At 43.6% G+C, this 140,027-nt stretch overlaps 5 protein-coding genes, 1 long non-coding RNA gene and 1 pseudogene across 6 annotated transcripts; all 7 read right to left on the reverse strand.

Moving 5' to 3' along the window:
• Nucleotides 1–6,278: 6,278 nt before the first annotated feature.
• Nucleotides 6,279–11,964, reverse strand: LOC115178624 (zinc finger protein 135-like; annotated as a pseudogene).
• A 23,355-nt stretch (nt 11,965–35,319) lies between these two features.
• Nucleotides 35,320–42,732, reverse strand: LOC115178625 (gastrula zinc finger protein XlCGF57.1-like). The gene is made up of 3 exons (XM_029739878.1): nt 42,721–42,732; nt 40,786–40,834; nt 35,320–37,381 (listed from the first exon to the last, which is right to left on the reverse strand). The coding sequence occupies exons 1-3, from the start codon at nt 42,730–42,732 to the stop codon at nt 35,772–35,774; spliced, it is 1,671 nt and encodes a 556-aa protein (XP_029595738.1). The 3' UTR covers nt 35,320–35,771.
• A 4,596-nt stretch (nt 42,733–47,328) lies between these two features.
• On the reverse strand, nt 47,329–48,539 carry LOC115178112 (gastrula zinc finger protein XlCGF17.1-like; the record flags this gene model as incomplete). Its single annotated transcript, XM_029739141.1, has 1 exon — nt 47,329–48,539. A coding segment is annotated over one exon (741 nt), but the record flags the coding sequence as incomplete, so codon positions are not given.
• Nucleotides 48,540–57,500: 8,961 nt separating this feature from the next.
• LOC115178370 (uncharacterized) lies at nt 57,501–57,908 on the reverse strand. Its single transcript, XR_003872611.1, has 2 exons — nt 57,871–57,908; nt 57,501–57,631 (listed from the first exon to the last, which is right to left on the reverse strand). It is a non-coding gene; the product is annotated as an uncharacterized LOC115178370 (long non-coding RNA).
• A 20,562-nt stretch (nt 57,909–78,470) lies between these two features.
• Nucleotides 78,471–87,384, reverse strand: LOC115178304 (zinc finger protein 239). The gene is made up of 2 exons (XM_029739420.1): nt 87,184–87,384; nt 78,471–79,580 (listed from the first exon to the last, which is right to left on the reverse strand). Exons 1-2 carry the CDS (start codon nt 87,344–87,346, stop codon nt 78,709–78,711), a joined length of 1,035 nt encoding a protein of 344 aa, XP_029595280.1. The 5' UTR covers nt 87,347–87,384; the 3' UTR covers nt 78,471–78,708.
• A 10,421-nt stretch (nt 87,385–97,805) lies between these two features.
• On the reverse strand, nt 97,806–99,819 carry LOC115178626 (proline-rich protein HaeIII subfamily 1-like). Its single transcript, XM_029739879.1, has 2 exons — nt 99,787–99,819; nt 97,806–98,552 (listed from the first exon to the last, which is right to left on the reverse strand). The coding sequence occupies exons 1-2, from the start codon at nt 99,817–99,819 to the stop codon at nt 97,806–97,808; spliced, it is 780 nt and encodes a 259-aa protein (XP_029595739.1).
• Nucleotides 99,820–101,871: 2,052 nt separating this feature from the next.
• Nucleotides 101,872–103,375, reverse strand: LOC115178627 (zinc finger protein 239-like; the record flags this gene model as incomplete). Its single annotated transcript, XM_029739880.1, has 1 exon — nt 101,872–103,375. A coding segment is annotated over one exon (1,062 nt), but the record flags the coding sequence as incomplete, so codon positions are not given.
• Nucleotides 103,376–140,027: the final 36,652 nt, after the last annotated feature.

A 140,027-nucleotide genomic window follows, 5' to 3' on the forward strand; every position in this document is an offset into this window, starting at 1 on the left:
TAATACCAGTTTATTATACCCCCCCATTCTGATACTGGAACTCTGTATTTATAATACCAGTTTATTATACCCCCCCCCATTCTGATACTGGAACTCTGTATTTATAATACCAGTTTATTATACCCCCCATTCTGATACTGGAACTCTGTATTTATAATACCAGTTTATTATACCCCCCCCCCATTCTGATACTGGAACTCTGTATTTATAATACCAGTTTATTATACCCACCCCCCCCCATTCTGATACTGGAACTCTGTATTTATAATACCAGTTTATTATACCCCCCCATTCTGATACTGGAACTCTGTATTTATAATACCAGTTTATTATACCCCCCCCCCATTCTGATACTGGAACTCTGTATTTATAATACCAGTTTATTATACCCCCCCATTCTGATACTGGAACTCTGTATTTATAATACCAGTTTATTATACCCCCCCCCCATTCTGATACTGGAACTCTGTATTTATAATACCAGTTTATTATACCCCCCCCCATTCTGATACTGGAACTCTGTATTTATAATACCAGTTTATTATACCCCCCCCCCATTCTGATACTGGAACTCTGTATTTATAATACCAGTTTATTATACCCCCCCCCCCATTCTGATACTGGAACTCTGTATTTATAATACCAGTTTATTATACCCCCCCCCCATTCTGATACTGAAACTCTGTATTTATAATACCAGTTTATTATACCCCCCCATTCTGATACTGGAACTCTGTATTTATAATACCAGTTTATTATACCCCCCCCCATTCTGATACTGGAACTCTGTATTTATAATACCAGTTTATTATACCCCCCCCATTCTGATACTGGAACTCTGTATTTATAATACCAGTTATTATACCCCCCCCCCCATTCTGATACTGGAACTCTGTATTTATAATACCAGTTTATTATACCCCCCCATTCTGATACTGGAACTCTGTATTTATAATACCAGTTTATTATACCCCCCCCCCATTCTGATACTGGAACTCTGTATTTATAATACCAGTTTATTATACCCCCCCCCCCCATTCTGATACTGGAACTCTGTATTTATAATACCAGTTTATTATACCCCCCCCATTCTGATACTGGAACTCTGTATTTATAATACCAGTTTATTATACCCCCCCATTCTGATACTGGAACTCTGTATTTATAATACCAGTTTATTACCCCCCCCCATTCTGATACTGGAACTCTGTATTTATAATACCAGTTTATTATACCCCCCCCCATTCTGATACTGGAACTCTGTATTTATAATACCAGTTTATTATACCCCCCCATTCTGATACTGGAACTCTGTATTTATAATACCAGTTTATTATACCCCCCCCCATTCTGATACTGGAACTCTGTATTTATAATACCAGTTTATTATACCCCCCCCCATTCTGATACTGGAACTCTGTATTTATAATACCAGTTTATTATACCCCCCCCCCATTCTGATACTGGAACTCTGTATTTATAATACCAGTTTATTATACCCCCCCCCCCCATTCTGATACTGGAACTCTGTATTTATAATACCAGTTTATTATACCCCCCCATTCTGATACTGGAACTCTGTATTTATAATACCAGTTTATTATACCCCCCCATTCTGATACTGGAACTCTGTATTTATAATACCAGTTTATTATACCCCCCCCCATTCTGATACTGGAACTCTGTATTTATAATACCAGTTTATTATACCCCCCCATTCTGATACTGGAACTCTGTATTTATAATACCAGTTTATTATACCCCCCCCCATTCTGATACTGGAACTCTGTATTTATAATACCAGTTTATTATCCCCCCCCCCCCCCATTCTGATACTGGAACTCTGTATTTATAATACCAGTTTATTATACCCCCCCCCCATTCTGATACTGGAACTCTGTATTTATAATACCAGTTTATTATCCCCCCCCCCATTCTGATACTGGAACTCTGTATTTATAATACCAGTTTATTATACCCCCCCATTCTGATACTGGAACTCTGTATTTATAATACCAGTTTATTATACCCCCCCCCATTCTGATACTGGAACTCTGTATTTATAATACCAGTTTATTATACCCCCCCCCATTCTGATACTGGAACTCTGTATTTATAATACCAGTATATTATACCCCCCCCCATTCTGATACTGGAACTCTGTATTTATAATACCAGTTTATTATACCCCCCCCCATTCTGATACTGGAACTCTGTATTTATAATACCAGTTTATTATACCCCCCCATTCTGATACTGGAACTCTGTATTTATAGTACCAGTTTTATTATACCCCCCCCCCCCATTCTGATACTGGAACTCTGTATTTATAATACCAGTTTATTATACCCCCCCATTCTGATACTGGAACTCTGTATTTATAGTACCAGTTTATTATACCCCCCCATTCTGATACTGGAACTCTGTATTTATAATACCAGTTTATTATACCCCCCCCCCCCCCATTCTGATACTGGAACTCTGTATTTATAATACCAGTTTATTATACCCCCCCCCCATTCTGATACTGGAACTCTGTATTTATAATACCAGTTTATTATACCCCCCCCCATTCTGATACTGGAACTCTGTATTTATAATACCAGTTTATTATACCCCCCCCCCCATTCTGATACTGGAACTCTGTATTTATAATACCAGTTTATTATACCCCCCCCATTCTGATACTGGAACTCTGTATTTATAATACCAGTTTATTACCCCCCCCCCCATTCTGATACTGGAACTCTGTATTTATAATACCAGTTTATTATACCCCCCCATTCTGATACTGGAACTCTGTATTTATAATACCAGTTTATTATACCCCCCCCCCCATTCTGATACTGGAACTCTGTATTTATAATACCAGTTATTATACCCCCCCCCATTCTGATACTGGAACTCTGTATTTATAATACCAGTTTATTATACCCCCCCATTCTGATACTGGAACTCTGTATTTATAATACCAGTTTATTATACCCCCCCCCATTCTGATACTGGAACTCTGTATTTATAATACCAGTTTATTATACCCCCCCCATTCTGATACTGGAACTCTGTATTTATAATACCAGTTTATTATACCCCCCCATTCTGATACTGGAACTCTGTATTTATAGTACCAGTTTATTATACCCCCCCATTCTGATACTGGAACTCTGTATTTATAATACCAGTTTATTATACCCCCCCCCCCCCCCATTCTGATACTGGAACTCTGTATTTATAATACCAGTTTATTATACCCCCCCCCATTCTGATACTGGAACTCTGTATTTATAATACCAGTTTATTATACCCCCCCCCATTCTGATACTGGAACTCTGTATTTATAATACCAGTTTATTATACCCCCCCCCCCCATTCTGATACTGGAACTCTGTATTTATAATACCAGTTTATTATACCCCCCCATTCTGATACTGGAACTCTGTATTTATAATACCAGTTTATTATACCCCCCCCCCATTCTGATACTGGAACTCTGTATTTATAATACCAGTTTATTATACCCCCCCCATTCTGATACTGGAACTCTGTATTTATAATACCAGTTTATTATACCCCCCCCCCCATTCTGATACTGGAACTCTGTATTTATAATACCAGTTTATTATACCCCCCCCATTCTGATACTGGAACTCTGTATTTATAATACCAGTTTATTATACCCCCCCATTCTGATACTGGAACTCTGTATTTATAATACCAGTTTATTATACCCCCCCCCCATTCTGATACTGGAACTCTGTATTTATAATACCAGTTTATTATACCCCCCCCCATTCTGATACTGGAACTCTGTATTTATAATACCAGTTTATTATACCCCCCCCATTCTGATACTGGAACTCTGTATTTATAATACCAGTTTATTATACCCCCCCCCCCCCATTCTGATACTGGAACTCTGTATTTATAATTCCAGTTTATTATACCCCCCCCCCATTCTGATACTGGAACTCTGTATTTATAATACCAGTTTATTATACCCCCCCCATTCTGATACTGGAACTCTGTATTATAATACCAGTTTATTATACCCCCCCCATTCTGATACTGGAACTCTGTATTTATAATACCAGTTTATTATACCCCCCCCCCCATTCTGATACTGGAACTCTGTATTTATAATACCAGTTTATTAACCCCCCCCCATTCTGATACTGGAACTCTGGTATTTATAATACCATTTTATTATACCCCCCCCCATTCTGATACTGGAACTCTGTATTATAATACCAGTTTATTATACCCCCCCCCCATTCTGATACTGGAACTCTGTATTTATAATACCAGTTATATACCCCCCCCCATTCTGATACTGGAACTCTGTATTTATAATACCAGTTTATTAACCCTCCCCCCATTCTGATACTGGCACTCTGTATTTTATAATACCAGTTTATTATACCCCCCCCCCCATTCTGATACTGGAACTCTGTATTTATAATACCAGTTTATTATACCCCCCCCCATTCTGATACTGGAACTCTGTATTTATAATACCAGTTTATTATACCCCCCCCCCATTCTGATACTGGAACTCTGTATTTATAATACCGGTTTATTATACCCCCCCCATTCTGATACTGGAACTCTGTATTTATAATACCAGTTTATTATACCCCCCCCCATTCTGATACTGGAACTCTGTATTTATAATACCAGGTTTATTATACCCCCCCCCCCATTCTGATACTGGAACTCTGTATTTATAATACCAGTTTATTATACCCCCCCCCATTCTGATACTGGAACTCTGTATTTATAATACCAGTTTATTATACCCCCCCCCATTCTGATACTGGAACTCTGTATTTATAATACCAGTTTATTATACCCCCCCCATTCTGATACTGGAACTCTGTATTTATAATACCAGTTTATTATACCCCCCCCCCCATTCTGATACTGGAACTCTGTATTTATAATACCAGTTTATTATACCCCCCCCCCATTCTGATACTGGAACTCTGTATTTATAATACCAGTTTATTATACCCCCCCCATTCTGATACTGGAACTCTGTATTTATAATACCAGTTTATTATACCCCCCCCATTCTGATACTGGAACTCTGTATTTATAATACCAGTTTATTATACCCCCCCCATTCTGATACTGGAACTCTGTATTTATAATACCAGTTTATTATACCCCCCCCCATTCTGATACTGGAACTCTGTATTTATAATACCAGTTTATTATCCCCCCCCCCCCCCCCCCCATTCTGATACTGGAACTCTGTATTTATAATACCAGTTTATTAACCCCCCCCATTCTGATACTGGAACTCTGTATTTATAATACCAGTTTATTATACCCCCCCCCCATTCTGATACTGGAACTCTGTATTTATAATACCAGTTTATTATACCCCCCCCATTCTGATACTGGAACTCTGTATTTATAATACCAGTTTATTATACCCCCCCATTCTGATACTGGAACTCTGTATTTATAATACCAGTTTATTATACCCCCCCCCCATTCTGATACTGGAACTCTGTATTTATAGTACCAGTTTATTATACCCCCCCCATTCTGATACTGGAACTCTGTATTTATAATACCAGTATATTATACCCCCCCCATTCTGATACTGGAACTCTGTATTTATAGTACCAGTTTATTATACCCCCCCCATTCTGATACTGGAACTCTGTATTTATAATACCAGTTTATTATACCCCCCCCCCCATTCTGATACTGGAACTCTGTATTTATAATACCAGTGAACTCACTGGCTTTGAGCTCCAACCCAAAATATAAGCTTGTTTTTACTACATTGTTTGTAAACAATATAGTTGAACCACAAACAAAAAAAAGTCAGTTTGTTTCATAAATAATATTTCATCAATATAATTGTACACAAAAATTGTCAGTTGGTTGCATAAATAATTATGATTACTAAATGTTACATTAATATTAAACATGAAATATAAAACCCAAATGTACACCCCTTTGTTAATATGTATTAGCAATAATTCACTTAATGGTGAGGCATAAAATGTATCTTTTGTCAGGCTGGATGTTTGAAATATGAGGTGATTTGAGTCATGCTTCTTCAGTAGTGGAATAAAGACAATTAGTACTTGAATGTTGTAAATAAATACTGGAGTGATGTAGGATTGTTAATAAAATTGTTCATAGACCGTACATTTAAATTAAGTTGTTTTCAAGCCGTTGAAACAATAACCTGAAAAATGTAAACCAAAACCGAACGTTTTTTGGACGTCGGGCAAAGTCTTCTGTTCAATTACATGTTGCTAGGTGGGATAGCCTGAATGTCAAAACACAGTTTTAACGTGTCCAAATCAATAACCAATATGCAGAAACAGTTTGGGATAAATTGAAAACCTAAACATAAAATGTGCTATATACACAAACACAATAGTAATCATATTACTTGTATTTTTTTTAACTGCACAAGCACCAAAAACGCTGTTGTTTTGACAAGTAGCAATAAATCACTGATATCGATTAGGGGGGAAATCAGGTTGTACGTGCTGTTGAAACTAACAAAACAAAAAAAACACATGGAAATGGGAGATATATTTTACCTCACTGATTAGAGGACAACCTGCAGAAGACAGTCAGCTACATTTTGGAGTGATGCATTTAAAATTTAGGGGTCACTAAACAAAGGAACACAACACTTATTTGTCATGTCACGTTGAAATCAATTGTGCGAGAGGGGGGGTAGATGAAGTTGCACGTCCTGTTAAAACGAACAGCTCAAAAACCACACGGAATCTGGGAATAATGTGTACATCCCTGGTTAGAGGACAATTTGTAGAAAACAGATCGCTACATTTTTTTTCAAGTGGGTCATCAACGCGGTAAGTGTAACGCAACACTTTTTGTTAATCACATAAATAGTAACTCTTTAATTTGACATTGTTGGAAGAGATAGAGACCCTGTCAAAACAAAGATCCTAAACGGTCAAATAAACATGTTTATTGAAATTACATGGTGCCCAAAGAATATATAATAGTACAAGAAAGTGCCTAAATAAAAGGTGAAAAGAACAGTTGGGTCCTCAGGCCATGATCACTGTGAATAGGCACCAGGCTTCTATTTCACTGGTAATTGCATGTCACATGGTCTCAGGCCATGATCACTGTGAATAGGCACCAGGCTTCTATTTCACTGGTAATTGCATGTCACATGGTCTCAGGCCATGATCACTGTGAATAGGCACCAGGCTTCTATTTCACTGGTAATTGCATGTCACATGGTCTCAGATCATGATCACTGTGAATAGGCACCAGGCTTCTATTTCACTGTTAATTGCATGTCACATTATCTCAGGCCATGATCACTGTGAATAGGCACCAGGCTTCTATTTCACTGGTAATTGCATGTCACATGGTCTCAGGCCATGATCACTGTGAATAGGCACCAGGCTTCTATTTCACTGGTAATTGCATGTCACATGATCTCAGATCATGATCACTGTGAATAGGCACCAGGCTTCTATTTCACTGGTAATTGCATGTCACATGATCTCAGATCATGATCACTGTGAATAGGCACCAGGCTTCTATTTCACTGGTAATTGCATGTCACATGATCTCAGATCATGATCACTGTGAATAGGCACCAGGCTTCTATTTCACTGGTAATTGCATGTCACGTGATCTCAGGCCATCGTCATTGTGAATAGGCACCAGGCTTCTATTTCACTGGTAATTGCATGTCACGTGATCTCAGGCCATCATTAGTGTGAATATGCACCAGGCTTCTATTTTGCTGGTAATTGCATGTCACATGATCTCAGATCATGATCAGTGTGAATAGGCACCAGGCTTCTATTTCAATGATAATCACATGTCACATTATCTCAGGCCATCGTCAGTGTGAAAAGGCACCAGGCTTCTATTTCAAATGGTAATTACATGTCACATGACGGGGCAAGAAAACACATCAGAACATCAATAAATCAGTACTTAGTACAACAGAATGCATGCTCTACATTATATATACCAAATATACACAAACCGGACAGAGAAACATCATCATTTATTGCTTATACATGTGAACGGTTTCCCTCTGGAATAAATAAAAAGAGGATGGTGAGAGTAGGGAGCAAGAGACACCACTAGATGGAGGTATGGAACACTGATACGAGGCTCTACACCCGTTACAGAAAACACAAATAATGAGCCTCAAACTCCCTGTGCATTTCTACTGAGAGCATCATCAAGCCATTCTTTAGGGGGGGGGTGAGCCTCAAACTCCCTGTACATTTCTACTGAGAGCATCATCAAGCCAATCTTTAGGGGGGGGGGGGATGAGCCTCAAACTCCCTGTACATTTCTACTGAGAGCATCATCAAGCCATTCTTTAGGGGGGGGGTGAGCCTCAAACTCCCTGTACATTTCTACTGAGAGCATCATCAAGCCAATCTTTAGGGGGGGGGGGGGGGGGTGAGCATCACCAAGCCATTCTTTAGGGGGGGTGAGCCTCAAACTCCCTGTACATTTCTACTGAGAGCATCATCAAGCCAATCTTTAGGGGGGGGGGGGGATGAGCCTCAAACTCCCTGTACATTTCTACTGAGAGCATCATCAAGCCATTCTTTAGGGGGGGGGGGGATGAGCCTCAAACTCCCTGTACATTTCTACTGAGAGCATCATCAAGCCAATCTTTAGGGGGGGGGGGGGATGAGCCTCAAACTCCCTGTACATTTCTACTGAGAGCATCATCAAGCCAATCTTTAGGGGGGGGGGGATGAGCCTCAAACTCCCTGTACATTTCTACTGAGAGCATCATCAAGCCAATCTTTAGGGGGGGGGGGATGAGCCTCAAACTCCCTGTACATTTCTACTGAGAGCATCATCAAGCCATTCTTTAGGGGGGGGGGATGAGCCTCAAACTCCCTGTACATTTCTACTGAGAGCATCATCAAGCCATTCTTTAGGGGGGGATGAGCCTCAAACTCCCTGTACATTTCTACTGAGAGCATCACCAAGCCATTCTTTAGGGGGGGGGGGGGATGAGACTCAAACTCCCTGTACATTTCTACTGAGAGCATCATCAAGCCATTCTTTAGGGGGGGGGGGGGATGAGCCTCAAACTCCCTGTACATTTCTACTGAGAGCATCATCAAGCCATTCTTTAGGGGGCGGGGGAGGGATGAGCCTCAAACTCCCTGTACATTTCTACTGAGAGCATCATCAAGCCATTCTTTAGGGGGGGGGGGGGATGAACCTTTAAACCCCCTGTACATTTTCAGCCTCTGTTTTACTACGACACACAAGAGCTTCAGTCTCAGAAATGTGGGATTGCGCACTAGAAGCGTGTAGGATACAGCTCTCGTCTGTAGGTTTTGTTTACTAAAGTAGTGGACATAAGAAAGACCTGGAGTGAAGGCGCACAAGGAAGGATATCTCACTCAGTATATATATTTTACATTGTGACATTATTAATTAAAATACTCCTACTACAACGGTAAAACATTCTACATTGTGACATCATTAAAATACGCCTTCTACAACATTCTACATTGTGACATCATTAAAATACGCTTTCTACAACATTCTACATTGTGACATCATTAAAATACGCCTTCTACAACATTCTACATTGTGACATCATTAAAATACGCCTTCTACAATATTAAAAACATTCTACATTGTGACATCATTAAAATACGCCTTCTACAATATTAAAAACATTCTACATTGTGACATCATTAAAATACGCCTTCTACAATATTAAAAACATTCTACATTATTTCATTGATATCATGAAACAACTCCTTCATGTATTTTCTGATGTTTAATCAGAGATCTTTTTACCAGAGTATCTCTTCCCACATTGATCACAACTACAATATTTACTTCCTGTGTGTGTTCTCTGGTGTGATATCAGCCAGTCTGGCTGAGTAAAATTCTTCCCACATTGATTTCAACTGTAAGGATTCTCTCCTGTGTGCGTTCTCTGGTGCGTAGTCAGATGGCTAGATGTAGTAAAACGCTTCCCACATTGATCACAGCCGTAAGGTTTCTCTCCTGTGTGTGTTCTCTGGTGTATAGTCAGACTGCTAGATGTAACAAAACTCTTCCCACATTGATCACAGCTGTAAGGTTTCTCTCCCGTGTGTGTTCTCTGGTGTATAGTCAAACGGCTAGATGTAACAAAACACTTCCCACATTGATCACAGCTATGAGATTTCTCTCCTGTGTGTGTTCTCTGGTGTATAGTCAGCTGGCTAGAAGTAACAAAACTCTTCCCACATTGATCACAGCTATAAGGTTTCTCTCCTGTGTGTGTTCTCTGGTGTATAGTCAGGCTGCTTGAGTGAGTAAAACTCTTCCCACATTGATCACAGCTATAAGGCTTCTCTCCTGTGTGTGTTCTCTGGTGTGATTTTAAATGTCCTGACGAAACAAATCTCTTTCCACAGTCAGAGCAGTGGTAAGGTTTCACTCCTGTGTGTGTTCTCTGGTGTGTAGTTAGCCTTCTAGATTCAGTAAAACTCTTCCCACATTGATAACAGCTATAAGGTTTCTCTCCAGTGTGAATTCTCTGGTGTGATTGTAATGTAGATGATTTTGAAAAGGTCTTCCCACAGTCAGAGCAGCTATAAGGTTTCTCTCCAGTGTGAATTCTCTGGTGTGATTGTAATGTAGATGATTTTGAAAAGCTCTTCCCACAGTCAGAGCAGCTATAAGGTTTCTCTCCTGTATGGATTCTCTGATGTATTTTAAGATCTGCTGAAGAGGTGAATCTCTTCTCACAGTCAGAGCAACAGTGAGGTTTCTCTCCAGTGTGTATTCTCATGTGTGCTGTCATGCTGCGTGAGTGAGCAAAACTCTTCCCACATTGATTACAGCTATAAGGCTTATCTCCTGTGTGTGTTCTCTGGTGCAAAGTCAGCAGTCTAGATGTAGTAAAATTCATCCCACATTGATCACAGATATAAGGATTCTCTCCTGTGTGTGTTCTCTGGTGTATAGTCAGACGGCTTGACGAAGTAAAGCTCTTCCCACAATGACAACAGCTATAAGGTTTCTCTCCTGTGTGTGTTCTCTGGTGTGTTTTCAGGCTGCTTGGAACATTAAAACTCTTTCCACAGTCAGAGCAGCTATAAGGTTTCTCTCCTGTGTGGATTCTCTCATGTCTTTTAAGGTCTGCCGAAGAGGTGAGTCTCTTCCCACAGTCAGAGCAGCAATGAGATTTATCCCCTGTGTGAATTCTCTGGTGTAGTTTCAGTGAATCTGATCTTGAGTAACTCTTCCCACAGTCAGCGCAGCAGTGAGGTGTCTTTCCTGTGGGTCTCTGCTGGTGTTTCTTGTGGTGGTCTGATGTGGAGAGACTCTTCCCTGCCTTGTCAGCATCATGATGTTGAGGCTCCCCAGAGGATCCACTATAGTCATGTCTCTCTCCTGTGTGAACAACAAAGTCAGACCGATGGTTAAAGGCCCACAACAGTAGAAATCCACTGTTTATTTTAGCTGAAAGGTGATGCCCGTGATGTACAATTTAAGTCTGTAATGAATGTTTAACTTCTTCGGGCTATGGGGCAGTATTCGGAAGTTTGGATGAATGAGGTGCCCAAAGTAAACTGCCTGTTACTCAGGCCCAGAAGCTAGGATATGCATATAATTGATAGTATTGGATAGAAAACACTCTAAATTTTCCAAAACTGTTAAAATAATGTCTGAGTATAACAGAACTGATATGGCAGGCAAAAACCAGAGGACAATCCATCCAGAATTATTTTTTTTCAGCTCACCTCTGATTACAATGGCTGGGAATGGGAATATAAAAGGAAGTCCTCCCAGATTGCAGTTCCTAGGGCTTCCACTAGATGTCAACAGTCTTTAGAAAGAGTTTTAGGCTTGTTTTTGAAAAATGAGCTAGATTTTGTAGTTTTTCTAAGTGGCTCCCATTTTGGCTGTAGTGATTGTAGCACGTTCCGGTGAGTGCTCGTACTTCGTCATTTATGTCCGGTAATGGTCTCCGGTATTCTCAGTCTTACATTTTATCGTTTATTTACATAATAGGGTACCTGAGGATTGATTAGAAACATTGTTTGACTTGTTTAGAAGTTTATTGGTATCTTACGGGATTAATTTTGTATGCATTTTGAATGAGGGAAACCGGTGGATTACTGAGTCAAGCGTGCCATTGAAACATACTTTTTGGGGATATAAAGAAGGACTTTATCGAACAAAAGGACCATTTATTATGTATCTGGGACCCTTGTGATTGCAACCAGATGAAGATCTTCAAAGGTAAGTGATTTATTTTATCGCTATTTCTGACTTTCGCAACGCATTTGCTTGGTTGGAAAATGTATTGCGCTGTCCTCAGATAATCGCATGGTGTGCTTTCGCTGTAAAGCCTTTTTGAAATCCGACAACGTGGCTGGATGAACAAGAAGTTAAGCTTTTAAATGATGTATGACACTTGTATTTTCATGAATGTTTAATATTACGATTTATGGAACTTGAATTTGGCGCTCTGCGATTTCACCGGATGTTGGCCAGGTGGGACGGTAGCATCCCAATGATTCGCAAGAAGTTAAATGTTTTTACAAACTCATTTGAAAACTGTCTTAAGGACATTCAAGTGAACAACAACAGCCATATTATCTTGTTTTTTTCACAGTAGTATATAGTGGATGATTCTAGAAATAAGTTAATACAGCTGTTAAAACCCTAAGTACTAATTGACCACCGTGGGGGAAAACTCAGGGGAGTTCTCATAAACTTACAGCAAAAATAGCCTCCATTTACAGGTTGCTTATGAGTGCATTTCACACTACCTTTGGATCATAATTGTACAGGCTCGTTTGAATGTCCTGCTTAATATAATGTTTGTGCCATTGTTTAAAATCAACTGCTTTATACTTTAAAAAAAATATCAATTTCAACCAGTAAAATGTTCTTCGGCTTTGCTACCAGCCTATGTCAATAAGCGTTAGCATTCTAGCTAACAGCTTTGCTACCATCCTATGTCAAGAAGCTTTAGCATTCCAGCTAACAGCTTTGCTACCAGCCTATGTCAATAAGCGTTAGCATTCTAGCTAACAGCTTTGCTACCAGCCTATGTCAATAAGCGTTAGCATTCTAGCTAACAGCTTTGCTACCAGCCTATGTCAATAAGCGTTAGCATTCTAGCTAACAGCTTTGCTACAAGCCTAGCGTTAGCATTTAAGCTAACAACTGCTGCATCCAAAATACATATTTTGCAATTATCACAACCAAATAGTCTCTTAGAGACTGTTCAAGAAATAATCAAAACAACAATTGTAAGTCTATGACAACCCCAAAAACGGTTTATTGTTTAGCAGTGATACCCTGGTAAATCTAGACTGTTGAATGGTCCCAGGTGGTGAACAGCAGTAATACCCCCTGGTAAATCTAGACTGTTGAATGGTCCCAGGTGGTGAGCAGCAGTAATACCCCCTGGTAAATCTAGACTGTTGAATGGTCCCAGGTGGTGAACAGCAGTAATACCCCTGGTAAATCTAGACTGTTGAATGGTCCCAGGTGGTGAGCAGCAGTAATACCTTGGTAAATCTAGACTGTTGAATGGTCCCAGGTGGTGAACAGCAGTAATACCCCCTGGTAAATCTAGACTGTTGAATGGTCCCAGGTGGTGAACAGCAGTAATACCCTGGTAAATCTAGACTGTTGAATGGTCCCAGGTGGTGAACAGCAGTAATACCCCTGGTAAATCTAGACTGTTGAATGGTCCCAGGTGGTGAACAGCAGTAATACCCTGGTAAATCTAGACTGTTGAATGGTCCCAGGTGGTGAACAGCAGTAATACCCTGGTAAATCTAGACTGTTGAATGGTCCCAGGTGGTGAACAGCAGTAATACCCTGGTAAATCTAGACTGTTGAATGGTCCCAGGTGGTGAACAGCAGTAATACCCTGGTAAATCTAGACTGTTGAATGGTCCCAGGTGGTGAACAGCAGTAATACCCCCTGGTAAATCTAGACTGTTGAATGGTCCCAGGTGGTGAACAGCAGTAATACCCTGGTAAATCTAGACTGTTGAATGGTCCCAGGTGGTGAACAGCAGTAATACCCTGGTAAATCTAGACTGTTGAATGGTCCCAGGTGGTGAACAGCAGTAATACCCTGGTAAATCTAGACTGTTGAATGGTCCCAGGTGGTGAACAGCAGTAATACCCTGGTAAATCTAGACTGTTGAATGGTCCCAGGTGGTGAACAGCAGTAATACCCTGGTAAATCTAGACTGTTGAATGGTCCCAGGTGGTGAACAGCAGTAATACCCTGGTAAATCTAGACTGTTGAATGGTCCCAGGTGGTGAACAGCAGTAATACCCCCTGGTAAATCTAGACTGTTGAATGGTCCCAGGTGGTGAACAGCAGTAATACCCTGGTAAATCTAGACTGTTGAATGGTCCCAGGTGGTGAGCAGCAGTAATACCCTGGTAAATCTAGACTGTTGAATGGTCCCAGGTGGTGAACAGCAGTAATACCCCCTGGTAAATCTAGACTGTTGAATGGTCCCAGGTGGTGAACAGCAGTAATACCCTGGTAAATCTAGACTGTTGAATGGTCCCAGGTGGTGAGCAGCAGTAATACCCCCTGGTAAATCTAGACTGTTGAATGGTCCCAGGTGGTGAACAGCAGTAATACCCCCTGGTAAATCTAGACTGTTGAATGGTCCCAGGTGGTGAGCAGCAGTAATACCCCCTGGTAAATCTAGACTGTTGAATGGTCCCAGGTGGTGAACAGCAGTAATACCCTGGTAAATCTAGACTGTTGAATGGTCCCAGGTGGTGAGCAGCAGTGATACCCTGGTAAATCTAGACTGTTGAATGGTCCCAGGTGGTGAGCAGCAGTAATACCCCCTGGTAAATCTAGACTGTTGAATGGTCCCAGGTGGTGAACAGCAGTAATACCCCCTGGTAAATCTAGACTGTTGAATGGTCCCAGGTGGTGAACAGCAGTAATACCCTGGTAAATCTAGACTGTTGAATGGTCCCAGGTGGTGAGCAGCAGTAATACCCCCTGGTAAATCTAGACTGTTGAATGGTCCCAGGTGGTGAACAGCAGTAATACCCTGGTAAATCTAGACTGTTGAATGGTCCCAGGTGGTGAACAGCAGTAATACCCTGGTAAATCTAGACTGTTGAATGGTCCCAGGTGGTGAACAGCAGTAATACCCCCTGGTAAATCTAGACTGTTGAATGGTCCCAGGTGGTGAACAGCAGTAATACCCTGGTAAATCTAGACTGTTGAATGGTCCCAGGTGGTGAGCAGCAGTAATACCCTGGTAAATCTAGACTGTTGAATGGTCCCAGGGGGTGAACAGCAGTAATACCCTGGTAAATCTAGACTGTTGAATGGTCCCAGGTGGTGAACAGCAGTAATACCCCCTGGTAAATCTAGACTGTTGAATGGTCCCAGGTGGTGAACAGCAGTAATACCCTGGTAAATCTAGACTGTTGAATGGTCCCAGGTGGTGAGCAGCAGTAATACCCCCTGGTAAATCTAGACTGTTGAATGGTCCCAGGTGGTGAACAGCAGTAATACCCCCTGGTAAATCTAGACTGTTGAATGGTCCCAGGTGGTGAACAGCAGTAATACCCCCTGGTAAATCTAGACTGTTGAATGGTCCCAGGTGGTGAACAGCAGTAATACCCTGGTAAATCTAGACTGTTGAATGGTCCCAGGTGGTGAACAGCAGTAATACCCTGGTAAATCTAGACTGTTGAATGGTCCCAGGTGGTGAACAGCAGTAATACCCCTGGTAAATCTAGACTGTTGAATGGTCCCAGGTGGTGAACAGCAGTAATACCCTGGTAAATCTAGACTGTTGAATGGTCCCAGGTGGTGAACAGCAGTAATACCCCCTGGTAAATCTAGACTGTTGAATGGTCCCAGGTGGTGAACAGCAGTAATACCCTGGTAAATCTAGACTGTTGAATGGTCCCAGGTGGTGAACAGCAGTAATACCCTGGTAAATCTAGACTGTTGAATGGTCCCAGGTGGTGAACAGCAGTAATACCCTGGTAAATCTAGACTGTTGAATGGTCCCAGGTGGTGAACAGCAGTAATACCCCCTGGTAAATCTAGACTGTTGAATGGTCCCAGGTGGTGAGCAGCAGTGATACCCTGGTAAATCTAGACTGTTGAATGGTCCCAGGTGGTGAGCAGCAGTAATACCCCCTGGTAAATCTAGACTGTTGAATGGTCCCAGGTGGTGAACAGCAGTAATACCCCCTGGTAAATCTAGACTGTTGAATGGTCCCAGGTGGTGAACAGCAGTAATACCCCCTGGTAAATCTAGACTGTTGAATGGTCCCAGGTGGTGAACAGCAGTAATACCCCCTGGTAAATCTAGACTGTTGAATGGTCCCAGGTGGTGAACAGCAGTAATACCCTGGTAAATCTAGACTGTTGAATGGTCCCAGGTGGTGAACAGCAGTAATACCCTGGTAAATCTAGACTGTTGAATGGTCCCAGGGGGTGAACAGCAGTAATACCCTGGTAAATCTAGACTGTTGAATGGTCCCAGGTGGTGAACAGCAGTAATACCCTGGTAAATCTAGACTGTTGAATGGTCCCAGGTGGTGAACAGCAGTAATACCCCCTGGTAAATCTAGACTGTTGAATGGTCCCAGGTGGTGAACAGCAGTAATACCCCTGGTAAATCTAGACTGTTGAATGGTCCCAGGTGGTGAGCAGCAGTAATACCCCCTGGTAAATCTAGACTGTTGAATGGTCCCAGGTGGTGAACAGCAGTAATACCCTGGTAAATCTAGACTGTTGAATGGTCCCAGGTGGTGAACAGCAGTAATACCCCCTGGTAAATCTAGACTGTTGAATGGTCCCAGGTGGTGAACAGCAGTAATACCCTGGTAAATCTAGACTGTTGAATGGTCCCAGGTGGTGAACAGCAGTAACACCCTGGTAAATCTAGACTGTTGAATGGTCCCAGCAGTAATAACATAGACCAACTGTAGGACCCATAACTTCACCTAATAACAACATAGACCTACTGTAGGACCCATAACTTCACCTAACAATAACATAGACCTACTGTAGGACCCATAACTTCACCTAACAATAACACAGACCTACTGTAGGACCCATAACTTCCCTTAACATCAACATAGCCCTACTGTAGGACCCATAACTTCACTTAACAACAACATAGACCTACTGTAGGACCCATAACTTCACCCAACAACAACATAGACCTACTGTAGGACCCATAACTTCACCTAACAACAACATAGACCTACTGTAGGACCCATAACTTCACCTAACAATAACATAGACCTACTGTAGGACCCATAACTTCACCTAACAATAACATAGACCTACTGTAGGACCTACTGTAGGACCCATAACTTCACCTAACAACAACATAGACCTACTGTAGGACCCATAACTTCACCTAACAATAACATAGACCTACTGTAGGACCCATAACTTCACCTAACAATAACATAGACCTACTGTAGGACCCATAACTTCACCTAACAACAACATAGACCTACTGTAGGACCCATAACTTCACCTAACAATAACATAGACCTACTGTAGGACCCATAACTTCACCTAACAATACAACAGGTGTAGACCTTAACTTGAGATGCTTACTTACAAGCCCTTAACTAACAATGCAGTTCAAGAAAGATAAGAGTTAAGAAAATATTTGCTAAGTAAACTAAACTATAAAATAAAAAGTACACAATAAGAACCTAACAATAACGAGGCTATACACAGGGTGTACGTTACCGAGTCAATGTGTGGAGGTACAGATCAACCAGACCGGACACAGCTGAAAAATCAACCAGACTAGACCCTACTGTAAAACAACCAGACCATGCTGTAAACAACCAGACCCTGCTGTAAATCAATCAGACCCTGCTGTAAATCAACCAGACCCTGCTGTAAATCAACCAGACCCTGCTGTAAATCAACCAGACTAGACCCTGCTGTAAATCAACCAGACTAGACCCTGCTGTAAATCAACCAGACAAGACCCTGCTGTAAATCAACCAGACTAGACCCTGCTGTAAATCAACCAGACTAGACCCTGCTGTAAATCAACCAGACTAGACCCAGCTGTAAATCAACCAGACTAGACCCTGCTGTAAATCAACCAGACTAGACCCAGCTGTAAATCAACCAGACTAGACCCTGCTGTAAATCAACCAGACTAGACCCTGCTGTAAATCAACCAGACTAGACCCTGCTGTAAATCAACCAGACTAGACCCTGCTGTAAATCAACCAGACTAGACCCTGTTGTAAATCAACCAGACCAGACCCTGCTGTAAATCAACCAGACTAGACCCTGCTGTAAACCAACCAGACTAGACCCTGCTGTAAATCAACCAGACTAGACCCTGCTGTAAATCAACCAGACTAGACCCTGCTGTAAACCAACCAGACTAGACCCTGCTGTAAATCAACCAGACTAGACCCTGCTGTAAATCAACCAGACTAGACCCTGCTGTAAATCAACCAGACTAGACCCTGCTGTAAATCAACCAGACTAGACCCTGCTGTAAATCACCCAGACTAGACCGTGCTGTAAATCAACCAGACAATAACAGATGATAAACATAAATGTAGGGATATTAGATCCGGCGCCGACAGAGATGGTCGCCTCGCTTCGCGTTCTCAGGAAACTATGCAGTATTTTGTTTTTTTTGTGTATTATTTTTTACATTGTTACCCCAGGAAATCTGGGGGCAGAAGAAGCGGTCTTCTGGCCCGGCTCCGTAGACAGGCACATCGCGCACCGCTCCTGAGTTTACTACTCACCAACGTCCAGTCTCTTGACAACAAGGTAGACGAAATCCGAGCAAGTTTAGCCTTCCAGAGAGACATCAGAGACTGTAACGTTCTTTGTTTCACGGAAACGTGGCTCATTCGAGACACGCTATTGGAGTCGGTACAGCCACCTGGTTTCTTCACGCATCGCGCCGACAGAAACAAACATCTCTCTGGTAAGAAGAAGGGCGGGGGGTATATGCCTTATGATTGACGAGACGTGGTGTGATCATAACAACATACAGGAACTCAAGTCCTTTTGCTCACCTGACCTAGAATTCCTTTCAATCAAATGTCAACCGCATTATCTACCAAGAGAATTCTCTTAGATTATAATCACAGTCGTGTATATCCCCCCCAAGCAGACACCTCGACGGCCCTGAAAGAACTTCATTGGACTCTACGTAAACTGGAAACCACATATCCTGAGGCTGCATTGATTGTAGCTGGGGGATTTTAACAAGGCTAATCTGAAAACAAGACTCTCTAAACGTTATCAGCATATCGAATGCGCTACCCGGGCGGAAAAAATCCTGTACCATTGTTACTCTAACTTCCGCGATGCATACAAAGCCCCGCCCCACCCTCCTATCGGAAAATCTGACCACGACTCCATTTTGTTGCTCCCAGCCTATAGACAGAAACTAAAACAAGAAAACGCCCGTGCTCAGGTCTGTTCAACGCTGGTCCGACCAATCGGATTCTACGCTTCAAGATTGCTTCGATCACGTGGACTGGGATATGTTCCGCATTGCAGCGAATAACAACATTGATGTATACGCTGATTCGGTGAGCGAGTTTATTAGCAAGTGCATCGGTGATGTTGTACCCACGGTGACTATTAAAACATTCCCCAACCAGAAACCGTCGAATGATGGCAGCATTCGTGCAAAACAGAAAGCGCGAACCACTGCTTTTAATCAGGGCAAGGTGACCGGAAACATGACCGAATACAAACAGTGTAGCTATTCCCTCTGCAAGGCAATCAAACAAGCTAAGCGTCAGTATAGAGACAAAGTAGAGTCGCAATTCACGAGACGTATGTGGCAGGGTCTACAGTCAATCACGCATTACAAAAGGAAAACCAGCCCCGTCGCGGACCAGGATGTCCTGCTCCCAGACAAACTAAACAACTTCTTTGCTCGCTTTGAGGACAATACAGTGCCACTGACACGGCCCGCTATCAAAACCTGCGGACTGTCCTTCACCGCAGCCAGCATGAGTAAAACATTTAAGCGTGTTAACCCTCGCAAGGCTGCAGGCCCAGACGGCATCCCTAGCCGCGTCCTCAGAGCATGCACAGACCAGCTGGCTGATGTGTTTACGGACATACTCAATCAATCCTTATCCCAGTCTGCTGTTCCCACATGTTTCAAGAGGGCCACCATTGTTCCAGTTCCCAAGAAAGCGAAGGTAACTGAGCTAAATGACTATCGCCCAGTAGCACTCACCTCCGTCATCATGAAGTGCTTTGAGAGACTAGTCAAGGACCATGTCACCTCCACCCTACCTGACACCCTAGACCCACTCCAATTTGCTTACCGCCCCAATAGGTCCACAGACGACGCAACCGCAATCACACTGCCCACTGCCCTAACCCATCTGGACAAGAGGAATACCTATGTAAGAATGCTGTTCATGGACTACAGCTCAGCATTTAACACCATAGTACCCTCCAAACTCATCATTAAGCTCGAGACCCTGGGTCTGGACCCCGCCCTGTGCAACTGGGTCCTGGACTTCCTGACGGGCCGCCCCAAGGTGGTGAGGGTAGGAAACAACATCTCCACTCCACTGATCCTCAACACTGGGTCCCCACAAGGGTGTGTTCTCAGCCCTCTCCTGTACTCCCTGTTCACCCATGACTGTGTGGCCATGCACGCCTCCAACTCAATCATCAAGTTTGCAGACGACACTACAGTGGTGGGCTTGATTACCAACAACAACGAGACGGCCTACAGGGAGGAGGTGAGGGCCCTCGGAGTGTGGTGTCAGGAAAATAATCTCACACTCAACGTCAACAAAACAAAGGGGATGATCGTGGTCTTCAGGAAACAGCAGATGGTGCACCCCCCTATCCACATTGACGGGACAGTAGAGGAGGAAAGTTAAGTTCCTCGGCGTACACATCACGGACAAACTGAAATGGTCCACCAGGTTAATGACAGTACTGATGTTGGTGTTCTGAATCAATTCAATGTGACTCTTTATTGAAGAGCCAGGTTAATGAGAGAACTGACTTGGTGTTCTGAATCAATTCAAAATGACTCTTTATTGAAGAGCCAGATTAATGAGAGAACTGACTTGGTGTTCTGAATCAATTCAAAATGACTCTATTGAAGAGCCAGGTTAATGAGAGAACTGACTGGGTGTTCCGAATCAATTCAAAATGACTCTCTATTGAAGAGCCAGGTTAATGAGAGAACTGACTTGGTGTTCTGAATCAATTCAAGGTGACTCTTTATTGAAGAGCCAGGTTAATGAGAGAACTGACTTGGTGTTCTGAATCAATTCAAGGTGACTCTTTATTGAAGAGCCAGGTTAATGAGAGAACTGACTTGGTGTTCTGAATCAATTCAAGGTGACTCTTTATTGAAGATACAGATTAATGAGAGAACTGACTTGGTGTTCTGAATCAATTCAAAATGACTCTTTATTGAAGAGCCAGATTAATGAGAGAACTGACTTGGTGTTCTGAATCAATTCAAAATGACTCTTTATTGAAGAGCCAGGTTAATGACAGCTCTGACTTGGTGTTCTGAATCAATTCAAAATGACTCTTTATTGATGTTGGTGTTCTGAATCAATTCAAAATGACTCTTTATTGATGTTGATGTTCTGAATCAATTCAAAATGACTCTTTATTGATGTTGGTGTTCTGAATCAATTCAAGGTGACTCTTTATTGAAGAGCCAGATTAATGAGAGAACTGACTTGGTGTTCTGAATGAATTCAAAGAGACTCTTTATTGAAGAGCCAGGTTAATGAGAGAACTGACTTGGTGTTCTGAATCAATTCGAGGTGACTCTTTATTGAAGAGCCAGGTTAATGAGAGAACTATTGTTAGTGTTCTGAATCAATTCAAAATGACTCTTTATTGATGTTGGTGTTCTGAATCAATTCAAGGTTACTCTTTATTGAAGAGCCAGGTTAATGAGAGAACTATTGTTAGTGTTCTGAATCAATTCAAGGTGACTCTTTATTGAAAAGCCAGGTTAATGAGAGAACTGACTCGGTGTTCTGAATCAATTCAAAATGACTTTTTATTGAAGAGCCAGGTTAATGAGAGAACTGACTCGGTGTTCTGAATCAATTCAAGGTGACTCTCTGTTAGAAGCATTCTATTATTCTAACTCATAAATGTGAAAACTGTTTACACAGCGTAACTTAATAATAAGCAGCCCACGTATCCATTATGGCCATTTCCCTCTTTGGAGTTCAAATTTAAAAAAATAAAACATCTGGTTGTCATACCAATAACAGGTTTTATTCTCAGCCAATCAGTTGTTATTGACAGTGTTGTGATAGTTCCCACTAAACGAGAACAGTTTCAAAGCTGCAAAAAAAACAAAACAACTTTGGTGTTGAGGTTACCATGATGAAAAAACAACCTTTTTCAAATGTTTTCACTACCTTTTCTAGATAAGTGATGATACTTTACGTAAAATGGAACAATATACCAGGAGGTGTCAGAGAAAAGGCCCAAAAATTGTCCAAGACTCCAGTCACCCAAGTCATAGACTGATTTCTCTCTGCTATCGCACGGCAAGTGGTACCGGAGTGACGAGTCTAGGTCCAAAAGACTCCTTAACAGCTTCTACCCCCAAGCCATAAGACTGCTGAACAATTATTCAAATGGCCACCGGACTATTTACATTGACCCCCCCTGCTGCTACTCGCTGTTTATTATCTATGCATACCCCCGCACATTGACTCGGTACCCCCTGTATATAGCCTCGTTATTGTTATTTTATTGTGTTACTTTTTACTTTAGCTTATTTGCTAAATATTTTGTTGACTCTTCTTGAACCGCAATGTATTGGGGTGGCGGCAGGGTGGCCTAGTGGTTAGAGCGTTGGACTAGTAAACAAAAGGTTGCTAGATCGAATCCCCCTGAGCTGACAAGGTACAAATCTGTCGTGTGTGTGTGTGTGTGTGGGAAAAAAACAGTAAAAAGACATTTGAAAATAACAGTAGCGAGGCTATATACAGACACCGGTTAGTCAGGCTTATTGAGGTAGTATGTAGATATGGTTAAAGTGACTATGCATATATGATGAACAGAGAGTAGCAGCAGCGTAAAAGAGGGGTTGGGTGGGGCACACAATGCAAATAGTCCAGGTAACCATTTGGTTACCTGTTCGGGATGTGTTCTTCACTAACTTGCCTAGTTTAATAAAGGTAAAATTCAATGTTGGTTAAGGGCTTGTGAGTAAGCATTTTCATGGTAAGGTCTACACTTGTTGTATTCGGCGCATGTGAGAAATACAGTTTGATTTGATAGCATATTTTGTGGATATGAATGACTATTTCTTATCAATTAAAAATCTGGGTACTTTTCATAGCTTTTGTCACATCAGTTGAACAAGTGCGGAGTAAAATGCCCCTGTTTTTAAGACAGTACTTACTGGTGTTAATCAGATCGCCTGTCTCCTCCTCTTTCAATGTGACAGTAATCTCTCCTTCCTTCTTCACTTCAAAAACTGCATCCTCCTCTTTCTCTGCCGCCTCTTCTTTCACTGTAACATCCTCTTCCTCTTTCACTCTGAACGCGTCTTCCTCTTCTTTCACTGTAACGTCTTTCTCTTCTTCTTTCACTGTAACAGCCTCACCTTCCTCATCTTCTTTTGTTACTGTGACATCCTCCTCTTCCTCCTCCTCTTTCACGACAACGTTCAGCCACAGACCCTCTTCCTCCGTCCAGCAGACCTCCTCCTCCTCCTCCTCTTCTTCAACAGGAGGCGAGTAGCTTGGTGAACTCATGGTCGGGGATGTTTGCTAACAGTTAGCTAGCTAGCCTAATGCTAACTTAACAACCAGCCAGCTACGTTAGCTAGCTAGGCTAATGCTAACTTAACAACCAGCCAGCTACGTTAGCTAGCTAGGCTAATGCTAACTTAACAACCAGCCAGCTACGTTAACTAGCTAGGCTAATGCAAAATCAACCAGCCAGCTACGTTAGCTAGCTAGGCTAATGCTAACTTAACAAGCTAGTTAGCTGACCAATAACAACGTAAACAGGAAATTAAATGGGGTAACTAGTTAAACGACAGAAATGTGTTCAAAACACAGTGGCTCATATCAGAAAACGTCTTAAGAGCTTGAACGTTTCCGCTATGTTGGCTAGCAAGCTACCGAGATGGCTGACCAGCTGTTGTTGTTCTGCTTTTAGTTTTTATTTAACCGACCGAGAGGTGCCAACACCGCCCCCGACTGTACCGGAGTGGGAGACCGGTTACGACCTACCAATACCGCTATATTCTTCTCTTATCTAACCCTGCATTTCTAACTCAATACAAATCATTCCCTTATAAACTAAACTACTCCCATCACCACCCACCCAATCCCCATTCTCCCAGTCCAAACGGTCTCTGACCCTGTCATACAACCTAGACATGGAATTACTGGTCACTTTAATAATGTTTACATATTGCTTTACTTATCTCATATATATATATATATATATATATATATATATATATATATATATATATATATATATATATTTATAATTTAACCTTTATTTAACTAGGCAAGTCAGTATTCACACTGTATTCTATTCTACTGTATTTTAGTCGATGCCACTCCACATTGATTGTCCTTGAATTTATATATTTCTTAATTCCATTATTTTAACTTTTAGATTTGTGTGGGTAATGGCTGAACGGTAGAGGAAATGGCTGACCATGTAATGATGTAGAGGGGGAGAGGTACAAATCAAATTGTATTGGTCACAAACACACATTCAGCAGATGTTATTGGTCCATACACACATTCAGCAGATGTTATTGGTCCACACATTCAGCAGATGTTATTGGTCACAAACACATATTCAGCAGATGTTATTGGTCCAGACATTCAGCAGATGTTATTGGTCCACACATTCAGCAGATGTTATTGGTCCACACATTCAGCAGCTGTTATTGGTCCACACATTCAGCAGATGTTATTGGTCCACATATTCAGCAGATGTTATTGGTCCACACATTCAGCAGATGTTATTGGTCCAGACATTCAGCAGATGTTATTGGTCACAGACATTCAACAGATGGTATTGGTCCACACATTCAACAGATGGTATTGGTCCAGACATTCAGCAGATGTTATTGGTCACAGACACACATTTAGCAGATGTTATTGGTCCACATATTCAGCAGATGTTATTGGTCCACACATTCAGCAGATGGTATTGGTCCAGACATTCAGCAGATGGTATTGGTCCAGACATTCAGCAGATGGTATTGGTCCAGACATTCAGCAGATGTTATTGGTCCACACATTCAGCAGATGTCATTGGTCCACACATTCAGCAGATGTTATTGGTCCACACATTCAGCAGATGTTATTGGTCCAGACATTCAGCAGATGTTATTGGTCACAGACATTCAACAGATGGTATTGGTCCACACATTCAACAGATGGTATTGGTCCAGACATTCAGCAGATGTTATTGGTCCACACATTCAGCAGATGGTATTGGTCCAGACATTCAGCAGATGTTATTGGTCCACATATTCAGCAGATGTTATTGGCCCAGACACACATTCAGCAGCTGTAATTGGTCCACACATTCAGCAGATGTTATTGGTCCACACATTCAGCAGATGTTATTGGTCCACACATTCAGCAGATGTTATTGGTCACAGACACACATTCAGCAGATGTTATTGGTCACAGACACACATTCAGCAGATGTTATTGGTCACAGACACATGGTTAGCAGATGTTATTGTGTATTGAAATGCTTGTGTTCTTATCTCCAACAGTGCAGTAGTATCTAACAATTCACAATAATACACACAAATCTAAAAGTAAAAGAATGTAATTAAGAAACGTATAAATATTAGGACGATGTAAACATTATTAAAGTGACCAGTGTTCCATTATTATAGTGACCAGTGTTCCATTATTAAAGAGGCCAGTGTTCCATTATTATAGTGACCAGTGTTCCATTATTAAAGTGACCAGTGTTCCATTATTAAAGTGACCAGTGTTCCATTAATAAAGTGGCCAGTGTTCCATTATTAAAGTGACCAGTGTTCCATTATTATAGTGACCAGTGTTCCATTATTAAAGTGACCAGTGTTCCATTATTATAGTGACCAGTGTTCCATTATTAAAGTGACCAGTGTTCCATTATTAAAGTGACCAGTGTTCCATTATTAAAGTGACCAGTGTTCCATTATTATAGTGACCAGTGTTCCATTATTATAGTGACCAGTGTTCCATTATTATAGTGACCAGTGTTCCATTATTAAAGTGACCAGTGTTCCATTATTAAAGTGACCAGTGCTCCATTATTAAAGTGACCAGTGTTCCATTATTAAAGTGACCAGTGTTCCATTATTATAGTGACCAGTGTTCCATCATTAAAGTGACCAGTGTTCCATTATTAAAGTGACCAGTGATCCATTATTAAAGAGGCCAGTGTTCCATTATTAAAGTGACCAGTGTTCCATTATTAAAGTGACCAGTGTTCCATTATTAAAGTGACCAGTGTTCCATTATTAAAGTGACCAGTGTTCCATTATTAAAGAGGCCAGTGATTCCATATCTATGTATGTAGGGCAGCAGCCTCTATGGTGCAGGGTTGGGTGGCCAGGTGGTAGAAGGCTAGTGATGGCTATTTAACAGTCTGATGGCCTTGATACAGATAACTGTAAACCCCATGTTAAGGACCATTCCTCTACAACAGCACCTTGATACAGATAACTGTAAACCCCATGTTAAGGACCATTCCTCTACAACAGCACCTTGATACAGATAACTGTAAACCCCATGTTAAGGACCATTCCTCCACTGCTACAATACCAAATATTTTCAGTCTTCTGAGGGGGGGGGGAATAGGTTTTGTGGTGCCCTCTTCACGATTGTCTTGGTGTGCTTAGACCATGATAGTTTGTTGGTGATGTGGACACCAAGGAACTTGAAGCTCTCAACCTGCTCCACTACAGCCCCGTCGATGAGATTGGGGACGTGCTCGGTCCTCCTTTTTCCTGTAGTCCACAATCATCTCCTTTGTCTTGATCACGTTGAGGGAGAGGTTGTTGTCCTGGCACCACACGGCCAGGCATGACTGGCCAGGCATGACCGATTACACAACAGTGGTAGGCCTGATCACCGACAACGACGAGACAGCCTATAGGGAGAAGGTCAGAGACCTGGCCATGTGGTGCCAGGACAACAACCTCTCCCTCAACGTGAACAAGGCAAAGGAGATTATTGAGTGTACAGGGAGTACAGGAGGGGACTGAGCACGCACCCCTGGGGGGCCCCGTGTTGAGGATCAGCGTGGCGGATGTGTTGTTGCCTACTCTCACCACCTGGGGGCGGCCCGTCAGGAAGTCCAGGATCCAGTTGCAGAGGGAGGTGTTTAGTCCCAGGGTCCTTAGCTTAGTGATGAGCTTTGAGGGCACTATGGTGTTGAACGCTGAGCTGTAGTCAATGAACAGCATTCTGACATAGGTGTTCCTTTTGTCCCGGTGGGAAAGGGCAGTGTGGAGGGCAATGGAGATTGCATCATCACTGGGACATTGTAATTACATTATCATTAACAGACAGGTATACACATCACTGGGACATTGTCATTACATTATCAGACAGGTACACACATCACTGGGACATTGTTATTACATTATCATTAACAGACAGGTATACACATCACTAGGACATTGTCATTACATTATCAGACAGGTACACACATCACTGGGACATTGTAATTACATTATCAGACAGGTTTACACATCACTGGGACATTGTTATTACATTATCATTAACAGACAGGTACACACATCACTGGGACATTGTTATTACATTATCATTATCAGACAGGTACACACATCACTGGGACATTGTCATTATCATTAACAGACAGGTACACACATCACTGGGACATTGTTATTACATTATCATTATCAGACAGGTACACACATCACTGGGACATTGTCATTACATTATCAGACAGGTACACACATCACTGGGACATTGTTATTACATTATCATTAACAGACAGGTATACACATCACTGGGACATTGTCATTACATTAACAGACAGGTACACACATCACTGGGACATTGTTATTACATTATCAGACAGGTTTACACATCACTGGGACATTGTCATTACATTATCAGACAGGTACACACATCACTGGGACATTGTAATTACATTATCAGACAGGTTTACACATCACTGGGACATTGTTATTACATTATCATTAACAGACAGGTACACACATCACTGGGACATTGTTATTACATTATCATTATCAGACAGGTACACACATCACTGGGACATTGTCATTACATTATCAGACAGGTTTACACATCACTGGGACATTGTTATTACATTATCATTAACAGACATTACCACCTTATGTAATAGTGGATGTGTACTGCACTGTTAAGAAGAGCCCACGAGTAAACATTTCACTACAACGTTTAACCTACTTCCTGTATCCTGCGCATGTGACCAATAAAAACGTTGATTTGATCACATCTGATTATTCAGTAGAAACCAGTGATTTCCATCTAAAATCAACAGACTGATTGTGTCTGTATCTGTGTCTGTGTAGCACCAGATTAATACGCTGCCGTCTGACATGGCTTTAAAGAAGATGGAAACCCCCCCCTGAGTTCGACATGACGGCCATTTTTATACATTTTTCTACGGCCATTTTTCTTTTCGGAGGCTAGAAAGACACACTGTTGATTTCACTGGAAAGAGGATAATCGAGAATAAGATCGGATGTGATCAGTCGACAACTAACATTCTGTAATGTCTGTTTTTGTGTTGTTTGTTGTTGTTGTTAACCTTTATTTAACTTGTCAAGTCAGTTAAGAACAAATTCGTATTTACAATTTTTGGCCTAGGAACAGTGGGTTAACTGCTTTGTTCAGGGGCAGAACGACAGATTTTTTACTTTGTCAGCTCTGAGATTCAAACCACCAACCTTTCGGTTACTAGTCCAACGCTCTAACCACTAGGCTACGTTGCCGCCCTGTTAATGATAATGTAATAACAATGTCCCAGTGATGTGTCATGGCTGATTCCAGAGGACGCTGGTCACTAGAATGGGCTGGGAAAGACACTGGGCCACACTCACGCTATATAGCTAGCTAGCTACCTAGGTTAGCTAGAAAAGAAAAATGGCCCGCCTGGTTAGCATCTAAAACAGCTAGCTAGCTACCTAGGTTAGCTAGAAAAGAAAAATGGCCCGTCTGGTTAGCATCTAAAACAGCTAGCTAGCTACCTAGGTTAGCTAGAAAAGAAAAATGGCCCGTCTGGTTAGCATCTAAAACAGCTAGCTAGCTACCTAGGTTAGCTAGAAAAGAAAAATGGCCCGTCTGGTTAGCATCTAAAACAGCTAGCTAGCTACCTAGGTTAGCTAGAAAAGAAAAATGGCCCGTCTGGTTAGCATCTAAAACAGCTAGCTAGCTACCTAGGTTAGCTAGAAAAGAAAAATGGCCCGTCTGGTTAGCATCTAAAACAGCTAGCTAGCTACCTAGGTTAGCTAGAAAAGAAAAATGGCCCGTCTGGTTAGCATCTAAAACAGCTAACTAGCTACCTAGGTTAGCTAGAAAAGAAAAATGGCCCATCTGGTTAGCATCTAAAACTGCTAGCTAGCTAGCTAACGTTAGTGAGAGAGCGTTAACTAGCCACAATGCAGCCAAATTGAATGTAATCTAGCTAGCTAGCTAGTTTAGTTAGCTGCTGTTACCATATAGCTAGCTACAGTTAGTTTATAAACTAATTATCTAGCAATATCAACGAATTACAAAGCTGAACCAACCAACTAAACAATTAAGCAATTTTAGCAGCATGCCATCACAATATCCAACCTCTTACCTTCCATAGCAGTCTGTCCTGTAGCTACAGTCTATAGCTTCTAACTCAACCTTCCATAGGAGTCTGTGTTGTAGGTACAGTCTATTGCTTTTAACTCAACCTTCCATAGCAGTCTGTGTTGTAGCTACAATCAATAGCTTTAACTCAACCTTCCATAGCAGTCTGTGTTGTAGCTATAGTCTATAGCTTCTAACACAACCTTCCATAGGAGTCTGTGTTGTAGGTACAGTCTATTGCTTTTAACTCAACCTTCCATAGCAGTCTGTGTTGTAGCTACAATCAATAGCTTTAACTCAACCTTCCATAGCAGTCTGTGTTGTAGCTAACTCAACCTTCAATAGCAGTCTGTGTTGTAGCTAACTCAACCTTGCATAGCAGTCTGTGTTGTAGCTAACTCAACCTTGCATAGCAGTCTGTGTTGTAGCTAACTCAACCTTCCATAGCAGTCTGTGTTGTAGCTAACTCAACCTTGCATAGCAGTCTGTGTTGTAGCTAACTCAACCTTGCATAGCAGTCTGTGTTGCAGCTAACTCAACCTTCCATAGCAGTCTGTGTTGTAGTTACACATTGTGCCTATCTACCCTTCTCCCTCCCTCCACAACAGTCTTCCAAAGAAATGTTCACTTAGGCTTGTAATGAAGTTTGTACCAAAAATGTTCACTGAAAATCCTCCACTCTGCTCCCCTAGCAGTCAGCACTTCTGGTTCTTGTTGCATGAGCAGTTTTATTAACCACTCTATTGCGGTATTTTGCCTTATCAGTTGTTAGTTGGTTATTCCATGTTACAATCTATATGTAGGCACGTATAGCCTCATAGTTGAGCTTGCTGAAAGGCCAGTCTCTTTGGGAATGGCAAGGAATGGACTGTTACCTAAAGAGACTGGTACCCAGATTAGAGGCACCAGGCCATGCAAAGGAGTGGACTGGAAAGGCACACACCTGTCAATATAATGTCCCACAGTTGAGAGTGCATGTCAGAGCAAAAACCGAGCCATGAGGTCGAAGGAATTGTCCGTAGAGCTCAGAGACAGGATTTTGTTGAGGCACAGATCTGGGGAAGGGTACCAAAAAATGTCTGCAGCATTGAAGGTCCCCAAGAACACAGTGGCCTCCATCATTCTTAAATGGAAGAAGTTTGGAACCACCAAGACTCTTCCTAGAGCTGGCCGCCCGGCCAAACTGAGAAATCGAGGGAGAAGGGCCTTGGTTATGGAGGTGACCAAGAACCCGATGGTCACTCTGACAGAGCTCCAGAGTTCCTCTGTGGAGACGGGAGAAACTTCCAGAAGGCCAACCATCTCTGCAGCACTCCACCAAATAGGATGTTTTTGGTAGAGTGGCCAGACAGAAGCCACTCCTCAGTAAAAGGCACGACAGCCCGCAAGGAGTTTGCCAAAAGGCACCCAAAGGACTCTGACCATGAGAAACAAAATTCTCTGGTCTGATGAAACCAAGATTGAACTCTTTGGCCTGAATGCTAAGCTTCACATCTGGAGGAAACCTGGCACCATCCCTATGGTGAAGCATGGTGGTGGCAGCATCATGCTGTGGGGATGTTTTTCAGCAGCAGGGACTGGGAGACTAGTCAGGGTCGAGGGAAAGATGATCGAAGCAAAGTACAGAGAGATCCTTGATGAAAACCTACTCCAGAGAGCTCAGGACCTCAGACTGGGGGCGAAGGTTCATCTTCCAACAGGACAACGACCCTAAGCACACAGCCAAGACAATGCAGGAGTGGCTTCGGGACAAGTCTCTGAATGTCCTTGAGTGGCCCAGCCAGAGCCCGGACTTGAACCCGTTCCCAAGGTTATGTTTTACAGCTGTTCCCTTTCTCATCTCCTCCATTTTGCTTCCAGAGAAGAACGAAGGTTGCATGTGCAGTGTGTGTGTAGTTCCACATTTTATTTACTCTGTGAAACTATGCAATACATCAAATAACTGAATAGATAAAAACAACAAACCGTGACGCAGAGGAGAAACAAACACCACTCAAAAAATATAAATCACCCACAAAACCCAGGCAGAAAAACCCCTACTTAAGTATGATCTCCAATTAGAGACAACGAGAACCAGCTGCCTCTAATTGGAGATCATCCCAAACAAAACCAACATAGAAATACAAAAACTAGAACCTAATAACATAGAAATAGAACACATAGAATAAACCCCCCCTGTCACACGCCCTGACCAACTCTACCATAGAAAATAACAGCTTACCATGGTCAGGACGTGACACCTTTCTCATCTCCTCCATTTGCTTCCAGAGAAGAACGAAGGTTGCATGGCCTGTGTCCAGTGTTCCCTTTCTCTAAGCAGTGTGTATGGACCAAAGGACCAAACGGATATCCACATTTGTGACCAGCTTTTAATCTGTTTCACTAATCCAGCTCAGGGTAGGGCTCTCTCTCTCTCTAAGCAGCATCTTTCTCATCGGATTGTGGAGGTCATCTCCCTGGCGTACGGCAGCAAAGATGCACGGGTTGCCTTGACGACGGCGAGGTTTGATGGCACGGATGTAGCTGCTCCCAGCGTGGCTCGTAGCGTTGCTATGGTTATGGGATGTGGTTGTTAGGCAGTGTCCATTTTCCTTTTTTTATATATATATCTGGGTTATCACCGTTTTCCTGTGGGTTAGAGCCTCGGGTTCATTTACTCTGGTCGATGCTATGCGTCGCGCATGTGCGCGGTTTACCAAGTCACGACCAGGTGTTCTGTTGTTTTTGGACTTGTGTGGTTCCTTTGTATGAGTTCTGCCATTTCAGATTCGTAAGGTAAGTATTGTTCTTGGAACCCTGGGGGGGGGGGGGTCTATGGACTTGGGATGCAGTGGCAGCGTGTCAGTGTGCTGTGGGGTCTATGGATGCAGTAGCAGCGTGTCAGTGTGCTGTGGGGTCTATGGACTTGGGATGCAGTGGCAGCGTGTCAGTATGGGGGGGGTCTATGGATGCAGTAGCAGCGTGTCAGTATGCATAGCCAAGTGGCAGTAGGTCCTGGACCTCTATATGAGACTCTGACAGGTCGGTATCAGGGGAAAACGGTGGCTTCTGTAGCAGCTTTTTTTGGAGCCAAGTGGAACCTGTGTGTGCTTGGGCTGCCGTGGGCTTCCTAGTTTGGTACCCCTATTATATGTTGTAACCAGTTACTGACTGAAAGGGAACGTACAGGTATGAATATAACTACGGTTCCCTGAAGGAGGGAAACTAGGTACAACATACTATTAAATCCACACGTTATGACTATAACTACTGTTCCCTGAAGGAGGGAAACGAGGTACAACATACTATTAAATCCACACGTTATGACTATGGGCTGCCGTGGGCTTCCTAGTTTGGTACCCCTATAATATATGTTGTAACTTCATTAGTAGATCTTTTATACAAAAATATTTCACAACTACATTTCACTTTTGTAGTTTTTTCCACTTTACTAAGTGAAATAGTCATTGATATGACTGGCAATATGAAAAAGAGGCCTCCAAGCCACAGTGTCTCGCACCCACTGTGAAATTTGGTAGAGGATCGTGATGATCTGGGGGATGGTTCAACAAGGCTGGAATCGGACAGATTGGTCTTTGTGAAGGAGGCATGAATCAAGCCACGTACAAGGTTGTCCTGGAAGAAAACTAGCTTCCTTCTGCTCTGACAATGTTCCCCAAAACTCTTGAGGATTGAGTTTTTTCCCCCCCAGCAGGACAATACTCCATGTCACGCAGCCAGGTCAATCAAGGTGTGGATGGAAGACCACCAGATCAAGACCCCTGTCATGGCTTAGCCCAATCTCCAGACCTGAACCCCGTCGAAAACCTCTGGAATGTGATCTAGCGGAAGATGGATGGTCACAAGTCATCAAAACAAAGCCGAGCTGCTAGAATTGTTTGCGCCACATGAGTGGCATAAAGTCACCCAACATCAATGTGAAAGACTGGTGGAGAGCATGACAAGATGCATGAAAGCTGTGATTGAAAATCAGGGTTGTTCCCCCAAATACTGATTTCTGAAACTATTCCTAAGTTAAAACGTTGGTATTGTCTTAATATTAATATGAACTTATTTTCTTTGCAGTATTATACGAGGTCTGACAACACCGCATCTTTTTTGTTGTTATTTATTTATATTTTGAACAGTTGTCATTTTCTGCAAATAAATAAATACTCTAAAATGACAATATTTTTATTTGGATTTTGGGCGAAATGTTGTCAGTAGTTTATAGAATAAAAAATGTAAAAAAATCATTTTACCCAAACACATACCTATAAATAGTAAAAACCAGAGAAACTGATAATTTTGCTGTGGTCTCTAATTTTTTTCCAGAGCTGTATTATCCAAATACTGACTGTGAACACTTGGTGACCTATAGCAGCACCACAGAAGAGGTTTTATATGAGGCAGGTGAACTTGCAGCCACAACACTTCCAACAACATTTGACATGAGATCCTCGCTAACTTTTACAGGAATATGGCTCTGAACATATAGCAACACCTCCCCCTTAGGCATTCCTGTCTTTTCTGTAGATGTTATATCCTTGTATTGCTCCTGCTGTATCAAAGGAATTATCTCAGTGAGTTTCAGAGGTGGACAGTATATGAATGTTATCTGATGTTAACAAGTTATTGACTTCCTAAACCTTATTTCTAAGGTTGCATATATTAATGTGGGATATTCTTTGCCATTTCCTGAATCGCTTATCGGAGATGTCAGTGTCAGTTGGTGTGTGTGTGTGTGTGTGTGTGTGTGTGTGTGTGTGTAAGGTTTGACTGATGCTACTGACCCGGAAGTTGACCAAAAAAGTTAATTTTTCATGAGACGTATAAAGAGAAACAAGTGTTGATTGATTAGTGCAGATTTTTAATGAGTGGGGATTTTTTTTTAAACGTAACATATATTACACATCTGCATTTAAGGCAACGTCTTGTTAATTTTATATATAATTTATAATAATAATAATAATAAATATAATATTAATTCAGTCAAACAAACAGACAGTATTAACATATATATATATAATGAACAGACTAGGTCTATACCGCTCCTACATGGTGTAACAATACATCATGTAGATGTATATAATGAATAGACTAGGTCTATACTGCTCCTACATGGTGTAACAATACATCATGTAGATGTATATAATGAACAGACTAGGTCTATACTGCTCCTACATGGTGTAACAATACATCATGTAGATGTATATAATGAACAGACTAGGTCTATACTGCTCCTACATGGTGTAACAATACATCATGTAGATGTATATAATGAACAGACTAGGTCTATACTGCTCCTACATGGTGTAACAATACATCATGTAGATGTATATAATGAACAGACTAGGTCTATACTGCTCCTACATGGTGTAACAATACATAATGTAGGTGTATATAATGAACAGACTAGGTCTATACTGCTCCTACATGGTGTAACAATACATCATGTAGATGTATATAATGAACAGACTAGGTCTATACTGCTCCTACATGGTGTAACAATACATCATGCAGAGGCACACAGAGTGTACAAAACATTAAGAAAGCCTTCCTAACAGAATGGTGTGGGGCGTACCCCAACAACAGAATGGCGTGGGCGTATACCGGGTCATAAAAAATAACACGAGTAGACCGTTGATTGGCCAGCTCATTCTCCTCAAGACCGCTGATTGGCCAGTTCATCCTCCTCAGGGAGATGTTCTATGAGGAAATAGTCATTTTTAAAGAGTTTTTTTCCCCTGTAATTTATGCTTTGGCCTCAAATACGAGAATCGGACGAGTCAACAACATTATTTGGATATGAATTAAGAGATGATTAACTTTAAAAAGTTAGATTTTCACAGGACAGTTACTTTAAATGAAACATTATTAACCGGTTACCATACTTTTAAAATAATGCTTCTGTTCCAGAACGGTAAAGATCACTTTCTTTCCCGGTTCTGTTTCTGTTCCTCAATAAAACACTTTTTTTTTTTGCGGTTTTCTGTTCTGTTTTCGGAATTGGTTCCAACTCCTGGGGTCATTGTTAAGACTGTGTGTGTCCTCTCATGCCTTTTCAGGTTCCCTATCTGGGTAAAACCCTTTCCACACAGGGAACATTGGAAAGGCTTCTCTCCTGTGTGTATTAATTTATGGTCCTTCAGATTCCCTAACCTTGTAAAACCCTTTCCACATTGGGAGCATTGGAAAGGTTTCTCTCCTGTGTGTAATTTTGTATGTTTTTTTAGGTTCCCTAAGTTGGTAAAATCCTTTCCACACATAAAGCAATGGTAAGATGTCTCCCCTGTGTGTGTTCTTTCATGCTCCTTCATGCTCCCTAAACTTTTAAAACTATTTCCACACTGGGAACATTGGAAAGGCTTCTCTCCTGTGTGTATTCTCTCATGCTTTTTCAGGTTCCCTAACAGGGTAAAACCCTTTCCACACTGAGAGCATTGGAAAGGCTTCTCTCCTGTGTGTACTATTTTATGTTCTTTCAGGCTCCCTAACTGTGCAAAACTCTTTCCACACTGGGAACATTGGAAAGACTTCTCTCCTGTGTGTATTCTCTTATGCCTTTTCAGGTTCCCTAACTGGGTAAAACCACTTCCACACTGGGAACATTGAAAAGGCTTCTCTCCTGTGTGCATTATTTGATGGTCCTTCAGGTTCCCTAACCGTGTAAAACTCTTTCCACACTGGGAACATTGGAAAGGCTTCTCTCCTGTGTGTATTCTTTTATGATCCTTCAGGTTCCCTAACCGTGTAAAATCCTTTCCACATTGGGTGCATTGGAAAGGTTTCTCTCCTGTGTGTAATTTTATATGTTTTTTTAGGTTCTTTAACTTGGTAAAATTCTTTCCACACAAAGAGCAATGGTAAGACGTCTCCCCTGTGTGTGTCCTTTCATGAGCTTTCAGGCTCCCTAACCGTGTAAAACTATTTCCACACTGGGAACATTGGAAAGGCTTCTCTCCTGTGTGTGTTCTCTCATGCTTTTTCAAGTTTCCTAACAGAATAAAACCCTTTCCACACTGGGAGCATTGGAAAGGCTTCTCTCCTGTGTGTACTATTTTATGTTCTTTCAGGCTCCATAACCGTGTGAAACTCTTGTCACACTGGGAACATTGGAAAGTTCTCTCTCCTGTGTGCATTCTCTCATGCCTTTTCAGGTTCCCTAACTGAGTAAAACCATTTCCACACTGGGAACATTGGAAAGGCTTCTCTCCTGTGTGTATTCTTTTATGGTCCTTCAGGTTCCCTAACCGTGTAAAACCCTTTCCACACTGAGAGCATTGGAAAGGCTTCTCTCCTGTGTGTAATTTCATATGTTTTTTTAGGTTCCCTAAGTTGGTAAAATCCTTTCCACACTGAGAGCAGTGGTAAGGCTTTTCTCCTGTGTGTGTTCTACCATGCTCTTTCAGCTTCCATAACCACTTAAAACTCTTATTACACTGGGAGCAGTGGTGTCGTCTCGCTGGTTTGGGCGTCTCTGGGTCTGGTTCCTGTGAAGGACTCTTCCTGCCGTCAGAGTGAGAGTCTGGTCTCTCTCCTGCCAAAGACAGAATATTTGGTTAAACAGAGAGATCTAAATTAAAGCTCCAAATTATAAAACTGTTTAATCCGGACTAGATCCCTCAATATAAAACTGTACATTTAGATTCTGATTTTGTTAATTGCCGGTAGTTGATTGATTGATTCTGTTGATTGCCGGTAGTTGATTGGTTGATTCTGTTGATTGCCGGTAGTTAATTGGTTGATTCTGTTGATTGCCGGTAGTTAATTGGTTGATTCTGTTGATTGCCGGTAGTTAATTGGTTGATTCTGTTGATTGCCGGTAGTTGATTGATTGATTCTGTTGATTGCCGGTAGTTGATTGGTTGATTGCCGGTAGTTAATTGGTTGATTCTGTTGATTGCCGGTAGTTGATTGGTTGATTCTGTTGATTGCCGGTAGTTGATTGATTGATTGATTGATTTTGTTGATTGCCGGTAGTTGATTTGTTGATTCTGTTGATTGCCGGTAGTTAATTGGTTGATTCTGTTGATTGCCGGTAGTTGATTGGTTGATTCTGTTGATTGCCGGTAGTTGATTGGTTGATTCTGTTGATTGCCGGTAGTTGATTGGTTGATTCTGTTGATTGCCGGTAGTTGATTGGTTGATTCTGTTGATTGCCGGTAGTTTGTTAATAGCCGTTAGTGTCAGTGGCAGTTTTGTCTTAAAACTAAGACCGTCGCCCAAAACAAAGACGATTCTGCAGAGTTGTTCTGCAGAGTTGTTCTGCAGAGTTGTTCTTTGCTATTTTGCTATTTTCTGTAGCTTTTGGCAACTATGTGTGTGTTTTCTATACCTGTTCGCTCCTCTCCCTGTAGGCTTTACAGACGCTCCCCCATCCCTTAGCTGCAACCTTTCTAATTTTGTGTTCCCTGCGTGGAATTCCCGGATTTCTGGCATCGTTTGGAACTGTGGATCTGCGGTCAAGAACACTGAGTTCATCTCAACCTATATGCTGCCCTACAGTCCCTTGACATTTTGGCCCTGAAGGAGACATGAATCACTGCTACTCCAGCTGCTCTCTCTTCATCTGACTACGTGTTCTCTCGTAGTCCGAGAGCATCTGGTCGTCACGGTGATGGAACACTGCTACTCCAGCTGCTGTCTCGTCATCTGACTAGGTGTTCTCTCGTAGTCCGAGAGCATCTGGTCGTCGCCGGCGGTGGCACAGGGCTACTCATTTCTCATAACATTTGAATTCCATGCTGTTACTTTTCCACTCAAGCTTAACATTGTCATTTACCAGGTGCCCTTGGGGAGTTCCTCAATGATCTCAAGACCTTGATAAGCTAATTTCCTGTCGATGGCTCACCGCTCTTCGTACTTGGCGACTTCAACCTCCCGAGGTCTGCCTTCAATTAATTTATTTCCAACTCTCTCTTTCCATGCCTCTTTTGACCTCACCCTTTCCCAATCCCCTCCCACTCACAAGACAGGCAATATGCTTGACCTCATCTTTACTAGAGGCTGTTCACCTACTATTCTCACTGCAACCCCCCTCCAGGTCTCTGTTCTCCTACTAATCTCATTGTAACCCCCCTCCAGGTCTTTGTTCTCCTACTAATCTCACTGCAACACCTCCCACCCCCTCCAGGTCTCTGATCAATACTTTGTTTCCTTTCCTGTCTCCTTCCCTCCAACCCTAACCACTAATCACTTGCACACGTAATCATGATGATCCCTGGGTAATGGCTGTTAGTTATTCATGATGATCCCTGGGTAATGGCTGCTAGTTACTCATGATGATCCCTGGGTAATGGTTGTTAGTTATTGATGATAATCCCAGGGTAATGGCTGTCAGTTCATTCATGATGATCCCTGGGTAATGGCTGTTAGTTATTCATGATGATCCCTGGGTAATGGCTGTTAGTTACTCATGATGATCCCTGGGTAATGGTTGTTAGTTATTCATGATAATCCCAGGGTAATGGCTGTCAGTTCATTCATGATGATCCCTGGGTAATGGCTGATAGTTATTCATGATGATCCCTGGGTAATGGCTGTTAGTTATTCATGATGATCCCTGGGTAATGGCTGTTAGTTATTCATGACGATCCCTGGGTAATGGCTGTTAGTTATTCATGATGATCCCTGGGTAATGGCTGTTAGTTATTCATGATGATCCCTGGGTAATGGCTGTTAGTTCATTCATGATGATCCCTGGGTAATGGCTGTTAGTTCATTCATGATGATCCCTGGGTAATGGCTGTTAGTTATTCATGATGAGCCCTGGGTAATGGCAGTTAGTTATTCATGATGATCCCTGGGTAATGGTTGTTAGTTATTCATGATGATCCCTGGGTAATGGCTGTTAGTTATTCATGATGATCCCTGGGTAATGGCTGTTAGTTACTCATGATGATCCCTGGGTAATGGCTGTTAGTTAGTTACTCATGATGATCCCTGGGTAATGGCTGTTAGTTAGTTACTCATGATGATCCCTGGGTAATGGCTGTTAGTTATTCATGATGATCCCTGGGTAATGGCTGTTAGTTATTCATGATGATCCCTGGGTAATGGCTGTTAGTTATTCATGATGATCCCTGGGTAATGGCTGTTAGTTACTCATGATGATCCCTGGGTAATGGCTGTTAGTTATTCATGATGATCCCTGGGTAATGGCTGTTAGTTACTCATGATGATCCCTGGGTAATGGCTGTTAGTTATTCATGATGATCCCTGGGTCATGGCACACATGTTCAACAACTGCAGAGTTTGTCCTCCTGTTAAGAGAGTACTCACTGTATTTACTGGTGTTAATCAGATCAATGTCCCTGTTTTATTAGATAGTACTCACTGTATTTACTGGTGTTAATCAGATCAATGTCCCTGTTTTATTAGATAGTACTCACTGTATTTACTGGTGTTAATCAGATCAATGTCCCTGTTTTATAAGATAGTACTCACTGTATTTACTGGTGTTAATCAGATCAATGTCCCTGTTTTATTAGATAGTACTCACTGTATTTACTGGTGTTAATCAGATCAATGTCCCTGTTTTATTAGATAGTACTCACTGTATTTACTGGTGTTAATCAGATCAATGTCCCTGTTTTATTAGATAGTACTCACTGTATTTACTGGTGTTAATCAGATCAATGTCCCTGTTTTATTAGATAGTACTCACTGTATTTACTGGTGTTAATCAGATCAATGTCCCTGTTTTATTAGATAGTACTCACTGTATTTACTGGTGTTAATCAGATCAATGTCCCTGTTTTATTAGATAGTACTCACTGTATTTACTGGTGTTAATCAGATCAATGTCCCTGTTTTATTAGATAGTACTCACTGTATTTACTGGTGTTAATCAGATCAATGTCCCTGTTTTATAAGATAGTACTCACTGTATTTACTGGTGTTAATCAGATCAATGTCCCTGTTTTATTAGATAGTACTCACTGTATTTACTGGTGTTAATCAGATCTCCAGTCTTCTGTGCTTCTTCATCCTCCAATGTGACAGTAATCTCCTCCTCCTTCACTCCAAAAACGTCTTCCTCTTCTTTCACTGTAACAGTCATGTCCTCCTCCTCCTTCATTACAAAAACGGCATCCTTCCCTTCCTCCTCTTCTTTCACGGTAGCCAACATCCTCCTCTTCCTCTTTCACTCTGAAAGCGTCTTCCTCTTCTTTCACTGTAACGTCTTCCTCTTTTACTGTAACATCCTCACCCTCTACTTGTTTTTAATTAGTTTAACAGACTTCTCTTCTTTCTCGAGTTTCTATTATCCGTCCAGCAGACCGAGTTAGCTTAGTGACCTCCTGTCATGAGGTGTTTAGCTTGCTACCTAACTAGCATCAGCAACTAGCTTAGTGTTATTGCTAACTTAACCAGCTAGATAGATATCTAACAACGTCAATATGAAATTAAACGGGGTAACAGTTATACGAAATAAATGTGTTTAAAAACACATATATACGCTGAAAGCTTCTAAAGAGCTCCAATGTTTCCGCTATGTTGGCTAACAAGCTACCGAGGTGGCTGGCTAGCTAACGGTTGTTGTTGTTGTTGTTGAAGACTCGTTCCGTCCACTAGATTATACGTCACACCGGTAGCGTCGCCTGAATGACACACATCGCTATCTGCTGACCGGAGTGGGGAAAAGCAGTTGAAAGAAGTTTTATTTTTTTTATTTCCATACAAAACGTTGTTCATTTCATTTAATTAATTAAATCATATTAATGTATTGAGATGTACAAAGGAAAGCGTGTATTGTATTTATTTATTTTGCTCCTTTGCACCCCAGTATTTCTACTTTGCACACTCATCTACTGTCAAATCTACCATTCCAGTGTTTTAATTGCTATATTGTATTTACTTCACCACCATGGCCTTTTCTTGCCTTTACCTCCCTTATCTCACCTCATTTGCTCACATTGTATATAGACTTATTTTTCTACTGTATTATTGACTGTATGTTTGTTTTACTCCATGTGTAACTCTATGTTGTTGTATGTTGTCGAACTGCTTTGCTTTATCTTGGCCAGGTCGCAGTTGTAAATGAGAACTTGTTCTCAACTGGCCTACCTGGTTAAATAAAGGTGAAATAACATTAAAAAAATATATATAGGAAGCCGATTCTAGATTTCATTTGATTGATGGAGGTAAACAAACCTAACTGCATGTCCAAGCCCTGGTACATCACCAGACTGCATACAAAGTGGCACTGAACACTGCACCCAAGTTATACTAAACCAATCTCATTGGAAATGGTGAAGGGAACCCCTAAAATACTATTTTCTGTCATAAATTAAATGAGTTCATCTCCAGATAACTCCTCTTTTACCCCAGTGCTCGACTTGGACAGGAGCTCACCGGAGCTGAGTACCCGGCACCTCAAATATTCTACTGCTACATCTCCTGTTCCTTGTATAGAATATCAGGTCCCGTGTGGCTCAGTTGGTATAGCATGGTGTTTGCAATGGTGTTTACAACGCCAGGGTTGTGGGTTCGATTCCCACGGGAGGACCAGTACGGGGGGGAAAAAATGTATGAAATGTATGCATTGACTACTGTAAGTTGCTCTGGATAAGAGCATCTGCTAAATGACTAAAATGTAATATCAGCTCAATAGTATTGTGGAGCTCCTGCACCTCTATATATATAAACAGTACCAGCACCCAAAATGAGTACTGGCAACTATTTCAGTCGATGTAATTCACTGCTTTGCTTTGCTTTGAGTAATGAAACACTGTTCTGGAATAGTTAATGAAGGGGGGCTATAATTCACTGTGCTTTTGTTGTGATGAACCTCTCTGCCTTGAATGGGTCCTGGGTAACCAGCTAATCCACTTCCTGTACTCCACATTATGTACTAAAGAGAAAGAGACTGACCTTTTTTAACATCTTTCAATTATGAACATTGTTATCATTATTAATGAGCTCGAATAGATCCTGATTAAATCCCTCCCCCCAACCCCCCTTTACAGCTATCCTCCAATCACAACGATTATACAAATATTGGAACGGATGACGTTGTCTCCACGGAACATTGTGTTGGTATCCGGTTACTAAGCAACCGGTCACTAAGCAACCGGTCACTAAGCAACTGGTCACTAAGCAACCGGTCACTAAGCAACCGGTCACTAAGCAACCAGTCTGTCTAGAGTGGCTAGCTCAACGTCCTAAATTATCAAATTAAACACTACATTTCCAACCAACAAAACGTCGTAGTCTTGATTTTTTTTAAATCCTCCTCACAATACAACTTTACATTGTTAACAGATTAATAAATAGTTTGTTGACTTTGTTATAAATTCGAATTACATTTTTTTTTTAGGTTTCCCCACATGTTCACATGGAAAATATTAATGTTTATTTACAACAACCAAAGAGCAACTCCGTTGTAAATCCAGCACATATTGATCATTGATCAGTCTCTTTAGGCAATGAGAAGGACTGGTATGTTATATCTAAAGAGACTGGTACTCAGACTAGGAAAGTAGCTGGGGATTTGGATTCTTTCATTTTCCATTAAATGCCTTGTTTTATGTGTTGTTTTTACTGACCCGGCAGTGGATACTATTCAGGGTGGACTGGCGACAAAACTGGACAACTAGACTATATTCCCGATATTCAGGTTGATCACCGCAGATTTAAAACTGATTAATTACAGTAGAAACGGGGTAACGAGCTCTATTTACAAACACTAATAAAGCGTAGCTAATTAATTGGTATGTCCAAGTAAAACAAGTGACAAAAACCCAGTATGGTTTGTTCCAAAGCTGGGGAGACTTTCTTATCTGGTTTCTCAAATTCCCCCTCACTTCCGGGTTTCGTCCCCGGCTGTCCTACCCAGCACAAAAGGACAACCTCCCCTCTGTAAAATCCCCAAGGTCAATGTCCACGTACGGAAATCTAATTCGTTTAATAAATCAGGCAATTTAAGCTAGAGATATGTTGATCTTTATCTTATGTTATTTATTTATTTTTTATCTTTATTATTTGTATAGTTTATTATTAATTTATTTCCCCCTTATTTTTTATATTATTTATTCAATTTTTATATTTTTTACGAATTTAGCGTTTTTATATTTTTGTAACATTTTATTTTATTTTAAATATTCAATTTGTTTTATATCTTTTTTCGTTTTTAAATTTTCTTATTTTTCTCTATTTTTTTACAGATTTTTTTATTTTATTTTTTTATTTTAATTTTTTTCTTCTTCTTATTTTTTTTATTTTATGTATTTATTTTTTGCATTGGATACCTCAATCCACCTCATTCCTCAGTTGGTAGAGCATGGTGTGTGCAACGCCAGGGTTGTGGGTTCGATTCCCACGGGGGGGCAGTAAAAAAAATACAAAATAAAATAAAATAATGCATGAAATGAAATGAAATGAAATGTATGCATTCGCTACTGTAAGTCGCTCTGGATAAGAGCATCTGCTAAATGATTAAAATGTAAATGTAAAATGTAAATTCCCATATGTCCCACAAGGCGACAGAGCTAGAGTAGTGTTTATCAGACCATGAGACAAACAAAGTGTCAGGAGACTCTTCTGAAATCGGTACAGCCGATCTGCCAGGTCTGTAGCATCCGAACCGTTTGGGTTCACACACTAATACTCTCCGGAATATGAACATGTCTGTTGTTTCTCTGTAGGACGCCCACAGGCCTCACAACACTAGCCTGAAGGTCCCTCAGTACCACTTGAAAACATGAAGGGAAGTTATATGGAGATTATTTAATGCTAAAAACATGGGGTTCAAGACACGTTAAAAAAAATATATATAAATATACATTACCTGATCTTTCTTACATCTCTCAGATATAGGACAGACATTTAAGAACAAACTTCCTTTTGATATTTTTGGGGGGACTATCTGTAGTGAATCTGTTATTCAATGTGTTTCTTTGGGCTAATAGCAGTAAGGACTATCTGTTATTCAATGTGTTTCTATTGGCTAATAGCAGTAATCTGTTATTCAATGTGTTTCTATGGGCTAATAGCAGTAAGGACTATCTGTTATTCAATGTGTTTCTATTGGCTAATAGCAGTAATCTGTTATTCAATGTGTTTCTATGGGCTAATAGCAGTAAGGACTATCTGTTATTCAATGTGTTTCTATGGGCTAATAGCAGTAATCTGTTATTCAATGTGTTTCTACCAGTATGCCTTAACTACCATACTGGTAACTACCAAAATAAAGGAAACACTTGAGTAAACGTGGGATACAAAGTATTCGTTATGGTGTTGGGGGGGGGGGGGGGGTTGCATTTTCCTGCCATGATTTAGGTCCACATAATCTATACCAAAGTGCATTGAAGCTGTTCTGGCAGTTTGTGGTGGCCAAATACCCTTTTTTAATTAAAGACACTTTTTATGTTGGTGTTTCCTTTATTTTTGGCAGATACCTGTATGTGCTTGTGATAAATCTTAATCCAGAGTTATATTGAACATTGAGAGTGGTCTCCTGTGATTGGATAAAAAACAATTATTATAATAATACAACAATGTATACAAGTATTCAGACCCCTTTTGACTTTTCCCACATTTCATTACCTTACAGCCTTATTCTAAAAAAATATACATTTTCCCATCATCAATCTACACACAAAACCCCATAATGACATCACAATAAACCATAATGAAAAAGCAAAAAAACGGTTTTTAGAAATTGTTGCAAATGTATAAAAAAATAAAATAAAGGAAATATTACATTTACATAAAGTATTCAGACCCTTTACTCAGTACTTTGTTGAAGCACATTTGGCAGTGATTACAGCCTTTAGTCTTCTTGGGTATGATGCCACAAGCTTGGCACACCTGTATTTGGGGAGTTTCTCCCATTCTTCTCTGCAGATTCTCTCAAACTCTGTCAGGTTGAATGGGGAGCGTTGCTGCACAGCTATTTTCAGGTCTCTCCAGAGATGTTCGATCGGGTTCAAGTCCGGGCTCTGTTTGCACTGTCTTGACTCTCCCAGTCCCAGTCCCTGCTGCTGAAAAACATCCCCACAGCATGATGCTTCCACCACAAACCTGTCTCGGTGCTCTACAGACAATCCCTTTGAACTCATGGCTTAATTTTTGCTCTGATGTGAACTGAAGGTCCTTTTATAGACAGGTGTGTGCCTTTCCAAATCATGTCCAATCAATTGAATTTACCACAGGTGGACTCCAATCAAGTTGTAGAAACATCTCAAAGGTGATCAGTGGAAACAGGATACATCTGAGCTCAATTTCGAGTCTTATAGCAAAGGGTCTGAATACTAATGTAAAATAAGGTTTTTCTATTTTTAATACATTTGCAAACATTTCTAAAAACCTGTTATCGCTTTGTCATTATGGGGTATTGTGATGTCATTATGGGGTATTGTGACGTCATTATGGGGTATTGTGATGTCATTATGGGGTATTGTGATGTCATTATGGGGTATTGTGATGTCATTATGGGGTATTGTGATGTCATTATGGGGTATTGTGTGTAGGTTGATGAGTGAAAAAAAACAATTGAAACGATTTTAGAATAATGCTGTAATGTAAAGTCAAAGGAATACTTTCCCGAATGCACTGGGGGCAGTACTCAGTGACATCACTTCCACTTCCTGAAACAGGAAGTACAAATGCACATAGAGCCATGACTACACTCTATTTCACATCAGGTAATTTATACAAGTAGAATCACATTTTAAAAACAGATACAAATACACCTAATGGAACAGTGGGGACTGTGAAGAGATACACACACAGGTACAGACACATGCACATGCACTATACACACACTTACATTGTAATATTGTTGTATGGTGGTATTATACATTATGTATTGTAGATATGTAGTGGTGTAATAATGTTGTACTGTTTTAGCTTTTGTTTTATATGTAATGTAAGTGCTTCAATATGTTTGGACCCCAGGAAGAGTAGCTGCTGCCTTGGCAGGAACTAATGGGGATCCATAATAAACCCCAGGAAGAGTAGCTGCTGCCTTGGCAGGAACTAACGGGGATCCATAATAAACCCCAGGAAGAGTAGCTGCTGCCTTGGCAGGAACTAACGGGGATCCATAATAAACCCAGCAACCCCATAATGCACTGTAATGAACGTCTACTATTAGCGTTCCACATTTGATTTTTATTCAGATAAAAATGTTGCATTAAATCATTTAAAAAAAAAAAAAATTTACAATCAGCATCTGTGTTTTCTTTCTCTGACATGAATAATAATATATAATAATAATATAATATATAATATATATAATACACCTGGGAACATAGCAAGTGAATGTTCTTCATGTCAACAACTGTTATCAGAGACGTCATCACATTTTCTAGTTTGAAGACTAGTACACAAATTAATTCAATGAAACAAAACAACTAAAATTGACTATTATTTTTTGTTAAGGTTAGAATCAAGAAATACAAATTAAAAAAAAATCAATTTAATAAAATCTACAACTTTCCAAGTCATATCATGAACATCCGAGGGGGGGGGGGGTCATACTTGTATTCAATCAAATCGATAATCAAAATAAAAATACACATTTTAAAATGTTAAATCTGATTTTAAACATGGACCATTTCTTGAGAGGAAAACAGCCTATTTTATTTCAGTTATTATTTTTATACAAACATGATTTCACATGGCATCAACAACATTCTCATAGTGGAACATAGGAAAGGCTTTTCTCCTGTGTGTTCCCCTCTCAGGTGTTTTCAGGCATCAACAACATTCTCAGTCAAAAAAATTGTCAGAAAACAGCATTTATATTGTCTTATTTTAAGCCCTGTGTCCTAGAAAATGTCTTTCCACAATTAGGTTCCCTAACTGACTAAACCCCATTCCTCACTGGGAATCTATACCACCAATCCAGAGCCTCGAACCGGGATCTCTAGTGGCACAGCTAGGACTACAATGCAGTGCATTAGACCACTGCGCCACTCGCGAGGCCGTATTTTCTGATTGTTTAATCAGAGATCTTTTACCAGAGTATCTCTTGCCACACTGATTTCACTCCTGTGTGTCCGCTGGTGTATAATCAGACTGCTAGATGTAGTAAAACTCTTCCCACATTGAGCACAGCTGTAAGGTTTCTCTCCCGTGTGTGTTCTCCGGTGTATAGTCAGACGGCTAGAAGTAACAAAACTCTTCCCACATTGAGCACAGCTATAAGGTTTCTCTCCTGTGTGTGTTCTCTGGTGCACTATCAGACAGCTTGAGTGAGTAAAACTCTTCAAACATTGATTACAGCTGTAAGGTTTCTCTACAGTGTGTGTTCTCTGGTGTGATTTTAAATGTCCTGACTTAAGAAAACTCTTTCCGCAGTCAGAGCAGTGGTAAGGTTTCTCTCCTGTGTGTGTTCTCTGGTGTATAGTCAACTGGCTAGATGTTGTGAAACTCTTCCCACATTGATTACAGCTATAAGGTTTTTCTCCTGTGTGGATTCTCTCATGTCTTTTAAGATCTGCCGAAGAGGTAAATCTCTTCCCACAGTCAGAGCAGTGGTAAGGTTTCTCTCCTGTGTGAATTCTCAGGTGTACTTTTAGTGAATCTGATCTTGAGTAACTCTTCCCACAGTCAGAGCAGCGGTGAGGTGTCTTCCCTGTGGGTCTCTGCTGGGGTTTCTTGAGGTTTTCTGCTCTGGAGAGACTCTTCTCTGCCTCTTCAGCGTCATGATGTTGTTGAGGCTCCCCAGAGGATCCACTATAGTCCCGTCTCTCTCCTGTGTGAACAACAAAGTCAGACAGATGGTTAAAAGCCCACAACAGCAGAAATCCATTGTTTATTTGAGGTAAAAGTTGATGCCCAGAGCAGGAAGTTGTACAACAATTGACGTCTGAAATTAAATGTTTAAATGCTTTTACAAACTTATTTGACAATTGTCTTAATATGACAGTCGAGTGAGAAATAATAGCTATATTTTGTTAAAAAAAAAAAATCCACTTAGTGGTAAAGTTGATGATTGTAGTTAGTGGTAACTAGAAATAAGTTATTAAAGTTGTTGAAATCCTAAGCAGTGTTCCAGACGACTCGGTCTGTGTTTGCTAAAATAGCTGCACGAAAGCGATGCACACGCAATTCGGTTAGAAACTCCTCCATGCTAATGAGGAAACCGTTAGTTACGGATGTAGTAAAGCATTTCACTGTAAGGTCTACACGCCTGTTGTATTTGGCGCACGTGACAAATAAACTTTGATTTGATAGTGAACTCCATTTTTCAGGACCCTGTCTTTCAAAGATAATTCGTAAAAATCCCCCAAAACTTCACAGATCTTCATTGTACAGGGTTTAAACACTGTTTCCCATGCTTGTTCAATGAACCACAAACAATTAATGAACATGCACCTGTGGAATGGTCGGTAAGACACTAACAGCTTACAGACGGTAGGCAATTAAGGTCACAGTTATGAAAACTTAGGACACTAAAAGAGGCCTTTCTACTGACTCTGAAAAACACCAAAAGAAAGATGCCCAGGGTCCCTGCTCATCTGCGTGAACATGCCTTAGGCATGTTGCAAGGAGGCAAGAGGACTGCAGATGTGGCCAGGGCAATAAATGGCAATGTCCGTACTGTGAGAGACTACAGGGAGACAGGACGAACAGCTGATCGTCTTCGCAGTGGCAGACCACGTGTAACAACACCTGCACAGGATCGGTACATCCGAACATCACACCTGCGGGACAGGTACAGGATGGCAACAACAACTGCCCGAGTTACACCAGGAATGCACAATCCCTCCATCAGTGCTCAGACTGTCCGCAATAGGCTGAGAGAGGCTGGACTGAGAGCTTGTAGGCCTGTTGTAAGGCAGGTCCTCACAAGGCATCACCGGCAACAGCGTCGCCTATGGGCACAAACCCACCCTCGCTGGACCAGACAGGACTGGCAAAAAGTGCTCTTCACTGACGAGTCGTAGTCTTGTCTCACCAGGGGTGATGGTCGGATTCGCGTTTATCGTCGAAGGAATGAGCGTTACACCGAGGCCTGTACTCTGGAGCGGGATCGATTTGGAGGTGGAGGGTCCGTCATGGTCTGGGGCGGTGTGTCACAGCATCATCGGACTGAGCTTGTTGTCATTGCAGGCAATCTCAACGCTGTGCGTTAAAGGGAAGACATCCTCCTCCCTCATGTGGTACCCTTCCTGCAGGCTCATCCTGACATGACCCTCCAGCATGACAATGCCACCAGCAATACTGCTCGTTTTGTGCGTGATTTCCTGCAAGACAGGAATGTCAGTGTTCTGCCATGGCCAGCGAAGAGCCCGGATCTCAATCCCATTGAGCACGTCTGGGACCTGTTGGATCGGAGGGTGAGGACTAGGGCCATTCCCCCCAGAAATGTCAGGGAACTTGCAGGTGCCTTGGTGGAAGAACTGGCAAATCGGGTGCAGTCCATGAGGAGGAGATGCACTGCAGTACTTAATGCAGCTGGTGGCCACACCAGATACTGACTGTTACTTTTGATCCCCCCTTATTCAGGGACACATTATTCCATTTCTGTTAGTCACATGTCTGTGGAACTTGTTCAGTTTATGTCTCAGTTGTTGAATCTTGTTATGTTCATACAAATATTTACACATGTTAAGTTTGCTGAAAATAAACGCAGTTGACAGTGAGAGGACGTTTATTTTATATGTAGGAGTTTATATCTGCATTATTTACTAATTCACAATGTATTCTGAATATTACAGCGCAAGATCAGGAGTGCTACTCAAGGAAACTCACATTAAGCTCTGTGTCTATTCACTAATTAACCACCGTGGGTGAAAACTCAGGGGAGTTCTCATAGGCTGACAGCAAATAAAGCCTCCATTTACAGGTTGCATATGAGTGCATTTCACATTACTTTTGGATTATAATTGTAAGGCTCGTTTGTTTCTAACCACTAGGCTACCTGCCGCCCCTACACTCTAACCACTAGGCAACCTGCCGCCCCTACACTCTAACCACTAGGCAACCTGCAGCCCCTCCACTCTAACCACTAGGCAACCTGCCGTCCCTACACTCTAACCACTAGTCTACCTGCCTCCTCTACACTCTAACCACTAGGCTACCTGCCGCCTCTACACTCTAACCACTAGGCTACCTGCCGCCTCTACACTCTAACCACTAGGCTACCTGCCGCCTCTACACTCTAACCACTAGGCTACCTGCCGCCTCTACACTCTAACCACTAGGCTACCTGCCGCCTCTACACTCTAACCACTAGGATACCTGCCTCCCCTCCACTCTAACCACTAGGCTACCTGCCGCCCCTCCACTCTAACCACTAGGCTACCTGCCGCCCCTCCACTCTAACCACTAGGCTACCTGCCGCCCCTCCACTCTAACCACTAGGCTACCTGCCGCCCCTCCACTCTAACCACTAGGCTACCTGCCGCCCCTCCATTCTAACCACTAGGCTACCTGCCGCCCCTCCACTCTAACCACTAGGCTACCTGCCGCCCCTCCACTCTAACCACTAGGCTACCTGCCGCCCCTCCACTCTAACCACTAGGATACCTGCCTCCCCTCCACTCTAACCACTAGGCTACCTGCCGCCCCTCCACTCTAACCACTAGGATACCTGCCGCCTCTACACTCTAACCACTAGGTTACCTGCCGCCTCTACACTCTAACCACTAGGCTACCTGCCGCCCCTCCACTCTAACCACTAGGATACCTGCCGCCTCTACACTCTAACCACTAGGTTACCTGCCGCCTCTACACTCTAACCACTAGGCTACCTGCCGCCCCAATTGTAAGGCTTATTTGAATGTCCCGCTTAATATAATGTTTGTGTCATCGTAGCAAATCAACTGCTTTATACTTTTTTTAAAAACAAAATCAGTAAAATTCTATTTGGCTTTTCCATCGGCGTTAGTTTCAAGTCATGTCACGTGTTCAAGTACAGTGAAATGACTCTCTCAGCTCTAAACCCAACAATGTAATAATCAATAATAATCAATAATCAATAACAATGCAATACGTCAACAACAATGTAATAATCAATAACAATATAATACTAGAAAATAATAAGGTAGACCAAAAACCCAACAGATATAAGAAGACATTAAGTCAGTCAGAAGATATGTATAGGGGGAAGGTGTATATATCCTGTCAGAGTGTAGAGTCCTGTCAGAGTCCTGTCAGAGTGTAGAGTCCTGTCAGAGTGTAGAGTCCTGTCAGAGTGTAGAGTCCTGTCAGAGTGTAGAGTCCTGTCAGAGTGTAGAGTCCTGTCAGTGTGTAGAGTCCTGTCAGTGTGTAGAGTCCTGTCAGAGTCCTGTCAGAGTGTAGAGTCCTGTCAGTGTGTAGAGTCCTGTCAGAGTGTAGAGTCCTGTCAGTGTGTAGAGTCCTGTCAGAATGTAGAGTCCTGTCAGTGTGTAGAGTCCTGTCAGTGTGTAGAGTCCTGTCAGAGTCCTGTCAGAGTGTAGAGTCCTGTCAGTGTGTAGAGTCCTGTCAGAGTCCTGTCAGAGTGTAGAGCCCTGTCAGAGTCCTGTCAGAGTGTAGAGTCCTGTCAGAGTGTAGAGTCCTGTCAGAGTGTAGAGTCCTGTCAGAGTGTAGAGTCCTGTCAGAGTGTAGAGTCCTGTCAGAGTCCTGTCAGTGTGTAGAGTCCTGTCAGAGTCCTGTCAGAGTGTAGAGTCCTGTCAGAGTGTAGAGTCCTGTCAGTGTGTAGAGTCCTGTCAGAGTGTAGAGTCCTGTCAGAGTGTAGAGTCCTGTCAGAGTGTAGAGTCCTGTCAGAGTCCTGTCAGTGTGTAGAGTCCTGTCAGAGTGTAGAGTCCTGTCAGAGTGTAGAGTCCTGTCAGAGTGTAGAGTCCTGTCAGTGTGTAGAGTCCTGTCAGAGTCCTGTCAGTGTGTAGAGTCCTGTCAGTGTGTAGAGTCCTGTCAGAGTGTAGAGTCCTGTCAGAGTGTAGAGTCCTGTCAGAGTCCTGTCAGTGTGTAGAGTCCTGTCAGTGTGTAGAGTCCTGTCAGTGTGTAGAGTCCTGTCAGAGTCCTGTCAGAGTGTAGAGTCCTGTCAGAGTGTAGAGTCCTGTCAGTGTGTAGAGTCCTGTCAGTGTGTAGAGTCCTGTCAGTGTGTAGAGTCCTGTCAGTGGGTAGAGTCCTGTCAGTGTGTAGAGTCCTGTCAGAGTGTAGAGTCCTGTCAGAGTGTAGAGTCCTGTCAGTGTGTAGAGTCCTGTCAGTGGGTAGAGTCCTGTCAGAGTGTAGAGTCCTGTCAGAGTCCTGTCAGAGTCCTGTCAGTGTGTAGAGTCCTGTCAGAGTCATGTCAGAGTGTAGAGTCCTGTCAGTGTGTGTAGAGTCCTGTCAGTGTGTAGAGTCCTGTCAGTTTGTAGAGTCCTGTCAGAGTCCTGTCAGTGTGTAGAGTCCTGTCAGTGTGTAGAGTCCTGTCAGAGTCCTGTCAGTGTGTAGAGTCCTGTCAGAGTCCTGTCAGTGTGTAGAGTCCTGTCAGAGTCCTGTCAGTGTGTAGAGTCCTGTCAGAGTCCTGTCAGAGTCCTGTCAGAGTCCTGTCAGTGTGTAGAGTCCTGTCAGTGTGTAGAGTCCTGTCAGAGTGTAGAGTCCTGTCAGAGTGTAGAGTCCTGTCAGAGTCCTGTCAGTGTGTAGAGTCCTGTCAGAGTCCTGTCAGTGTGTAGAGTCCTGTCAGTGTGTAGAGCCCTGTCAGTGTGTAGAGTCCTGTCAGAGTGTAGAGCCCTGTCAGTGTGTAGAGTCCTGTCAGTGTGTAGAGCCCTGTCAGTGTGTAGAGTCCTGTCAGTGTGTAGAGTCCTGTCAGAGCCCTGTCAGTGTGTAGAGTCCTGTCAGAGTGTAGAGCCCTGTCAGAGTGTAGAGCCCTGTCAGAGTGTAGAGCCCTGTCAGTGTGTAGAGTCCTGTCAGAGTGTAGAGTCCTGTCAGTGTGTAGAGTCCTGTCAGTGGGTAGAGTCCTGTCAGTGTGTAGAGTCCTGTCAGAGTGTAGAGTCCTGTCAGAGTCCTGTCAGAGTGTAGAGTCCTGTCAGAGTGTAGAGTCCTGTCAGTGTGTAGAGTCCTGTCAGTGTGTAGAGTCCTGTCAGAGGGTAGAGTCCTGTCAGTGGGTAGAGTCCTGTCAGTGGGTAGAGTCCTGTCAGAGTGTAGAGTCCTGTCAGAGTGTAGAGTCCTGTCAGAGTGTAGAGTCCTGTCAGTGTGTAGAGTCCTGTCAGTGTGTAGAGTCCTGTCAGAGTGTAGAGTCCTGTCAGTGTGTAGAGTCCTGTCAGTGTGTAGAGTCCTGTCAGAGTGTAGAGTCCTGTCAGAGTGTAGAGTCCTGTCAGTGTGTAGAGTCCTGTCAGTGTGTAGAGTCCTGTTTACAATGATTGCAACAACAAAAAAACATTTGAGAGTGCGCTGACCCTGGTGCTAGAGGGGGTACGTTTGAAGGAGTACAGGACTAGAACACATTTACATTTAACATTTTAGTCATATAGCAGACGCTCTTTTCCAGAGCGATTTACAGTAGTGAATACATACATTTCATGCATTTTTTTTTTTTTGTACTGGCCCCCCCCGTGGGAATCGAACCCACAACCCTGGCGTTGCAAACACCATGCTCTACCAACTGAGCCACACGGGACACATAACCCGGTCCGGTCGAGCCTCTCTAGTCAGATGAAGCTAGCCCGGCTGCTTATAACGTTAGCTTTAGGGCAACAGGGTTAAGTAGCTGGCTAGCTATTTATTTTCATGAACTGAAGTTCAATTTCAATAGGTGAACAACAAGTGGCTACCTAGCTAATAGTTACAAGGATTCCTAAATCATTGCTAAGAATAATGAAAAATGACTGCAGTTTCTAATGGTCATTGTTTTCAGGCTGGTTGTATTGGTGCTAGCTAGGTACCAAGCTAAAGCTAGCTACCCCAGAAGTTGCGGTCGAACAAATAATCCTTTATTACCAACGCGGTATTGTAATCACATCGTTCGTGGCCGGTGTTTGCAGACATTTGTTTTGTACAGCTTTGACAGAGCTACTGATAGTAGTAGTGGTGGCGCTTGGCTTGGACGGGCAAATTCAGAACACACAACATTCTATAATAGAACTGTGTTATTTGAGGTGTTAAATTAAAAGCTTATTTAACACGTTAAATAGTGTTATTGTCAAATAGTGGTTATTTTGACGTGTATCTTTTTTTGACATGCAAAAACCCAAACGGCGTTCCATAGTATGTCGTGAAGCTAATAGCAGCGACGCTATTACTGTGTAACTTCGGTAGGGCAACATTTGAAAAATAGCGCACTTGGTAGTGTTTACCGGGGCAACATCTGTAAAATATCTCCTACTTGGTAGTGTTTACCGGGGCAACATCTGTAAAATATCTCCCACTTGGTAGTGTGTACCGATGCTCGACCAGTCGGTCGAAAGACAACATCACCCACAACAGAGAACGGTTGATTATCAAGGGCAATGAATTCCATTATCTTGGCGTTAAACGTATTTCGCCTTTTGAGTTGTCTCTCGCTGAAATGTTCGTACTCTTTCAAAATGTCCGCTCGATCCACACAGCAGACATTGTGGGCTAGGTTAGGAATGCTGTGTTGCACGTGTAGCGCCGGGAAAAAAACGATTAGGTGGCGTCATTACGTAATGTACCTACGTTGTAGAGGTGAGCACGTCGTCTTTGACATCAGTTTTGCACATCGGCGTTAAACTAGACAACGGGCCGAAAGCCGATGTTGGCATTTTTAGTTAATAATCGTCCGATTCCGATACGTTGACCGATATATCATCCCTACTTTATATCTTTATATCATCCGCAGCACGCCCTCCAACACGCCCTCCAACACGCCCTCCAGCACGCCCTCCAGCACGCCCTCCAGCACGCCCTCCAGCACGCCCTCCAGCAGGTATATCTCACTGGTCACCCCCAAAAAGCCAATTCTTCCTTTGGCCGCCTTTCCTTCTCAGTTCTCTGCTGCCAATGACTGGAACGAACTGCAAAAATCACTGAAGCTGGAGACTCATATCTCCCCCACTAACTTTAACCACCAGCTGTCAGAGCAGCTCACAGATCACTGCACCTGTACATAGCCCATCTATAAATAGCCCAAACAACTACCTCTTCCCCTACTGTATTTATTTATTTTGCTCCTTTGCACCCCAGTATTTCTACTTTGCACACTCATCTACAGTCAAATCTACCATTCCAGTGTTTTAATTGCTATATTGTATTTACTTTGCCACCATGGCCTTTTTTATTGCCTTTACCTCCCTTATCTCACCTCATTTGCTCACATTGTATATAGACATATTTTTCTACTGTATTATTGACTGTATGTTTGTTTTACTCCATGTGTAACTCTGTGTTGTTGTATGTTGTTGAACTGCTTTGCTTTATCTTGGCCAGGTCGCAGTTATAAATGAGAACTTGTTCTCAACTGGCCTACCTGGTTAAATAAAGATGAAATAAAAACAAATTAAAAAATAAAAATAATGACAAAATGGCTGATTATTATTAATGACTTAATAAACAGCTGTAACAAGACGTCCACCACAGGAAATCCTCACTGGCTACGTTATAGATAGATAGATAGATAGATAGATAGATAGATAGATAGATAGATAGATAGATAGATACTATAGATAGATACTATAGATAGATAGATAGATAGATAGATAGATAGATAGATAGATAGATAGATAGATAGATAGATACTATAGATAGATAGATAGATAGATAGATAGATAGATAGATAGATAGATAGATAGATAGATAGATAGATAGATAGATAGATACTATAGATAGATACTATAGATAGATAGATAGATAGATAGATAGATAGATAGATAGATAGATAGATAGATAGATAGATAGATAGATAGATAGCGATTGATTCTTAATGAATATAACTGATAAATGACTTAGTAAACAAAATATCAGGAAACGCCGTCTCTCACCATGACAGACCGTCCCTCACCATGACAGATTGTCCCTCACCATGACAGACTGTCCCTCACCATGACAGACTGACCCTCACCATGACAGACTAACCCTCACCATGACAGACTGTCCCTCACCATGACAGACCGTCCCTCACCATGACAGACCGTCCCTCACCATGACAGACCGTCCCTCACCATGACAGACTGTCCCTCACCATGACAGACTGACCCTCACCATGACAGACCGTCCCTCACCATGACAGACTGTCCCTCACCATGACAGACTGACCCTCATTGATGTCACTTGTTAAATCCACTTACAGTAGTGAATGCATACATTTCATACATTTTTCCCCCCCCATACTGGCCCCCCGTGGGAATCGAACCCACAACCCTGGCGTTGCTGAGCCACAGGGAGGCCAGTGTTAAATCCACTTCAAAAATCAGTACAGATTAAAAAGAGGAGAAGACAGGTTAAAGAAGGATTTTTTGTTAAAGCCTTGAGACATGGATTGTGTATGTGTGCCATTCAGAGGGTGGAATGGACAAGACAAAAGATTGAAGAGCCTTTGGACAGGGTATTGTAGTAGGAACCAGGAGCATGAGGTATTTATAGTGTGTGCTTCTGTTATTAAGACGTTACTTACTGGTGTTAATCAGTTCTCCAACTTCCTCCTCCTCCTCTTCTTCTTCTTCTAATATGACAGTTATCTCTCCTTCCTCCTCTTCTTTTACTGTAACATCCTCCTCTTCCTCTTTCACTCTGAACGCGTCTTCCTCTTCTTTAACTGAAACGTCTTTCTCTTCTTCTTTCACTGTAACAGCCTCACCTTCCTCCTCTTCTTCTTGTTTTACTGTGACATCCTCCTCTTCCTTCTCCTCTTTCACGACAACGTTCAGCCACAGACCCTCTTCCTCCGTCAAGCAGACCTCCTCCTCGTCGTCGTCTTTAACAGGAGAGTAGCTTGGTGAGCTCATGGTTGGGGATGTTAGCTAGCTAGGCTAATGCTAACTTAACCAGCCCTCTAGCTGAATAATAACAACAACACTATATTACATTAAATCGGATAACTAACTAGACGACAGAAGTGGGTTTAAAACACAGTGGCTAATATACACTAAAGCGTCTAAAGAGCTTTATTGGTTCGGCTATTTTGTCTAGCAAGCTACGGAGGTGGCTGAATACCTGTTTGCTGCTGTTGAAAGAAGAGTTCCGTCCACTACATTATACGTCACACCAACAGCATTACCTTAAATTCCCAGACCGCCATCTGCTGACTGGAGTGGGTAACGCAGTTGAGTAAAATGTTCATTTAATGTTCAGACAAAAAATGAATCACTTTTAACAATTGTTTTTATTTTATTTCAATCATAATATTATAACATTATATGAAACGTACATGAAGGGGAATTGATTTCAAATGGGCTTTATTGGCATGGAAACAAAATTGAGAAGACAAAACAACAAAACAACAAACTGAAACATCTAAAATACATTTCAAGTGTTATATTATCAGTGTTTTAGAAATGTGCAAATAGTTGTAGTAGAGAATAGTCGGTAGATAAATAAACAGATAAATATAGGTGGTGTTTACAATGTTGTTTGTGTTCCACTGGTTGCCCTGTTCTCATGGCAACGGGCCACAAATCTTGCTGCTGTGATTTACACACTGCAGTATTTCGCAGATATTTTGACAGTGGTGGAAAAAGTACTCAATTGTCATACTTGAGTAAAAGTAAAGATACCTTAATAGAAAATGACTCTAGTAAAAGTGAAAATCACCCAGTAAAATACTACTTGAGTAAAAGTCTAAAAGTATTTGGTTTTAAATATACTGAAGTATCAAAAGTAACTAGAATTGCTAAAATGTATCAAAAGTAAAACTATAAATCATTTAAAATTCCTTATATTAAACAAACCAGATGGCCCCATTTTTACTTTTATTAACGATAGCCAGGCAGCCAGGGGCACACTCCAACACTCAGACATCATTTACAGGCAGCTAGCCAGGGGCACACTCCAACACTCAGACATCATTTACAGGCAGCTAGCCAGGGGCACACTCCAACACTCAGACATCATTTACAGGCAGCCAGCCAGGGGCACACTCCAACACTCAGACATCATTTACAAACAAAGCATTTGTGTTGAATGAGTCTGCCAGATCAGAGGCAGTAGATGACCAGGGATGTTCTCTGTTTAGTGAGTCCTCCAGATCAGAGGCAGTGGGGATGACCAGGGATGTTCTCTGTTTAGTGAGTCCTCCAGATCAGAGGCAGTAGGGATGTTCTCTGTTTAGTGAGTCCTCCAGATCAGAGGCAGTAGGGATGTTCTCTGTTTAGTGAGTCCTCCAGATCAGAGGCAGTAGGGATGACCAGGGATGTTCTCTGTTTAGTGAGTCCTCCAGATCAGAGGCAGTAGGGATGTTCTCTGTTTAGTGAGTCCTCCAGATCAGAGGCAGTGGGGATGACCAGGGATGTTCTCTGTTTAGTGAGTCCTCCAGATCAGAGGCAGTGGGGATGACCAGGGATGTTCTCTGTTTAGTGAGTCCTCCAGATCAGAGGCAGTGGGGATGACCAGGGATGTTCTCTGTTTAGTGAGTCCTCCAGATCAGAGGCAGTAGGGATGACCAGGGATGTTCTCTGTTTAGTGAGTCCTCCAGATCAGAGGCAGTAGATGACCAGGGATGTTCTCTGTTTAGTGAGTCCTCCAGATCAGAGGCAGTAGATGGATGACCAAGGATGTTCTCTGTTTAGTGAGTCCTCCAGATCAGAGGCAGTAGGGATGACCAGGGATGTTCTCTGTTTAGTGAGTCCTCCAGATCAGAGGCAGTAGGGAGGACCAGGGATGTTCTCTTTTTAGTGAGTCCTCCAGATCAGAGGCAGTAGGGATGTTCTCTGTTTAGTGAGTCCTCCAGATCAGAGGCAGTAGGGATGACCAGGGATGTTCTCTGTTTAGTGAGTCCTCCAGATCAGAGGCAGTAGGGATGACCAGGGATGTTCTCTGTTTAGTGAGTCCTCCAGATCAGAGGCAGTAGGGATGACCAGGGATGTTCTCTGTTTAGTGAGTCCTCCAGATCAGAGGCAGTAGGGATGACCAGGGATGTTCTCTGTTTAGTGAGTCCTCCAGATCAGAGGCAGTAGATGACCAGGGATGTTCTCTGTTTAGTGAGTCCTCCAGATCAGAGGCAGTAGGGATGACCAGGGATGTTCTCTGTTTAGTGAGTCCTCCAGATCAGAGGCAGTAGGGATGTTCTCTGTTTAGTGAGTCCTCCAGATCAGAGGCAGTGGGGATGACCAGGGATGTTCTCTGTTTAGTGAGTCCTCCAGATCAGAGGCAGTGGGGATGACCAGGGATGTTCTCTGTTTAGTGAGTCCTCCAGATCAGAGGCAGTGGGGATGACCAGGGATGTTCTCTGTTTAGTGAGTCCTCCAGATCAGAGGCAGTAGGGATGACCAGGGATGTTCTCTGTTTAGTGAGTCCTCCAGATCAGAGGCAGTAGATGACCAGGGATGTTCTCTGTTTAGTGAGTCCTCCAGATCAGAGGCAGTAGATGGATGACCAGGGATGTTCTCTGTTTAGTGAGTCCTCCAGATCAGAGGCAGTAGGGATGACCAGGGATGTTCTCTTTTTAGTGAGTCCTCCAGATCAGAGGCAGTAGGGATGTTCTCTGTTTAGTGAGTCCTCCAGATCAGAGGCAGTAGGGATGACCAGGGATGTTCTCTGTTTAGTGAGTCCTCCAGATCAGAGGCAGTAGGGAGGACCAGGGATGTTCTCTGTTTAGTGAGTCCTCCAGATCAGAGGCAGTAGGGATGACCAGGGATGTTCTCTGTTTAGTGAGTCCTCCAGATCAGAGGCAGTAGGGAGGACCAGGGATGTTCTCTGTTTAGTGAGTCCTCCAGATCAGAGGCAGTAGGGATGCCCAGGGATGTTCTCTTGATAAGTGAGTGAATTGGACCATTTTCCTGTCAAAATGTAACGAGTACTTTTGGGTGTCAGGGGAAAATGTATGGAGCAAAAAGTACAATATTTTATTTTAGGAATGTAGTGAAGTAAAAGTAAAAGTTGTCAAAAATATAAATAGTAAAGTAAAGTACAGATACCCCAAAACAACTACTTAAGTAGTACTTTAAAGTCGTTTTACTTAAGTACTTTACACCACTGGTGTTTTGATCACCCAGATATGGTGATCACACAGACCCACAATTATTTGTGGGTCTGTGTGATCTGTGTGAAATATGTCTCTCTAATGTGGTCATGCGTTTGGCAGGAGGTTAGGAAGTGCAGCTCAGTTTCCACCTCATTTTGTGGGTAGTGGGTCATCTTTCGAGAACCAGGTCTGCCTGCCGAAATAGCAAGGCTATTCTCACTGAGTCTGTACATAGTCAAAGCTTTCCTTAAGTTTGGGTCAGTCACAGTGGTCAGGTATTCTGCCTCTGTGTACTCTCTGTTTAGAGCCAAATAGCATTCTAGTTTGCTCTGTTTTTTTGTTGACTCTTTCCAATGTGTCAAGTAATTATCTTTTTGTTTTCTCATGATTTGGTTGGGTCTAATTGTGTTGCTGTCCTGGGGCTTTGTGGGGGCTTTTTGTGTTTGTGAACAGAGCCCCAGAACCAGTTCACTGAGAGGACTCTTCTCCAGGTTCATCTCTCTGTAGGTCCAGCTGGCTGAGGGGATTCTTCTCCAGGTTCATCTCTCTGTAGGACCAGCTGGCTGAGGGGACTCTTCTCCAGGTTAATCTCTCTGTAGGTGAATGCTCTGTGGAGTCTGTTTGTATTTGTGGACAGAGCCCCAGAACCAGCTGGCTGAGGGGTTAATCTCTCTGTAGGTGAGGGCTTTATGGTGGAATATGTGGGTATCACTTCCTTTTAGGTGGTTGTAGAATTTAACAGCTCTTTTCTGGATTTTGATCCTGATTCTGCTCTGCATGCATTGTTTGAGGTTTTTGCGTTGTACACAAAGTATATTTTTTGCAGAACTCTGCATGCAGAGTCTCAATTGGGTGTTTTGTCCCATTTGATGAACTCTTGGTTAGTGAGCGGACCCCAGACCTCACAACCATAGAGTGAAACGCGTTCCATAACTGATTGAAGTATTTTTTTTAGCCAGATCTCAATTGGAATGTTGAGTTTTATGTTCCTTTTTGATGGCATTGAAGGCCCTTCTTGCCTTGTCTCTTAGATTGTTCACAGACTTGTGGACGGTCATCTGTGGTGTTGATGTTTAGGCCAAATATGGGTGTAATTCTTTGTGTGCTCTAGAGAAACGGTTTCTAGATATTAATTCATGTTTGTGGTCCTGTCAACTGGAACACCATTGTGTTTTTGTCTTACTGAGAACTGACCAGACTGCTCACGTATGTCGTTCAATGAAGACCAAGGCGCAGCGTGTGCATCGTTCCACATTTTATTTAAACTGTGAAACTATGCGATATATACAAATAAACTAATAAACAAAACAACAAACCGTGACGAAGAGGTGCAACATACACTTTACTCAAAATAATCTCCCACAAAACCTAATGGGAAAAACAACAACTTAAATATGATCCCCAATTAGAGACAACGATGACCAGCTGCCTCTAATTGGAGACCACCCCCCCCCAAAAAACAACAACATAGAAATACAGAAACTAGAACCCCACATAGAAATACAGAAACTAGACAAAAAACAACAGAGAAACTAGAACCAACATAGAAATACATAAACTAGACAAAATCCCCCAACATAGAAAAAATAAACTAGAACCAACATAGAAATAAATAAAGTAGACAAAAAAAACAACATGGAAAAAAGAAACTAGAACCAACATAGAAACAAATAAACTAGACAAAACCCCCCTGTCACGCCCTGAACCTACTCTACCATAGAAAATAAAAGCTTTCTATGGTCAGGACGTGACATCAGACGCAATAGCTTCAAGTGATTCCTCTCATCAACGCAGCATTGAGCGACAGAGCATCTATTAGCTACACGGTGACGTTCAACCATTCCGGGTTTCAAGTGGTGTGGAGGCTGTGCTTTGGCAAAGTGGGTGGGGTTATATCCTGCCTGTTTGGCCCTGTCCGGGAGTTTCATCGGATGGGGCCACAGTGTCTCCTGACCCCTCCTGTCTCAGCCTCCAGTATTTATGCTGCAGTAGTTTATGTGTCGGGGGGCTAGGGTCAGTCTGTCACATCTGGAGTATTTCTCTTGTCTTTTCCGGTGTCCTGTGTGAATTTAAATATGCTCTCTCTAATTCTCTCTTTCTTTCTCTCTCGGAGGAGGACCTGAGCCCTAGGACCATGCCTCAGGACTACCTGGCTTGATGACTCCTTGCTGTCCCCAGTTCACCTGGCCGTGCTGCTGCTCCAGTTCCAACTGTTCTGCCTGCAGCTATGGAACCCTGACCTGTTCACCGGACGTGCTACCTGTCCCAGACCTGCTGTCCCAGACCTGCTGGAACCCTGACCTATTCACCGGACGTGCTACCTGTCCCAGACCTGCTGTCCCAGACCTGCTGGAACCCTGACCTATTCACCGGACGTGCTACCTGTCCCAGACCTGCTGTTTTCAACTCTCTAGAGACAGCAGGAGCGGTAGAGATACTCTCAAAGATCGGCTATGTAAAAGCCAACTGACACTTACTCTTGTGTTACTGACTTGTTGTAGCCTCGACAACTACTGTGATTATTATTATTTGACCCTGCTGGTCATTTATGAACATTTGAACATCTTGGCCATGTGCTGTTATAATCTCCACCCGGCACAGCCAGAAGAGGACTGGCCACCCCTCATAGCCTGGTTCCTCTCTAGGTTTCTTCCTAGGTTTTGGCCTTTCTAGGGAGTTTTTCCTAGCCACCGTGCTTCTACACCTGCATTGCTTGCTGTTTGGGGTTTTAGGCTGGGTTTCTGTACAGCACTTTGAGATATCAGCTGATGTAAGAAGGGCTATATAAATAAATTTGATTTGAATATAGTGTCGATGATTGGAAAGAAAACGTTAAAAGCTCAGCTACAGCCAATGGCAGCACTCAGAGGGCAGATGACACGGTGCCTGGTTAAGTTAGTTATTTTTTTTCCTGCGAGCCACCTAGCTAACTTTAGTCTATCTACTGAACCCCATATTGTGTATTAATGGCTAACATGCTACTGTGTCACAGTGGGGGGCAATCAAGTAATTGTTCTGTTTGCTAACTTAGTTAGCTAGCTAGCTAAACAACTATTGAACCCCATATTGTGTATTAATGGCTAACATGCTACTGTGTTACAGTGGGGGGAAATCAAGTAATTGTTCTGTTTGCTAACTTAGTTAGCTAGCTAGCTAAACAACTACTGATGTCACGTCTTGACCATAGTAAGATGTGATTTTCTATGGTAGAGTAGGTCAAGGCGTGACAGGGGGGTGTTTTGTGTTTTTCTATGTTTTCTATTTCTATGTTTAAGTTCTAGTTGTTCTATTTCTATGTTGTTGTTTTTTTGGGTTGATCTCCAATTGGAGGCAGCTGGTCCTCGTTGCCTCTAATTGGAGATCATATTTAAGTAGGGGGTTTTATCCTGGGTTTTGTGGGTGATTATATTTTGAGTAGTGTTTGTTTCTCTCTGCGTCACGGTTTGTTGTTTTGTCAAGTCAGTTATTTATGTTTTGCAAAGTTTCACAGATTAAATAAAATGTGGAACTACAACCACGCTGCACTTTGGTCCGATCCTTTCAACAGCCGTGACGTCTGAACCCCATATTGTGTATTAATGGCTAACATACTACTGTGTTACAGTGGTGGGAAATCAAGTAATTGTTCTGTTTGCTAACTTAGTTAGCTAGCTAGCTAAACAGCCACTGAACCCCATATTGTGTGTTTGCTAACTTAGTTAGCTAGCTAGCTACTGAACCCCATATTGTGTATTAATGGCTAACATACTACTGTGTTACAGTGGTGGGAAATCAAGTAATTGTTCTGTTTGCTAACTTAGTTAGCTAGCTAGCTACTGAACCCCATATTGTGTATTAATGGCTAACATACTACTGTGTTACAGTGGGGGGAAATCAAGTAAGTGTTCTGTTTGCTAACTTAGTTTGTCTCTACATTAACTAACATATTCCTCTCAATTGTACATTTTTTGCTTGACTCGTTATAACTAGTTACATCTGCTTCCACCGTAATGTTTTGTCAGCCATCTTTGCTGAAGAAAGTCACCAGGGTGACGACGGGTGGCTCGCGTCAAAATTCATAATTGGAACCACTCGATACGATTAGTCATATAAAAACCTTGGGACCCAAATGCATAATGAGTGATCTACCTCCCCCTTGTGGTGGTCTGGAGCAATGAAGCAGTGACGCCGGGTACCTCTAAGTCCTGCAGTGTAAGATCACAACTTTTAAAGGAGGAACCACTGCAGTGGCGGTTCTAGACCATTTCAACTGGGGGGCCCAAGCTGGGGCCCAGCTGTACTGTTAGAGGGGGGGCCCAGTTACATTAGACGTTATTGTTGTCATATCGTTTTCTTCACTGCATTAGCAGGCAAAATACCATGTTCATAATCATTAGTGTTCCGCGTTGCCACTGTCTAATAACGGATGTAAAAAAAGAACAATAGCAAAAATTAGTTATGTAAAAATTATTTCATAATCCACATTTAGGGGGGGCCACAAGGGGGTCCAAAATTGTTGTCACAAGGGCACTACCCCCCCTAGAACCGCTAGTGCCTACCAAGGTACATTTGTTCAGTCATGGCTGTAGGTAGATACTGTCGGCCTTGCTACCTCGGTACATTTGTTCAGTCATGGCTGTAGTTAGATACTGTCAGCCTTCCTACCAAGGTACATTTGTTCAGTCTGGTCACGGTGCAAAAGGTTGAGGGTTATGCCATATTTCTTTCTATTAGGCTAGATATTATTGCAAACGTCATCTCTCTGCCTGTGCACACGTATGCATGTTCTACTAGTCTACCCTCATGTTGATGTTATGCAGACAATACCGTGTGGTGCCTGGGCTTCTTCCTGGAGTAAATTCTAGAAACAGAACTCCTTCGCCTAGGTGTGTCATTGCAGTTGAACTGTATCTCTCTAGAGGGATTAGACATTTATGCTTTGATTTCAAGCAGATGATTTATGAGGAGGGGCTGAATGGGAGTTTGATGATGACAACACTCCTCCCACAGCTGTACAAATATTCCCTGAACTTTACTGTATGTTTCTTTGGAATGGCAAATTTCATCACGACCACCTCTCTCATCATCTGCTGATCACCAATGATCTTAACCACAGATTGTTACCCCAGATAATGTGATTTAACCACAGATTGTTACCCCAGATAATGTGATTTAACCACAGATTGTTACTCCAGATAATGTGATTTAACCACAGATTGTTTCTCCAGATAATGTGATTTAACCACAGATTGTTTCTCCAGATAATGTGATTTAACCACAGATTGTTACTCCAGATAATGTGATTTAACCACAGATTGTTACTCCAGATAATGTGATTTAACCACAGATTGTTTCTCCAGATAATGTGATTTAACCACAGAGCAATACTTCCGCACGAGGCGCTCTTTTTCCTGTTTCCGGTCACAACTTGCAGACTTGTTTACGCTGCTGTGCGTTTTTGTTGCCGTTTTTACTTTGCTACCTGACGGTTTTTACTTTTTCATTACCGTATATTTTTACTTTTTCCCTCACTCAACTTTTATTTTATTTTATTTTTTTCAACTTTCCTACCCCGGAGGTTTTATCTGGACATGGTTCGTCAGGACTTCAAACAGCCGAAGCTAAGTAACATTAACATGATGCCTTCTAATTGCAGTCGTTGTACTCATAATATACAGGAGAACGATCGCCTTACGGCAAGGATAGCTGTGCTGCAAGCCCAGCTTCAGACGCAATCGTTAGGCAAGGGTAATTTCAGTGTAGGAAAGGATGAAACAGCGTCTGTGCCACCAGCAAGTACAGATAGTAACGTTAGTATAAACCCCCTCGCACGGTCCCCGCAGCCGGACATCTTTCTCATGGTTTCTGGAGGGAAACGCTGTAGGAATGCTCAACCGGTGTCGCTTATTAAGCCGACAGAAACTTTCAACCGGTTCTCCCCGTTAAGCGAGTCGGAGTCGGAGGCCGAGACTTCTCTGGTCTCTGCTCCTCCCGTTGTGGGGTCTGAGACGCCGACGGCTCCCACCATTAGCTCTGACAAATTGAAAACCCTAGTCATTGGCGACTCCATTACCCGCAGTATTAGACTTAAAACTAATCATCCAGCGATCATACACTGTTTACCAGGGGGCAGGGCTACCGACGTTAAGGCTAATCTAAAGACGGTGCTGGCTAAAGCTAAAACTGGCGAGTGTAGAGAGTATAGAGATATTGTTATCCATGTCGGCACCAACGATGTTAGGATGAAACAGTCAGAGGTCACCAAGCGCAACATAGCTTCAGCATGTAAATCAGCTAGAAAGATGTGTCGGCATCGATTAATTGTCTCTGGCCCCCTCCCAGTTAGGGGGAGTGATGAGCTCTACAGCAGAGTCTCACAACTCAATCGCTGGATGAAAACTGTTTTCTGCCCCTCCCAAAAGATAGAATTTGTAGATAACTGGCCCTCTTTCTGGGATTCACCCACAAACAGGACCAAGCCTGGCCTGCTGAGGAGTGATGGACTCCATCCTAGCTGGAGGGGTGCTCTCATCTTATCTACGAACATAGACAGGGCTCTAACTCCTCTAGCTCCACAATGAAATAGGGTGCAGGCCAGGCAACAGGCTGTTAGCCAGCCTGCCAGCTTAGTGGAGTCTGCCACTAGCACAGTTAGCGTAGTCAGCTCAGCTTTCCCCATTGAGACCGTGTCTGTGCCTCGATCTAGGTTGGGCAAAATTAAAAATGGCGGTGTTCGCTTCAGTAATCTTACTAGTATAAAGACCTCCTCCATTCCTGCCATTATTGAAAGAGATTGTGATACTTCACATCTCAAAATTGGGTTACTTAATGTTAGATCCCTCACTTCCAAGGCAGTTATAGTCAATGAACTAATCACTGATCATAATCTTGATGTGATTGGCCTGACTGAAACATGGCTTAAGCCTGATGAATTTACTGTGCTAAATGAGGCCTCACCCCCTGGTTACACTAGTGACCATACCCCCCGTGCATCCGGCAAAGGCGGAGGTGTTGCTAACATTTACGATAGCAAATTTCAATTTACAAAAAAAAAAAACAATGACGTTTTCGTCTTTTGAGCTTCTAGTCATGAAATCTATGCAGCCTACTCAATCACTTTTTATAGCTACTGTTTACAGGCCTCCTGGGCCATATGCAGTGTTCCTTACTGAGTTCCCTGAATTCCTATCGGATCTTGTAGTCATAGCAGATAATATTCTAATTTTTGGTGACTTTAACATTCACATGGAAAAGTCCACAGACCCACTCCAAAAGGCTTTCGGAGCCATCATCGACTCAGTGGGTTTTGTCCAACATGTCTCTGGACCTACTCACTGCCACAGTCATACTCTGGACCTAGTTTTGTCCCATGGAATAAATGTTGTGGATCTTAATGTTTTTCCTCATAATCCTGGATTATCGGACCACCATTTTATTGCGTTTACAATTGCAACAAATAATCTGCTCAGACCCCAACCAAGGAAGATTAAAAGTCGTGCTATAAATTCTGAGACAACCCAAAGATTCCTTGATGCCCTTCCAGACTCCCTCTGCCTACCCAAGGACGTCAGAGGACAAGAATCAGTTAACCACCTAACCGAGGAACTCAATTTAACCTTGCGCAATACCCTAGATGCAGTTGCACCCCTAAAAATTAAAAACATCTGTCATAAGAAACTAGCTCCCTGGTATAAAGAAAATACACGAGCTCTGAAGCAAGCTTCCAGAAAATTGGAACGGAAATGGCGCCACACTAAACTGGAAGTCTTCCAACTAGCTTGGAAAGACAGTACCGTGCAGTATCGAAGAGCCCTCACCGCTGCACGATCATCCTATTTTTCCAACTTAATTGAGGAAAATAAGAACAATCCGAAATTTCTTTTTGACACTGTCGCAAAGCTAACTAAAAAGCAGCATTCGCAAATGGAGGATGGCTTTCACTTCAGCAGTAATAAATTTATGAACTTCTTTGAGGAAAAGATCATGATCATTAGAAAGCAAATTACGGACTCCTCTTTAAATCTGGGTATTCCTCCAGGGCTCCATTGTCCTGAGTCTGCACAACTCTGCCAGGACCTAGGATCAAGGGAGATACTAAAGTGTTTTAGTACTATATCTCTTGACATAATGATGAAAATAATCATGGCCTCCAAACCCTCAAGCTGCATACTGGACCCTATTCCAACTAAACTACTGAAAGAGCTGCTTCCTGTGCTTGGCCCTCCTATGTTGAACATAATAAACGGCTCTCTATCCACCGGATGTGTACCAAGCTCACTAAAAGTGGCAGTAATAAAGCCTCTCTTGAAAAAGCCGAATCTTGACCCAGAAATTATAAAAAACTATCGGCCTATATCGAATCTTCCATTCCTCTCAAAAATTTTAGAAAAAGTTGTTGCGCAGCAACTCACTGCCTTCCTGAAGACAAACAATGTATACGAAACGCTTCAGTCTGGTTTTAGACCCCATCATAGCACTGAGACTGCACTTGTGAAGGTGGTAAATGACCTTTTAATGACGTCAGACCGAGGCTCTGCATCTGTCCTCATGCTCTTAGATCTTAGTGCCGCTTTTGATACCATCGATCACCACATTCTTTTGGAGAGATTGGAAACCCAAATTGGTCTACATGGACAAGTTCTGGCCTGGTTTAGATCTTATCTGTCGGAAAGATATCAGTTTGTCTCTGTGAATGGTTCATCCTCTGACAAATCAATTGTAAATTTCGGTGTTCCTCAAGGTTCCGTTCTAGGACCACTATTGTTTTCACTATATATTTTACCTCTTGGGGATGTCATTCGAAAACATAATGTTAAATTTCACTGCTATGCGGACGACACACAGCTGTACATTTCAATGAAACATGGTGAAGCCCCAAAATTGCCCTCGCTAGAAGCCTGTGTTTCAGACATAAGGAAGTGGATGGCTGCAAATTTTCTACTTTTAAACTCGGACAAAACAGAGATGCTTGTCCTAGGTCCCAAGAAACAAAGAGATCTTCTGTTGAATCTGACAATTAATCTGGATGGTTGTACAGTCGTCTCAAATAAAACTGTGAAGGACCTCGGCGTTACTCTGGACCCTGATCTCTCTTTTGAAGAACATATCAAGACTGCTTCAAGGACAGCTTTTTTCCATCTACGTAACATTGCAAAAATCAGAAACTTTCTGTCCAAAAATGACGCAGAAAAATTAATCCATGCTTTTGTTACTTCTAGGCTCGACTACTGCAATGCTCTACTTTCCGGCTACCCGGATAAAGCACTAAACAAACTTCAGTTAGTGCTAAATACGGCTGCTAGAATCCTGACTAGAACCAAAAAGTTTGATCATATTACTCCAGTGCTAGCCTCCCTACACTGGCTTCCTGTTAAGGCAAGGGCTGATTTCAAGGTTTTACTGCTAACCTACAAAGCATTACATGGGCTTGCTCCTACCTATCTTTCCGATTTGGTCCTGCCGTACATACCTACACGTACGCTACGGTCACAAGACGCAGGCCTCCTAATTGTCCCTAGAATTTCTAAGCAAACGGCTGGAGGTAGGGCTTTCTCCTATAGAGCTCCATTTTTATGGAATGGTCTGCCTACCCATGTGAGAGACGCAGACTCAGTCTCAACCTTTAAGTCTTTACTGAAGACTTATCTCTTCAGTAGGTCCTATGATTAAGTATAGTCTGGCCCAGGAGTGTGAAGGTGAACGGAAAGGCTGGAGCAACGAACCACCCTTGCTGTCTCTGCCTTGTCGGTTCCCCTCTTCCCACTGGGATTCTCTGCCTCTAACCCTTTTACAGGGGCTGAGTCACTGACTTACTGGTGTTCTTCCATGCCGTCCATGGGAGGGGTGCGTCACTTGAGTAGGTTGAGCCACTGACGTGGTCTTCCTGTCTGGGTTGGCGCCCCCCCTTGGGTTGTGCCGTGGCGGAGTTCTTTGTGGGCTATACTCGGCCTTGTCTTCGGACGGTAAGTTGGTGGTTGTAGATATCCCTCTAGTGGTGTGGGGGCTGTGCCTTGGCATAGTGGGTGGGGTTATATCCTGCCTGTTTGGCCCTGTCCGGGGGTATCATCGGATGGGGCCACAGTGTCTTCTGATCCCTCCTGTCTCAGCTTCCAGTATTTATGCTGCAGTAGTTTATGTGTCGGGGGGCTAGGGTCAGTCTGTTACATCTGGAGAATTCTCTTGTCTTATCCGGTGTCCTGTGTGAATGTAAATATGCTCTCTCTAATTCTCTCTTTCTCTCTTTCTTTCTCTCGGAGGACCTGAGCCCTAGGACCATGCCTCAGGACTACCTGGCATGATGACTCCTTGCTGTCCCCAGTCCACCTGGCCATGCTGCTGCTCCAGTTTCAACTGTTCTGCCTGCGGCTACGGAACCCTGACCTGTTCACCGGACGTGCTTGTTGCACCCTCGACAACTACTATGATTATTATTATTTGACCATGCTGGTCATTTACGAACATTTTAACATCTTGACCATGTTCTGTTATAATATCCACCCGGCACAGCCAGAAGAGGACTGGCCACCCCTCATAGCCTGGTTCCTCTCTAGGTTTCTTCCTAGGTTTTTGGCCTTTCTCAGGAGTTTTTCCTAGGGAGTTTTTCCCAGCCACCGTGCTTCTTTCACATGCATTGCTTGCTGTTTGGGGTTTTAGGCTGGGTTTCTGTACAGCACTTTGAGATTTCAGCTGATGTACGAAGGGCTATATAAATAAATTTGATTTGATTTGATTTGATTTAACCACAGATTGTTACTCCAGATAATGTGATTTAACCACAGATTGTTACTCCAGATAATGTGATTTAACCACAGATTGTTACCCCAGATAATGTGATTTAACCACAGATTGTTACTCCAGATAATGTGATTTAACCACAGATTGTTACTCCAGATATCTGATTTAACCACAGATTGTTACTCCAGATAATGTGATTTAACCACAGATTGTTACTCCAGATAATGTGATTTAACCACAGATTGTTTCTCCAGATAATGTGATTTAACCACAGATTGTTACTCCAGATAATGTGATTTAACCACAGATTGTTACTCCAGATAATGTGATTTAACCACAGATTGTTACCCCAGATAATGTGATTTAACCACAGATTGTTACTCCAGATAATGTGATTTAACCACAGATTGTTACTCCAGATAATGTGATTTAACCAGATTGTTACTCCAGATAATCTGATTTAACCACAGATTGTTACTCCAGATAATGTGATTTAACCACAGATTGTTACTCCAGATAATGTGATTTAACCACAGATTGTTACTCCAGATAACGTGATTTAACCACAGATTGTTTCTCCAGATAATGTGATTCTGTAGCTACAGGTCTCTACACCTGAGACGCACTCAGACACTCTGAACTGAACTACATTGTTCATACTATTTTTTTGGGGGGGGTATGTTACTTTTACCATATAACATTCTTGTTGAATACACAGTTCTCTTGAGTTAGCCTTAAATAGTGTACACTCCACTGTATTTTAGAATTTGACAAATAAACAAACATTCTTTGGATATGTGAACGTCTAGCATCTGTTTGATGCTACAGAGCCCTGTACAGCTGATATAAATATCTTCTGTGAATCAAGAAAGGCAGATTGATAAAACTTATCCATATTTATGTTACAGTGGTTCTAAAACATATCCACATTTATGTTAATGTGGTTCTAGAACATATCTACATTTATGTTACTGTGGTTCTAGAACATATCTATATTTATGTTACTGTGGTTCTAGAACATATCTATATTTATGTTACGGTGGTTCTAGAACATATCTATATTTATGTTAGTGGTTCTAGAACATATCTATATTTATGTTACTGTGGTTCTAGAACATATCCATATTTATGTTACTGTGGTTCTAGAACATATCCATATTTATGTTACGGTGGTTCTAGAACATATCTATATTTATGTTACGGTGGTTCTAGAACATATCTATATTTATGTTAGTGGTTCTAGAACATATCTATATTTATGTTACGGTGGTTCTAGAACATATCCAAATTTTTGTTACTGTGGTTCTAGAACATATCCATATTTATGTTACGGTGGTTCTAGAACATATCCATATTTATGTTACGGTGGTTCTAGAACATATCCACATTTATGTTACTGTGGTTCTAGAACATATCTATATTTATGTTAATGTGGTTCTAGAACATATCTACATTTATGTTACTGTGGTTCTAGAACATATCTATATTTATGTTACTGTGGTTCTAGAACATATCTATATTTATGTTACGGTGGTTCTAGAACATATCTATATTTATGTTAGTGGTTCTAGAACATATCTATATTTATGTTACTGTGGTTCTAGAACATATCCATATTTATGTTACTGTGGTTCTAGAACATATCCATATTTATGTTACGGTGGTTCTAGAACATATCTATATTTATGTTACGGTGGTTCTAGAACATATCTATATTTATGTTAGTGGTTCTAGAACATATCTATATTTATGTTACGGTGGTTCTAGAACATATCCAAATTTTTGTTACTGTGGTTCTAGAACATATCTATATTTAAGTTACGGTGGTTCTAGAACATATCCATATTTATGTTACGGTGGTTCTAGAACATATCCACATTTATGTTACTGTGGTTCTAGAACATATCTATATTTCTGTTACTGTGGTTCTAGAACATATCCACATTTATGTTACTGTGGTTCTAGAACATATCCATATTTATGTTACGGTGGTTCTAGAACACATCTATATTTATGTTACTGTGGTTCTAGAACATATCTATTTTTCTGTTACGGTGGTTGTAGAACATATCTATATTTATGTTACGGTGGTTCTAGAACATATCCATATTTATGTTACTGTGGTTCTAGAACATATCTATATTTATGTTACTGTGGTTCTAGAACATATCTATATTTATGTTATGGTGGTTCTAGAACATATCCACATTTATGTTACGGTGGTTCTAGAACATATCCACATTTATGTTACGGTGGTTCTAGAACATATCTATATTTATGTTACGGTGGTTCTAGAACATATCCATATTTATGTTACGGTGGTTCTAGAACATATCCAAATTTTTGTTACTGTGGTTCTAGAACATATCTATATTTATGTTACGGTGGTTCTAGAACATATCCATATTTATGTTACGGTGGTTCTAGAACATATCCACATTTATGTTACTGTGGTTCTAGAACATATCTATATTTCTGTTACTGTGGTTCTAGAACATATCTATATTTCTGTTACTGTGGTTCTAGAACATATCCACATTTATGTTACTGTGGTTCTAGAACATATCTATATTTATGTTACTGTGGTTCTAGAACATATCCCTATTTACGTTATGGTGGTTCTAGAACATATCCATATTTATGTTATGGTGGTTCTAGAACATATCCATATTTATGTTACCGTGGTTCTAGAACATATCTATATTTATGTTATGGTGGTTCTAAATCAGGGCTCTTGCAACCCTGTTCCTGGAGAGATACCTTCCTGTATGTTTTCACTCCAACCCTAATCTAATCTCCCTCTGTGACGCTTCCTGCGTTCCTCTCTCTCTGTCTCTCTCCCTGTGATACATCCTGCGTTCCTCTCTCTCTCTCTCTCTCTCTCTCCGTGATACATCCTGCGTTCCTCTCTCTCTCTCTGTGATACATCCTGCGTTCCTCTCTCTCTCTCCCTGTGATACATCCTGCGTTCCTCTCTCTCTCTCTGTGATACATCCTGCGTTCCTCTCTCTCTCTCTCTCTGTGATACATCCTGCGTTCCTCTCTCTCTCTCTGTGATACGTCCTGCGTTCCTCTCTCTCTCTCCCTGTGATACGTCCTGCGTTCCTCTCTTTCTCTCTCTCCCTGTGATACATCCTGCGTTCCTCTCTCTCTCTCTCTCTCCCTGTGATACATCCTGCGTTCCTCTCTCTCTCTCTCTCTCTCCCTGTGATACATCCTGCGTTCCTCTCTCTCTCTCCCTGTGATACATCCTGCGTTCCTCTCTCTCTCTCTCTCTCTCTCTGTGATACATCCTGCGTTCCTCTCTCTCTCTGTGATACATCCTGCGTTCCTCTCTCTCTCTCTCTCTCCCTGTGAAACATCCTGCGTTCCTCTCTCTCTCTCTCTCTGTGATACATCCTGCGTTCCTCTCTCTCTCGCTCTCTGTGATACATCCTGCGTTCCTCTCTCTCTCTCTCTCTCCCTGTGATACATCCTGCGTTCCTCTCTCTCTCTCCCTGTGAAACATCCTGCGTTCCTCTCTCTCTCCCTGTGATACATCCTGCGTTCTTCTCTCTCTCTCTCCCTGTGAAACATCCTGCGTTCCTCTCTCTCTCTCTCTCTCTCTCTCTGTGATACATCCTGCGTTCCTCTCTCTCTCTCTCTCTCTGTGTGATACATCCTGCGTTCCTCTCTCTCTCTCTCTCTGTGTGATACATCCTGCGTTCCTCTCTCTCTCTCTCTCTCCCTGTGATACATCCTGCGTTCCTCTCTCTCTCTCCCTGTGATACATCCTGCGTTCCTCTCTCTCTCTCCCTGGGATACATCCTGCGTTCCTCTCTCTCTCTCTCCCTGTGATACATCCTGCGTTCCTCTCTCTCTCTCTCTCTCCCTGTGATACATCCTGCGTTCCTCTCTCTCTCTCTCTCTCCCTGTGATACATCCTGCGTTCCTCTCTCTCTCTCCCTGTGATACATCCTGCGTTCCTCTCTCTCTCTCTGTGATACATCCTGCGTTCCTCTCTCTCTCTCTCCCTGTGATACATCCTGCGTTCCTCTCTCTCTCTCTCTCTCTCTGTGATACATCCTGCGTTCCTCTCTCTCTCTGTGATACATCCTGCGTTCCTCTCTCTCTCTCCCTGTGATACATCCTGCGTTCCTCTCTCTCTCTCTGTGATACATCCTGCGTTCCTCTCTCTCTCTCTGTGATACATCCTGCGTTCCTCTCTCTCTCCCTGTGATATATCCTGCGTTCCTCTCTCTCTCTCTGTGATACATCCTGCGTACCTCTCTCTCTCTCTCTCTGTGATACATCCTGCGTACCTCTCTCTCTCTCTCTCTCTCCCTGTGAAACATCCTGCGTTCCTCTCTCTCTCTCTCTCTGTGATACATCCTGCATTCCTCTCTCTCTCGCTCTCTGTGATACATCCTGCGTTCCTCTCTCTCTCTCTGTGATACATCCTGCGTTCCTCTCTCTCTCTCCCTGTGATACATCCTGCGTTCCTCTCTCTCTCTCCCTGTGAAACATCCTGCGTTCCTCTCTCTCTCCCTGTGATACATCCTGCGTTCCTCTCTCTCTCTCTCCCTGTGAAACATCCTGCGTTCCTCTCTCTCTCTCTCTCTCTCTCTGTGATACATCCTGCGTTCCTCTCTCTCTCTCTCTGTGTGATACATCCTGCGTTCCTCTCTCTCTCTCTCTCTCCCTGTGATACATCCTGCGTTCCTCTCTCTCTCTCCCTGTGATACATCCTGCGTTCCTCTCTCTCTCTCTCTCTCCCTGGGATACATCCTGCGTTCCTCTCTCTCTCTCTCCCTGTGATACATCCTGCGTTCCTCTCTCTCTCTCTGTGATACATCCTGCGTTCCTCTCTCTCTCTCTCTCTGTGATACATCCTGCGTTCCTCTCTCTCTCTCTGTGATACATCCTGCGTTCCTCTCTCTCTCTCTCCCTGTGATACATCCTGCGTTCCTCTCTCTCTCTCCCTGTGATACATCCTGCGTTCCTCTCTCTCTCTCTCCCTGTGATACATCCTGCGTTCCTCTCTCTCTCTCTCTCTCTCCCTGTGATACATCCTGCGTTCCTCTCTCTCTCTCTCTCTCCCTGTGATACATCCTGCGTTCCTCTCTCTCTCTCTCTCTGTGATACATCCTGCGTTCCTCTCTCTCTCTCTCTCTCTCTCCCTGTGATACATCCTGCGTTCCTCTCTCTCCCTGTGATACATCCTGCGTTCCTCTCTCTCTCTCTCTCTGTGATACGTCCTGCGTTCCTCTCTCTCTCTCTCTCCCTGTGATACATCCTGCATTCCTCTCTCTCTCTCTCCCTGTGATACATCCTGCATTCCTCTCTCTCTCTCCCTGTGATACATCCTGCGTTCCTCTCTCTCTCTCTCTCCCTGTGATACGTCCTGCGTTCCTCTCTCTCTCTCTCCCTCTGTGATACATCCTGCATTCCTCTCTCTCTCTGTGATACATCCTGCGTTCCTCTCTCTCTCTCCCTGTGATACATCCTGCGTTCCTCTCTCTCTCTCTCTCCCTGTGATACATCCTGCGTTCCTCTCTCTCTCTCTCCCTGTGATACATCCTGCGTTCCTCTCTCTCTCTCTCTCCCTGTGATACATCCTGCGTTCCTCTCTCTCTCTCTCCCTGTGATACGTCCTGCGTTCCTCTCTCTCTCTCTCTCTCTGTGATACATCCTGCGTTCCTCTCTCTCTCTCTCCCTGTGATACATCCTGCGTTCCTCTCTCTCCCTCTGTGATACGTCCTGCGTTCCTCTCTCTCTCTCCCTCTGTGATACGTCCTGCGTTCCTCTCTCTCCCTCTGTGATACGTCCTGCGTTCCTCTCTCTCTCTCCCTCTGTGATACGATTAAGGATGTTTCAAGTGTATAAGTCAGAACCACCACACACAGTGTGAGGAGGCTATAAAGACAATTATCTTTTTAGTAACGGAGTGTTTTCCAGACAAGGGTGGAATAGATGGCTAACATTAGTTAGCTTACGTTAACTTACGTCAGTCAAAGATAGAATGAACAAACATGTTTACTCGGCTGAAGGTAGCTACCAGTCTAGCAGTGACTACCAGTACTGTGGCGTAAGGGAAATTGATTGACAACGTGTAAAAATCTATATGATTTAACTGATGGCTAGCAAGCTAACCTACCCGGCTAGGCTAGCAAGCTAACCTACCCCGGCTAGGCTAGCAAGCTAACCTACCCAGCTAGGCTAGCAAGCTAACCAACCCAGCTAGGCTAGCTAGCTAACCTACCCAGGCTAGCAAGCTAACCTACCCAGGCTAGCAAGCTAACCTACCCAGCTAGGCTAGCTAGCTAACCAACCCAGGCTAGCAAGCTAACCTACCCCGGCTAGGCTAGCAAGCTAACCTACCCAGCCTAGGCTAGCAAGCTAACCTACCCAGCCTAGGCTAGCAAGCTAACTAACCCAGCTAGGCTAGCTAGCTAACTTACCCAGCTACGAATCGCATCACTTCTCAGCTGTTGTCGAAATGGACTCACCATCAGTTCAATCTGAAAATCCCTCTGATAATCTTTTGGTCACTGCATCATTCTTAATAGCCACTGGCATAAGCGAACCATGCCAGAGCATGGTGTTTGCAACGCCAGGGTTGTGGGTTCGATTCCCACGGGGGACCAGTACGAAAAAAAAAAAAAATTATGAAATGTATTTACTACTGTAAGTCGCTCTGGATAAGAGCGTCTGCTAAATGACTAAAATGTAAAATGCATAAGCTTAGGTTTTCTGGGTCTCTTTTGGTTTGTTGGTTGGGTTTTGAATAAGATTCTACCAACCTTGTACATAGATATTCATTGTTTTTGTGACAATGTGCTCAAGCTCAGTAAATTTGTCTGGGAATCATTGATGGACTGTAATATTCAAACCAGCTGTTAGGTTCAAATTGTTTCAGAGCAAATAACTCACAGACACTAGAGAAGCTTAACAAAGTTTTAATTATTCCCAAAGGGTCGTTACAGCTGTAAATTCAGACAAAAACATGTTCTCACCATCACAAGAATATATACACCCCACTTTGGACACTTCTCCTTCTCTCCAATCCTTACATCTTCTGGTTCAACAGGAAGAGGGTAACAGGATACTAAACCCTTATTACTCCCTTCAGGGGATCTGACCTGACCTCCTGACCTCCTGACCTCAACCCCCTCTTTCACCTAATCCACAGATGTCATTCCACACTCTGTGACTCTTGCCTTGTGTTTTGCCAGGGAGTCTGATCGAAGAAAACCCTTCCCACACTGATCACAGCTGTAAGGTTTCTCTCCTGTATGTTTTCTCTGGTGTCTTCTCAGGCCACTTGAAGCAGAAAAGCTAATTCCACAGTCAGGGCAGTGGTACGGTTTCTCACCTGTGTGTGTTCGTTTATGTATAGATAGAGTTGTGGAGAGAGAAAAACTATCCCCACATACATCACAGCTATACGGTTTCTCTCCGGTATGTTTAGACTGGTGTGTTTTCAGGCCGCTGAAGGTAATATAGCTCATTCCACAGTCGGAGCAGTGAAACGGTTTCTCCTTAGTGTGGATTCGTTTGTGTGTAGCCAGGGCTGCCCGGGCAGCAAAACTCTTCTCATTGTGTACTCTCTGGTGTGATATCATTCCACCTGAGGTAGTAAAACTCATCCCACAGTCAGAGCAGTGATACGGTTTCTCTCCAGTGTGTATTCTCTGGTGTGATATCAGTCTACATGAGGTAGTAAAACCCATCCCGCATTCTGAGCAGTGGTATGGTTTCTCTCCAGTGTGGGTTCTCTGATGTAATTGCATTCCGACTGAGGAAGTAAACCTCCTCCCACAGTCTGAGCAGTGGTATAGTTTCTCTCCGGTGTGGAATCTCTGGTGTTTTTTAAGAGCTGATGAATATTTGTAACCTTTCCCGCAGTCAGAACAGAAGTGAATTCGTTTCCTTGTGGGTCTCCACTGTTTTTTCTTGAGGCGTTTTGATCTGGAGAGACTCTTCTCTGCCTCGTCAGCATCATGAGGTTGTTGAGGTTCCCCAGAGGATTCACGATAGTCACGTGTCTCTCCTGTGTGAACGACAAAGTCAAGACAGATGGTTAACTCATGACCTTCTATTGCGATCTCAGTCTCTCGTTATCTTAATAAGGCATCTCTCTCGTTATCTTAATAAGGCATCTCTCTCGTTATCTTAATAAGGCATCTCTCTCGTTATCTTAATAAGGCATCTCTCTCGTTATCTTAATAAGGCATCTCTCTCGTTATCTTAATAAGGCTTCTCTCTCGTTATCTTAATAAGGCATCTCTCTCGTTATCTTAATAAGGCATCTCTCTCGTTATCTTAATAAGGCATCTCTCTCGTTATCTTAATAAGGCAACTCTCTCGTTATCTTAATAAGGCATCTCTCTCGTTATCTTAATAAGGCTTCTCTCTCGTTATCTTAATAAGGCATCTCTCTCGTTATCTTAATAAGGCATCTCTCTCGTTATCTTAATAAGGCATCTCTCTCGTTATCTTAATAAGGCTTCTCTCTCGTTATCTTAATAAGGCATCTCTCTCGTTATCTTAATAAGGCATCTCTCTCGTTATCTTAATAAGGCATCTCTATCGTTATCTTAATAAGGCATCTCTCTCGTTATCTTAATAAGGCATCTCTCTCGTTATCTTAATAAGGCATCTCTCTCGTTATCTTAATAAGGCATCTCTCTCGTTATCTTAACATCTCTGAAGAAAAAAACATGAAAGATGGAGTCTTCACGCACCGCTGTTAAACTCCACAGTCGTACAGTATCTAATTGTCAACATAATCCTGATGATGATGATCCAACATGGAGGATAACTGTTTTACTACTAGAGATATTAGATCCAACATGGAGGATAACTGTTTTATTACTAGAGATATTAGATCCAACATGGAGGATAACTGTTTTATTACTAGAGATATTAGATCCAACATGGAGGATAACTGTTTTACTACTAGAGATATTAGATGGAGGATAACTGTTTTACTACTAGAGATATTAGATCCAACATGGAGGATAACTGTTTTATTACTAGAGATATTAGATCCAACATGGAGGATAACTGTTTTACTACTAGAGATATTAGATCCAACATGGAGGATAACTGTTTTACTACTAGAGATATTAGATCCAACATGGAGGATAACTGTTTTACTACTAGAGATATTAGATCCAACATGGAGGATAACTGTTTTATTACTAGAGATATTAGATCCAACATGGAGGATAACTGTTTTACTACTAGAGATATTAGATCCAACATGGAGGATAACTGTTTTATTACTAGAGATATTAGATCCAACATGGAGTATGTTTTATTACTAGAGATATTAGATCCAACATGGAGGATAACTGTTTTATTACCAGAGATATTAGATCCAACATGGAGGATAACTGTTTTATTACTAGAGATATTAGATCCAACATGGAGTATGTTTTATTACTAGAGATATTAGATCCAACATGGAGGATAACTGTTTTATTACTAGAGATATTAGATCCAACATGGAGTATAACTGTTTTATTACCAGAGATATTAGATCCAACATGGAGGATAACTGTTTTATTACTAGAGATATTAGATCCAACATCGAGTATGTTTTATTACTAGAGATATTAGATCCAACATGGAGGATAACTGTTTTATTACTAGAGATATTAGATCCAACATGGAGGATAACTGTTTTACTACTAGAGATATTAGATCCAACATGGAGGATAACTGTTTTACTACTAGAGATATTAGATCCAACATGGAGGACAACTGTTTTATTACTAGAGATATTAGATCCAACATGGAGGATAACTGTTTTATTACTAGAGATATTAGATCCAACATGGAGGATAACTGTTTTATTACTAGAGATATTAGATCCAACATGGAGGATAACTGTTTTATTACCAGAGATATTAGATCCAACATGGAGGATAACTGTTTTATTACTAGAGATATTAGATCCAACATGGAGTATGTTTTATTACTAGAGATATTAGATCCAACATGGAGGATAACTGTTTTATTACTAGAGATATTAGATCCAACATGGAGTATAACTGTTTTATTACCAGAGATATTAGATCCAACATGGAGGATAACTGTTTTATTACTAGAGATATTAGATCCAACATCGAGTATGTTTTATTACTAGAGATATTAGATCCAACATGGAGGATAACTGTTTTATTACTAGAGATATTAGATCCAACATGGAGGATAACTGTTTTACTACTAGAGATATTAGATCCAACATGGAGGATAACTGTTTTACTACTAGAGATATTAGATCCAACATGGAGGACAACTGTTTTATTACTAGAGATATTAGATCCAACATGGAGGATAACTGTTTTATTACTAGAGATATTAGATCCAACATGGAGGATAACTGTTTTATTACTAGAGATATTAGATCCAACATGGAGGATAACTGTTTTATTACTAGAGATATTAGATCCAACATGGAGGATAACTTTTATTACCAGAGATATTAGATCCAACATGGAGGATAACTGTTTTATTACTAGAGATATTAGATCCAACATGGAGGATAACTGTCTTCACCAGCATAGGGAATGAGACACCAAAATATTCTGGACATTCCTTGCATCAGAGTGGCCATTTAGTTGCTGATTAAATCTTGGATAGGAATCTGCAGCTGAAACAATAAAGCGTTTTGCTAATAAACTGAAGAATGGGGCTGGAGAAATGTATACAACAGGTGGGTCAAATCCTGAATGCTGATTGGTTAAAACCGCATTCCAGCTGGTGTCTATTCCACAAGTTACCACCAGCTAAATCTATAGTGTTAAAATGAATATTTACTCTGTTCCATCTGACTGTGCACAATCCACTGTCTAATCAGCCCTGCCAGGCAATTTATAAACTTGATCTCCACTATAAAAAGCATCTAGACATTATCTCATATTTCTTTTAGACTAACATTTAGTTTTCAACAGCAGAGATTTGTAATAAACCTTGCTGTCCGTCTCTCCGACATTTGCTACATTGTTTGTGTCGGGGTCGGGGTCGGTACTCGGGGTCGGTACTCGGGGTCGGGACTCGGGACTCGGGGTCGGGACGAGAGGCATGTAGCGTTTCTCAGCCAGTCAAAATCATTAAATCAGCTGGTATAACTTTTATGGAGATATATATCTATATATATATAGATATATATATATATATATATACACACATATCTATATACATATACTGCTCAAAAAATAAAGGGAACACAAACAACACATCCTAGATCTGAATGAAAGAAATAATCTTATTAAATACTTTTTTCTTTACATAGTTGAATGTGTTGACAACAAAATCACACCAAAATAATCAATGGAAATCCAATTTATCAACCCATGGAGGTCTGGATTTGGAGTCACACTCAAAATGAAAGTGGAAAACCACACTACAGGCTGATCCAAATTTGATGTAATGTCCTTAAAACAAGTCAAAATGAGGCTCAGTAGTGTGTGTGGCCTCCACGTGCCTGTATGACCTCCCTACAATGCCTGGGCATGCTCCTGATGAGGTGGTGGATGGTCTCCTGAGGGATCTCCTCCCAGACCTGGACTAAAGCATCCACCAACTCCTGGACAGTCTGTGGTGCAACGTGGCGTTGGTGGATGGAGCGAGACATGATGTCCCAGATGTGCTCAATTGGATTCAGGTCTGGGGAACAGGCGGGCCAGTCCATAGCATCAATGCCTTCCTCTTGCAGGAACTGCTGACACACTCCAGCCACATGAGGTCTAGCATTGTCTTGCAATAGGAGGAACCCAGGGCCAACCGCACCAGCATATGGTCTCACAAGGGGTCTGAGGATCTCATCTCGGTACCTAATGGCAGTCAGGCTACCTCTGGCGAGCACATGGAGGGCTGTGCGGGCCCCCAAAGAAATGCCACCCCACACCATGACTGACCCACCGCCAAACCGGTCATGCTGGAGGATGTTGCAGGCAGCAGAACGTTCTCCACGGCGTCTCCAGACTCTGTCACGTCTGTCACGTGCTCAGTGTGAACCTGCTTTTATCTGTGAAGAGCACAGGGCGCCAGTGGCGAATTTGCCAATCTTGGTGTTCTCTGGCAAATGCCAAACGTCCTGCACGGTGTTGGGCTGTAAGCACAACCCCCACCTGTGGACGTCGGGCCCTCATACCACCCTCATGGAGTCTGTTTCTGACCGTTTGAGCAGACACATGCACATTTGTGACCTGCTGGAGGTCATTTTGCAGAGCTCTGGCAGTGCTTCTCCTGCTCCTCCTTGCACAAAGGCGGAGGTAGCGGTCCTGCTGCTGGGTTGTTGCCCTCCTACGGCCTCCTCCACGTCTCCTGATGTACTGGCCTGTCTCCTGGTAGCGCCTCCATGCTCTGGACACTATGCTGACAGACACAGCAAACCTTCTTGCCACAGCTCGCATTGATGTGCCATCCTGGATGAGCTGCACTACCTGAGCCACTTGTGTGGGTTGTAGACTCCGTCTCATGCTACCACTAGAGTGAAAGCACCGACAGCATTCAAAGTGACCAAAACATCAGCCAGGAAGCATAGGAACTGAGAAGTGGTCTGTGGTCCCCACCTGCAGACCCACTCCTTTATTGGGGGTGTCTTGCTAATTGCCTATAATTTCCACCTGTTGTCTATTCCATTTGCACAACAGCATGTGAAATTTATTGTCAATCAGTGTTGCTTCCTAAGTGGACAGTTTGATTTCACAGAAGTGTGATTGACTTGGAGTTACATTGTGTTGTTTAAGTGTTCCCTTTATTTTTTTGAGCAGTGTATATTCATAAATACATATACACACATATATATATATATATATATATATACATACATATACACACACACACACACACACACACACACACACACACACACACACACACACAAACACACACATATATATATATATATACAAAGAAATGTACATTGAAAAAGGTCAAACGAAACGAAGTGCATCTTGTTTGCAGCTTCTTTCCAGCTTCAGTTTGAAGTTATATATTGTTGTTGCTGTGTTATTGTTATATTATTATTACCAGCTCGTTGTGAACAGTGTCCTAAGGAGGGAACACACGTTCTATGTCAGGTGAAATCGCGCCTCATTAGCTCAGTGTTACGGCTGCATCCAAATAAAAAGTCACTAGAAAAAACAGCTTCAACAAAACGCAGCTACTTTTTACTGTTATTCTGGCTGGTATTTTTTGACGCGACTGTAAATTAGCCGTAGTTGGCTAGTTAGCAAGCAAGGGGATAAGGACGCTGCCAGCCAGTACGGCGATGGAACATTTAGAACAAACGACTGGGTCGCGTCCATAGATACAGAACACAAAGAACGAAGGACTGGGTCGCGTCTATAGATACAGAACACAAAGAACGAAGGACTGGGTCCGTAGATACAGAACACAAAGAACGAAGGACTGGGTCCGTAGATACAGAACACAAAGAACGAAGGACTGGGTCCATAGATACAGAACACAAAGAACGAAGGACTGGGTCGCACCCATAGATACAGAACACAAAGAATGAAGGACTGGGTCGCGTCCATAGATACAGAACACAAAGAACGAAGGACTGGGTCGCGTCCATAGATACAGAACACAAAGAACGAAGGACTGGGTCGCGTCCATAGATACAGAACACAAAGAACGAAGGACTGGGTCGCGTCCATAGATACAGAACACAAAGAACGAAGGACTGGGTCGCGTCCATAGATACAGAACACAAAGAACGAAGGACTGGGTCGCGTCCATAGATACAGAACACAAAGAACGAAGGACTGGGTCCATAGATACAGAACACAAAGAACGAACGACTGGGTCGCGTCCATAGATACAGAACACAAAGAACGATGGACTGGGTCGCGTCCATAGATATAGAACACATATATATATATTCTATATAGATAACATATATATATGTAGGTGAACAGGTTAAACGTAATAACGCTGTTAGGCCTGTCAGGTCAGGGACTGGTCGGGTTAGGAAACGCCCCCAGTGAGACTCATAGAGACTAATGCAGACACAGAGGGGTTTTTCATACAGAATTCATTAGAATACCTGTCAGGTCAGGGGGCTGGTCGGGTTAGGAAACGCCCCAGTGAGACTCATAGAGACTAATGCAGACACAGAGGGGTTTTTCATACAGAATTCATTAGAATACCTGTCAGGTCAGGGGTCTGGTCGGGTTAGGAAACGCCCCAGTGAGACTCATAGAGACTAATGCAGACACAGAGGGGTTTTTCATACAGAATTCATTAGAATACCTGTCAGGTGTAGGATTAGAATCCAAGTCTGTATTATTATTATTTTTAACTATCAAGAGACCCCATTTTTGAATTCCAATAATTCTCTTTAGAGAATAGTCTTTGCACTGGAATATTTGGTGACATGTATTGCAAGGTATTGCATACCTCATTTTGTTTCTTTATAGTGTGCAAGTGTAATTCAGCAGGGGAGAATGTAACAAAGGTTGGTTATGTTTCCACTTGCCTCTAAAGAAATGTGTATTTAATGTTCAAGCATTCTCATTGGTTGGTTCAACTCCGATGACAATAAGGCGTGTTGTGATTGGCCCCCCGCTTGCAGATAGGGGGAGATCGCGAACGTCAGGTCTTCCCAGTATGAAAATGTGATGCAAGGGATAGGTCACGTTCTGAATACTGTTTTATATTTTATATTTTACAATGTGTACAAGTTTGCTGATTTATACATTGGTGGGTATATGGTACCTGTTAGGGATTGAGGGGCTTTCTGGGATGTGCTTTGGCATATGATTGCTGTAGATAAGTGTTAGCTAGCAGACACCGACGTAATGGTCACATAAACCCACTGCTAACACAGTTGTCTTCATGCTACAGCTTTTACCATCGACAGCCATCAGTATCATTAAGCCCTGCACAACTACCGTGCTGTTTCTCATTTAACAACAGATAATAAATGATGCTCAACTGGGACCACTGGCTGATGTGATTTATTAGGAGAAAACACAACGCAAGGAGAGTACGATTTACATCTGTTACTAACACACACACACACACACATATATATACACATATATATATATACACATATATATATATACACATATATATACATACACATATATATATACATATATACATATATATACACATATATACATATACACATATATATACATATATATATATATATATATATATATATACATATAACTTGGTCGCGTCTCTAGCAGCCCTGGATGTGTGTCGGGACCATATATATATATATATATATATATATACATATAACTTGGTCGCGTCTCTAGCAACCCTGGATTTGTGTCGGGACCATATATATATATTGTGGAAGGAAGAAATAGTATGAACAAATTAATTAAAACAAAGTTTTTAATGAAAATATGTCAATCATTATTTGAATATGTTGGTAACTCGTTGTATAAAAGTGATAATGCCCTCGAAGCTGGTGTTTGGAGGAGATATATTGGCACATATATATGGCAAGGACTGATCATCCATGATATCAACATTATAGTTTTAACCATGTTGATACAGTGTTGGTTTATCATTTAATTCGTTTACAAACAAGAGTAAAAACAAGCTTCTATTTGGGGCTCTGATGGTTGAACTAAACTCATGAGGCATTCATAGTGTGTGACAATACTTACTGGTGTTAATCAGATCTCCAGTCTCCTCTTCTTCCTCCAATATGACAGTTACCTCTCCTTCCTCCTTCACACCAAAAACGGCATCTTCCTCTTCCTTCACCTTAACATCTTCCTCCTTTTTCACTCGGAACGCGTCTTCCTCTTCTTTCACTGAAACTTCCATCTCCTCTTCTTCTTCTTTTACTGTGGCATCCTCCTCTTCCTCCTCCTCTTCCTCTTTCACTCTGAACGCGTCTTCCTCTTCTTTCACTGTAACGTCTTTCTCTTCTTCTTTCACTGTAACAGCCTCACCCTCTACTTCTTGTTTTACTGTAACATCCTCCTCTTCCTCCTCTTCTTTGACGAGAGATTCTTCCTCCTCCTCATCTTCTTTAGCAGGACGAGAGTAGCTTCGTGACCTCATGGTCGGAGATAATAGCTACCTATGCTAATGCTAACTTAACCAGCCTGCTAGCTGAATAATAACAACAACACCGTAAATATAAAATGAAATCGGACAACTAACTAGACGACAGAAATGTGTCCACCAAATACCGTGGCTAATATAACAGAAAGTGTATAGACAGTTTTAACGTTTCAGCTAGTTTGGTTTCCGAGATGGCTGACTAGCTGTTGTTGCGTAAAGGTAAAAAAAAAGAGAAGAGTTCCGTCCACTAGATTATACGTCACAGCAGCAGCATTACCTTAAATTCCCAGACCGCCATCTGCTGACTGGAGTGGGTAACACAGTTGAGTAAAATGTTTATTTAATTTAGATGCAAAAAAAGTGAATCACTTATAACGATTGTTTTTATTTTTTATTTGATTTTAATAATAACATTATAACATTATATGACACGTACATAAAGGGAACCATGCATTGATTAATGCAAATACAAAGTGATCATTTGAAACATTTAGGCTGGGAGTCAGTCAGAATCTGCTTAATATCATTGTCCATTTCTCTCTCTGTCTCTCTCTCTCTCTCTCTCTCTCTCTGTCTCTCTCTGTCTCTCTCTGTCTCTCTCTCTCTCTGTCTCTGTCTCTCTCTGTCTCTGTCTCTCTGTCTCTCTCTCTCTCTCTCTCTCACTCTCTCTCTCTCTCTGTCTCTCACTCTCTCTGTCTCTCACTCTCTCTGTCTCTCTCTCTCTCTCTGCCTCTCTCTCTCTGTCTCTCACTCTCTCTCTCTCTCTGTCTCTCTCTCTGTCTCTCTCTCTCTCTCTGTCTCTCTCTGTCTCTGTCTCTCTCTGTCTCTCTCTCTCTCTCTCTCACTCTCCTCTCTCTCTCTCTCTCTCTGTCTCTCTCTCTGTCTCTCTCTCTCTCTCACTCTCTCTCTGTGTCTGTCTGTCTGTCTCTCTCTCTCTCTCTCTCTGTCTCTCTCTCTCTGTCTCTCTCTCTCTATATATATATATATCTCCCTCTCCCGTCTGACCCACTCTCAGCCTCTCTGTATCTATACCATTTTCTCTCTCTCTCCCCTCTGTTCTCTCTCTGTTTATTTCTATCTGTCTATTTCTGTCTCTTCCTCTCCTCTCCAATAAACAAAATAGAGAAGACACAAAACATCAACAACAAAAAACGATAGAAATTAACAGTAAATATTGCACTCAAAAAAGGTTTAAAAATGATATAAAGACATTTCAAGTGTTATATTATCAGTGTTTTAGAAATGTGCAAATAGTTGTAGTAGAGAATAGTCGGTAGATAAACAAACAGATATAGGTGGTGTTTACAGTGTTGTTTGTGTTCCACTGGATGCCCTGTTCTCATGGCAATGGTGTCAATGCTCCCTAGGAGAGGTGGGTGTGAAGTCAGGCGCAGGAGAGTAATAATATAGAGAAGGCGTTTATTTAAGTTATTTATTTATTTTCCATCCAATAGAACAGGCAACAGACCACAACAGCAGCCCACTAAAATAATCCGGAAAACAAAATCCAGAAAAATACACTTGTCTAATAGAACATTCAAAAAAAAAAACGCAACCCAAACCAACCACAGGTAAACAAAGAATCCCGCACGAAACTAAACTGGTAGGGCGAGATTAAATACCCCACTAATAACCCAAACTAGAAACAGGTGAAACACAAAACAGACAAAACCAAATGAAAAGGGAAAAAAGGGATCGGTGGCAGCGAGTAGACCGGCGACGACGACCGCCGAGCGCCGAGCGCCGAGCGCCGAGCGCCGAGCGCCGAGCGCCGCCCGAACAGGGAGAGGAGCCACCTTCGCTAGAAGTCGTGACAAAACGGGCCATAAATCTTGCTGCTGTGATTTACACACTGTGGTATTTCACCTAATAGATATGGGAGTTCATCAATGTTTGATTTAAAAAAAATAAAAAATCTTTGTGGGTCTGTGATTTGTGTGAAATATGTATCTCTAATGTGGGTTAGGAAGTGCAGCTCGGTTTCCGACCTCAGTTTGTGGGCAGTGAGGCACATAGTCAAAGATTTCCTTAATTTTCTTACATTTCCTTAATTTTGTACTCTGTTTAGGGACAAATAATAACCAAATTTCCTTTTTTGGTTAATTCTTTCCAATGTGTCAAATAGTTATCTTTTTTGCTTTCTCATAATTTGTTTGGGTCTAAATGTGTTGCTGTCCTGGGGCATTGTGGGTTGTATTTGTGCTGACCTGTTGCACCCTCTACAACCACTGTGATTATTATTATTATTTGACCCTGCTGGTCATCTATGAACATTTGAACATCTTGGCCATGTTCTGTTATAATCTCCACCCGGCACAGCCAGAAGAGGACTGGCCACCCCTCATAGCCGGGTGCCTCTCTAGGTTTCTTCCTAGGTTTTGGCCTTTCTAGGGAGTTTTTCCTAGCCACCGTGCTTATACACCTGCATTGCTTGCTGTTTGGGGTTTTAGGCTGGGTTTCTGTACAGCACTTTGAGATATCAGCTGATGTAAGAAGGGCTTTATAAATACATTTGATTCATTGATTTGTGAACAGAGCCCCAGAACCAGTGGGCTGAGGGGCTCTTCTCCAGGTTCATCTCTCTGAAGGTCCAGCTGGCTGAGGGGACTCTTCTCCAGGTTAATCTCTCTGTAGGTCCAGCTGGCTGAGGGGACTCTTCTACAGGTTCATCTCTCTGTAGAACCAGCTGGTTGAGAGGACTCTTCTCCAGGTTCATCTCTCTGTAGGTCCAGCTGGCTGAGGGGACTCTTCTCCAGGTTAATCTCTCTGTAGGTCCAGCTGGTTGAGAGGACTCTTCTCCAGGTTAATCTCTCTGTAGGTCCAGCTGGCTGAGAGGGCTTTTCTCCAGGTTCATCTCTCTGTAGGTCCAGCTGGCTGAGGGGACTCTTCTCCAGGTTAATCTCTCTGTAGGTCCAGCTGGTTGAGAGGACTCTTCTCCAGGTTAATCTCTCTGTAGGTCCAGCTGGCTGAGAGGACTCTTCTCCAGGTTAATCTCTCTGTAGGTCCAGCTGGTTGAGAGGACTCTTCTCCAGGTTCATCTCTCTGTAGGTCCAGCTGGCTGAGAGGACTCTTCTCCAGGTTAATCTCTCTGTAGGTCCAGCTGGCTGAGAGGACTCTTCTCCAGGTTCATCTCTCTGTAGAACCAGCTGGTTGAGAGGACTCTTCTCCAGGTTCATCTCTCTGTAGGTCCAGCTGGCTGAGAGGACTCTTCTCCAGGTTAATCTCTCTGTAGGTCCAGCTGGCTGAGAGGACTCTTCTCCAGGTTAATCTCTCTGTAGGTCCAGCTGGCTGAGAGGACTCTTCTCCAGGTTCATCTCTCTGTAGGTCCAGCTGGCTGAGAGGACTCTTTTCCATGTTCATCTCTCTGTAGGTCCAGCTGGCTGAGGGGACTCTTCTCCAGGTTCATCTCTCTGTAGGTCCAGCTGGCTGAGGGGACTCTTCTCCAGATTAATCTCTCTGTAGGTGAGGGCTCTGTGAGGTCTGTTTGTGAACAGAGCACTAGGACCAGCTGGCTGAGAGGACTCTTCTCCAGGTTAATCTCTCTGTAGGTCCAGCTGGCTGAGAGGACTCTTCTCCAGGTTAATCTCTCTGTAGGTCCAGCTGGCTGAGAGGACTCTTCTCCAGGTTCATCTCTCTGTAGAACCAGCTGGTTGAGAGGACTCTTCTCCAGGTTCATCTCTCTGTAGAACCAGCTGGTTGAGAGGACTCTTCTCCAGGTTCATCTCTCTGTAGGTGAGGGCTCTGTGAGGTCTGTTTGTGTTTGTGAACAGAGCACTAGGACCAGCTGGCTGAGAGGACTCTTCTCCAGGTTAATCTCTCTGTAGGTGAGTGCTCTGTGAGGTCTGTTTGTGTTTGTGAACAGAGCACTAGGACCAGCTGGCTGAGAGTACTCTTCTCCAGGTTCATCTCTCTGTAGGTCCAGCTGGCTGAGAGGACTCTTCTCCAGGTTCATCTCTCTGTAGGTCCAGCTGGCTGAGAGGACTCTTCTCCAGGTTCATCTCTCTGTAGGTCCAGCTGGTTGAGAGGACTCTTCTCCAGGTTAATCTCTCTTTAGGTCCAGCTGGCTGAGGGGACTCTTCTCCAGGTTAATCTCTCTGTAGGTCCAGCTGGTTGAGAGGACTCTTCTCCAGGTTCATCTCTCTGTAGGTCCAGCTGGCTGAGAGGACTCTTCTCCAGGTTAATCTCTCTGTAGGTCCAGCTGGCTGAGAGGACTCTTCTCCAGGTTAATCTCTCTGTAGGTCCAGCTGGCTGAGAGGACTCTTCTCCAGGTTCATCTCTCTGTCGGTCCAGCTGGCTGAGAGGACTTTTCTCCAGGTTCATCTCTCTGTAGGTCCAGCTGGCTGAGGGGACTCTTCTCCAGGTTCATCTCTCTGTAGGTTCAGCTGGCTGAGGGGACTCTTCTCCAGATTAATCTCTCTGTAAGTGAGGGCTCTGTGAGGTCTGTTTGTGTTTGTGAACAGAGCACTAGGACCAGCTGGCTGAGAGGACTTTTCTCCAGGTTAATCTCTCTGTAGGTCCAGCTGGCTGAGAGGACTCTTCTCCAGGTTAATCTCTCTGTAGGTCCAGTTGGCTGAGAGGACTCTTCTCCAGGTTCATCTCTCTGTAGGTCCAGCTGGCTGAGAGGACTCTTCTCCAGGTTCATCTCTCTGTAGAACCAGCTGGTTGAGAGGACTCTTCTCCAGGTTCATCTCTCTGTAGGTCCAGCTGGCTGAGAGGACTCTTCTCCAGGTTAATCTCTCTGTAGGTCCAGCTGGCTGAGAGGACTCTTCTCCAGGTTCATCTCTCTGTAGAACCAGCTGGTTGAGAGGACTCTTCTCCAGGTTCATCTCTCTGTAGGTCCAGCTGGCTGAGAGGACTCTTCTCCAGGTTCATCTCTCTGGAGGTGAGGGCTCTGTGAGGTCTGTTTGTGTTTGTGAACAGAGCACTAGGACCAGCTGGCTGAGAGGACTCTTCTCCAGGTTAATCTCTCTGTAGGTCCAGCTGGCTGAGAGGACTCTTCTCCAGGTTCATCTCTCTGTAGAACCAGCTGGTTGAGAGGACTCTTCTCCAGGTTAATCTCTCTGTAGGTCCAGCTGGCTGAGAGGACTCTTCTCCAGGTTAATCTCTCTGTAGGTCCAGCTGGCTGAGAGGACTCTTCTCCAGGTTCATCTCTCTGTAGGTCCAGCTGGCTGAGAGGACTCTTCTCCAGGTTCATCTCTCTGTAGGTCCAGCTGGTTGAGAGGACTCTTCTCCAGGTTAATCTCTCTGTAGGTCCAGCTGGTTGAGAGGACTGTTCTCCAGGTGCATCTCTCTGTAGGTCCAGCTGGTTGAGAGGACTGTTCTCCAGGTGCATCTCTCTGTAGAACCAGCTGGTTGAGAGGACTCTTCTCCAGGTTAATCTCTCTGTAGGTCCAGCTGGTTGAGAGGACTCTTCTCCAGGTTCATCTCTCTGTAGGTCCAGCTGGCTGAGAGGACTGTTCTCCAGGTTCATCTCTCTGTAGGTCCAGCTGGCTGAGAGGACTCTTCTCCAGGTTCATCTCTCTGTAGGTCCAGCTGGCTGAGAGGACGCTTCTCCAGGTTCATCTCTCTGTAGGTCCAGCTGGTTGAGAGGACTCTTCTCCAGGTTAATCTCTCTGTAGGACCAGCTGGTTGAGAGGACTCTTCTCCAGGTTAATCTCTCTGTAGGTCCAGCTGGTTGAGAGGACTCTTCTCCAGGTTCATCTCTCTGTAGGACCAGCTGGTTGAGAGGACTCTGCTCCAGGTGCATCTCTCTGTAGGTCCAGCTGGCTGAGAGGACTCTTCTCCAGGTTCATCTCTCTGTAGGTCCAGCTGGCTGAGAGGACTCTTCTCCAGGTTAATCTCTCTGTAGGTCCAGCTGGCTGAGAGGACTCTTCTCCAGGTGCATCTCTCTGTAGGTCCAGCTGGCTGAGAGGACACTTCTCCAGGTTCATCTCTCTGTAGGTCCAGCTGGTTGAGAGGACTCTTCTCCAGGTTAATCTCTCTGTAGGTCCAGCTGGTTGAGAGGACTCTTCTCCAGGTTAATCTCTCTGTAGGTCCAGCTGGTTGAGAGTACTCTTCTCCAGGTTAATCTCTCTGTAGGTCCAGCTGGCTGAGGGGACTCTTCTCCAGGTTCATCTCTCTGTAGGTCCAGCTGGTTGAGAGGACTCTTCTCCAGGTTCATCTCTCTGTAGGTGAAGGCTCTGTGATGTCACAGGTGTCCCCTGTTTTTCCCATTAGTCCCTGGGTTCTTATTCCTGTGTTCCCTGTTTGCCAGTTCGTCTTGTCTTGTCAACCGGTGTGGTTTTCCGTGCGCCTGTTTGTCCTTATTGCTGTTTTTCTAGTCCTCCTGCTTTTGACCCTTGCCTGCCTTGACACTGAACCTGTCTGCCTGCCCTGACCTCGAGCCTGCCTGCCCTGACCTCGAGCCTGCCTGCCCTGACCTCGACCCTTGCCTGCCCTGACCTCGAGCCTGCCTGCCCTGACCTCGAGCCTGCCTGCCCTGACCTCGAGCCTGCCTGCCCTGACCTCGAGCCTGCCTGCCACTCTGTACCTCCTGGACTCTGACCTGGTTATGACCTCTTGCCCCTTTGATTATAATAAATATCAGAGACTTGAACCATCTGCATCTGGGTCTTGCCCTTATAGAAGTCTTTATATATATATCTATTCATATTTATATTTTTTCTTTAAGCACTAGCTGTTAGAGCAGCTCACAGATCACTGCACCTGTACATAGTCCATCTGTAAACAGCCCTGTCACAACTTCAGCCTCCTTTTTCGGGCGGCGGTCGGTGTCGCCGGTCTACTTGCCATCGCCGATCCACTTGTCATTTTCCATTTGTTTTGTCTTTGTTTCTACACACCTGTTTTTCATTCCCCTAATTATTGTTCATGTATTTAACCCTCTGTTTCCCCCATGGTGTTGTGCGGGATTGTTTTATGTCATGTTCGGTAAATGTTGGCGATTTGTTATTTCGACGGGTGCTGTTTCTTGCCCCGTGCGTAAAAGTTAATGTTTGTGTGTTTTGTGTTTGGGCAAGTGTATTGTTTTACGTTACTCCCAATTCTCTGCTGTCCTGCGCCTGACATCTATGGTGTTGATATTTAGGCCAAGGTAGGTATAGTTATTTGTGTGCTCTAGGGCAATGGTGTCTTCATTTGTCAATGTAACAGAACTCAGCAGTTTGTCCTGGTAACAGACACCAGTCTATCTAACAGAACTCAGCAGGTTGTCCTGGTAACAGACACTAGTCTATCTAACAGGACTCAGCAGGTTGTCCTGGTAACAGACACCAGTCTATCTAACAGGACTCTGCAGGTTGTCCTGGTAACAGACACCAGTCTATCTAACAGGACTCTGCAGGTTGTCCTGGTAACAGACACCAGTCTATCTAACAGAACTCTGCAGGTTGTCCTGGTAACAGACAGCAGTCTATCTAACAGAACTCTGCAGGTTGTCCTGGTAACAGACACCAGTCTATCTAACAGGACTCAGCAGGTTGTCCTGGTAACAGACACCAGTCTATCTAACAGGACTCAGCAGGTTGTCCTGGTAACAGACACCAGTCTATCTAACAGGACTCAGCAGGTTGTCCTGGTAACAGACACCAGTCTATCTAACAGAACTCAGCAGGTTGTCCTGGTAACAGACACCAGTCTATCTAACAGAACTCAGCAGGTTGTCCTGGTAACAGACACCAGTCTATCTAACAGAACTCTGCAGGTTGTCCTGGTAACAGACACCAGTCTATCTAACAGGACTCAGCAGGTTGTCCTGGTAACAGACACCAGTCTATCTAACAGGACTCAGCAGGTTGTCCTGGTAACAGACACCAGTCTATCTAACAGGACTCAGCAGGTTGTCCTGGTAACAGACACTAGTCTATCTAACAGAACTCAGCAGGTTGTCCTGGTAACAGACACCAGTCTATCTAACAGAACTCAGCAGGTTGTCCTGGTAACAGACACCAGTGGGCAGATCTATTTTATTTGTTCAAACTAAACTGCACAACTTACTTTGATGCCAAATCTCCCTCTTCCTCCTCTTCTCCTACTCCTCTTGTAGTTCCACTCGGCCTCAGTGTTTTCCAGCACTCTACCAGCCTCACAGACACCCTATTCAGAGCTAGCAGTAAGGTGCTGCTATCCATTTATTAATGAAGGAGTAAAAGTTTTTTTGGTCAAATTAAAAAATATTTCTGATGAAGAATGATGCAGCGGTTCTAGAGAGTTGAGGTTATAAAGAGGTTCTAGAGAGGTGAGGTCATAAAGAGATTCTATAGAGGTGAGGTCATAGAGAGGTGAGGTCATAAAGAGGTTCTAGAGATGTGAGGTTATAAAGAGGTTCTAGAGAGGTGAGGTCATAAAGAGATTCTATAGAGGTGAGGTCATAGAGAGATGAGGTCATAAAGAGGTTCTAGAGATGTGAGGTCATAAAGAGGTTCTAGAGAGGTGAGGTCATAACGAGGTTCTAGAGACATGAGGTCATAAAGAGGTGAGGTCATAAAGAGGTGAGGTCATAAAGAGGTTCTATAGAGGTGAGGTCATAAAGAGATTCTAGAGAGGTGAGGTCATAAAGAGGTCATAAAGAGGTGAGGTCATAAAGAGGTGAGGTCATAAAGAGGCTCTAGAGAGGTGAGGTCATAAAGAGGTGGGGTCATAAAGAGGCTCTAGAGAGGTGAGGTCATAAAGAGGTCATAAAGAGGTGAGGTCATAAAGAGGTTCTATAGAGGTGAGGTCATAAAGAGATCATAAAGAGGTGAGGTCATAAAGAGGTTATATAGAGGTGCGGTCATAAAGAGGTTCTAGAGAGGTGAGGTCATAAAGAGGTTCTATACAGGTGAGGTCATAAAGAGGCCATAAAGAGATGAGGTCATAAAGAGCTGAGGTCATAAAGAGGTTCTATAGAGGTGAGGTCATAAAGAGGTCATAAAGAGGTGTGGTCATAAAGAGGCTCTAGAGAGGTGAGGTCATAAATAGGTCATAAAGAGTTGAGTCAATAAAGAGGTTCTATAGAGGTGATACGTCTAGTCTATGAGACCAGGCTGTGATGTTACAGACCAACTTTTGAAAGTACTATGAAATTTAACATAAACCCTAGATGCCTTAATAAATGGCCCAATTTAGGCATATTTTTAAACAACGTGACGTTTCCCTCCAAAGGGATAACTTGATAATGGAAAGACAAACACGTTTACCTATTAGCCTAGTGGTTATTAAGCAGTTAAGGTACATCGTGTGAAATAGGCAGATCATGTGAAATAGGTACATCATGTGAAATAGGTACATCATGTGAAATAGGCAGATCATGTGAAATAGGTACATCTCATAGACTAGATGTATGTAAGTTGGTATGTCACATTACAGCCTGGTCTCATAGACTAGACGTATGTAAGTTGGTATGTCACATTACAGCCTGGTCTCATAGACTAGACGTATGTAAGTTGGTATGTCACATTACAGCCTGGTCTCATAGACTAGACGTATGTAAGTTGGTATGTCACATTACAGCCTGGTCTCATAGACTAGACGTATGTAAGTTGGTCTGTAACATTACAGCCTGATCTCATAGACTAGACGTATATAAGTTGGTATGTAACATTACAGCCTGGTCTCATAGACTAGATGTAAGTAAGTTGGTATGTAACATTACAGCCTGGTCTCATAGACTAGACGTATGTAAGTTGGTATGTAACATTACAGCCTGGTCTCATAGACTAGACGTATGTAAGTTGGTATGTAACATTACAGCCTGGTCTCATAGACTAGACGTATGTAAGTTGGTATGTAACATTACAGCCTGGTCTCATAGACTAGACGTATATAAGTTGGTATGTAACATTACAGCCTGGTCTCATAGACTAGATGTATGTAAGTTGGTATGTAACATTACAGCCTGGTCTCATAGACTAGACGTATGTAAGTTGGTATGTAACATTACAGCCTGGTCTCATAGACTAGATGTATGTAAGTTGGTATGCAACATTACAGGCTGGTCTCATATACTAGATGTATGTAATTTGGTATGGAACATTACAGCCTGGTCTCATAGACTAGATGTAAGTAAGTTGGTATGCAAAATGTGAAATAGTCACATCATGTGAAATCATTGTAAAAAAAACGCAAGAAATGTAGAGGCCTCGAGATTATTTCTGGATTGAGGACAACTCTAAAGCATTTGCTATATCCCTGGGTTGATCTGTTCAAGGGTCTGGGTTGATCTGTTCCAGGGTCTGGGTTAATCTGTTCCAGGGTCTGGGTTGATCTGTTCCAGGGTCTGGGTTGATCTGTTCCAGGGTCTGCTGTTCCAGGGTCTGCTGTTCCAGGGTCTGGGTTGATCTGTTCCAGGGTCTGCTGTTCCAGGGTCTGGGTTGATCTGTTCCAGGGTCTGGGTTGATCTGTTCCAGGGTCTGGGTTGATCTGATCCAGGGTCTGGGTTGATCTGTTCCAGGGTCTGGGTTGATCTGTTCCAGGGTCTGCTGTTCCAGGGTCTGGGTTGATCTGTTCCATGGTCTGCTGTTCCAGGGTCTGGGTTAATCTGTTCCATGGTCTGCTGTTCCAGGGTCTGGGTTGATCTGTTCCAGGGTCTGGGTTGATCTGTTCCAGGGTCTGGGTTGATCTGTTCCAGGGTCTGGGTTGATCTGTTCCAGGGTCTGGGTTGATCTGTTCCAGGGTCTGGGTTGATCTGTTCCAGGGTCTGCTGTTCCAGGGTCTGGGTTGATCTGTTCCAGGGTCTGGGTTGATCTGTTCCAGGGTCTGGGTTGATCTGATCCAGGGTCTGGGTTAATCTGTTCCAGGGTCTGCTGTTCCAGGGTCTGGGTTGATCTGTTCCAGGGTCTGGGTTGATCTGTTCCAGGGTCTGGGTTGATCTGTTCCAGGGTCTGGGTTGATCTGTTCCAGGGTCTGGGTTGATCTGTTCCAGGGTCTGGGTTAATCTGATCCAGGGTCTGGGTTGATCTGTTCCAGGGTCTGGGTTGATCTGATCCTGAGCCCTTTTTAATTAAACTGTAATCTGTTTAGCTCAACTAACGTGATCCGTTGTAGAGAGGTATCCAGTCTCTCCTCTATCAGGTCTATGAGACCAGGCTGTAATGTTACATACCGTTGTAGAGAGGTATCCAGTCTCTCCTCTATCAGGTCTATCAGGTCTATGAGACCGGGCTGTAATGTTACATACCGTTGTAGAGAGGTATCCAGTCTCTCCTCTATCAGGTCTATGAGACCAGGCTGTAATGTTACATACCGTTGTAGAGAGGTATCCAGTCTCTCCTCTATCAGGTCTATCAGGTCTATGAGACCGGGCTGTAATGTTACATACCGTTGTAGAGAGGTATCCAGTCTCTCCTCTATCAGGTCTATGAGACCAGGCTGTAATGTTACATACCGTTGTAGAGAGGTATCCAGTCTCTCCTCTATCGGGTCTATGAGACCAGGCTGTAATGTTACATACCGTTGTAGAGAGGTATCCAGTCTCTCCTCTATCGGGTCTATGAGACCAGGCTGTAATGTTACATACCGTTGTAGAGAGGTATCCAGTCTCTCCTCTATCGGGTCTATGAGACCAGGCTGTAATGTTACATACCGTTGTAGAGAGGTATCCAGTCTCTCCTCTATCAGGCCTATGAGACCAGGCTGTAATGTTACATACCGTTGTAGAGAGGTATCCAGTCTCTCCTCTATCAGGTCTATGAGACCAGGCTGTAATGTTACATACCGTTGTAGAGAGGTATCCAGTCTCTCCTCTATCAGGTCTATGAGACCAGGCTGTAATGTTACATACCGTTGTAGAGAGGTATCCAGTCTCTCTGTCAGGTTTCCACTGTGTGAAAAAGTTATGGTTCCTTCACAACGTTCAGATCAAGTTGTCCTGTTGTAGCTCTGAGGTCAGCTTGTCTCTGTAGTCTGCATTCTGTAGTCTGTCAGTCTGTAGTCTGTCAGTCTGTAGTCTGTAGTCTGTCAGCCTGTAAATCTGTAGTCTGTCAGTCTGTAGTCTGTCATCTGTCAGTCTGTAGTCTGTCAGTCTGTAGTCTGTAAGTCTGTAGTCTGTCATCTGTAGTCTGTCAGTCTGTAGTCTGTCATCTGTAGTCTGTCAGTCTGTAGTCTGTCAGTTTGTTGGTCTGTAGTCTGTAGTCTCTCAGTCTGTAGTCTGTCAGTCTGTAGTCTGTGTAGTCAGATCAAGTTGTCCTGTTGTATCTGAGGTCAGCTTGTCTCAATCTAACCTCTTCCTGTTTCTCCCCTCCCCCATTTACCATCTAGTCCTCAATCTAACCACTTCCTGTTTCTCCCCTCCCCCATTTACCATCTAGTCCTCAATCTAACCTCTTCCTGTTTCTCCCCTCCCCCATTTACCATCTAGTCCTCAATCTAACCTCTTCCTGTTTCTCCCCTCCCCCATTTACCATCTAATCCTCAATCTAACCTCTTCCTGTTTCTCCCCTCCCCCATTTACCATCTAGTCCTCAATCTAACCACTTCCTGTTTCTCATCTCCCCCATTTACCATCTAGTCCTCAATCTAACCTCTTCCTGTTTCTCCCCTCCCCCATTTACCATCTAGTCCTCAATCTAACCTCTTCCTGTTTCTCCCCTCCCCCATTTACCATCTAGTCCTCAATCTAACCTCTTCCTGTTTCTCATCTTCCCTCCCCCATTTACCATCTAGTCCTCAATCTAACCTCTTCCTGTTTCTCCCCTCCCCCATTTACCATCTAGTCCTCAATCTAACCACTTCCTGTTTCTCCCCTCCCCCATTTACCATCTAGTCCTCAATCTAACCACTTCCTGTTTCTCATCTCCCTCATTTACCATCTAGTCCTCAATCTAACCTCTTCCTGTTTCTCATCTCCCCCATTTTACAATGAAGTCATTTAGCAGACGCTCCACCTTCTCTAAAAGTGGAAAAAAGTGTTTTACCAGTGAACAGAGACAGAAAAGGTCACCCAATGACACCTGATAAAAACACAATTATATCTTGTTTCCCCCCAACAAGCCGTGACGTCGATTTCACCCCCCCCCAAAAAAAATCATAAAGCAATTAGTTTATTGACGAAAAACAAAATAAACATTGATGGAAACGTTCAACATTATTCAGTTGATATCATGAAATAAGATACAAGCTAAAGTGGCTTGCGAAAGTATTTACCCTCTTGGCATTTTTCCTATTTTGTTGCCTTATAACCTGGAATTAAAATACATTTTGGGGGGGTTTGTATCACTTGATTTACACAACATGCCTACCACTTTGAAGATGCAAAATATTTTTTTATTGTGAAACAAACAAGAAATAAGACAACAAAAAACGGAAAATTGAGCGTGCATAACTATTCACCCTCCCAAAGTCAATACTTTGTAGAGCCACCATTTGCAGCAATTACAGCTGAAAGTCTCTTGGGGTATGTCTCTATAAGCTTGGCACATCTAGCCACTGGGATTTTTGCCCATTCTTCAAGGCAAAACTGCTCCAGCTCCTTCAAGTTGGATGGGTTCCGCTGGTGTACAGCAATCTTTAAGTCATACCACAGATTCTCAAGTGGATTGAGGTCTGGGATTTGACTAGGTCATTCAAGACATTTAAATGTTTCCCCTTAAACCACTCAAGTGTTGCTTTAGCAGTATGCTTAGGGTCATTGTCCTGCTGGAAGGTGAACCTCCGTCCCAGTCTCAAATCTCTGGAAGACTGAAACAGGTTTCCCTCAAGAATTACCCTGTATTTAGCGCCATCCATCATTCCTTCAATTCTAACCAGTTTCCCACTCCCTGACGATGAAAAACATCCCCACAGCATGATGCTGCCACCAACACGCTTCACTTTGGGGATGGTGTTCTCGGGGTGATGAGAGTTGTTGGGTTTGCGCCAGACATATCGTTTTTCTTGATGGCCAAAAAGTTCAATTTTAGTCTCATCTGACCAGAGTACCTTCTTCCATATGTTTGGGGAGTCTCCCACATGCTTCTGAAGGTAATTGGTTGCACCCGATCTTATTTAGGGGCTTCATAGCAAAGGGGGTGAATACATATACACGCACCACTTTTACGTTTTTATTTTTTATAATTTTTTGAAATAAATCATTTTTTAAATTTCACTTCACCAATTTGGACTATTTTGTGTTTATGTCCATTACATGAAATCCAAATATAAATCCATTTAAATTACAGGTTGTAATGCAACAAAATAGGAAAAATGCCAATGGGGGGGATGAATACTTTGCAAGGCACTGTATCATGAGACTGAGTGCCAACCGTTTATGTATTAAACCCCTGGTTACCATGATGTCTTCCAGATGAATGAATGGAATTCAACAGTAGTTCAGTTAAATGTTTATGTATTAAACCCCTGGTTACCATGACGTCCTCCAGAGGAATGAATGGTATTCAACAGTAGTTCAGTTCAATGTTTCCAAGGACAGAATTACATGTATTTAACAGAATTACATGTATTTAACAGAATAACATGTATTTAACAGAATTATATGTATTTAACAGAATTACATGTATTTAAGTATTTTGCTTGAGGGGAAAGTAACATTAGTACTTTTCAAAAAAAAAAACTATACTTTAAACATTTAAATATTTTTATGTTATAAGCTTACATAATATAAATTTGAAAATATTAAGCATTAAGGTGTATAATAGAATAAACGTGTTTTAATTCATATTAACATTAATAAATCAATTTCCACAGCTTCCTAAATATGTTTTTACAAGATAGAGGCCACTGTGTTCTACTACCCAGGTCTGGTGTTGGAGATCATTCTACACTCTGTGGATCTCCTGAGTGTATTTTCTGATGTTTAATCAGAGAACTTGAATGAGAGTATCTCTTCTCACACTGATCACAGCTATAAGGCTTTTCTCCAGTGTGTGTTCTCTGGTGTACTGCCAGGTTGCTTGAAGTAGAACAACTCGTCCCACAGTCAGAGCAGTGGTAAGGTTTCTCTCCAGTGTGGGTTCTCTTGTGTGATATCAGGTTACTTGAGGTAGTACATCTCTTCCCACAGTCTGAGCAGTGGTAAGGCTTTTCACCCGAGTGGGTTCTCTGATGTACTATCAGTATGTCTAATAAGGCAAAACTCTTCCCACATTCAGAGCAGTGGTGAGGCTTCTCTCCTGTGTGTGTTCTCTGGTGAGATTTTAAATGTGATGATCTAACAAAACCCTTTCCGCAGTCAGAGCAGTGGTAAGGTTTCTCTCCTGTGTGTATTCTCTGGTGTACAATCAGGTGACTTGGCTGAGTAAAACTCTTCCCACATTGATCACAGCTATAAGGCTTCTCTCCTGTATGTGTTCTCTGGTGTGTTATCAGATAGCTTGAGGTAGTAAAGCTCATTCCACAGTTGGAGCAGCGATAAGGCTTCTCTCCAGTGTGTACTCTCTTGTGTACAGTCAGGTTTGATGACTGAGTGAATCGCTTCCCGCATTGATCACAGCCATAAGGCCTCTCTCCTGTATGTGTTCTCTGGTGTATAATCAGTTCACTTGAGGAGGTTAAGCTTTTCCCACAGTCTGAGCAGTGGTAAGGCTTCTCTCCAGTGTGTGTTCGCTGGTGCAGCTTTAAACGCTGTGATGTTGAAAAGGTCCTCTCGCAGTCAGAGCAGTGGTAAGGCTTCTCTCCAGTGTGTGTCAACTGGTGTTTTGTCAGGTTCCCTAGTTGAGAAAATCTCTTCAAACAGTCAGTGCAGCTATAAGGTTTCTCTCCTGTATGGATTCTGTGGTGTATTTTAAGTTCTGTTGAAGAGGTGAAACTCTTCCCACAGTCAGAGCAGCGGTGAGGTTTCTTCCCTGTGGGTCTCCGCTGGGGTTTCTTGAGATGTTCTGATGTGGAGAGACTCTTCTCTGCCTCGTTAGCATCATGATGTTGTTGAGGCTCCCCAGAGGATCCGTGAAGATAGTCCTGTCTCTCTCCTGTGTGAACAACAAAGTCAGACAGTCAATGTAGTGAACGTTTAAATGCTTTTACAAACTTTTTTTTTTTCCTTAGGCACTGATCCAGACATCTTTAGGTCACCAATATTATTATAGTAAAAGTAGATGATGATACTCTGACAACAAGTTATTACAGAAAACTGAAACCGTCAGCAGTGATCCAGATGACTTTAGGTCACAATATTATTATTGGTATTACTCTTCCTGAGGTTTATTATGGATCCCCGTTAGTTCCTGCCAAGGCAGCAGCTACTCTTCCTGGGGTTTATTATGGATCCCCGTTAGTTCCTGCCAAGGCAGCGGCTACTCTTCCTGGGGTTTATTATGGATCCCCGTTAGTTCCTGCCAAGGCAGCAGCTACTCTTCCTGGGGTCCAGCAAAATTAAGGGAGTTAATACATTTTAAAAACATTACAATACATTCATAACAGATTTCACAACACATTAGGTGTGTGTCCTCAGGCCTCTACTCTACTACCACACAAAATCCATGTGTACATGTATGTATAGTGTGTATGTTATGGTGTGTTTGTATAGTGTGTATGTTATGGTGTGTGTATAGTGTGTATGTTATGGTGTGTGTATAGTGTGTATGTTATGGTGTGTGTATAGTGTGTATGTTATGGTGTGTGTATAGTGTGTATGTTATGGTGTGTGTATAGTGCGTATGTTATGGTGTGTGTATAGTGCGTATGTTATGGTGTGTGTGTATAGTGCGTATGTTATGGTGTGTGTGTATAGTGCGTATGTTATGGTGTGTTTGTATAGTGTGTATGTTATGGTGTGTGTATAGTGCGTATGTTATGGTGTGTGTATAGTGTGTATGTTATGGTGTGTTTGTATAGTGTGTATGTTATGGTGTGTTTGTATAGTGTGTATGTTATGGTGTGTTTGTATAGTGCGTATGTTATGGTGTGTGTGTATAGTGTGTATGTTATGGTGTGTGTGTATAGTGTGTATGTTATGGTGTGTGTGTATAGTGTGTATGTTATGGTGTGTGTGTATAGTGTGTATGTTATGGTGTTTGTATAGTGCGTATGTTATGGTGTGTGTATAGTGCGTATGTTATGGTGTGTGTATAGTGTGAATGTTATGGTGTGTGTATAGTGTGTATGTTATGGTGTGTGTGTATAGTGTGTATGTTATGGTGTGTGTATAGTGCGTATGTTATGGTGTGTGTGTATAGTGTGTATGTTATGGTGTGTGTGTATAGTGTGTATGTTATGGTGTGTGTGTATAGTGTGTATGTTATGGTGTGTGTGTATAGTGTGTATGTTATGGTGTGTGTGTATAGTGTGTATGTTATGGTGTGTGTGTATAGTGCGTATGTTATGGTGTTTGTATAGTGCGTATGTTATGGTGTTTGTATAGTGCGTATGTTATGGTGTTTGTATAGTGCGTATGTTATGGTGTGTGTATAGTGTGAATGTTATGGTGTGTGTGTATAGTGCGTATGTTATGGTGTGTGTGTTTAGTGCGTATGTTATGGTGTGTGTATAGTGCGTATGTTATGGTGTGTGTATAGTGCGTATGTTATGGTGTGTGTATAGTGCGTATGTTATGGTGTGTGTGTATAGTGTGTATGTTATGGTGTGTGTATAGTGTGTATGTTATGGTGTGTGTATAGTGCGTATGTTATGGTGTGTGTATAGTGCGTATGTTATGGTGTGTGTATAGTGCGTATGTTATGGTGTGTGTATAGTGTGTATGTTATGGTGTGTGTATAGTGCGTATGTTATGGTGTGTGTGTATAGTGCGTATGTTATGGTGTGTGTGTATAGTGCATATGTTATGGTGTTTGTATAGTGTGTATGTTATGGTGTGTGTGTGTATAGTGCATATGTTATGGTGTGTGTGTAGTGCATATGTTATGGTGTGTGTATAGTGCATATGTTATGGTGTGTGTGTAGTGCATATGTTATGGTGTGTTTGTATAGTATGTTATGGTGTGTTTGTATAGTGCATATGTTATGGTGTGTGTATAGTGCATATGTTATGGTGTGTGTGTATAGTGCGTATGTTATGGTGTGTGTATAGTGCATATGTTATGGTGTGTGTGTATAGTATGTTATGGTGTGTATAGTGCATATGTTATGGTGTGTGTGTAGTGCATATGTTATGGTGTGTGTATAGTGCATATGTTATGGTGTGTGTGTATAGTGCGTATGTTATGGTGTGTTTGTATAGTATGTTATGGTGTGTGTGTGTATAGTGCGTATGTTATGGTGTGTGTGTATAGTGCGTATGTTATGGTGTGTATAGTATGTTATGGTGTGTGTGTATAGTGCGTATGTTATGGTGTGTGTGTATGGTGCGTATGTTATGGTGTGTGTGTATAGTATGTTATGGTGTGTGTGTATAGTATGTTATGGTGTGTGTGTATAGTATGTTATGGTGTGTGTGTGTATAGTATGTTATGGTGTGTGTATAGTGCATATGTTATGGTGTGTGTGTATAGTATGTTATGGTGTGTGTATAGTGCATATGTTATGGTGTGTGTGTGTATAGTATGTTATGGTGTGTGTATAGTATGTTATGGTGTGTGTATAGTATGTTATGGTGTGTGTATAGTATGTTATGGTGTGTGTGTATAGTATGTTATGGTGTGTGTGTATAGTGTGTATGTTATGGTGTGTCTGTTTGCATGTCTATGTTTGTGTTGCTTCCCAGTCTCCGCTGTTCCATAAGGTGTATTTTTTAATCTGTTTTTTAAAAATCTAATTCTACTGCTGCGTCAGTTACCTGATGTGGATTAGAGTTCCATGTAGTCATGGCTCTATGTAGTACTGTGCTCCTCCCATAGTCTGTTCTGGACTTGGGGACTGTGAAGAGACCTCTGGTGGCATGTCTTGTGGGGTATGGATGGGTGTCTGAGCTGTGTGCCAGTAGTTTAAACAGACCTCTGGTGGCAGGTCTTGTTGGGTATGGATGGGTGTCTGAGCTGTGTGCCAGTAGTTTAAACAGACCTCTGGTGGCATGTCTTGTGGGGTATGGATGGGTGTCTGAGCTGTGTGCCAGTAGTTTAAACAGACCTCTGGTGGCATGTCTTGTGGGATATGCATGGGTGTCTGAGCTGTATGCTAGTAGTTTAAACAGACAGCTCGGTGCATTCAGCATGTCAATACCTCTCATAAATATAAGCAGTGATGAAGTCAATCTCTCCTCCACTTTGAGCCAGGAGAGATTGACATGCATATTATTAATGTTAGCTCTCTGTGTACATCCAAGAGCCAGCCGTGCTGCCCTGTTCTGAGCCAATTGCAATTTTCCTAAGTCCTTTCTTGTGGCACCAGACGACTGAACAAAACTAGGGCCTGTAGGACCTGCCTTGTTGATAGTGCTGTTAAGAAGGTAGACACTAGGGCCTGTAGGACTTGCCTTGTTGATAGTGTTGTTAACTTCTATGGGCTAGGTGGGACGTTAGCGTCCCACTCTATTCAACAGCCAGTGGAATCGCGTGGCGCGAAATACAAATACCTCAAAAATGCAATAATTTCAATATTTCAAACATACGATTTTACACCATTTGAAAGATAAGACTCTCGTTAATCTAACCACATTGTCCGATTTCAAAAAGGCTTTACAGCGAAAGCAAAACATTTGATTATGTTAGGAGAGTACATAGACACAAATAACCACACAGCCATTTTTCAAGCAAGCATATATGTCACAAAAATCCAAAACACAGCTAAATGCAGCACTAACCTTTGATGATCTTCATCAGATGACACTCCTAGGACATTATGTTATACAATACATGCATGTTTTGTTCAATCAAGTTCATATTTATATCAAAAAACAGCTTTTGACATTAGCATGTGATGTTCAGAATTAGCATTCACACCCAAAACTTCCGGTGAATTTACTAAATTACTCATCATAAACATTGACAAAATACATAACAATTATTTTAAGAATTATAGATACAGAACTCCTTTATGCAATCGCTATGTCAGATTTTAAAATAGCTTTTCGGCGAAAGCACATTTTGCAATATTCTGAGTACATAGCTCAGCCATCACGGCTAGCTAATTTGACACCCGCCAATATCGGGGTCACCTAAACTCAGAATTACTATTACAAAAATTGGATTACCTTTGCTGTTCTTCATCAGAATGCACTCCCAAGACTGCTACTTCCACAACAAATGTTGTTTTTGTTCCAAATAATCCATAGTTATGTGCAAATACCCCCGTTTTGCTCGTGCATTCAGTTCACTATCCAAAGGGTAACGCGCGAGCGCATTTCGAGACCAAAAATTTCCAAATGTTCCATTACCGTACTTAGAAGCATGTCAAACGCTGTTTAAAATCAATTTCTATGGTATTTTTCTTGTAAAATAGCGATAATATTCCAACCGGACAATACTGTATTCATTCAAAGAGGAAAAGAAAAAATGGCGAGGTCTCGTGAACGCGCATTTCCATTTCCTTTGTCCTCAGGCAGACCACTGACAAACTGAGTTACTATACTTTGCCCAGAGACAGGAGACGCCCCAATCCGCTTTCTGGCGGCTTTAGAGAGCCAATGGAAGCCTTAGAAAGTGCAACATAACCCCACGGATACTGTAGTTTCGATAGACAAGCAAAGGAGAACTACAAAATCGCAGACAGGCCACTTCCTACTTGGAATCTTCTCAGGTTTTTGCCTGCCTAATGAGTTCTGTTATACTCACAGACACCATTCAAACAGTTTTAGAAACTTTAGAGTGTTTTCTATCCAAATCTACTAATAATATGCATATTCTCGTTTCTGGGCCAGAGTAGTAACCTGTTTAAATTGGGTACATTTTTCATCCGGCCGTGAAAATACTGCCCCCTAGCCCAGACAGGTTAAGAAGGTAGAAACTAGGGCCTGTAGGACCTGCCTTGTTGATAGTGCTGTTAAGGCAGAGTAAGGCTTTATTATGGACAGACTTCTCCACATCTTAGCTACTGTTGTATCAACATGTTTTGACCATGACAGTTTACAATCCAGGTTAACTCCAAGCAGTTTAGTCTCCTCAACTCCTCAACAACAATTTTAAGAGGTTTAGTGAATGATTTGTCCAAAATACAATGCTTTTAGTTTTTGAAATATTTAGGACTAACTTATTTTCTGTATAGTGTTGAGTCATCCACATAAATGGACATTTGGAATTTAAACTGACATGTCGTCATTAGTAAAGATTGAAAAAAGTAAGGGGCTTAGACAGCTGCCCTGGAGAACTCCTGATTCTACCTGGATTTTATTGGAGAGGCTTCCATTAAAGAACACCCTCTGTGTTCTGTTAGATAGGTTTGAATCGTACTACACCGGCTCGTCAGATGTGGCAGGGCTTGCAAACTATTACAGACTACAATAGGGAAGCACAGCCGAGAGCTGCCCAGTGACACGAGCCTACCAGATGAGCTAAAACTACTTCTTTGCTTGCTTCGAGGCAAGTAATACTGAAACATGATTGAGTGCATCAGCTGTTCCGGACGACTGTGTGATCACGCTCTCCGCAGCCGATGTGAGTGAGACCTTTAACAGGTCAACATTCACAAGACTGATTACCAGGATGTGTACTCCGAGCATGCGCTGACCAATTGTCAAGTGTCTTCACTGACATTTTCAACCTGTCCCTGACCGAGTCTGTAATACCAACATGTTTCCAGCAGACCACCATAGTCCCTGTGCCCAAGAACACCAAGGTAACCTGCCTAAATGACAACCGACCCATAGCACTCACGGTCTGTAGCCATGAAATGCTTTGAAAGGCTGGTCATGGCTCACATCAACACCATCATCCCAGAAACCCTAGACCCACTCCAATTCGTATACCACCCCAACAGATCCACAGATGATGCGATCTCTATTGCCACTCCCCACTGCCCTTTCCCACCTGGACAAAAAGGAACACCTATGTGAGAATGCTATTCATTGACTACAGCTCAGAGTTCAACACCATAGTGCCCTCAAAACTCATCACTAAGCTAAGGATCCCTGGGACCAAACACCTCCCTCTGCAACTGGATCCTGGACTTCCTGACGGGCCTCCCCAGGTGGTGAGGGTAGGTAACAACACATCCGCCATGCTGATCCTCAACACAGGGCCCCTCAGGGGTGTGTGCTCAGTCCCCTCCTGTACTCCCTGTTCACTCACGACTCCACGGCCAGGCACGACTCCAACACCATCATTAAGGTTGCTGACGACACAGCAGTGGTAGGCCTGATCACCGACAACGATGAGACAGCCTATCGGGAGGAGGTCAGAGACCTGGACGTGTGGTGCCAGGACAACAACCTCTCCCTCAACGTGATCAAGACAAAAGGAGATGATTGTGGACTACAGGAAAAAGAGGACCGAGCACGTCCCCATTCTCATCGACGGGGCTGTAGTGGAGCAGGTTGAGAGCTTCCAGTTCCTTGGTGTCCACATCACTAACAAACTATCATGGTCCAAGCACACCAAGAGACTGGAGACTGAAAAGATTTGTCATGGGTCCTCAGATCCTAAAAAAGTTCTACAGCTGCACCATCGAGAGCATCCTGACTGGTTGCATCACCGCCTGGTATGGCAACTGCTCAGCCTCTGACCACAAGGCCCTATAGAGGGTGGTACGTACGACCCAGTACATCACCGGGGCCAAGATTCCTGCCATCCAGGACCTCTATAAGGCTCCTGAACAGCTAATCAAACAGACTATTTACATTGACCCCCCCCCCTCTACACTGTTGCTACTCTCTGTTTATTATCTATGCAGTCACTGTAACTCTACCTACATGTACATATTATCTCGACATCGGTGCCTCCGCACATTGACTCTGTACCGGCACCCCCTGTATATAGCCTCCACATTGAGTCTGTACCGGTACCCCCTGTATATAGCCTCCACATTGACTCTGTACCGGTACCCCTGTATATAGCCTCCACATTGACTCTGTACCGGTACCCCTGTATATAGCCTCCACATTGACTCTGTACCGGTACCCCTGTATATAGCCTCCACATTGACTCTGTACCCCCTGTATATAGCCTCCACATTGACTCTGTACCGGTACCCCCTGTATATAGCCTCCACATTGACTCTGTACCGGTACCCCCTGTATATAGCCTCCACATTGACTCTGTACCGGTACCCCCTGTATATAGCCTCCACATTGACTCTGTACCGGTACCCCCTGTATATAGCCTCCACATTGACTCTGTACCGTAACACCCTGTATATAGCCTCCACATTGACTCTGTACCGGTACCCCCTGTATATAGCCTCCACATTGACTCAGCACCGGTACCCCCTGTATATAGCCTCCACATTGACTCTGTACCGGTACCCCCTGTATATAGCCTCCACATTGACTCTGTACCGGTACCCCCTGTATATAGCCTCCACATTGACTCTGTACCGGTACCCCCTGTATATAGCCTTCACATTGACTCTGTACCGGTACCCCCTGTATATAGCCTCCACATTGACTCTGTACCGGTACCCCTGTATATAGCCTCCACATTGACTTTGTACCGGTACCCCCTGTATATAGCCTCCACATTGACTCTGTACGGGTTCCCCCTGTATATAGCCTCCACATTGACTCTGTACCGGTACACCCTGTATATAGTCTCCACATTGACTCTGTATCAGTACCCCCTGTATATAGCCTCCACATTGACTCTGTACCGGTACCCCCTGTATATAGCCTCCACATTGACTCAGCACCGGTACCCCCTGTATATAGCCTCCACATTGACTCTGTACCGGTACCCCCTGTATATAGCCTCCACATTGACTCTGTACCGGTACCCCCTGTATATAGTCTCCACATTGACTCTGTACCGGTACCCCCTGTATATAGCCTCCACATTGACTCAGCACCGGTACCCCATGTATATAGCCTCCACATTGACTCTGTACCGTAACACCCTGTATATAGCCTCCACATTGACTCTGTACCGTAACACCCTGTATATAGCCTCCACATTGACTCTGTACCGGTACCCCCTGTATATAGTCTCCACATTGACTCTGTACCAGTACCCCATGTATATAGCCTCCACGTTGACTCTGTACCCCCTGTATATAGCCTCCACATTGACTCTGTACCGGTACCCCCTGTATATAGCCTTCACATTGACTCTGTACCGGTACCCCCTGTATATAGCCTCCACATTGAGTCTGTACCGTAACACCCTGTATATAGCCTCCACATTGACTCTGTACCGGTACCCCCTGTATATAGTCTCCACATTGACTCTGTATCAGTACCCCCTGTATATAACCTCCACATTGACTCTGTACCCCCTGTATATAGCCTCCACATTGACTCTGTACCGGTACCCCCTGTATATAGCCTCCACATTGACTCAGCACCGGTACCCCCTGTATATAGCCTCCACATTGACTCTGTACCGGTACCCCATGTATATAGCCTCCACATTGACTCTGTACCGGTACCCCCTGTATATAGCCTCCACATTGACTCTGTACCGGTACCCCCTGTATATAGCCTCCACATTGACTCTGTACCGGTACCCCATGTATATAGCCTCCACATTGACTCTGTACCCCCTGTATATAGTCTCCACATTGACTCTGTACCAGTACCCCCTGTATATAGCCTCCACATTGACTCTGTACCGGTACCCCCTGTATATAGCCTCCACATTGACTTTGTACCGGTACCCCCTGTATATAGCCTCCACATTGACTCTGTACGGGTTCCCCCTGTATATAGCCTCCACATTGACTCTGTACGGGTTCCCCCTGTATATAGCCTCCACATTGACTCTGTACCGGTACCCCCTGTATATAGTCTCCACATTGACTCTGTATCAGTACCCCCTGTATATAGCCTCCACATTGACTCTGTACCGGTACCCCCTGTATATAGCCTCCACATTGACTCAGCACCGGTACCCCCTGTATATAGCCTCCACATTGACTCTGTACCGTAACACCCTGTATATAGCCTCCACATTGACTCTGTACCGTAACACCCTGTATATAGCCTCCACATTGACTCTGTACCAGTACCCCATGTATATAGCCTCCACATTGACTCTGTACCGTAACACCCTGTATATAGCCTCCACATTGACTCTGTACCGTAACACCCTGTATATAGTCTCCACATTGACTCTGTACCAGTACCCCATGTATATAGCCTCCACATTGACTCTGTACCGTAACACCCTGTATATAGCCTCCACATTGACTCTGTACCGGTACCCCCTGTATATAGTCTCCACATTGACTCTGTACCAGTACCCCCTGTATATAGCCTCCACATTGACTCTGTACCCCCTGTATATAGCCTCCACATTGACTCTGTACCGGTACCCCCTGTATATAGCCTCCACATTGACTCAGCACCGGTACCCCTGTATATAGCCTCCACATTGACTCTGTACCGGTACCCCATGTATATAGCCTCCACATTGACTCTGTACCCCCTGTATATAGTCTCCACATTGACTCTGTACCAGTACCCCCTGTATATAGCCTCCACATTGACTCTGTACCGTAATACCCTGTATATAGCCTCCACATTGACTCTGTACCGTAATACCCTGTATATAGCCTCCACATTGACTCAGGTTTTATAACTCTGGTTCATAGGCATATGATTACTGCATACACTAGCTATAGGATCAGCAGAGGCATTCAGGGCTGTAAGAGGGACATAAATTAGGTTACTTACATTGTGTCTACCAGCGCCCCTGGGATAATGTACATTTGCTGAAGCATTATGACAACTCAGCTTCACAATGGTAGGGATTAAGGTTTGGGTCATTGACAAGTCATCGTGTATAGTAGTGTTGAGTCATTTCAAATCGCTGTAGTAACTGACGTGTTTAGTAGTGTTGAGTCATTTCAAATCGCTGTAGTAACTGACGTGTTTAGTAGTGTTGAGTCATTTCAAATCGCTGTAGTAACTGACGTGTTTAGTCATTTCAAATCGCTGTAGTAGCTGACGTGTTTAGTCATTTCAAATCGCTGTAGTAGCTGACGTGTTTAGTAGCGTTGAGTCATTTCAAATCGCTGTAGTAACTGACGTGTTTAGTGTTGCAGTCATCCGCATTTAGTGACACATTTAAATGGTGACGGGGCTTTTTGAACACACAACCCAACCTGTACTGAAATGGTTGTTCAGTAGAGCACCGTTTCCTGTTCTATTAGGGGGTTTTATGTTCAGTAGAGCACCGTTTCCTGTTCTATTAGGGGGGGTTTATGTTCAGTAGAGCACCGTTTCCTGTTCTATTAGGGGGGGTTTATGTTCAGTAGAGCACCGTTTCCTGTTCTATTAGGGGGGGTTTTATGTTCAGTAGAGCACCGTTTCCTGTTCTATTAGGGGGTTTTATGTCCTGAACTGGTTGTTCAGTAGAGCACCGTTTCCTGTTCTATTAGGGGGTTTTATGTTCAGTAGAGCACCGTTTCCTGTTCTATTAGGGGGGTTTTATGTTCAGTAGAGCACCGTTTCCTGTTCTATTAGGGGGGGGGGGGGTTTATGTTCAGTAGAGCACCGTTTCCTGTTCTATTAGGGGGGTTTTATGTTCAGTAGAGCACCGTTTCCTGTTCTATTAGGGGGGGTTTTATGTTCAGTAGAGCACCGTTTCCTGTTCTATTAGGGGGGGTTTAGGTTCAGTAGAGCACCGTTTCCTGTTCTATTAGGGGGGGTTTTATGTTCAGTAGAGCACCGTTTCCTGTTCTATTAGGGGGGTTTTATGTTCAGTAGAGCACCGTTTCCTGTTCTATTAGGGGGGTTTATGTTCAGTAGAGCACCGTTTCCTGTTCTATTAGGGGGGTTTATGTTCAGTAGAGCACCGTTTCCTGTTCTATTAGGGGGGGTTTTATGTTCAGTAGAGCACCGTTTCCTGTTCTATTAGGGGGGGGTTTATGTACTGAACTGGTTGTTCAGTAGAGAACCGTTTCCTGTTCTATTAGGGGGTTTTATGTCCTGAACTGGTTGTTCAGTAGAGCACCGTTTCCTGTTCTATTAGGGGGGGTTTATGTTCAGTAGAGCACCGTTTCCTGTTCTATTAGGGGGGGTTTTATGTTCAGTAGAGCACCGTTTCCTGTTCTATTAGGGGGGTTTTATGTTCAGTAGAGCACCGTTTCCTGTTCTATTAGGGGGGGTTTTATGTTCAGTAGAGCACCGTTTCCTGCTCTATTAGGGGGGGTTTTATGTTCAGTAGAGCACCGTTTCATGTTCTATTAGGGGGGGTTTTATGTACTGAACTGGTTGTTCAGTAGAGCACCGTTTCCTGTTCTATTAGGGGGGGTTTTATGTTCAGTAGAGCACCGTTTCCTGTTCTATTAGGGGGTTTTATGTTCAGTAGAGCACCGTTTCCTGTTCTATTAGGGGGGGTTTTATGTTCAGTAGAGCACCGTTTCCTGTTCTATTAGGGGGGGTTTTATGTTCAGTAGAGCACCGTTTCCTGTTCTATTAGGGGGGGTTTTATGTTCAGTAGAGCACCGTTTCATGTTCTATTAGGGGGGTTTTATGTTCAGTAGAGCACCGTTTCCTGTTCTATTAGGGGGGTTTTATGTTCAGTAGAGCACCGTTTCCTGTTCTATTAGGGGGGTTTTATGTTCAGTAGAGCACCGTTTCCTGTTCTATTAGGGGGGGTTTATGTTCAGTAGAGCACCGTTTCCTGTTCTATTAGGGGGGTTTATGTTCAGTAGAGCACCGTTTCCTGTTCTATTAGGGGGGGTTTTATGTTCAGTAGAGCACCGTTTCCTGTTCTATTAGGGGGTTTTATGTCCTGAACTGGTTGTTCAGTAGAGCACTGTTTCCTGTTCTATTAGGGGGGGTTTTATGTTCAGTAGAGCACCGTTTCCTGTTCTATTAGGGGGGTTTTATGTTCAGTAGAGCACCGTTTCCTGTTCTATTAGGGGGGGTTTTATGTTCAGTAGAGCACCGTTTCCTGTTCTATTAGGGGGGGTTTTATGTTCAGTAGAGCACCGTTTCCTGTTCTATTAGGGGGGGTTTTATTTTTATTTTTATTTTTTTATTTCACCTTTATTTAACCAGGTAGGCAAGTTGAGAACAAGTTCTCATTTACAATTGTGACCTGGCCAAGATAAAGCAAAGCAGTTCGACAACATACAACAACACAGAGTTACACATGGAGTAGAACAACATACAATCAATGATGCAGTAGAAAAAAACAAGACTATATACAATGTGAGCAAATGATGTGAGATAATGGAGGTAAAAGCAAAAAAATGCCATGGTGGCAAAGTAAATAAAGTATAGCAAGAAAAACACTGGAATGGTAGATTTGTAGTTTGAAGAAAGTTAAAAGTTAAAATATAAATAATATGGTGCAAAGGAGCAAAATAAATAAAATAAATAAATACAGTAGGGGAAAAGGTAGTAGTTTGGGCTCAATTATAGATGGGCTATGTACAGGTGCAGTGATCTGTGAGCTGCTCTGACAGCTGGTGCTTAAAGCTAGTGAGGGAGATAAGTGTTTCCAGTTTTAGAGATTTTTGTAGTTCGTTCCAGTCATTGGCAGCAGAGAACTGGAAGGAGAGACGACCAAAGGAGGAGTTGGCTTTAGGGGTGACCAGAGAGATATACCTGCTGGAGCGCGTGCTACAGGTGGGTGCTGCTATGGTGACCAGTGAGCGGAGATAAGGGGGGACTTTACCTAGCAGGGTCTTGTAGATGACCTGGAGCCAATGTGTTTGGCGACGATGATGAAGTGAAGGCCAGCCAACGAGAGCATACAGGTCGCAGTGGTGGGTTGTATATGGGGCTTTGGTGACAAAACGGATGGCACTGTGATAGACTGCATCCAGCTTGTTGAGTAGGGTATTGGAGGCTATTTTGTAAATGACATCGCCGAAGTCGAGGATTGGTAGGATGGTCAGTTTTACGAGGGTATGTTTGGCAGTATGAGTGAAGGATGCTTTGTTGCGAAATAGGAAGCCAATTCTAGATTTCACTTTGGATTGGAGATGATTGATGTGAGTCTGGAAGGAGAGTTTACAGTCTAACCAGACACCTAGGTATTTGTAGTTGTCCACAAATTCTAAGTTAGAACCGTCCAGAGAAGTTATGCTGGATGGGCGGGCAGGTGCTGGCAGCGATCGGTTGAAGAGCATGCATTTAGTTTTACTTGTGTTTAGGAGCAGTTGGAGACCACGGAAGGAGAGTTGAATGGCATTGAAGCTCGTCTGGAGGGTTGTTAACACAGTGTCCAAAGAAGGGCCAGAAGTATACAGAATGGTGTCGTCTGCGTAGAGGTTCAGTATGTTCAGTAGAGCACCGTTTCCTGTTCTATTAGGGGGTTTTATGTCCTGAACTGGTTGTTCAGTAGAGCACCGTTTCCTGTTCTATTAGGGGGTTTTATGTCCTGAACTGGTTGTTCAGTAGAGCACCGTTTCCTGTTCTATTAGGGGGTTTTATGTCCTGAACTGGTTGTTCAGTAGAGCACCGTTTCCTGTTATGTACCGAACACAGTCCTGATGGGCGGCTGAAGACATAAAATCAGCACTCTGTGTTTGGTTGTAATAAGAAGAGCTGGTCTGAAGGCTCTGCGGAGTAGAAGGAGGAGAGATGGAGAGGTTGGGACCTCCAGAGCAGAGAGAGATGGGCCTGGGGCCCGGGGTCTGGGGTATCTCAGGCCTCTGGGGAGTGGAGGGGGAGGAGAGGGACGGACTGGGACCTCCAGAGCAGAGAGAGATGGGCCTGGAGCCCGGGGTCTGGGGTATCTCAGGCCTCTGGGGAGTGGAGGGGGAGGAGAGGGACGGACTGGGACCTCCAGAGCAGAGAGAGATGGGCCTGGGGCCCGGGGTCTGGGGTATCTCAGGCCTCTGGGGAGTGGAGGGGGAGGAGAGGGACGGACTGGGACCTCCAGAGCAGAGAGAGATGGGCCTGGGGCCCGGGGTCTGGGGTATCTCAGGCCTCTGGGGAGTGGAGGGGGAGTAGAGAGGGACGGACTGGGACCTCCAGAGCAGAGAGAGATGGGCCTGGAGCCCGGGGTCTGGGGTATCTCAGGCCTCTGGGGAGTGGAGGGGGAGGAGAGGGACGGACTGGGACCTCCAGAGCAGAGAGAGATGGGCCTGGGGCCCGGGGTCTGGGGTATCTCAGGCCTCTGGGGAGTGGAGGGGGAGGAGAGGGACGGACTGGGACCTCCAGAGCAGAGAGAGATGGGCCTGGGGCTGGAGCCCGGGGTCTGGAGTATTTCAGCCCTCTGGGGAGTGGAGGGGGAGGAGAGGGACGGACTGGGACCTCCAGAGCAGAGAGAGATGGGCCTGGGGCCCGGGGTCTGGGGTATCTCAGGCCTCTGGGGAGTGGAGGGGGAGTCGAGAGGGACAGGTTGGGACCTCCAGAGCAGAGAGAGATGGGCCTGGGGCCCGGGGTCTGGGGTATCTCAGGCCTCTGGGGAGTGGAGGGGGAGTAGAGAGGGACGGACTGGGACCTCCAGAGCAGAGAGAGATGGGCCTGGGGCCTGGAGCTGGGGTATCTCAGGCCTCTGGGGAGTGGAGGGGGAGGAGAGGGGCGGACTGGGACCTCCAGAGCAGAGAGAGATGGGCCTGGGGCCCGGGGTCTGGGGTATCTCAGGCCTCTGGGGAGTGGAGGGGGAGTAGAGAGGGACAGGTTGGGACTGGGGGCTGACGGTATGGACAGACTAGGACCTGTGGCCCGGGGGGAAAATGTAACTCTAATTCACAGACCGAGTTATGGATGCTATGGACTGACCATCCACGACATCATCAAAATGATAGTTTTAACCACGTTGACGTTTACTTTGTTTACAAACACTGGAGTAAAAGAGAGAGTATATTTTAAGTCCTGATTGGGGAACGACAGCTGAACTAATAAGGTCATGAAGCATTTCTAAGTTATATTCTTCAAGAATCAATGACACATTTATATCATTAATTTATAGTCCAAATGTAACAGTGTAGGTTCCGTCCCTCTCTACGCCCCAACCCGGGCTCGAACCAGGGACCCTCTGCACACATCAACAACTGTGAGTGACGTCACTGATTGAAACGCTATTAGCGCGCACCACCGCTAACTACTAGCCATTACACATCGGTTACACAAATATGGTTGTAACAACCTCAGACTGACCCCTTTAAAAAAAAAAAAAATCACACCAGTTCAACAACTGCAGAGTGTCTCAGTTCTTTAAGATCAGTACTTACTGGTGTTAATCTGATCTCCTGTCTCTGCCTCCTTTCCTTCTCCCTTCTCGTCTTTCGATGTGACAGTTATCTCCCCCTCCTCCTCTTTCACTCCAAAAACTGCATCTTCCTCCTCTTCCTCCTCCTCCTCTTTCACTCTGAACGCGTCTTTCTCTTCTTCTTTCACTGTAACAGCCTCACCCTCTACTTCTTGTTTTACTGTAACATCCTCTTCATCCTCCTCTTTCACGACAACTTCTTTCTCCGTCCAGCAGACCTCCTCTTCCTCCTCCTCTTCTTTAACAAGAGAGAAGCTGAGTGAACTCATATCGGTGGATTTTAGCTAACTAGCTAGGCTATTGCTAACTTAACGAGCCAGTCAACAAACAAACAACAAAACGTAAATATGATATGAAATGTAGGTAGGTAACAAGTAAACACGACAGAATCGTGTTTAAAACACAGTGGCTAATATAAACGGAACACCTCTAAAGAGCTTTATTGTATCGGCCAGCTGGCTAACGAGGTGTCTGTTGTGTTTGAAGAAGCGCCTCCCGTCCATTATATTATACGTCACTCTGGCACCTTCAAGACCCTACATCTCCATCTGTTGACTGGAGTGGGTAACGCAGTTGAGGGAAAAGTGGATTTTTTAGTTTTAAAAAAATACATAAAAAATCGATTGATCCACACAATAATACCCAAAGTGAATATCAGCATGTGAAGTAGCTAGTTAACAAACTGCACTATCAATTCAGGTGTCTACAATCTCACCATGAGAGAAAGGTATTGACATGTTGAACGCACCGAGCTGTCTGTCCTAACGACTGGTACACAGCTCAGACCCCCATACATACCCCACAAGACATGCCCACCAGAGGTCTGTCCTAACGACTGGTACACAGCTCAGACACCCATCCATACCCCACAAGACATGCCACCAGAGGTCTGTTTAAACTACTGGTACACAGCTCAGACACCCATCCATACCTCACAAGACATGCCCACCAGAGGTCTCTTCACAGTCCCCAAGTCCAGAACAGACTATGGGAGGAGCACAGTACTACATAGAGCCATGACTACATGGAACTCTATTCCACATCAAGTAACTGATGCAAACAGCAAAATTTGATTTAAAAAAAAAACTGATTAAATAAACACCTTATGGAACAGCGGGGACTGTGAAGAGACACAAACATAGGCAAAGACACACACACACACACACACACACACACACACACACACACACACACACACACACACACATACACACACACACACACACACACACACACACACACACACACACACACACACACACACACACACACACGCATACACACACACACACACACACACACACACACACACGCACACACACACACACACACACGCACACACACACACACACACACGCACACACACACACACACACACACACACGCATACACACACACACACACACACACACACGCATACACACACACACACACACACACACACACGCACACACACACACACACACACACACACACATTCGATAACATACGCACTGTACATACACATGGATTTAGTATTGTAGATATGTGGTAGTGGTGGAGTACGGGCCTGAGTCTGTGAATATATTGTAATGTTTTTAAAATTGTATAAACTGCCTTAATTTCGCTGGACCCCAGGAAGAGTAGATGAACGCAAAGATGAACGGAGTAAAGTAGAAAGAGAGATCTTTGATGAAAACCTGCTCCAGAACGCTCAGGACCTCAGACTGGGGGCGAAGGTTCACCTTCCGAAAGGACAACGACCCCTAAGCACACAGCCAAGACAACGCAGGAGTGGCTTCGGGACAAGTCTCTGAATGTCCTTGAGTGGCCCAGCCAGAGCCTGGACTTGAACCCTATCAATTATCTCTGGAGAGACCGGAAAACAGCTGTGCAGCGACACTCCACATCCAACCTGACAGAGCTTCAGAGGATCTGCAGAGAAGGATGGGAAAAACTCCCCAAATACAGGTGTGCCAAGCTTGTAGCGTCATACCCAAGAAGACTCAAAGCAGTAATCGCTGCAAAAGGTGATTCAACAAAGTACCGGGTAAAGGGTCTGAATACTTATGTAAATGTGATATTTCATTTTTTTGTCATTATGTGATATTTCATTTTTTTGTCATTATGGGGTATTGTGATGTCATTATGGGGTATTGTGATGTCATTATGGGGTATTGTGATGTCATTATGGGATACTGTGATGTCATTATGGGGTATTGTGATGTCATTATGGGATACTGTGATGTCATTTTGGGGTATTGCAATGTCATTATGGAGTATTGTGATGTCATTACGGGGTATTGTGATGTCATTACGGGGTATTGTGTGTAGACTGATGAGGAAAATAACTATTTAATGTGTGATAGTGTGTGGAGTGTCAGTATGTGTGAGCGAGTAGAGTCCAGTGTGTGAGTAGAGTTCATTTGGTGCATTGGTAACGCATGCCGTGTGGTAGCAGAGAGAACAGTCTTTGGCTTGGGTGGCTTTGAAAATGTTTGGGGCCTTCCTCTGACACCACCTGGTATAGAGGTCCTGGATGGCAGGGGGCTCGTCCCCAGTGGTGTACTGGGCCGTATCCACTACCCTCTGACACCGCCTGGTGTAGAGGTCCTGGATGGCAGGGGGGCTCGTCCCCAGTGGTGTACTGAGCAATACGCACTACTCTCTGACACCACCTGGTATAGAGGTCCTGGATGGCAGGGGGCACGTCCCCAGTGGTGTACTTCGCCGCACCCACTACTCTGACACCGCCTGGTATAGAGGTCCTGGATGGCAGGGGGCTCGTCCCCAGTGATGTACTGGGCCGTACCCACCACTCTCTGACACCGCCTGGTATAGAGGTCCTGGATGGCAGGGGGCTCGTCCCCAGTGGTGTACTGGGCCGTATCCACTACCCTCTGACACCGCCTGGTGTAGAGGTCCTGGATGGCAGGGGGCTCGTCCCCAGTGGTGTACTGGGCCGTACCCACTACCCTCTGACACCACCTGGTATAGAGGTCCTGGATGGCAGGGGGCTCGTCCCCAGTGGTGTACTGAGCAATACGCACTATGCTCTGTAGCGCCTTGTGGACGGATGCCAAGCAGTTGCCATACCAAGCGGTGATGCAGCCAGTCAAGATATGCTCTCGATGCTGCAGCTGTAGAACTTTTTGGAGAATCTGAGGGCCCATGCCAAATCTTTTCAACCTCCTGCCATCTTCACGACTGTGTTGGTGTGATTGGACCATGATAGGTCTTTAGTTATATGGACACCGAGGAACTTGAATCACTCAACCCGCTCCACTGTCGATGTGATTTGGGGGTTGGTGCTCAGAACTACATTTCCTGTAGTCCACGATCAGCTCCTTGGTCTTACTGACGTTGAAGGGGAGAGGGGTTGTTGTCCCGGCAACACACTGCCAGGTCACTGACCTCCTCCCTATAGGCTGTCTCGTTGTCGCCGGTGATCAGGACTAGTATCGTTGTGTCGTCAGCGAACTTGATGATGATGTTGGAATCGTGCCTGGCCACGCAGTCGTGGGTGAACAGGGAGTACAGGAGGGGACTGAGCACGCACCCCTGAGGGACCCCCTGTGTTGAGGATCAGTGTGGCGAATGTGTTGTTACCTACCCTTACCACCTGGGGGCGGCCCGTCAGGAAGTCCAGGATCCAGTTGCAGAGGGAGGTGTTTGGTCCCAGGGGTCCTTAATTAACTTAGTGATGAGCTTTGAGGGCACTATGGTGTTGATCGCTGAGCTGTAGTCAATGAACAGCATTCTCACATAGTTGGTCCTTTTGTCCAGGTGGGAAAGGGCAGTGTGGACAGCAATAGAGATTGCATCATCTGTGGATCTGTTGGGGGCGGTATGCAAATTGGAGTGGGTCTAGGGATTCTGGGATGATGATGTTGATGTGATCCATGACCAGCCTTTCAAAACATTTCATGGCTACAGATGTCAGTGCTACGGGGCGTTTACATTTTAGTCATTTAGCAGACACTCTTATCCAGAGCGACTTACAGTAGTGAGTGCATACATTTCATACATTTTTCTTTTTGTACTGGCCCCCTGTGGGAATCGAACCCACAACCCTGGAGTTGCAAACACCATGCTCTACCAACTGAGCCACAGGGAAGACAGGTTACCTTAGTGTTCTTGGGCACAGGGACTATGGTGGTCTGCTTGAAACATGTCGGTATTACAGACTGGCTCAGGGAGAGGTTGAAAATGTCAATGAAGACACTTGTCAGCGCATCTGGCCCTGTGAATGTTAACCTGTTTAAAGGTCTTACTCACATCGGCTATGGAGAGCGTAATCACACAGTCGTCCAGAACAGCTGGTGCTCTCACGCATGGTTAAGTGTTTCTTGCCTAGAAGGCATTTAGCTCGTCTGGTAGGCTTGTGTCACTGGGCAGCTCGTGGCTGGGTTTCCCTTCATAATCCGTTATAGTTTTGCAAGCCCTGCCACATCCGACGAGCGTCAGAGCCAGTGTAGTAGGATTCGATCTCTGGATTGACACTGCCTGTTTGATGGTTCGTCGGAAGGCATAGCGGGATTTCTAATAAGCGTCTGTGTCCCGCCCCTTGAAAGCGGCACCTCTAGCCTTTAGCTCAGTGCGGATGTTGCCTGTAATCCATGGCTTCTGGTTGGGGGCATGTACGTACGGTCACGTCGTCGATGCACTTATTTATGAAGCCATTGACTGATGTGATAAACTCCTCTCAAATCCAACAAACACTCATTACCTGCTCTTTCATCTTGTTCCTGTCCCAAGCTAACAGCTTCCTGCTCACCGTTTTAAGCCATCTGTTCCTGTCCCATTAAAAACTAACAGGTTCCTGCTCACCGTTTAAACTGTGTTAAAACAGAGCAGCGACCCTCTTGTGGTGATCACTATGGTCCGCTTGTCTCCACCCCCCCCCCCACACCACAGGAACCCCGCCGCGAGGAGCGGCACTAATGTTGGTCACATGGCTCTACCCAACTACTCTCTGCCTCTCTCGCTTTCTCTCTCTCTCTCTCACACACACACACACACACACACACACACACACACACACACACACACACACACACACACACACCCTGTGCATCTCATTTACAGGCTGTCTTTACCGCTGACAACATTACGGTTTCCGTTAGGGAGGGACAGAGAGAGAGAGAGAGAGAGAGAGAGAGAGAGAGAGAGAGAGAGAGAGAGAGAGAGAGAGAGAGAGAGAGAGAGAGAGAGAGAGAGAGAGAGAGAGTGGAAAAGATGGGGCGGGGAATTCCAGCTTTGTTCACTTCTCTTCTCTGGGATGGTCGAGAGACTCGGTCTGGGAGGAGAAAAGTGAGAGAGGAGGAGGAGGAGGAAAGTGGAATCAAGGTTTTTCTCTCGTCTTGGTTTTTGTCAGCGTGTGTTTGGACAGATTGAGGACTGGTAAGGATTACGCAGAGCGACGGCTCCTCTCCTGACCTCAGCCGTCTGTTTGGAACTAGTTGTACCCCTGACTTGTCATTGAAATGTGTACAGACATAAGATGCAGCTACACATCTCGCGGTCGCGGTTGGGACTTCTACTTGTCTTCGTTTTCACCACAGGTAAGACAGGACATATTTTGTCTTTATATATATTTATATATATATATATTTATATATTTGACAATTGTGTCAGGAAATAGGTGTGTTAATAGACCTGATCTGAACCCTGGAAGCAGTGAGAAAGGATGTATCCAATCAAATGTATTTATAAAGCCCTTCTTACATCAGCTGATGTCTCAAAGTGTTGTACAGAAACCCAGCCTAAAACCCCCCAAAACAGCAAGCAATGCAGGTGTGGCATTTAGGTATTTAAACACTAAAATGTAGCATTTTCTTAATCTTTAGATTGTTGAACAAAATGCTGTTTCTGTACAGTAGGTCTGACGACTGGGACAAGATAGTTCATTTGTGTTTTTCGTGGAGAACCTTTTTTGTCTGAGTGTGAAGTATTGTATGAGAGTTGGGTTACTGTATCTACCTCTATATGCTGAGGAATGTGGCTGATGTTTATAGCGACCTGGCCTGGTTAAACCAAACTAATTAGATTACAGGAGAGGCCTTGTTTTCTTTCTTTCTTTTGTTGTTGTTGTTGTTTTTATTACCTTTATTTAACGACGCAAGTTAAGAACAAATTCTTATAATGACGGTCTATTAACATTGAGTTAACTGCGTTGTTCAGAGGCAGAACGATAGATTTTGTCACGTCCTGATCATAGTAAGTTGTTATTTTCTATGATAGAGTAGGTCAGGGCGTGACAGGGGTTGTTTTTCTATGTGTTGTATTTCTATGTTCATGTTCTAGTTTTGTATTTCTATGTAGGTTTTGTTTGGGATGATCTCCAATTAGAGGCAGCTGGTCCTCGTTGTCTCTAATTGGAGATCATACTTAAGTAGGGTTTTTTTTTTCTCCACCTGGGTTTGTGGGTGATTATTTTTGAGTAGTGTTTGTTTCTCCTCTGAGTCACGGTTTGTTGTTTTTGTCTATTCAGTTATTTGATGTATTGCATAGTTTTCACAGAGTAAATAAAATGTGGAACCACACACACACACACACACACACACACACACACACACACGCTGCACCTTGGTCCTCTCCTTTCGACAGCCGTGAGAGATTTTTACCTTGTCAGCTCGGGGGATTCAATCTAGCAACCTTTCGATTACTGGCCCAACGCTCTGACCACTAGGCTACCTGCCACCTCTACACTCTAACCACTAGGCTACCTGCTGCCCCTCCACTCTAACCACTAGGCTACCTGCCGCCTCTACACTCTAACCACTAGGCTACCTGCCGCCTCTACACTCTAACCACTAGGCTACCTGCCGCCTCTACACTCTAACCACTAGGCTACCTGCCGATGGGTCGCCAATGTCCTCAATCGTATTTTCTTTTGAGGGGGGGGGGGGTGGGACGACGGAGTGACAGTGAAATGTCTACTTCTATAAGTCGTTGACTTTATTGGTCCTAGACAGGTTATAACAGGTATGGAATGTACCTATTTTTTTTTTTTTTAATTGTCAAATAAAATCAATCAATGAACCAATCAGTAAACCTATAGTCCACACTGCTGCAGTTTAAATGAGTGACATCATGTTTTTTGAATCTCCATTCTATCAGTAGGTCTGTAGTCTATATAGTCTATCAGTAGGCCTGTAGTCTATATAGTCTATCAGTAGGCCTGTAGTCTATATAGTCTATCAGTAGGACCGGTAGTCTATATAGTCTATCTGTAGGCCTGTAGTCTATATAGTCTATCAGTAGGCCTGTAGTCTATATAGTCTATCAGTAGACCTGTAGTCTATATAGTCTATCAGTAGGCCTGTAGTCTATATAGTCTATCAGTAGGCCTGTAGTCTATATAGTCTATCAGTAGGCCTGTAGTCTATATAGTCTATCAGTAGGCCTGTAGTCTATATAGTCTATCAGTAGGACCTGTAGTCTATATAGTCTATCAGTAGGCCTGTAGTCTATATAGTCTATCAGTAGGCCTGTAGTCTATATAGTCTATCAGTAGGCCTGTAGTCTATATAGTCTATCAGTAGGCCTGTAGTCTATATAGTCTATCAGTAGGCCTGTAGTCTATATAGTCTATCAGTAGGCCTGTAGTCTATAGAGTCTATCAGTAGGCCTGTAGTCTATATAGTCTATCAGTAGGCCTGTAGTCTATATAGTCTATCAGTAGGCCTGTAGTCTATATAGTCTATCAGTAGGCCTGTAGTCTATATAGTCTATCAGTAGGCCTGTAGTCTATATAGTCTATCAGTAGGCCTGTAGTCTATATATCTATCAGTAGGCCTGTAGTCTATATAGTCTATCAGTAGGCCTGTAGTCTATATAGTCTGTTTCTATCAGTAGGTCTGTAGTCTATATAGTCTATCAGTAGGCCTGTAGTCTATAGAGTCTATCAGTAGGTCTGTAGTCTATATAGTCTATCAGTAGGCCTGTAGTCTATATAGTCTATCAGTAGGCCTGTAGTCTATAGAGTCTATCAGTAGGTCTGTAGTCTATATAGTCTATCAGTAGGCCTGTAGTCTATATAGTCTATCAGTAGGCCTGTAGTCTATATAGTCTATCAGTAGGCCTGTAGTCTATAGAGTCTATCAGTAGGCCTGTAGTCTATAGAGTCTATCAGTAGGCCTGTAGTCTATATATTCTATCAGTAGGCCTGTAGTCTATATAGTCTATCAGTAGGCCTGTAGTCTATATAGTCTATCAGTAGGCCTGTAGTCTATATAGTCTATCAGTAGGCCTGTAGTCTATATAGTCTATCAGTAGGCCTGTAGTGTATATAGTCTATCAGTAGGTCTGTAGTCTATATAGTCTATCAGTAGGCCTGTAGTCTATATAGTCTATCAGTAGGCCTGTAGTCTATATAGTCTATCAGTAGGCCTGTAGTCTATATATTCTATCAGTAGACCTGTAGTCTATATAGTCTATCAGTAGGTCTGTAGTCTATATAGTCTATCAGTAGGCCTGTAGTCTATATAGTCTATCAGTAGGTCTGTAGTCTATATAGTCTATCAGTAGGCCTGTAGTCTATATAGTCTATCAGTAGGCCTGTAGTCTATATAGTCTGTTTATATCAGTAGGCCTGTAGTCTATATAGTCTATCAGTAGGCCTGTAGTCTATATAGTCTATCAGTAGGTCTATATAGTCTATCAGTAGGTCTGTAGTCTATATAGTCTATCAGTAGGTCTGTAGTCTATATAGTCTATCAGTAGGTCTATATAGTCTATCAGTAGGCCTGTAGTCTATATAGTCTGTTTCTATCAGTAGGCCTGTAGTCTATATAGTCTATCTGTAGGTCTGTAGTCTATATAGTCTATCAGTAGGCCTGTAGTCTATATAGTCTATCAGTAGGTCTGTAGTCTATATAGTCTATCAGTAGGTCTGTAGTCTATATAGTCTATCAGTAGGTCTGTAGTCTATATAGTCTATCAGTAGACCTGTAGTCTATAGAGTCTATCAGTAGGCCTGTAGTCTATAGAGTCTATCAGTAGGCCTGTAGTCTATATAGTCTATCAGTAGGTCTGTAGTCTATAGAGTCTGTTTCTATCAGTAGGCCTGTAGTCTATATAGTCTATCTGTAGGCCAGTAGTCTATATAGTCTATCAGTAGGCCTGTAGTCTATATAGTCTGTTTCTATCAGTAGGCCTGTAGTCTATATAGTCTGTTTCTATCAGTAGGCCTGTAGTCTATATAGTCTATCAGTAGGACTGTAGTCTATATAGTCTATCAGTAGGCCTGTAGTCTATATAGTCTATCAGTAGGTCTGTAGTCTATAGAGTCTATCAGTAGGCCTGTAGTCTATATAGTCTATCAGTAGGCCTGTAGTCTATATAGTCTGTTTCTATCAGTAGGCCTGTAGTCTATATAGTCTGTTTCTATCAGTAGGCCTGTAGTCTATATAGTCTGTTTCTATCAGTAGGCCTGTAGTCTATATAGTCTATCAGTAGGCCAGTAGTCTATATAGTCTGTTTATATCAGTAGGCCTGTTTATATCAGTAGGCCTGTAGTCTATAGAGTCTATCAGTAGGACTGTAGTCTATAGACTTTGTTTACATCAGTAGGCCTGTAGTCTATAGAGTCTATCAGTAGGCCTGTAGTCTATATAGTCTATCAGTAGGTCTGTAGTCTATTGAGTCTGTTTATATCAGTAGGCCTGTAGTCTATATAGTCTATCAGTAGGTCTGTAGGTCTGTAGTCTTTTCAACCAAGATCTCAGCGATCACTGCCTCATTGCCTGCACCCGTAATGGGTCAGCGGTCAAACGACCTCCACTCATCACTGTCAAACGCTCCCTGAAACATTTCAACGAGCAAGCCTTTCTAATCAACCTGGCCCTGGTATCCTGGAAGGATATTGACCTCATCCCGTCAGTAGAGGATGCCTGGTTATTTTTTTTAAATGCCTTCCTCTCCATCTTAAATAAGCATGCCCCTTTCAAGAAATTTAGAACCAGGAACAGATATAGCCCTTGGTTCTCCCCAGACCTGACTGCCCTTAACCAACACAAAAATATCCTGTGGCGTTCTGCATTAGCATCGAACTGCCCCCGCGATATGCAACTTTTTAGGGAAGTTAGAAACCAATACACACAGGCAGTTAGAAACGCCAAGGCTAGCTTTTTCAAACAGAAATTTGCTTCGTGCAACTCCAACTCTAAAAAGTTCTGGGACATTGTAAAGTCCATGGAGAATAAGAACACCTCCTCCCAACTGCCCACTGCACTGAGGATAGGAAACTCTGTCACCACCGATAAGCCCACTATAATTGAGAATTTCAATAAGCATTTTTCTACGGCTGGCCATGCTTTCCACCTAACTACCCCTACTGCATTCAACAGCACTGCACCCCCCACAGCTACTCGCCCAAGCCTCCCCCATTTCTCCTTCTCCCAAATCCATTCAGCTGATGTTCTGAAAGAGCTGCAAAATCTGGACCCCTACAAATCAGCTGGGCTTGACAATCTGGACCCTTTCTTTCTAAAATTATCTGCCGAAATTATTGCAAACCCCTATTACTAGCCTGCTCAACCTCTCTTTCGTGTCGTCTGAGATTCCCATAGATTGGAAAGCAGCTGCTGTCATCCCCCTCTTCAAAGGAGGTGACACTCTTGACCCAAGTTGCTACAGACCTATATCCATCCTACCCTGCCTTTCTAAGGTCTTCGAAAGCCAAGTCAACAAACAGATTACCGACTATTTTGAATCCCACCGCACCCTCTCCGCTATGCAATCTGGTTTCAGAGCTGGTCATGGGTGCACCTCAGCCACGCTCAAGGTCCTAAACGACATCGTAACCGCCATCGATAAGAAACATTACTGTGCTGCCGTATTCATTGACCTGGCCAAAGCTTTTGACTCTGTTAATCACCACATCCTCATCGGCAGACTTAGTAGCCTTGGTTTCTCAAACGATTGCGTCGCCTGGTTCACCAACTACTTCTCTGACAGAGTTCAGTGTGTCAAATCGGAGGGCCTACTGTCTGGACCTCTGGCAGTCTCTATGGGGGTACCACAGGGTTCAATTCTTGGGCCAACTCTTTTCTCTGTATGCATAAATGATGTCGCTCTTGCTGCTGGTGAATCTCTGATCCACCTCTACGCAGACGACACCATTCTGTATACTTCTGGCCCTTCTTTGGACACTGTGTTAACAACCCTCCAGACGAGCTTCAATGCCATTCAACTCTCCTTCCGTGGTCTCCAACTGCTCCTAAACACAAGTAAACTAAATGCATGCTCTTCAAACCGATCGCTGCCTGCACCTGCCCGCCCATCCAGCATAACTTCTCTGGACGGTTCTAACTTAGAATTTGTGGACAACTACAAATACCTAGGTGTCTGGTTAGACTGTAAACTCTCCTTCCAGACTCACATCAATCATCTCCAATCCAAAGTGAAATCTAGAATTGGCTTCCTATTTCGCAACAAAGCATCCTTCACTCATGCTGCCAAACATACCCTCGTAAAACTGACCATCCTACCAATCCTCGACTTCGGCGATGTCATTTACAAAATAGCCTCCAATACCCTACTCAACAAGCTGGATGCAGTCTATCACAGTGCCATCCGTTTTGTCACCAAAGCCCCATATACAACCCACCACTGCGACCTGTATGCTCTCGTTGGCTGGCCTTCACTTCATCATCGTCGCCAAACACATTGGCTCCAGGTCATCTACAAGACCCTGCTAGGTAAAGTCCCCCCTTATCTCCGCTCACTGGTCACCATAGCAGCACCCACCTGTAGCACGCGCTCCAGCAGGTATATCTCTCTGGTCACCCCTAAAGCCAACTCCTCCTTTGGCCGTCTCTCCTTCAAGTTCTCAGCTGCCAATGACTGGAACGAACTACAAAAATCTCTGAAACTGGAAACACTTATCTCCCTCACTAGCTTTAAGCACCAGCTGTCAGAGCAGCTCACAGATCACTGCACCTGTACATAGCCCATCTATAATTTAGCCCAAACTACTACCTCTTCCCCTACTGTATTTATTTATTTTATTTATTTTGCTCCTTTGCACCATATTATTTATATTTTAACTTTTAACTTTCTTCAAACTACAAATCTACCATTCCAGTGTTTTTTCTTGCCATACTTTATTTACTTTGCCACCATGGCATTTTTTGCCTTTACCTCCCTTATCTCACATCATTTGCTCACATTGTATATAGTCTTATTTTTTTCTACTGCATCATTGATTGTATGTTGTTTTACTCCATGTGTAACTCTGTGTTGTTGTATGTTGTCGAACTGCTTTGCTTTATCTTGGCCAGGTCGCAATTGTAAATGAGAACTTGTTCTCAACTTGCCTACCTGGTTAAATAAAGGTGAAATAAATAAATAAAAATAAAAATATAGTCTGTTTCTATCAGTAGGCCTGTAGTCTATATAGTCTGTTTCTGTCAGTAGGCCTGTTGTCTATATAGTCTATCTGTAGGCCTGTAGTCTATATAGTCTGTTTCTATCAGTAGAACTGTAGTCTATAGAGTCTATCAGTAGGCCTGTAGTCTATATAGTCTGTTTATATCAGTAGGCCTGTAGTCTATATAGTCTATCAGTAGGCCTGTAGTCTATATAGTCTATCAGTAGGCCTGTAGTCTATAGAGTCTATCAGTAGGCCTGTAGTCTATATAGTCTGTCTCTATCAGTAGGCCTGTAGTCTATATAGTCTATCAGTAGGCCTGTAGTCTATATAGTCTATCAGTAGGCCTGTAGTCTATATAGTCTATCAGTAGACCAGTAGTCTATATAGTCTATCAGTAGGCCTGTAGTCTATAGAGTCTAGCAGTAGGCCTGTAGTCTATATAGTCTATCAGTAGGCCTGTAGTCTATAGAGTCTATCAGTAGGCCTGTAGTCTATATAGTCTGTCTCTATCAGTAGGCCTGTAGTCTATAGAGTCTATCAGTAGGCCTGTAGTCTATATAGTCTATCAGTAGGCCTGTAGTCTATAGAGTCTATCAGTAGGCCTGTAGTCTATATAGTCTGTCTCTATCAGTAGGCCTGTAGTCTATAGAGTCTATCAGTAGGCCTGTAGTCTATATAGTCTATCAGTAGGCCTGTAGTCTATATAGTCTGTCTCTATCAGTAGGCCTGTAGTCTATATAGTCTATCAGTAGGCCTGTAGTCTATATAGTCTATCAGTAGGCCTGTAGTCTATATAGTCTATCAGTAGGCCTGTAGTCTATATAGTCTATCAGTAGGCCTGTAGTCTATAGAGTCTATCAGTAGACCAGTAGTCTATATAGTCTATCAGTAGGCCTGTAGTCTATATAGTCTATCAGTAGGCATGTAGTCAATAGAGTCTATCAATAGGCCTGTAGTCTATAGTTGTTCTATACAGGTTAGTTATGGGAACATGTTTCAAACGGAACGCTATTCCATATATAGTGGAATACTGTTGACCAGAGCCCTATTCCATATATAGTGGACTACTGTTGACCGGAGCGCTATTCCCTATATAGTGGACTACTGTTGACCGGAGCTCTATTCCCTATATAGTGGACTACTGTTGACCAGAGCGCTATTCCCTATATAGTGGACTACTGTTGACCAGAGCTCTATTCCATATATAGTGGACTACTGTTGACCAGAGCGCTATTCCCTATATAGTGGACTACTGTTGACCAGAGCTCTATTCCATATATAGTGGACTACCGTTGACCAGAGCTCTATTCCATATATAGTGGACTACTGTTGACCAGAGCTCTATTCCATATATAGTGGACTACTGTTGACCAGATCTCTATTCCCTATATAGTGGACTACTGTTGACCCGATCTCTAATTGCTGTTCCTATGGTGACCGTTGATTGTTTTCCGACATGATTATGAGCCGTAGTTTAAAGTCTGTCTGTCTGTCTGTCTGTCTGTCTGTCTGTCTGTCTGTCTGTCTGTCTGTCTGTCTGTCTGTCTGTCTGCCTGCCTGCCTGCCTGCCTGCCTGCCTGCCTGCCTGTCTGTCTGTCTGTCTGTCTGTCTGCCTGCCTGCCTGTGTGTCTGCCTGCCTGCCTGCCTGCCTGCCTGCCTGCCTGTCTGTCTGTCTGCCTGTCTGTCTGCCTGCCTGCCTGTGTGTCTGCCTGCCTGCCTGCCTGCCTGCCTGTCTGTCTGTCTGTCTGTCTGTCTGTCTGCCTGGGTGTCTGTCTGTCTGCCTGCCTGCCTGCCTGTCTGCCTGTCTGTCTGTCTGCCTGCCTGTCTGTCTGTCTGTCTGTCTGTCTGTCTGTCTGTCTGTCTGTCTGCCTGCCTGCCTGCCTGCCTGCCTGCCTGCCTGCCTGTCTGTCTGTCTGTCTGTCTGTCTGCCTGTCTGTCTGTTCTTTTGTTTTGTTACAGAATGTGTTATCATTATTTCCACCTTGTCATCACCCGCTGTCTGTGTGTGTGTGTGTGTTGGTGTTGTGTGTGTGTGTGTGTGTGGTGTGTGTGTGTGTGTGTGTGGTTTTCCATGTGGTTTCCAGGTCAGGAAGCCGTCTGGAATTCCTCGGAGCGTCAAGGCCCCTGGATGGGTGTGTCTTCAGTCCAACGCTCTGAAACCTTCGACGGCGACGGAACTGACCAGGAACATGTTAACTCTGGCGGGAGAGAGGGGTGATAGGGGGGAAGAGGAGGGAGAGATTGGTAATGGGGAGAGAGGGGGAGACAGGGGTTGATTGGGGAGAGAGGAGAGAGATGGGAGAGATGGGTGATGGGGGGAGAGAGGGGAGAGATGGGAGATGGGGTAGAAGAGGGGAGAGATGGGTAATTGGGGGAGAGAGGGGAGAGATAGGGTGTGATGGGGGCAGTCTTCCACCCATGCTTGAAAGCTTGTTGGGGATTTAAAGTTGGACTGGATCCCTGGTTCTACCCCCCCACCCTACAGGGGCTTGGTCCTCCCGGTCCTCTCCCCAAGGCGGGGCTTCACCGTGGCTGGGCGCGCCGATAGGGAAGTCCCCCTGCTTCCTGAGGAAAGAACCAGACAATAGAAAGGAGATTCTGGACCTCGTCAGTCTGTTGACCACGTCACTACGGGTTACGACCCTGCTGGGATGGACACACACACCGACACACACTCCTCACCCACACACTCACACACACACTCCTCACACACACACTCACCCAACACTCACCCAAGACCAACACACACACTCACACACACACCAACACACACACTCACAAACAACACTCACAAACACACTCACCCACAGACTCACCCACAGACTCACGCCACATACTCACCCACAGACTCACCCACAGACTCACCCACAGACTCACCCTCAGACACACCCACAGTCTCACCCACAGTCTCACCCACTCCTCACCCACAGACTCACCCACAGACTCACCCACAGACTCACCCACAGTCTCACCCACAGACTCACCCACACACTCACCCACAGACCAACACACACACTCACACACACACCAACACACACACTCACACACACACTCACACACACACTCACACCACAGACTCAACCCACCAGACTCACCCACATACTCACCCACAGACTCACCCACAGACTCACCCAAGTCTCACCCACAGACTCACCCACAGACTCACCCACAGACTCACCCACAGTCTCACCCACAGGAACTCACCCACAGCTCCACCCACAGACCAACACACACACTCACACACACACTCACCCACAGTCCTCACCCACAGTCTCACCCACAGTCTCACCCACAGACCTCAACCACAGACCAACACACCTACTCACCCACAGACTCACCCACAGTCTCACCCACAGTCTCACCCACCGACTCACCCACAGTCTCACCCACAGACTCACCCACAGACTCACCCACAGTCTCACCCACAGACCAAACACACCTACTCACCCACAGTCTCAACCCACAGTCTCACCCACAGTCTCACCCACAGACCACACACCTCTCCCAGAGCCCTGCGTCTCCCTCTCTGTCTGACCTCCAGCCCTCTAGCAGTCCAGGGAGCCTGGCCGTACCCTAACCCCACACGATACACCCTGGCTGGGCTGACGGAGCGAGGCCGTTCCCCTGCGGGGAGGAGCACCAGGAGCGTCAGAGAAGGGCAGGGAGAGAGGGGACCTGGATGAACCCCTGACCCTGAGGGGTTAAAGGTCACCTCTGAGGTCACCCTGAGTCAGACCAGCGGACCTGTGACTGAGGGGCTGGCTGAATCAGACGTTACCGGTCGAACACCGGCATCCTCTTCTCCGGATCCAGACAGAAGTAATCAAAGACAGACAACCCGGACAGAAATGAACAGCGGAACAGAGTCGTTGTTCTCTTCAGAGACAGACATTACTAATGGAACAGAGTCGTTTGTTCTCTTTCAGAACAGACATTACTATGGAACACAGTTCGTTGTTTCTCTTCAGAGACAGACATTAACTAATGTGAACAGAGAGTCGTGTTCGTCGTCAGAGACAGACATTAACTTAATTGAGAAACAGAGTCGTTGATGTTCTCTTCAGAGACAGACATACTAATGGAACACAGTCGTTGTTCTCTGTTAGAGGACAGACATTACGTAGTGGATCTCTAATCTCCCTCCAAACCTCGAACATCACAAATCACTCCTGACACCTCACATCCATAACACACCTCACACACACTTCCGAAATCCTCAAACACCCCCCCTGACTCACCCCTCTCCTCCTCACCCCTCTCCTCTCCTCCTGACTCACCCCTCTTCTCCCGCCCCCTCGTCCTCTCCTCCTCTAACCCTCCCTGACTCACCCCTCCTCCTCCTCCTCCATCCTCTCCTCTCCTCTCTCACCCGCCCTGACTCACCTCTCCTCCCCTCCTCCTCCCCATCTCCTCTCCTCCTGACTCACCCCTCTCCCCCTCCCCCTCGTCCTCTCCTCTCTACCCTCCCTGACTCCCCCTCTCCCCCTCCTCCTCCCCCTCTCCTCTCCTCCCTACCCTCCATGACTCACCCCTCTCCCCCTCTCCTCTCCTCCCTACCCTCCCTGACTCACCCCTCTCCTCCTCTCCTCTCCTCCCTACCCTCCCTGACTCACCCCTCTCCTCCTCCTCCTCCCCCTCTCCTCTCCTCCCTACCCTCCCTGACTCACCCCTCTCCTCCTCCTCCTCCCCCTCTCCTCTCCTCCTGACTCCCCCCTCCCCTCCTCCCCCTCTCCTCTCCTCCCTACCCTGCCCGGACTCACCCCTCTCCTCCTCCCTCCTCCCCCCTCTCCTCTCCTCCCTACCCTCCCTACCCTCGCTGACTCACCCTCCTCTCCTCCTCCCCCTCTCCTCTCCTCCCTACCCTCCCTGACTCACCCCTCTCCCTCCTCTCCCTCTCCTCTCCTCCTGACTCACCCCTCTCCCCCCTCTCCTCTCCTCCCTACCCTCCCTGACTCACCCCTCTCCTCCTCTCCCTCTCCTCTACTCCCTACCCTTCCTGACTCACCCCTCTCCTCCTCCTCTCCCTCTCCTCTACTCCCTGACTCACCCCTCTCCTCCTCCTCTTCCTCTCCTCTCCTCCCTACCCTCCTTGACTCTCTCTCCCCTCCTCCCCCTCTCCTCTACTCCCTACCCTTCCTGACTCACCCCTCTCACTCCTCGGTCCCTCCTCCTCTACTCCCTGACTCACCCCTCTCCCCCCTCCCCTCTCCTCCCTACCCTCCTGACGCTCACCCCTCTCTCCTCCTCCTCCCCCTCGCCTCTCCTCCCTACCCTCCCTGACTCACCCCTCTCCTCCTCCTCACCCCCTCAGTCCTGACAGAGACAGAGACTACAACGGGACTACAAATCCTTCATCTCCTCTCCATTCACCACAGGCAGAGGCTGCCCTCTGGGATGATGTAGTCCAGGCCACCACAACCACAAACAAACCATCCAACAACCACGACAAAACCATCCACAACCACAAAACAACCAATCTCTTCACGCAGTCATCTCCCAGGTTCAGGACTACCAGACCCCCACCTGGTCACCCCTCACCCCAGCCAGGGCAGCCCATCGGCGGGTAGATCCTCTGGCCTGTCCCCCTCCTCTCCTCCCCACTCCACCATCAGCCCCACACACAGACCCAGAGTTTACGTCCTGCCTGATCGGCCCGCCGACATCAAGGTAGGAGACTGGAGTGTGTGTGTGTGTGTGTGTGTGTGTGTGGTGTGTGTGTGTGTGTGTGTGTGTGTGTGGTGTGTGGTGTTCTAACAGTGTGTGTGTGTGTGTGTGTGTGTGTATACTAACAGTGTGTGTGTGTGTGGTGTGTGTGGTGTGTGTGTGTGTGTGTGTGTGTGGGTGTGTGTGTTGGTTACTAACAGTGTGTGTGTGTGTGTGTGTGTTTTGTGTGTGGGGTGTGTGTGTTTGTGTATACTAACAGTGGTGTGTGGTGTGTGGTGTGTGTGTGGTGTGTGTGTGTGTGTGTAGGTGTGTGTGTGTGTGTGTGTGTTGTATACTAACAGTGTGTGTGTGTGTGTGTGTGTGTGTTGTGTGGTGTGTGTATTGTCTGTGTGTGTGTGTGTGTGTGTGTGTTGTGTGTGTGTGTGTGTGTGTGTGTGTGTGTGTGTGTGTGTGTGTGTGTGTGTGTATTACAGTTTTTCTCAGTCGCTTTGGTGCGTTTCTTAGATCCATTCTTGATACTACTTGTACAAATTCGAAATCATCTAGTCACTTGTGCACATCATTAAAGCAATTTCTTATTCCTTTGAACAAATTGCAATTGCTTTTGTACATGTTGCAATTGATAATGTACAAGTGTCAGCTTTTTTCCCACATTTCAATTGCTCATGTCATGTTGATCAAAATATAGTAGATGGTTCTCTGTTGAATAGTCTTACCCCTCAAAACATCTAGGCATTAGTTCCTTGCATAAAGCCATTACATGCACAGCCATTACACAAAGCCATTACGCCTTCCCTGTAGCTCAGTTGGTAGAGCATGGTGTTTGCAATGCCAGGGTTGTGGGTTCGATTCCCACAGGAAAAAAAAAAATGTATGAAATTGTAATGAAATGTATCCATTCACTACTGTAAGTCGCTCTGGATAAGAGCGTCTGCTAAATGACAAAAATGTAAATGCAAAAATGTAAATGTACATGCAAAATTGTTGAACAATTTGTCGTAAACTGTCAAGCATAGTTTTACACATTTGTATTAGACCTTTTGTACAAAAACGTGAATTGATGAATGGTGCAGGTGAAACTGACCCTCGCTCATGAGGAAGGTAAAAGTGTTAGTTCACAACCAACAGTGGTCTAAATTACTCAAATGGGCATCTCACGAAGAATCAATTGGTAATCAGATATAGACAGACCACAACACAGAGTTCAACATGTCCCAATAATGGACGGACCGGGAAACGAACAGGGTCAACAGCCGAGAGAGGAGGAGGAGGAGGAGAGAGGAGGAGAAGAGAGGAGGAGGAGAGGAGGAAGAGGAGGAGGAGGAGGAGGAGGAAGAGGAGGAGGAGGGGAGGAGGAGGAGGAGGAGAGAGGAAGAGATGCGCGGTGGAAGGCAAACAGAGGAAGAGCAGAAAGAGGACGTAGGCGCATATCTGATGACATAAGGGCCACTATTCGTAGACCATTGTTGTCAATCATGGCCTTTACAATGGCTGAGGCGGGTCGAAGGGCGCAGCCGAATATTGGGAGATCGACCGTGTCCTCAATAGATCAAACGTTTCGAAAAGAGAACAGGTATGTCCACCAATGTACACAGTTACTGTATATAAGCAGTTTACTGTATACTTCCTACAATGCTTCATATTACAGTAGTCCACTTGTATTTCACAGCATACAGAAATATACTCTATACAGATACATACTGCACCTTACATGCACCTTACACCTGTATGTTTTACAGTAAAATGTGTGTTCGCATAGTTTTTTGTCTATGTGAAAGTGTGCGATGCATCACTGCATTTCCCCCCCCACATAGGACTGCAAGATTACCTCAAACCGGTGGCAGAGGACGCCTTTTTCACACCTCAACAGGAGGAGACTACATGGTTCCCGAGCAAACAATGCCATGAGACTCAGGGAAACACAAAAAGGACCATTATAGAAGACAACGATGTCTTTTGAAAACATCCCTACGGTTAGCATCTCAACCATCGACAGGGTGCTGGCGTAGAAACCAGATGAGTATGAAACAGCTGTACCGTGTATCTATATATGTATATATATCTATATATATATATCTATATATATCTATATCTATATATCTATATATATCTATATATATATATCTATATATCTATATCTACTTAATAGCAACATTTTTATAGTGATACATAGTACAGTAAGCATAAACTGCACACATTTCCATTGCTGTGGAAGGAACATAATATATTATGTACATTTTATGTCACTCTTCCTTACCAAAAACAAATTCAACTGTGTGTTCTGGGATATTTAGCGTATAATGGAGTTGGAATCAAGTGAAACCCTCTCACAACTTTGTCTACGTGGATGAGGCTGGCTTCAACCTGACCAGATGCAGAAGGCGGGGTGGGAATATCACCGGTCACAGAGCTACTGTGGATTTTCCAGGCCAACGGGGAGGAAATATCACCATGTGTGCTGCTATTTCAGAGCATGGTGTCCTAACCCATATCCCCCTTATAGGGCCACACAACACCCAGCATCTACTCAACTTTTTAGAGACTCTCTACAGGGCTCTCATCCCTGATGATGAGGAGAGGGGTCTGTTTAGAGAGGATTTGCCAAAGTATGTGGTCATTTGCGATAACGTGAGTTTTCCATCGATCAAACATCATAAGGCAATGGTTTGTGCCCCACCCGAGGATGCTGATAGAATTCCTCCCACCTCATTCACCCATTCCTTAATTAACCCAATGGAGGAGTTATTTTCAGCATGGAGGTGGAAGGTGTACGATCGTCAGCCACACACACAACAGATGACCCTGCTGGCTGCGATGGATGCAGCATGTGAGGACATCACAGTAGACGCCTTGTCACGTCCTGGCCAGTATAAGGGTTAATTGGTATTGTAGTTTGGTCAGGACGTGGCAGAGGGTATTTGTTTTATGTGGTTAGGGTGGTGTTTTCTAAAAAGGGCATTTGATTTAAGTATTCCGGGGTTTTTGGGCACTGTTCCTTGTTTACGTATTTCTATGTTGATCTAGTTAGTTGTATGTCTATGTTTGGTTAATTGGGGTGGACTTCCAATTGAAGGCAGCTGTGTGGTGTTGCCTTTGATTGGAAGTCCTATATTAGTTGGGTGTGTTTGTCTGTTTAATTGTGGGAGATTGTTCCGAGTTTAGCGTGAGTGAGCCTAACAGGACTGTCTGTAAATCGTGAGTTCGTTTTTGAGTTTATTAAATGTTCAAAATGAACTATCACAACTCTGCTGCATATTGGTCATCTTTTTCCGACAATGATTTCGCTATATCGTCAAACGACGAAGAATCCCTGACACGCCGTGGAGGACATGGATAGGCATTCCAAAAGAGT

This window comes from Salmo trutta, chromosome 38, assembly GCF_901001165.1.
Source record: "Salmo trutta chromosome 38, fSalTru1.1, whole genome shotgun sequence".
Lineage (NCBI taxonomy): Eukaryota > Metazoa > Chordata > Actinopteri > Salmoniformes > Salmonidae > Salmo > Salmo trutta.

Excerpts from the sequence above, each read along its gene's own strand:
- LOC115178304 (XM_029739420.1), bottom strand. The coding sequence starts at position 87,346 with ATGGAAGTTTCAGTGAAAGAAGAGGAAGACGCGTTCCGAGTGAAAAAG. Across the intron at positions 79,581-87,183 it reads TGGAGATCTGATTAACACCA|GAGAGACACGTGACTATCGT; the intron begins GTAAGTATTGTC and ends TCGTTCACACAG.
- LOC115178626 (XM_029739879.1), bottom strand. The coding sequence starts at position 99,819 with ATGGTAAATGGGGGAGGGGAGAAACAGGAAGAG. Across the intron at positions 98,553-99,786 it reads GAGGGGAGAAACAGGAAGAG|GATCAGATCAACCCAGACCC; the intron begins GTTAGATTGAGA and ends AAAAGGGCTCAG.
- LOC115178625 (XM_029739878.1), bottom strand. Across the intron at positions 37,382-40,785 it reads GATTAACACCAGTAAATACA|GAGAGAGACCAGACTCTCAC; the intron begins GTGAGTACTATC and ends TGTCTTTGGCAG.